General features: G+C 42.8%; 3 protein-coding genes across 8 annotated transcripts in view; 2 read left to right on the top strand and 1 right to left on the bottom strand.

Moving 5' to 3' along the window:
* The window catches only part of NIPA2 (NIPA magnesium transporter 2), a 13,335-nt gene extending 5,443 nt beyond the window's left edge, over positions 1 to 7,892 (top strand). For all 4 annotated transcript variants that reach the window (XM_073664521.1, XM_073664522.1, XM_073664523.1 and 1 more), the window contains exons 3-6: positions 1,573 to 1,629; positions 1,754 to 1,844; positions 2,829 to 2,989; positions 5,860 to 7,892. In XM_073664521.1, the coding sequence (XP_073520622.1) occupies positions 1,573 to 1,629; positions 1,754 to 1,844; positions 2,829 to 2,989; positions 5,860 to 6,500 (950 nt within the window). In that variant the 3' untranslated portion in view covers positions 6,501 to 7,892. The remainder of the gene's footprint in view (positions 1 to 1,572; positions 1,630 to 1,753; positions 1,845 to 2,828; positions 2,990 to 5,859) is intronic.
* A 25,888-nt stretch (positions 7,893 to 33,780) lies between these two features.
* On the bottom strand, positions 33,781 to 141,872 carry CYFIP1 (cytoplasmic FMR1 interacting protein 1). 3 transcript variants are annotated; one of them, XM_073664519.1, is made up of 32 exons: positions 141,625 to 141,718; positions 136,858 to 136,917; positions 121,846 to 121,969; positions 119,468 to 119,557; positions 119,297 to 119,374; positions 112,910 to 113,011; positions 111,509 to 111,690; positions 109,707 to 109,803; positions 107,433 to 107,561; positions 106,250 to 106,354; positions 105,968 to 106,059; positions 104,064 to 104,181; positions 103,791 to 103,913; positions 102,667 to 102,792; positions 97,687 to 97,853; positions 91,729 to 91,876; positions 89,020 to 89,173; positions 80,866 to 81,022; positions 80,582 to 80,678; positions 80,387 to 80,463; positions 80,200 to 80,308; positions 78,049 to 78,168; positions 74,627 to 74,826; positions 73,557 to 73,644; positions 54,588 to 54,731; positions 53,766 to 53,856; positions 47,886 to 48,016; positions 45,219 to 45,291; positions 41,461 to 41,555; positions 38,542 to 38,780; positions 35,231 to 35,378; positions 33,781 to 34,355 (listed from the first exon to the last, which is right to left on the bottom strand). In XM_073664519.1, exons 3-32 carry the CDS (start codon positions 121,960 to 121,962, stop codon positions 34,191 to 34,193), a joined length of 3,762 nt encoding a protein of 1,253 aa, XP_073520620.1. In that variant the 5' UTR covers positions 121,963 to 121,969; positions 136,858 to 136,917; positions 141,625 to 141,718; the 3' UTR covers positions 33,781 to 34,190. The 3 variants fall into 3 exon arrangements, with proteins under 3 accessions (XP_073520620.1, XP_073520619.1, XP_073520618.1); XM_073664518.1 differs by lacking the exons at positions 89,020 to 89,173; positions 136,858 to 136,917 and adding an exon at positions 89,724 to 89,871 and having other exon boundaries at positions 141,625 to 141,872; XM_073664517.1 differs by lacking the exon at positions 136,858 to 136,917 and having other exon boundaries at positions 141,625 to 141,868.
* On the top strand, positions 58,894 to 68,417 carry FNDC9 (fibronectin type III domain containing 9). Its single transcript, XM_073664516.1, has 3 exons — positions 58,894 to 59,041; positions 59,121 to 59,364; positions 62,126 to 68,417. The coding sequence occupies exon 3, from the start codon at positions 62,170 to 62,172 to the stop codon at positions 62,836 to 62,838; it is 669 nt and encodes a 222-aa protein (XP_073520617.1). The 5' UTR covers positions 58,894 to 59,041; positions 59,121 to 59,364; positions 62,126 to 62,169; the 3' UTR covers positions 62,839 to 68,417.
* Positions 141,873 to 144,179: the final 2,307 nt, after the last annotated feature.

Here is a 144,179-nt window from a genome sequence, read left to right as displayed (position 1 = left end):
TTACTTTTGAATGACACCATTCATTTTACCACATAGTATACTAGAAAAGGGAAAAAAATTTCATTGTTTTTTGGGTATTTTTTTTTTTACCATGTTCACTATATGGTAAAACTGAACTGCCATATGATTCCCTAACGTTTTCATTTTTCAGGATATGGGGCTGATTAAGGGATTCATTTTTGCGCCCTGTACTGACTTATCTAATGATACCATTTTGGGGTAGATACAATGTTTTGATCGCCTATTATCTTTTTTTATTGCAATGTTGCGGTGGCCAAAAAAACGTAATTCCGACATTTTGATTTTTTTCTAGTTATGCAGTTTACCAATCAGATTAATTTATCTTTTATATTTTGATCGGACATTTCTGAATACAGCGATACCAAATATGTGTATTATTATATATATTTTTTTAATAGTTTTATTTCTAATTGGCAAAAGGTGGGTGATTTCATCATGGATACCCTAGCAACATACCCAATGGGCAACATCATTAAAAATAAACTCTCGACAGGTTTTTAGACTTTTAACGAATGTATGTAAAGCATCTTTAATATTGATTACAGCTATACCTTTGTATTGTAAGTTAGTTTCTTGGCGCTGCACTTACAGCTCTCCGGCCTCCTTCCTCCAGTCAATGACTGACAGGTCACTCTTCTCTGACCTTCTCCACAGCCAGAGATCATGCGAGGCGCTATCATTCATGGTGGTAGTGAAAGCGTAGTGAGGTCCTGATGACGTTGCAGGAGCCGGACTTTCGATCTGAGCATGCGCCACCCTTAGGAATGACTGTGCCTGCACGAGATCTCAGGCGAGGGAGAAAGTTACACAGAAGAGTGATCTGTCATGCACTTACAGGAGTCCAGGGCCGGGTGGGAGGTAAAAAAGTGCGAGAGGATGGAGACCTGTAAGGCTAAGCCCCCCTGCACCTGAGCTCATTTGCAAAGACGTTCTCTGTTTTCTAGAAATCCATCAGCGATACGGATTTACAATACAAAGGTATGGACATTAGTCAATATTTCAGATGTATACATAGATGACGATAGTTTAGGGTCTAGCAACCTGCTGACAGCTTCCTTATAAGCCACGCTTCCACAAGTAGATTTCTGCCCATTACTACCATACTAATGCCTGCCGACACTATAATAAGTGTATCAGGCTTTTTTGCATGAGCCGTAGCATGAATGATCTTTTAATGCAATTGGTCAGACCTCATGCAGTTTGCATATTATTGGCTGCACATTCACTGTTCACATTAGGCAATGTGCTGGGTCTGCTAGCAATCATAAAAGATGCCAAGGAACCAGTTTTTGCTTATTCATTAGTTGATCTCTGCCATGTTTGATGGGCCAGTGATTAGGAACTGTTCGAACAATTATCGGCCCACATAAAAGGGCATTAAACTGCATTGTCACCATGTAGCTGAATCACCGTTGCGCTTGTTAACAAAGCAGTAACTTTAGGCAAGAACCACAGAGTGAGCACAGGAAACGCTTTCCTATAGATTTCCTATTGATGATGAAATGGGTGCTTCACTGTAATACTAATATGATGTTGTATTGTTTTCTATAGGTCAAGGCGGCCATGCGTATCTGAAAGAGTGGCTGTGGTGGGCAGGACTCTTATCAAGTAGGTATCTAAAGAAGCCAATAAATGACTGCAGCCTCCTTATGTTTCCTTGCATTCGCCATTCTGCATACTTTATAATTATTGTGCTGCTTACACTTGTGTTTTTTTTCTTTCCTTCTTCCAGTGGGAGCAGGAGAAGTTGCAAATTTTGCCGCATATGCTTTTGCACCGGCGACACTTGTAACTCCTCTAGGAGCTTTAAGTGTTTTAGTCAGGTAAGCTGCCCATAAAGCAATATTCTTAAATTATTGAGTTGTGATTGTTGTGTCACAGTGGTTTTCTTTATGCTTTTGTTAAAAAAAAGCCTTTTCACATTCGACACTGGTGGCAAATCGTACTTCAGAGTTTTTTTTTCTTTTGGCCCGTATAAACATCCAGGCTAGTAAAGTTGCTGTGTTGTTCCATTAATATATAAAACCTCCTACTTTATGATAAGATTAACAGAAAAATCTGTAAAATATGTGCTTTGTAACAGCTGTGTGTCTTCCTGACCGGTTGCCTATCTCGGACTCTGTGGCTGAAACCTGCAGCTTGTGTGCATTACCCCATACCCCCCACATTGTAGGGTTGGGCATCAGCAGCGTCTTCAGGTGGTGGTTCAGATAACTGCTTTTCTTCAGGGTCACTGGAGGAAACTAGGATGTAAATTCATGGGATGCATCAAATCACATTAATGACAATTATCTGCTCGCACAGCTCCTCTTATCACACCTGACCATCCTGCCAAAAGGTTGGAATGTTATTATTAGACCAAAATGTGATTTTCATTGATTTATCCCACATTACATTAGTCTTTCATCATTGTCATGTGTCTTTATCATCCCTAACAATTCTCAGTTTGAGAGCCACACTTGCTTGGGCGTACTTAGTGCAGGTTTTGGTTGAAAAGGAGATTATTTGCAGTACCTGGCAGTGGCCACTAGACAGTGTATGGAGCTGGGATATTCTGCTGTGTATACACTAATTACATCCCACCAGAGCTGATACCTACTGATCGTTGGGGGTGCCATGTGTAGGACTTCCACCAACCTGATACCAATGACTTGTTATACATAGATCATCAATATACTGTGCTGGAAAACTCCTTTAAATCTCATTGTCTCCTGAGTAAGACAGTCTATATAATATAGTTGCATTGAGTCTCTTGCCAGTGTTTATCCTTTTACTGGGTTGTTGATATCTTCTCTTTCATATTTCAGTGCCATCTTGTCCTCATATTTCCTAAGTGAAAAACTAAACCTTCATGGAAAAATTGGATGTTTGCTGAGTATATTGGGATCAACAGTAATGGTCATTCATGCCCCTCAAGAAGAGGAGATTGAAAACTTAAATGAAATGTCCATCAAGTTAGCTGATCCAGGTACAGTAAATTTTTAGTGCATAGTATATATTGTAGTGGTCTTTATAGCCATTCATAAATTTATACTGTAGCTTGCGAAAGTATTCACCCCCCTTGGCATTTTTCGTGGTTTGTTACCTCACAATTCGTAATTTCACAGTTTTTTGTGAAGCAAACAACAAATAGGACAAAATTACTGAAAACTTCAGGGTGTATAACTATTCACCCCCCTAAAGTCAGTACTTTGTAGAGCCTCCTTATGCTGCAATTACAGCTTCAAGTCGCTTTGGATAAGTCTCTGAGCTTTCCACATCTTGTCACTGGGATTTCTGCCCATTTCTCAAGGCAAAACTGCTCCAGCTCCTTCAAGTTAGATGGTTTTCTCTGGTCAACAGCAATCTTCAAGTCTGACCACAGATTCTCAATTGGATTAAGGACTGGACTTTTACTAGGCCTCTCCAAAACATTTACTTATTTCCCCTTATATCACTCGAGTGTTGCTTTAGCAGTATGCTTTGAGTCATTGTCTTGTTGAAAGGTGAACCTCCATCCCAGTCTCAAATCACTGACAGACTAAAACAGGTTTTGCTCAAGAATATCCCTGTATTTCGCACCATCCATCTTCCCCTCAACTCAGACCATTTTTCCTGTCCCTGCTGCTGAAAAACATCCCCACAGCATGATGCTGCCACCACCATGTTTCACTGTACGGATGGTGTTCTTGGGGTGATGAGATGTGTTGGGTTGGTGCCAGACATAGGGTTTACTTTTGTGGCCAAAAAATTCAATTTTGGTCTCATCTGACCATAGCACCTTCCTTCATACATTGGGGAGTCTCCAACATGTCTTTTGGCAAACTCCAAAACGAATCATACAAATTTTGTGTACGTAAAGGCTTTTTCCTGCTCCCTCTGCCATAATGGGCACCTTTTATGGAGTGTACGGCTTATTGTGGTTGTATGGACAGATACTCCAGTCAAAGATTGGGAACTCTACAGCTCCTTCAGGGTTACCTTTGGTCTCTGTGCTGCCTCTCTGATTAATGCCCTACTTGCCCAGGCTCAGAGTTTTGGTGGGCAGCCCTCTCTTGGTAGGTTTGTTGTGGTACCATGTTCTTTCCATTTGATGATAATGGATTTGATGGTGCCCGGGGGATCATCAGAGATTAGGATATTTTTTTTATAACCCAACCCTGTACTTCTCAACAACTTTGCCCCTGACTTGTGTGGAGATCTCCTTGATCTTCATAGTGTTGTTTGGTTAGTGGTGCCTCTTGCCTAATGGTGTTGCAGACCCTGTGGCCTTTCAGAAAAGTTGTGTATATACTGACAGACCATGTGACACTTAGATTGCACACAGGTGGACTTCCTTTCACTTAGCATGTGACTTAGAAAATTAATTGCTTGCACCAGAAGTTTTTAGGGGCTTCATCGCAAAAGGGGTGCATACATATGTGCATGCCAATTTTTTGTTATTTGGCCCCATAAATTTAATTTATGCCTATATTTTTCTCCCTTCACTTCAACAATTTAGACTATTTAGTGCTGATGCATCACACACAAATCGGATTACGAAAATATTTAAACATAGGCTGTAATGTAACAAAATAGGTAAAAAGCCAAGGGAGGTGAATACTTTCACAAGCCACTGTACATAGAAGACAGAAACATACTCCTCTCATTGTAATAGAAGCTGCACACTGGGCAGGTATGGAGCAAACTCTTTTCTCCATTGTATGACATTTTGTAAAGCATTTAGCACAGACCACAGTCACTCTGCTCTATATCTGCAGGGGAAGGAAATATATGGCATATTCTGTAATGACTGTGCAATGTTAACTGTAAATGTGTAGCTGTACGTCCTATACATTGAGCTCCATAGGTTGTAAACTGAGAGTATTGATACTTGTAATACATCTCACTTTCATTCTTCTCCATTTACTAATCTCCTAACTACTGTACTAGTGCAATTATTATGTTTGCTATGACAATATCAACAAGAGTCATGGCGTTGGTTTATAATGGATCCATGATAGCTATGCTTTTCCAGACTAATGCCAGGGCTGGGTAATATTGGAAAAAAATTAAAATCTTGACCCAAGTGCTATACTTAGGATCACTTAAGAACTATCATTCCACTTTCTAGTCCGATATTCTATGAAATAGCAAAAACTGATGTTAGAGTTGGAAGGGACCTCCAGGGTCATCGTGTCCAACCCCCTGCTCAATGCAGGAGTCACTAAACCATCTCAGACAGATGTCTGTCCAGCCTCTGTGCTTGGCTATGATACATGCTATGTATATATGCTATGCTTGGCTGCATAATATATTTTTTAACTGATGCATTTTGTGTATAATCCTGCAGCATGACTTATAGAGAGAGGTGAAAGACCAGGATTTAGCAATCTTCTATATTGCAGTTGATGGAGGAGGAAAGTCACAGGGGCTGTGGCACAGAAGGGAGCACTTTTGAGTGGATTAACCATTGCGTTCCCTTATGGACAGTGGAAAAAAAAAACATAGTTTAATGATATGGCAAGGGATTATGGTTGTGATTAGCCTGGCGCCACCCCGGGCGGCCTCTCCCCACACAGATTTAGTTGATTTTCAGGCGGCTACCCATGTCCGAGAGAAGTGCAGGGAGAAGGGGACAATGTTAGACAAGTCTTATATCTCCCTATAGCTCCCAGCCAGCTCTTTAAACTATACTTTCCGACATTTCCAAGAAAAACTTACCTGGCTGCAACTGTGCAGCCAGGCTGATTAATGCTGTCTGTGGTTCGAAGAGCATGAAGCTACTGACAGGTTCCTTTTAAACTCTTACATCAAGTATATGCCCTGCCTTGACTTGTTAATAAGAGGTTACCTAACTGCCTTTTGTTTATTTTGTAGGTTTCTTACTTTTTGCTACAGGCGTGATCATTGTGTCACTTATCCTAATCTTTGTGGTTGCACCAACCCATGGCCAGTCCAATATACTAGTCTATATCTCCATATGCTCTGTGATTGGAGCACTGTCTGTCTCATGCGTGAAAGGATTGGGAATTGCTATTAAGGGACTGTTTGCTGGAGAACCCATTCTGAAGAATCCCTTGTCCTGGATCCTATTTATAAGCCTTATTGTGTGTGTAAGCACTCAGATTAACTACCTAAACAGAGCTCTGGACATATTTAACACCTCATTAGTGACGCCGATTTACTATGTATTCTTCACCACCTCAGTGCTTACTTGTTCTGCAATTCTATTCAAGGAGTGGCAGCATATGTCTGCCAATGACATGATTGGCACTTTCAGTGGTTTTATGACCATTATCATTGGAATATTTTTACTGCATGCCTTCAAAGATGTGTCTCTTACCCTATCGAACCTGCCAGTCTCTCTACGAAAAGAGGAGCGGCTCCTGAACGGAAGCCTGTCTACCAACACATATGAGCACTTGAACGGTGACGAGGAGAGCCACCTTTGTGACACGGACATGCAGATGAATGAGAGCACTGCTTCTCGGCGTAACGGAAGTCTAACAACGTTTTAAAGTGCAAAAAATACGTTCTTCACTGCCAGCAAAACCGCCACACAATCAGATACTGTCCTGATGAGTTACTGGGTGAATATTTTAATTGCCTTTGCCATTTTGCTCAATGACTTTAAATAAACGTTTGCCTTCCGTGTAGCTGTGGGCACCATCCTCCTGTTCTGAACGAATAGGATAGCGTGTACAAAACCAATGTAAAGGAAATATTCTGTAAAATTGCTAAACCAAAATGTTTTCATATTCTGAAGCTATGCCACTAAAAGTATTTCAATGGGGTTTTCACTAGTTTTGTGGTCGATTTGAATGTCGTGTCTTCATTTGCAGTTTCTGAATCAGAAGTAGAGCATCACCTTTACATCACGGCTTTATTATCCCTAACCCAAGTGGGGCCAGAGCAGTATATGATCTATCCACTGGAGATCCATTCCACTTCATCAGTGTCTTTAAGGGGATATTTCATAGTAAAAAAAAAATGATTGAAATTGCTTTTTTTTGTGTGCAGTAGACATTACCACCCTGGATGAGTCTAGCGCTTGCGGAGCGCTCAGTGGCACAGCATGTTGTGACTTGTTAGCCACCACTCTAGGAAGACTGTAGTATACATGATGGAGGCAAATCTGCTTTAAGGTGAACTATCAGTGATTAATGCAGAATTGCACTGCTCTTATTCCTCCTTTTGATTTCTTCACCATAGACACTGAACTATGTGTCGTCTGACAAAATAGTTCAAGTTTTCAGAAGAACCTGGATGAATCAGTATTTGATTGATGGCCTATGACCTAGATATGACACTTATGAGGCCATACCAGCTCCTTCTGAAAGTGCAGTAATCTATTTTTACCATTGGGTAAGGCTAGCTGGAGCGAGCCTGCGGCAACCGCGATTTTAGATGTGGCTGAAGTTTTAAAATTGTAGAGCCCAGTCGTTTTAACCACAAAATTGCAATCAGCCATAGCTTTGCAGGTGAAACGGCTGTTTTCTACCAAAATGATGCACACGCTTAACAGGGCTAGGTAAGCTGCTAAAGATTTTAAATGGACTGTATTGTTTTTTTTTTTTTTACCCCGTCTGTACCACCCTTTCTGCACTTACCCTTCATTTTTATAGCTAAATATCAGACTATTTTCACTTGAATGGTTTTGCGGATCTCGGCAAGTTTGCATATCATTAGCAGAATGAATTTTTCTTTTTATTATTCCCCCACTGTGTAGACAATCATTTTAACATTTTTTTTTTGTTGGACCAATTAGTGTGCAGATTTATTTTGCCTTATACCTTCATTTTCATTTGTTTTTAGTTTGAGCATGGTAAACTGTACATAACTTTTAAGTTTTGCTCTAAAATATGTTGCACTGAAATTTTAATTGTATATAAATATATGGGTACATTTTGGCTCTGGATGCAAAATGCTGTAGATTTCCGTCTTCTGTATGTTAGATTTTGCTGCAGTTGTACAAAAGGGAGTGGGTAAATACTATTAAATTGTAAAACATAACTTATTTTGAAATAAAATCTTTCAGAATCAACTTGAGAGATAGTATTTTTTTTTTTATTTAAGTAGAATGATGCTTGTATTTGATAAATGCTAGCAGTTATCAGCCATAATAACCACATTACTGATCACAACACAAACGTATGGGGTATCTACAGTGCAAGATAATTGTGAATGAGTGTTGTTAAAAACAATAATTTCATGATTATCTTGAGTAGTAAACAGGCTGCCAACCAGCTGACGAGCGAGCAAAACACTTATCAGGTGAAACAATCTCTGGTGCAGTACAACAGATCGTTATCGGCAATGCATCGTCCGGTGTAAACTCGCATTGCAGCCTATGTGCACTGAGTGATCTATTACCGACACTCAATGTGCAGTTTGCTTTGGTCTGCCTGTGTAAACAGGCATTTAAAAGACCAACTTATTGTGCTGCAGGTCGATGCATTTAAAATCACTTTCTCGTAGTCTTCATTGGGGGACACAGGAACCTTGGGATGTACGCCCACCAGGAGGCTGACAGTAAAATATCCAACTTAAGAAAAAAAAGTCAACTCCTCCCCAGCAGGCTACACCCACCTACTGACATTATTTAGTTAGTGAGAAAAGCAGTAGAAAAAGCAGAAACAATTTTTTTTCTTAACATACACACGCCCAATGAGGCAACATGAACAAAAGGGAGGGTACTGTGTCCCCAAATGAAGGCTACGAGAAAGGGATTTTACGTTAAGTACAAAAATCCTCTTTTTCTCTGGCGCGTCAATGGGAACAAAGGAGCTATGGGACATCCCAAAGCAGTCTCTAGGGTGGTTAAAATATATAAATGTGTAAGCCGGATTCTTCAGGAGGTAACCCGAGCAACTGCTGCTTGTACCGCCTTAGTGCCCAGATTTGCATCCTCTGAGGTGAAAGTGTGAACCCTGTAGAATTTAGAGAAAGTGTGAATGGAGGACAACACAGCAGCCTTACTGCTGCAAGGTAGATGCCTGATGGCAAACAGCCCTGGAAGCCCCTACTACCAGGTAGAATGAGCATGACCCCTGGCGGAGGAGCTTTCTTATTGGTTTTTATAAGCTTTTAGAGTGGCAGAGCGAATCCAGTTGGCAATGGTTGTCTTAGAGGCAGAAAGACCTTTTCATTCCTGATGGACCTTGCTAATTAGGGAATATGAACATATGAAGGACGCAGTCACCTTCATGTAGTGACGCACCGCTCTGACCAGATTCAAACAGTGTAAGGGTGCTTTTACATTGCGTCTTGTCAGACGTTCCTTGTTCTCGTCGGTGATTACGTCCGAACCCCTCGCAAAACTGGATTCGGGCAATAGACTATAATGGTGCCAACAGAGGTAACGTGTGCTCTGTCGTGCATCATTTTCGGGTGTATATGCCTACTGGAGGCAGACAGAGAGAGTAGACTGTGTCTGGGTGTCCGTCTCCAATAGGTACACATGCCCGAAAATGATGAATGACAGAGCACACGTTCACTCTGTCGGCATCATCACAGTCTATGGCCCTATCAGCGCAAACGCCCGAATCCCATTTTGAAGGGATTTGGACGTAAGTCCCGACGGGACTAAGGAATGTGTGACAAGATGCAATGTGGAAGCACCCTAAAGATTTCTCTGCAGGATTAGAAGGAAAAATGCAGAAGGAATGATGAACCATCTCTTCGTTAAAGTGGAAAGAAGAAACCACTTTAAGAAGGCACATAGGCGCCTGACACAACACTACCTCGTCCGGGTGAAGAACAAGAAAGGGAGAGCGGCAGCACAGAGGCGCCAGTTCTGATAGTAGTTATAGTAATCAGGAATGTCACCTTCCAGGAAAGCCAGTGTGGAAATGCTGTGGAATGGTTCAAAAAAAGGACACTGTAGAACACCAAGCACCTGGTTAAGATCCAAGGGAGGCTAGCAAGGAAGAACAGAGTGGGCCATACCCTGAAGTAAAGTCCTGACTAGAGGTCGTTAAAGCTTTTGGAATAGAATGGACAGGGCCAGGTCCTGGTCCCTGAGAGAGCTGAGGGCTAAGCCAGACTCAAGTCCTGACTGAAGGAAGATACCTCATGACATTCGCACCACTGGAAGTAAGCCCTCCAGGTACAATGGTAGATACAAGACGAGGATGGTTTCTGAGCCTTGATCATGATCTGTACAACCCGATCGGCAAAGGCTCAAGATTTTAGAACTGAGCTTCAAAAGCCACGCCATTAAACTGAGCAACTAAGAATATGGGTTTGAGAGGACCTATGGAGAGTAGGCCTGGTCCTTTGAAAGTCTTCACAGAATGTGTGCGAGGAGGTTGACCTATTATCTGCCAGCAACCGAGCAGAGAGACTCCATCCTGAATTGGTGTAGGCAGACATACTTGTACAGCAGTTTTAAGTCCAGAATGGGTTGGACTAAACCGTCCCATGCCAGGGACGACAAAAAGGTTTGCATAAAAGTCTTTTGTACCGTTCCTGGATAGGAAACAGAACAGTGTCACGGGTGGGAACTGGAGGAGCAGTGGAGCCTGGAGGGACCCTCAGAATGGAGAATGAAAGCTGAAGATGGAAAAAAAAAAAAAGGAAAAAAGACGACTGGACAAATGTCGTGGGGATGGGCTGCAAGTTTGCACAGCGGTATGTGGGGAGAAGATCGATCCACTAGCCTGTCCTGAAGATTGGATGCTGGATTCATCACCATCCCTGATCCGTGTTCAAGAAGATGATAATCTGCTATTTCTTAACTCCATGCACGAACCGGACTCTGGGAGCGAGACAGTCAGGAGAAAAAGGGCAAGGACTGCCCGCACCAATGCCATAATGCCGACTGTTATGAGAAGAAAAGGTCTTCCCATCCAAACAATAGGATACAGATTGACCTCTGGCAGAACTGTGCTCTCTATCCTTTGGGTTGGGAAAACCGAATAGCTCATCCTCCTCTCTTGCCCTACCTGCGAAGATGAGAAAATGAGAAAAAATAAAGTACATCATTTTGGCAAAAAAACGGTCTGGAGCTCCAGACCCATGTCTGACCCCTAAGTAACATCAAACTTAAGTGAATAGCTTGCTTGCCAGTAGATGAATTTAGCCTGTTGAGGAGAAGCAGACTTTTTTTTTTTTTTCTTAAGTTGTAATTCTTAGTGTCAGCCTGCTAGTGGCAGCAGCGTACACTCACACCATAGTTCCTCTGTCCTATGTCCTCCAATGAAGCGCCCAAGAAGCAGTCTTTTATTCTAGCAACCGAATAGGCTAATAGCAAGTATTGCTCAGCAGTGACATAGCGTGGGTTCCCAGCACCAATGAAAGTATTTTGCACCGTCTCCTTTCCACCAGTCAAGCATTAAACCCCTTATTCCCCAAGCACAGGAATTGTATTTTCAGAAAATACTGATTTAGTAAGAGTTTGCCCTTCAGCCCTCTAGTTTTTTCTGAAATGAAATTTTTAAAAATAAAAAGTTATACATTATTTTAATTTTAACCCCTTAGTGACTAAGCCAAATTTTACAATTCTGACCAGTGTCACTCTGAGGTAATAACTCTGGAACGCTTCAACGGATCCCAGTCTGAGACTGTATATGACAGTCTATATGACAGAAAATACCCAAAAGTGGCACTATTCTAAAAACTGCACCCCCTCAAGGTGCTCAAAACAACATTCAACTTTTTTTCACACAAATTTTACTTCAGACCCAATTTTTTTCATTTTCACAACGGTAACCAGAGAAAATGGACCATAAGATTTGTTGTGCAATTTCTCCTGAGCATACAGATACCCCATATGTGGGGGAAAACCACTGTTTGGGCGCACGGCAGGGCTCAGAAGGGAAGGAGCACCATTTTACTTTTTGAACGCAAAATTGGCTGGAACCGAGCGCAGACGCCATGCCGTGTTTGGAGAGCCCCTGATGTGCCTAAACAGTGGAAACCCTCTCACAAGTGACCCCATTTTGTAGCCTACACCCCTCAAGGATTTTATCCATGGGTATAGTGGCATTTTGAACCCACAGTTACAACTCAAAATTTGATAACATTAGGTCGTCATATTGAAAAGTTCATTTTTTTCACAAATGTTGCTTTAGCCCCAAATTTCTCACTTTTGCCAGAGGTAAAGCCGAAAAGTAGACCTCACAATTTTTTACCCACTTTCTTACGAGCGCGGTGATACCCCAAATGTAGTCAAAAAGTTCTATTTGGACAAACTGCAAAGCTCGGAGCGGAAAGAGCAAAGCAGGATGTACTCTTGCTCCGTGCTGAATGTTCTGCGGGCCATTAGTATTTTCTATATGCTTGCCTAACAAAAAAAACTAAACCTAATCTCTAACACTACTAGACCTACACTGTGTTCCAAATTATTAGGAGTGATAAGGTAAGAATTTTTTTGTTTGTCAGTTAAACTCATTGATGGTGATGTGTGTCAGGGCTCTTTATATCACTGTAAGCAATTGCAGACACCTGTGCTAGATAGTTTGGCAGGTGTGTCCAATGAAAGGCAAGACTACTTAAGAAGGCTGTCCCACATTATTAAGCAGCCTACATTTTCTGGCAAAATGGGAAATAAAAAGAATGTGTCGGGTGCTGAGAAGCAACAAATTGTGGAGTGTTTAGGTCAAGGCATGACTACAATCAACATTGCCAAGACACTTCATCGTGATCATCGCACAATCAAGAAGTATGTAGCTGATTCACAGTACACACGTGTGCGTGCTGATAAGGGAAAATTGAGGACTCTTTCCTACAGGCAATTACATCAGGTTAAAAGCGCAGCAGCAAAAAAGCCTTGTCATAGCAGCAGACAAGTTTTTGAAGCTGCTGGTGCCTCCAACGTCCCCCGAACAACAAGATGCAGGGTCCTTCAGAGGTTTGCAGCTGTGCGTAAGCCATCCTGTTGACCTCCTCTATCCACTGCACACAAGCAGAAACGGCTCCAGTGGGCCAAACAATACATGAAGACTGACTTCAAAACTGTTTTGTTAAGCGATGAGTGCCGTGCAACGCTCGATGGTCCAGATGGATGGAGTGGAGGATGGCTGGTTGATGGACACCCCATGCAAACACGGCTACGGCGCCAACAAGGAGGAGGTGGAGTAATGTTTTGGGCTGGAATCATGAGGAGAGAGATTGTCGGCCCCTTTAGGATCCCTGAAGGGGTAAAGATGAACTCCATAATGTATGTGGAGTTTCTCAAACAGCACTTCCTTCCATGGTTCAAGAAGAAGAACCGTGCATTCCGCAGCAAGATCATTTTCATGCATGATAATGCACCGTCTCATGCTGCACATAACATATCTGCATCTCTGGCTGCTATGGGCATAAAAGGGGACAAACTTATGGTGTGGCCCCCATGCTCCCCTGACCTCAACCCCATTGAGAACCTCTGGAGCATCATCAAAAGGAGTGTCTATGATGGCGGGAGGCAGTTCACATCTAAGCAACAGCTCTGGGAGGGTTTTCTGTCCTGATGCAAAACAATTGAAGCAGAAACTATCCAAAACCTGACAAATTCAATGGACGAGAGAGTTCAGAAGCTCCTTTCGAACAAGGGGTCCTATGTGCAAATGTTACATCACCTAGAATAAAGTTTTGAGTTGAAATCTGTTTGATTTCAGTTTGTAATAACCTGCTAATGCTTATAATTTCAAAAATGACCATTTTTTTGTTCTTTATTAAAATTAAATGGTTGAAAACTCTGCTGTGCATAATAATTTGGAACATGCATTTTTAGTGTTTTATTTTTTTAAAAATATACTGTTATCATAGGCAGTTTGTACAAAAACCTTTCAATTGTACTCTAATAGTTATTTGACTGGAAAATTACAATGACTGCAATTCATATAGGTAATTTGGGAAAATCTGAGAAAATATTTGCATAATAATTTGGAACACAGTGTAAACCTAATCTAACAAAAGTATTTTTTTTTCTTTTTTGAAGAAAACTGTAAGCCTAACCCTAACTGCAAAGAATGAAAAAGATGAAAACTTATATATATATATAAAAAAAAAAAAAAGTAATTTGACAAGGCGGATGACACAGAAGGCAGAGGGGTGAGCAATGAGGTTTAGGAGATTTACTGAAACTATTATTGGGGGATTTTGATAACTGTGATAGGGTTTATCACAGTAATCAAAAGCCATAAGCCAATGAGAAAAATCCCTGCGGGTGCAGGGAGGCAGATCTTGGCGGGCGCACTGCGCGTGTGCCCGCCATTTTCTATCTGCAGAAGAAGGAGTGGTGTCGGGGGATCACGGATCAGGTACCTAAGGTACCGTGGGGGGCTCGGGGACCCAATTTCTCTCTTCTCTGATAAGTTAGATTATATCAGAGGAGAGAGAAATTTAAAATCAGACTTTTTTTTGTGATCGTTGTAATTCGGTGAATAACAGTGATCATGTGACAGGGGGACCATAAAACCGAACCTGATCATGTTCTCCAGGATCTCATCTATCCCCGGTAGTTGAGGCCCCTGAGATTTTCCGATGCTGGAGGGCGCTACACTGTTATTCCTCAGGGATGTTAAACAGCGGCGCTGAGGAATAAGTACCTTTAATGACTGACGTGATAAGGCGTATCGGCGGTCGTTAAAAGGTTAAAGAAGCCCTCCCATTAACTTTTTTTTTTCCCCTAAACCAATGCTAGTTCAGTGTAGTGTGTGTTAATATATTCTCCTACCGCCATCTTCTCCGGTATTCAGCTTTGTTCCGCTCCTCCTATGAGTGACATGACCGCTTTTCAGACTCTCTGGGTCACACTGTGCTCTGCGTGACCCGTTAGTGGTTTTAACAATGTAAGTCTATGTAGCGTCTGAACGAGGCCCCATAGGCTTACATTGTAAAAGAGACTTTCAGCTCTGAATTAAAGGCACGTGACCCAGAAGAGGAACGGAACAGCACTCGATACCGAAGAAGACGGCGATCAGTAACTATATTAACACACTGACACTACACCACCACAACATTTACACAGGTTTAGGGAAAAAAGTTAGTGTGCTTTAGATAATATTTTTTTTTATGTAACTACTTTATCACCCTAGCTAGGACTGGATAAATTGTATACAAACAACTTTATTTTTATACTGAGGACCCTTCAACTTGGCACAGCTCTCCCAGCAGGTCTCTCTCTTCTCACAAAATTACAAGTAATGGAGAGGCCGAGTGCTGAGAAAAGTGTAAGGTGCGTTCTTTGTAAAGTAGCGTGAACACTCCTTGTATCCGTCTTTTCAGAGGAGAACAAGAACATAGTTAGGTCCAGAAATATTTGGACAGTGACACAAGTTTTGGCATTTTAGCTGTTTAACAAAACATATTCAAGATACAGTTATAATAAATGTGGGTTTAACGTGCAGACTCTCAGCATTAGTTGAAATTATTCACATCCTAATTGGAGTAGGGGTTTAGGAATTACAGCTCTTTAACCCCTTCACCCCCTGGCAATGTTCTGTTTTTTTTTTCTCCCCTTCTAAGAGCCATAACTTTTTTTTATTTTTCCGTCTATATAGCCATGTGAGGGCTTATTTGCAGGACTATTTGTACTTTTTTAATGACACCATTCATTCTACCATATAGTGCACTGGAAAACGGGAAACAAAAATCCAAGTGCAGTGAAATTGCAAATTGTAATTCCACAATTGTTTTTTTTTAATGTTCACTGTATGGTAAAACTGACCTGGCAATATGATTCTCCATGTCAATACGAGTATAAAGATACCTAATATGTGTACTTTTAAAATTTAAGTGGTGAAAAAAAAAAGTGAAAATTTGTAAGAAATTTTTTTTCCAAGACCCGTAACATTTACATTTTTCAGGGTATGTGGCTGGGTGAGGGCTCATTTTTTGCACCCTAAGCTGGCGATTTCATTGATAGCATTCTAGGGTAGATATTATGTTTTGATTGCCTCTTATTGCATTTTGTTGCAATGTTGCGGTGGCCAGAAAAACATAATTCTGTTTTTTTGAATTTTTTTTTATGCATTTACCAAAAGGATTAATTTATTTTATATTTTGATCTGACATTTCTGAATGCAATGATACTAAATGTTTTTTTTTTTTTTATTGTTTTATTTCCTATGGGCAAAAGGAGGGTGATTTGATGTTGTATTTTTTCACGTTTTTTTTTCATATTTTTACTGTACAACTTTTTTACTGTATTTAATAGTCCCCTTGGGGGACTTTAAGCTGCGATCATCCGATTGCTTGTGCTATGGACCCGTGTTCACAGGAGGATCGTAACGACAGGTGTGGAGGTCATCAGCAGACCCCAGCTGTTATGACACATCACGGGCGTGCCAATGGGAGTGTGGAATGATACGCATCCCTGCTGGTGTTTATTAAATCTCGCTTTCAGAGATTAACAGTGGGATTTAACAGGTTAACAGCCACATATGACATAAATGTACGTCATATCATAAAGGGGTTAATATATACCAGCTTCTTTTTAAAGGGATCAAAAGTAATTGGACAATTTATCTCAAGCTCTTTTTTTTTTTCTGACATCTTTTATTGAAGAGGTTATCCACTACATAGTATACTGCCCCCATCAATTTAAACCTTGTAAACAAGTCATTTTGTACATATATATGTACACATATACTGTGTATATGTATATACCGTATATTCCGGCGTATAAGACGACCTGGTGTATAAGACGACCCCCCTACTTTCCTGTTAAAATATAGAGTTTAGGATATATTCACCGTATAAGACTACCCCTTTTCCAACGCATACCAAACACCGGTAAAAATTAAAAAAAAACAGATTTGAATTTAACATGGTCCTTTTTTAATTTAAATTCTTATGACATGCAGGTATATAGCAGGAAAACTGTCACTCATAAACATATTAAAATAGGGGGGACCCCACGTCATTTTTTGGGGGGGTCCCCCATTCTAATAGCTAGTAAAGGCTAGGTATTCAGCTGGGGGCTGATATTAGTAGCCTGGGAAGCTCCGTGGGTATTACCCCCTTCCCAGACTTCAAACATCTGCCCCAGCCGTCTGCTTAACCTCCGCTAGAGACTATAATGATGGTGGATCCCACGCCAATTTTCTTTTTAAAAAATCCTTTATTTTAACACTAAATGACAATTGAGGGGTTAATAAAGATGCAGTCCCTAAATTATTATTAATTTTGTAATTAATTTTTCCCAAAAATGTTGACGTGGGCTTCGCCATATTTTTGTGTCCAGCCAGGTACAGCAGGCAGGAACGGGCTGCCCCCAACCACCAGCTGCCTATTTGTACCTGGCCGGACACAACAATATAGGGAAGCCCTTTTTTTTTAAATTATTTCATGAAATAATTAAAAAAAAAAAGACGTGGGGCTTCGCCCTATTTTTGTGTCCAGCCAGGTACAACTAGGCAGCTGGGGGCTGGAATCTGCAGCGCAGGGAGGCCCAAGCTTTCTGGGCCCCACCCGCTGCAAATTGCAGTCCGCAGCCACCCCGGAAAATGGCGCGTTCATAGAAGCGCCATCTTCTGGCGCTGTACCCAACTCATCCAGGGCCCTGGTGCGGTGGCTCACTGGGTAATAAAGGGGTTAGGGCCAGCTTGGCATTATCAGCTGGCCCTAAGCCCGAAATTCATGGGGTCACGCCAATATTAGACATGACCACCATGAATTTCTAGTAAAGTAATTAAAAAAAACACAACACCCAGAATAAAGTCCTTTAATTGAAATAAAGACACAATTTTTTAATGTTCTAAATTAAACCATACTTACCATCACGCCCATTCCAGCTGAAGCCAACGATCTCCTGCAATAAAAGTAAAATAATAAAGCAACCTCATCCTTACCTTTCCATGGTTCCCAGGACCGGTCCAGCTCTGCTACATTCACATGACAGGCTGCACCGCAGCAGAACGCTGCCGTTCAGCTTGCCATGTGGCAGACACTGAGAAGCGCAGGCATGCTTGTGCTCCTCAGTGTCTGACTGTGACGGCATCCAGATGAGCCGAGATCATGTCCAATGAACTCGGCTCACCTCATGCACGTCACTGACAGCGTGGGAAAATTCTCCTGCTCCCCGCATGCGCAGTAGAAGTTTCCCACGCTGTCAGTGACGGACGTCCAGGAGGTGAGCTGAGTTCATTGTCGGCTCATCTGGATGCCGTCACAGCCAGACACTGCAGAGCGCAAGCATGCCTGCGCTTCTCAGTGTCTGCGGGATGACAGGCTGGATGGCAGCGTTCTGCTGCGGTCCAGCCTGTCATCTCGATGTAGCAGAGCTGAAGCTGTCCTGGGAACCATGGAAAGGTAAGGATGATGTTGCTTTATTATTTTACTTTTATTGCAGGAGATCGTTGGCTTCAGCTGGAATGGGCGTGATGGTAAGTATGGTTTAATTTAGAACAATAAAGAATTGTGTGTTTATTTCAATTAAAGGACTTTATTCTGGGTGTTTGTGTTTTTTTTAACTTTGACTATGGGGTTAGTAATGGGGGTGTCTTATAGACGCCTCTCCATTACTAACCTGGGCTTGATGTCAGCTGGCATTATAAGCTGACATCAACCCCAGCCCTATTACCCCACTGCCACCGCTACAGGGCAGTGGGAAGAGCGAGGCTAAGTGCCAGAATTGGCGCATCCTATGGATGCGCCATTTCTGGGGCGGCTGACGGCTGGTGTTTCTAGCCTGGGAGGGGGCCAATATTCATGGCTCCCTTCCTGGGCTATTAATATCAGCCCCCAGCTGTCTGCCTAGCCTTTGCTAGCTATTAAATTAGGGGGGACCCCACGTCATTTTTTTGGGGGGGTCCCCCATTTTAATAGCTAGTAAAGGCTATGTATTCAGCTGGGGGCTGATATTAGTAGCCTGGGAAGCTCCGTGGGTATTACCCCCTTCCCAGGCTTCAAACATCTGCCCCAGCTGTCTGCTTAACCTCCACTAGAGACTAAAATTAAGGGGAACCCCACGCCAATTTTTTTTTAAATAAATCCGTTATTTTAACACTAGATGACAAGTACAGTAACCAGCACTGTCACTGTACTTCATATATATGTGACTGACATGTTTCTATCTATCTAATCTATGTGTGAAGCTCTATTCTGTCTGTTATAAATTGTCGGGTACAGATGCTGAATTGCCGGCCGGCTTTTTTAAAGAGACAGTGCATGAAAACACTATTATTTGTTTTAATAAATCCTTTACACTAAATGACAAGTACAGTAAGCAACACTGTCACTGTACTTCATATATATGTGACTGACATGTTTCTATCTATCTAATCTATGTGTGAAGCTCTATTCTTTCTATTCTAAATTGTCGGGTGCCGGCTTATGCCGCTGCTGAATTGCCGGCTTTTCATATATTGTCACAGAAGCGATGCGAACTTCCCTGCTCCGGACACAGCGCAGCGCTTCTGTGACAAGTGAAAGCTGTCAGCACAGAAGCCCTGCGCTGTGTCCGGAGCTGGGAATACGCAGCGATGTGTCAGTTTCAGCACAGAAGCGCTGACTGTCTGGACCTACCGCCGCCGTATTTTAACTCCCTCCACCTTATATTAACTCCGACATGGCAGGGATACGGCCACGGCAGCTTATTAACACCCCCAGAGTATCCCCGCATGTCAATTTCTGAAAGTTCAAAAGCATCACCGGCGTATAAGACGACCCCAGACTAGACAGAAGATTTTTCAGTCTTCAAAAGTCGTCTTATACGCCGGAATATACGGTATATATATGTGTGTATATATATATGTACACATATACATATATATATATATATATATATACATATACACAGTACAGACCAAAAGTTTGGACACACCTTCTCATTTAAAGATTTTTCTGTATTTTCCTGACTATGAAAATTGTACATTCACACTGAAGGCATCAAAACTATGAATTAACACATGTGGAATTATATACTTAACAAAAAAGTGTGAAACAACTGAAAATATGTCTTAGGCTATGTACCCACGATGCAGAAATGCTCTGGATTTTTTCCTGAGCGTTTCTGCATCTCCCTGGCAGAAAAAAACGCAAGCAGATTGTACATGCGTTTTTCCTGCCAGGGACATGCGGATGTGAAGCGTTCTTCACTTGCATTTCCGCATGCGGGTTGTCAAGCGCTTTCCAAGCGATTTTAGCATCACTTGGAAAGTGCTTGACAACTTGGTCACACTATATAAATCCATGCAGAAGGCATGGATTTATATAGTGTGACCGAGAGAATGTCAAAAAATAAAAATATACTTACCCTCCGATGGCCCGTGCTGTCTTGCTTTGCTCGGTCCCGGCTGTCGGCAGCGGTAGAGTGAAGGACCTGCCGACGTCAGCGTCGCGTGACCCGTCACATGACTCTGACGTCAGCGCAGGTCCTTCATTCCATCGTGAAGTGCCGGGAAGCAAGGAGGAGCGCAGCGTGGGCCGCCAGAAGGTAAGTATATATTTATTTTTTATTTTAGTATTTTTTTTACAGCTTTTTTAATGGTACCTGGGTGTGGATGAGACTCTCCTCTCCTCTACACCCGGGTACCATCCGCACATTAGAACGCGCCAATTACGCAAGTACAGATGCAGTCTTGCGGAATTGGCGCGTTCTAATGCAAGTCAATGGCAGCGAAAACGCAGCGCTTCCGCAAAATAATTGGTAGTGCTGCGTTTTTTTCCGCAATGATAATCTGCGGCAGAAATTTCCGCAGCATGTGCACAGCACATGCGGATTATCATTGGGGGACATGGCAGTCATTCTACCATGCGTTTTTTAAGCGTTTCTGCAGCGTTTTTGCCGCTGCAGAAACGCTTAAAAAACGCATCGTGGGCACACAGCCTTATATTCTAGGTTCTTCAAAGTAGCCACCTTTTGCTTTGATGACTGCTTTGCACACTCTTGGCATTCTCTTGATGAGCTTCAAGAGGTAGTCACCGGAAATGGTCTTCCAAGGATCTTGAAGGAGTTCCCAGAGATGCTTAGCTCTTGTTGGCCCTTTTACCTTCACTCTGTGGTCCAGCTCACTCCAAACCATCTCGATTGGGTTCAGGTCTGGTGACTGTGGAGGCCAGGTCATCTGGTGTAGCACCCCATCACTCTCCTCCTTGGTCAAATAGCCCTTACACAGCCTGGAGGTGTGTTTGGGGTCATTGTCCTGTTGAAAAATAAATGATGGTCCCACTAAACTCAAACCGGATGGAATAGCATGTCGCTGCAAGATGCTGTGGTAGCATGCTGGTTCAGTATGCCTTCAATTTTGAATAAATCCCCAACAGTGTCACCAGCAAAGCACCCCCACACCATCACACCTCCTCCTCCATGCTTCACGGTGGGAACCAGGCATGTAGAGTCCATCCGTTCACCTTTTCTGCGTCGCACAAAGACACGGTGGTTGGAACCAAAGATCTCAAATTTGGACTCATCAGACCAAAGCACAGATTTCCACTGGTCTAATGTCCATTCATTGTGTTCTTTAGCCCAAACAAGTCTCTTCTGCTTGTTGCCTGTCCTTAGCAGTGGTTTCCTAGCAGCTATTTTACCATGAAGGCCTGCTGCACAAAGTCTCCTCTTAACAGTTGTTGAAGAGATGTGTCTGCTGTTAGAACTCTGTGTGGCATTGACCTGGTCTCTAATCTGAGCTGCTGTTAACCTGCGATTTCTGAGGCTGGTGACTCGGATAAACTTATCCTCAGAAGCAGAGGTGACTCTTGGTCTTCCTTTCCTGGGGCGGTCCTCATGTGAGCCAGTTTCTTTGTAGCGCTTGATTGTTTTTGCAACTGCATTTGGGGACACTTTCAAAGTTTGCCCAATTTTTCGGACTGACTGACCTTCATTTTTTAAAGTAATGATGGCCACTCGTTTTTCTTTACTTAGCTGCTTTTTTCTTGCCATAATAGAAATTCTAACAGTCTATTCAATAGGGCTATCAGCTGTGTATCCACCAGACTTCTGCACAACACAACTGATGGTCCCAACCCCATTTATAAGGCAATAAATCCCACTTATTAAACCTGACAGGACACACCTGTGAAGCGAAAACCATTTCCGGTGACTACATATTGAAGCTCATCAAGAGAATGCCAAGAGTGTGCAAAGCAGTCATCAAAGCAAAAGGTGGCTACTTTGAAAAACCTAGAATATAAGACATATTTTCAGTTGTTTCACACTTTTTTGTTAAATATATAATTCTACATGTGTTAATTCATAGTTTTGATGCCTTCAGTGTGAATGTACAATTTTCATAGTCATGAAAATACAGAAAAAATCTTTAAATGAGAAGGTGTGTCCAAACTTTTGGTCTGTACTGTATATGTACATATATACTGCTGCCAATTGTGCCTGTGAGGGACGACATCGCTGACCGCTCACCGGCATCACGTGACCCCCGGCTGCAGCCTCAGCTGACATCTGCTGATGTCACGTCAACTTCCAGATTCTTGGACGTATGACCCAGTCGCAGGCACCTCCCTGGTTGTTGGAGGGGTTTCACTGTGCCCTTTCTCTTTGCTTTCATTGGCTGTAAGCATGCGTTGGATACTGGGCTGTGACGTGCGGTGAAACCCCGCCCACGGCCCATAATCAATTTATATTTAACACTGCATATATCAATAGTCAGACATACCATGGAACAGAGAACAACACATATGTGAGGACCCCAGAAATCTTGATGAATCAAAATAATATTTTTATTATAGATTTATTTTTGTGATCATTTACCTTTTTTTTCCATATGTGCAATGTAAAAGCATTCTTTGGACAGATGTAACTAAGATCAACCTGTACCAGAATGATGGGTAGAAAAATGTATGGAGAAAGCTTGGCACTGTTTATGATCCAAAGCACACCACATCCTCTGTAAAACATGGTGGAGGCAGTGTGATAGCATGGGCATACATGGCTTCCATTGGCACTGGGTCACTACTGTTTATTGATGATGTGACTGAAGACCGAAGCAGCCGAATGACATCTGTGTGTACAGGGCCAAACTTTCTGTTCAGATTCAACTAAATGCAGCAAGGTTAATTGAATAGCACTTCACAGTACAGATGGACCATGACCCAAACCATAATGTAAAAGTAACTCAGGAGTTTTTAAGGCAAAGAAGTGGGATAGTCTGCAATGGCCGAGTCAATCACCAGATCTCAACCCCATCGAGCATGCATTTCGCATGCTTACGACTGGGATCTAAGGGGTAAGGTTTCTCCATCCTGGCTCAGACTAGTCAGATAACGGGAACAGGGTGTCTCACAGAATTGTTCTTGTGAGAAAAGGTTAGTGTGAGAAAGTTGCATGAGAAAAGAAGGAAAGAATGTATGTTATGCAAGAAGTATAATAACATGATTTCCAAGCAAGCAGACAAAATGGAGTTGCTCTAGCATGAGTATCAATATGTCCTTTACACTTGGATAGCATGAATATTAGTATGTCCTTTACAGCACTAGAGTTCAAGTCCTCTTCCTCTCTGAAGAGACAATTCACATGCTTAAGACAAAACTTTAAAACAGAAAGACCCACAAACAAGCAACTGAAGTCAGCTGCAGTAAAGGCCTGGCGTTTGGTGACGTCCATGGCTTCCAGACTCCAGGCCATCATTGCCTGCAAAGGATTCCCTGCAAAGTATTAAAAATTAACATTTTATTCATGTTAAAGTTAAATAGTCCAGTTACTTTTGAGCCCCTGAAATGAGGAGGCTTTGTAGAATTGCAATTCCTAAACGTTTCACGGAATATTTTTGTTCAACCCCTTTAATTAAGCCTGAAAGGCTCCACTTCAATTGCATCTCAGTTGTTTCAATTTAAATAAAAACGAGTGGCATGCAGAGCCCAAATCACGAAGACTTGTACACGTCAGAAAAGACGGACACTACTGCAAAAAAAACATAAACGGGGTACATTTGAACTTTTTTGTGACAGAATCTCTAAGAAACAGCATTCAGACTGAGTCATTGCTAAACTCCTTCACCCCCAGCCTGTTTTCACCATCCTAACCAGGCAAAATTTTCCAATTCTGACCATTGTAACTTTGTGATAATAGCTCTAGAACACTTCAATGTTTCCCAGAGATTCTGATATTGTTTTTTCATGACACATTGTACTTTGTTAGTGGTAAATTTAGGCCTATATTTTTTGCTTTTATTTGTGAAAATGGGATTTTGGCAATTTTTTTTCAAACTTTCGCAATTTTCGAACTTTGAATTTTTATGCCCTTAAACCAAATTGGTGCATCACACAAAATAGTTAATAAGTAACATTTTCCATAGGTCTAATTTACATCAGCATCATTTTTGAAACATTTTTTTTTTTATTGTTATGGAGTTAGAAGGGTTAAAAGTTTCTCAGCAATTTTTTTTTCATTGACAAAACAATTTTATTTTAGGGACCACATCACGATTAAAATGAGTTTGAGAGGCCTATGTGACAGTAAATACCCAAAATTGACACCATTTTAAAAACGGCACCCCTTAAAGTGCTCAAAACCACATTGAAGAAGTTTATTAACCCTTTAGGTACTTCACAGGAATTTAAGCAATATGGAAGGGAAAAGTTAAAATGGTTTCATTTTTCCCACAACAATGTTGCTTTAGCCCCAGATTTTTAATTTTCACAAAGATAACAGGAGAAAATAAACCATACAATTTGTTATGCAGTTTCTCCTGATTACGCCGCTACTCCATATGTGGAAAACTACTGTTTGGGTGAACGGCAGGGCTCAGAAGGGAAGGAGCGCTATTGGAGTTTTGGAACACATATCGATAGCAAATGCCATGTCTCGTTTGCAGAGCCCCTGATGTGCCTTAACCCCCACAAGTGACCCCATTTTGGAAACTACACCTCTCAAAGAATTTATCTAAAACTTGAACTCGCAGGTGCTTCACAGAATTTTAGAACGTTGAGCCGTTTTAATTTTCACAAGGGTAACAGGAGATCATGGACCATAAAATTTGTTCTGCAATCTCTCCTGAGTACACAGATACCTCATATGTGGTGGAAAACTACTGTTTGGGCGCACGGCAGGATTCAGAAAGGAAGAAGCACCGTTTGACTTTTTGAGCGCAAAATTGGCTGGAATAGATGGCGGACACCATGTTGCATTTGCAGAGTCCCTGATCTGCCTAAACAGTGGAAACACACCAGAAGTGACCCCAGTTTGGAAACTACAGCTCTTGAGAAATTCATCTACGGGTGCAGTGAGCATTTTTAACCCTCAGATGATTCAAAGAATCATAACCTTGGGCTGAGTCAATGGAAAATTACCATTTTTTTTCCCACTAAAATGTTGCTTGAGTCCAAAATTTTTAATTTTCAAAAGGATTAATACGAAAAAATGAATGATACAATTTATTATATAATTTCTCCCTAGTACGCCAATATCCCATATGTGGTCAAAAACTTCTTTTGAGGCACAGTGCAAAGCTCCGAAGGGAAGGAGCGTCATATTGGAGTTCAGATTTTTGCGGGTATGGATTGAGGGTGCCAAGAGCCTCTGTGGTGCCAGAACAGCAGAACCCCCTGTGGTGCCAGAACAGCAGAACCTCCCCATAAGTGACCCCATTTTACAAACTGCACCCCTCAATGAATTCATCTACGGGTGCAGTGAACATTTTGACAACACAGATGGCTTACATAATTTATACCATTGGGCAGTGAAGAAAGAATAATTAAATTTTTTACCACTAAAATGTTGTTTTAGCCCAAGTTTTTAATTTTTATAAGGGCTAATAGGAAAAAATGGGCCTGACATGTTGTTGTGCAATTTCTACTGAGTACCCCAATGCCCTACATGTAATTGGTAACTACTTTTCAGGCACAGCGGAAAACTCAGAAGGGAAAGAGTGCCATATTATAGTGCAGATTTCATGGTAAAGGTTGGCAGGTGCCATAACCCACTGGAAGAACCCCTGAGGTGCCAGAACAGCAGAACTCCCCACATAAGTGACCCATTTTACAAACTACACCTCTCAATGAATTCATTTAAGGATTCAGTGATCATATTGACACCACGGGTGTGTCACAGAATTTTATGCCATTGGACAGTGAATAAAAAATAATTTTTGTCATAAAAATTTCGTTTTAGCCCCAGATTTTACATTTTCACACTGGAAAATGGTACGAAAATTTGTCTCACAATTTCTGCTGAACTTGGCAATACTCCATATGTGGCTGTACAGTGCTACTTAGCCACATGGCGAGACTCAGGAGGGAAGGAGCGGTATTTGACTCCCTGACAACAAGTCATCATAGAATAGTTTGCGGACTACATATACAGGGCTCCCAAGTGGCAGAAGAGCAGAATCCCCAATAGTGCACATTCATTGTAGAGCCCAGTATGTTGTAGTGCCCAGTACATTATGCCCAGCTCGTGCTTCTGGAGACACGCACCCCGTAAATTAATTGGGCTCTCATCGCTACAGAAATGCCAAACATGTGAATTCTAAATGTGGTTTATGCACACTGGGGCTCAGAAGGGAGGGGACATTTTGATTTGGGAGCACAGAATTATCTGGATTTCTTTTAAGGTGAGGGGAGGTATGAGCATCTAAAGACCTTTTCCAGAGCCTTTGTTCTACCAGTAACATGGAAGCCCCCTATACTTCGATGATGGACCTGAGTGGGGACTTGCTTTTTTTCTGGATTGATTTGAAGATTTTAATGAGAACATTTTACATAACATTTTGGATCACGTTTATCCTGGGCTCTATGCTTAGCACTTACTGCTACTGCTTACTGATGAAACCCCAAAGGATCCATTCACTATAATGAAGCAGCAGAGTTACTCTGGACTCCATCTATCCTCTGTTCAGCAGTGTCCTTTTCAGAGGTGCACAAAACTGTGGTCAACCCCACTTTTAAGCACACAAAAAAGACGGACACCGCCAGCTCATAGGACAGACTGCGTCAACGGTGCCTCTATCTGCCTTTTTATATGGAATCTTCTGCCGGGGTTTCCATCTGAATCATGTATTTCAGAGATTTACACGGAAATCCCGGTGTAAGCGCTCAGCACAGCGTGCAGGATAAATGTGAGCCAAGCCATTCTTCAATCTTTGGGAATGAACAAATAGACAGCAGGTGAAGAATTGGTTTTATTTATTTTTTATGCCGTTTCTCGTCTGGTATAAGTGATTAGACGACTATTCTTCGGGTCGGAGCGATTACAGCGATACCGGAGATAGATAGATATATTTATGCTGTTCACTCTGGTAAAAGTGATAAGACCGCTTTATTCTTAGGGACAGTACGATTAGAGATACCACATTTATGTTTTCCCGCTTTTACACAAACACAATTTAAGAAAAAAAAAGAATTGTTTTTGCATTGCTATGTTCTGAGAGCTATAAACTTTATTTCTCCACTGACTGAGCTGTATGATGGCTTGTTTTTTTTTTTGCAGGACAAGATGATGTTTTCAGCGATATTTTTATTTACATATGACTTTTTGATCACGTTTTATTTCACTTATTTTTTTCTTACAGTGTTCACTCAAAGGGATAACTAGTGAGAGTTTTATATGTCGTATCACTCTGGACACTGTGATACCAAATATATGTATTTTATTTTTGTTTTTACATATATTTATGTATTTATTTGTATTATACGTTTTTTTTGTTCTTTATTTTGTGATTTTAAAATATTTTTACAATATAAATATTTTGTTACCTCGTCTCAGGATGGGACATAAACTTTCCCTACTCGGATCGCTAGTCTAATATTCTGCACTGCTTTTGCATTGCAGGGCGTTAGCTCAGTGCATCGCACACAGGGAGGAGGCTATTGACAGCGGCATCAGAGGGGTTAAACGCCCGCAATCGGTGCTAGCACCGATCGTGTGCGTTGCCGCAGGGTGTCAGCTATCATATAGCGCTGACACCCACTCTTGATTGCACCAGGAGTGAGCCCACGCAAATGTTACATCATACATGTACAGCGGTTTGACATAACGCATCTCCTGTGCCCTGTACATATACGGCGGATTTCGTGAAGGGGTCAAAATGCAAGTCGTGGATATAAATCATCAAACCACTGCTGAATGCACATTACACTACACTGTTAGATTACACTAATGTTGGCCGATCTTGCCGGGTTCAGCTGACAGTCTATAATGTGTTGGCCACCTGCCGACTGATGTTCAGTGGAAATGTCAATCTTGAATGTCTGATTTCGGACTACTGATTGTATTGTTCTTCCGGAGAGAAGCCAACGGCCGATGTGTTGATAGTTGGCTTTCTCGTAGAGAACCTAGGAGCTGTCGAAAGAATTTTCGGCTGACAGCCCTCTTATCTGTATTGCCAATTTTGAAGGAAATCTATCAGCAGGTTTTTGCTATTATGCTGCTCTCAGATTAAATATAGGGCATGAGACCCTGATTCCAGGGATGTCTCACTTATAAGGCGGTATGTTCTAGTTTCAATGCAGTGTTTTATCAACAGGAGATTAACGCTGACAGACTACAGCTCACATGACCAACAGTCAGGCCAATCTATATATAACCCAGCCCACACCACTACCTGGCAGCTACCTGTGTGCACCGTGCATTGTGAGCAAGCTGCTACTCGGGAAGTGGGGGGTTACACAGAGTAGAAGACTTAGCTCTGCTACATCTTCATCAGATAAAATAGGTATTCTATGAAAACTACACCAAGTGCTGGAATCAGGCTTTTCCTATCACCCATGACAGCACCACAACGAAAGAGGGGATCCGCCTTTCCAGGACAGGAAACCTACAGAATAAAAGGGTGGCGCCTCTCCACCACATCAGTTGGTTTCCTGTCCTTGAGGGGGAACCTTGTTAAAACGGCAGCAGAAGAAAGAAGAGAAGATTATTCCCAGACCTGGGCCGGTCGGTTTCCAACAGGGCACAGTCTCTGCTGCAGCCGGCGCCAGGGACCTGGAACCGCCATGGTGGGTCCAAGGGGGCCTGTTCCATCGGACGGGCGTGAGCAGCAGCCGCACCATTACCTTATGGTGGCCTGGCAGCCGCGCATCCCGGTTGCGCAGGCCAGGACGCTATCCAGGAAATCGCGCCCTAAGACGCACGCCAGCAAAAAAAGTAGTAGCAGCATACCGGAGGGTCCTTGATGGGAGTACCTGTTGAAGATCTGGATACGACAGAGCGGTGCCCCTGCCTGGGGTCGGCTGCTCCAGCTCCGTGCATCAGTGGAGAAGCTGCTGTGGAACTGCGCCCCTGTCTGGGGTCAGCAGCTCCAGCTCTGCACGTCAGTGAGAGAGCAGCTGTGGATCTGCGCCCCTGTCTGGGGTCAGCAGCTCCAGCTCTGCACGTCAGTGAGAGAGCAGCTGTGGATCTGCGCCCTTGTCTGGGGTCAGCAGCTCCAGCTCTGTACATCACGGGGAGCACCTGTTGAGCTGCACCCCTACCTGGGGTCAGCAGCTCCAGCTTTGATCGGCAAACTATTGGAGGCGCCCCTGCCTGGGGTTGGCCACCCCAGTATTGCTTAGGCAAGGCCGGATGGAGAGGAACAGGCCTGTGACTTGGTCCAGCCTCCGAATCCGTACAGCTGGTGGTGAGTGATCTTCGTGAATGTTTACCTTGTTTATGGGGCCCTTTCCTTGTTATGGTTATTAGGAAAGGCTGAAGGAAGTTGGCGCAAAACTCAAAAATGGGTGTGTGCGCACTCTGTAAGACCCCATCTGGGCCTCGTGCTTTAAATTTGGCTTCAGGACGGAAGCTGGACCTTAGAACTCTAGGCTAAAAATGAGCCTCAATCTGCTCAGTAAATGTTAAACTAACACTCAGAGGTTTTTACTGTTGTCCTCCAGTCTGTTTACTCCATCCATAGGACAGCACATGGTGTTAATACAGCACATGGTCTCTGTGAAGGTCTGCTGTCCAGCTGCATCTCATCAGTTGGCTCCTTCGGGTGGGGCTAGTCTGGCAATTGAGATTTACCACCCAAAGGAAAGGTTTATCCTTCATTTAGATGGATTACTCTTTTAAATAAAAATCTGAGCGCAGTGCCTCATAAAGCCTCAGTGTGCTTCACAAAGAGCACATCATAGTGCTTCATAGCATAGCGCCTCATAGCACATCATAGTGCCTCACAGCGTAGCGCTTCATAGCACATCATAGTGCCTCATGGCACATCATAGCATAGTGCCTCATGGCACATCATAGCATAGCGCTTCATGGCACATAACAGTGCCTCACAGCGCTTCATGGCACATCACCTCACAGCGCCTCATAGTGCTTCATAGCGCCTCATAACATATCATAGTAACTCATAACATATCATAGTGCCTTATGGTGCATTCATAGTGCCGTATAGCGCCTGTTAGTACCTCATAGCGCTTCACAGTACCTGTTAGTACCTTATGGGGCCTCATAGTGTCTCTTGGTGCTTCAGGGTGCCCCTGTGCCTCATAGTCCCTCTTTGTAAAGGTACTGGTTGCACAACTAAGTTTATATCTGACAAAACCAAGTTCAGCGACTGTAAACTGTGCATGGCAAGCTTACAGAGTTCAGGTGGAAAAATATCCTAGCCTCTATTTTGAGACGGAAGGTGGCAGTATTCCTGGCTGGTGCTCAGCTGGCTCGGTGGAAGGCCGGTTGGAGGCAGGTGACAATAAGAGCGCTTCCTTAGTTTTGCAGGTTAATAATAAACCTTGTAGGGTTTCACTCTTAAAGATAGGAGGCATCACATAGTGCTCATACAGCCATTGTGGGTTTGGTTTAATCAAGCACAGTTTTAATGCTTTTTACAGGTTGCACAGAAGTCATAAACATTAATATTTCTGGTCTTGTCCAAGTGCTGACTAAATAGGACAGACCCTGACTACTCATATACAGCTCAGCTAACCCAGCTTGATCAAACAAAACAATATTTATCCAGGGCAACCACTGATACTTGCAGACTCAGCTTAGGTGGATTCTGGCCTGTGTCTCTGATTAGCTCCAAGACAAATACCGTCTGCTCTGCTTTCCGGCAGTCTGACTAAGGTGAATGCCTAGCCTGCTCTGGTGCTTAGCTCTCCAGGTGCCCTAATCAAGACCGGTAAAGCTATTATTTAACCCAGTCCTACCTGGGTTTGCTACAACCCAAAATGGGCTGTAGAGATTCCTGAGAGTTAGATCATTGGAAATGGACTCTATAAGAACCTGCTAGTAAACCTGCAGTTCCTGATTGCTATATAGTAGTACAGGTGTTTGTATACCTCCTTAATCAGGTTCCAATTCACATGAAACATCAAATTTCCTGAGAATAGTTCTTGGCATAAAATTAGGATTTAGGCTGTCAGTTTGTGTCCTTCCATTTAGATGTTAGTGAGCCCTAGGGCTTTATGGAGAATTATAGTAGTTAGGGCAACTCTCATATCGAAGGAAGAGGTATTGACAATAGTTTACCTCAACTATTTCGGGATTATGGGCAGATCCATCGAGCGCTGCAGAACTCACTGGGCAGTGAGTAAGAGTTGTGGTCTCCCAAGGTAGAATAAGGAGTCCTGCTATATGTCAAAGTTAATAAGCAGTCTGGCCACAACTCTGAACAAGACAATATTGTCGTTAATAACTCTAATCTCCTACATTCCAGTAGTAGCATGGTCACAGTTACACACACCGTGGGCTGCCTCTAAAGATCCGGTTCCTCTAACCTAAAGAAACTTTAGAAAGTATATAAGAAAGCTCCATTCATCTATACATGGTCACCATGTAAAGGTCTTGTCATACAACAGAGTAGTTTTAGCTTACGTAAACCATTATGGAGGAACTCGGCCAAGATCCCTAATGACACTTATGTCTAATTAGCTCAGATGGCGAAGTCTCACCTTTTATCTTTAACAGCACCTCATATAAAGAGGAAGAGAATTGCAAGTGGACCCTTTTAGCCGTAGACTACTGGAACAGTGTCCAACCTGCATTGAATAAGCAAAGAATGTGAAAGTGAGTTTTGGATCTAAGCCCATTTTCAGTCCAAAGATGGCACCCTGGGATCTGAATCCAGTGCTTACGGCTCTAACAAGCCTTCCCTTGAACCCATGGATTCAGGGTCTTCACATTAAAGACTATTATCCCGGTGGCCCTGACTTCAGCATGGTAAGTTAGTGACATTCAAGCTTTGTCGGTTAATCCTTTGTTTATACAGATCCTAGAAGATGGTCCGGTTCCGGGGCTACCCTATCTCCCGAAGATTTCCACAGAAGTCAGGAAATTGTGCACCCTACTTTCTGTGCTAATCCGGGGAATCCATGGCAGAACAATAAGAAAGCGGATGTCTCCATCAAGCATTATGTAAGGTTGCCATTCAGTCTTCACCTTGCACCTTCTATAGACACTATAGGCTTGATCTGGGATCTTCTGCTGTCCTTTCCTTTAGGAAAACTGTTCTACAGGCTGTGGTCCCACTCTAACTTTTAAGTTTTTCCTCTGTAAATCTCTCATTGTGGTGCTGTCATGGGTGATTGGAAAACACTAAATTACTTACCGGTAATGTGATTTTCCTGAGCCCATAACAGCACCCTTATATTCCCTCCCATCACTGGTAGAAGTTGATCACTTCATTTCCTTTGTGGTGTTTGATTCACGCTGTGTGTAGAAGGAAAAATCATGGGATATATAACTATTAAGTAGTGTCCTCTCATGCTCTGTAAACAACTGTGGTGGTGGAGAGGCGCCGCCCTTTTATTCTGTAGGTTTCCTGTCCTGGAAGGGCGGATCCCCTCTCTTGTTGTGGTGCTGTCATGGGCTCAGGAGAATCACATTACCGGTAAGTAATTTAGTGTTTCTTCTCATTTGTTATGCGGCTCTCAGACTAAATGGCAAAACCCTGCTGACAGATTCCCTTTAATTAATTTATATTTTCACACCCAGTGTTAGAATTTGAAATATTCTTATTTTCGCCAAGGAGAAGCTGTTACTATTGCAGACCTATTTAGGTAAGGACGGCAATGTGACAGAGTTAAAGCTGGTGTCATTACATATAAGCAGTTAGAGGTGTGGGCACGTTGTAAGGAAATCCCAGAAAACTCCTGCAGGTTACATGGACCTGGTTCTACATCTTAACCACAATTTGCCAAAAGTGTAACAATACAGGCTGTGTCTTCACATGAAAAGCAATTTCCTAGTGCCAATTCGTAAAACAGTGGAAACAGACGGTGCCTGGTGGACTCTACTAACTGATGGATGTGCCAGCTGTATTCCTTAAACATAGTGCTGCATACAGCACCATTTAGTTTCCATGATGGGTGACAGAATCTGAGGCAGGACACCTGACAGATGTGGTCCGAGCTCTTGAGCAATTTTGGAACAAAGTTTTCTTCAATGCAGTCACAAGCATGCATTTCTCAGAATAAACTAGATATGATTGCTCACCAATTCTAGACGATTGTGACACACAAATGGATTTAGACAAATTGTGCATCTGACTGGTGAACAAAGTGATCTACTCAGGAATTAATAGCTGTCTACAAACTTAATAGCCATCTAAAAGTATCTCAAGGGCTGTCACAGTGTAGAAGGATCATCCTTATTCTCATTTGCACATGGAAATATGAGAAGCAATGGGATGAAACAAAGGGAGAAGAGACAGAATAGATATTAGAAAAAACTTTTTGACAGTGAGGGTGATCAATGAGTGAGACAGGCTGCCATGAGAGGTGGTGAGTTCTACTTCAATGGAAGTCTTCGGAGGCTGGACAGACATCTGTCTGGGAAGGTTTAGTGAATCCTGCAATGAGCAGGGGGTTGGACACGATGACCCTGGAGGTCCCTTCCAACTCTAACATTCTAGGATTTTACAAGCAACAGTAGCTCATCTAGTCATTGACCAGTTATTCCCTGATGGATCACATACGCAAGAATAAGCCACAGGTTTGTATATTTTCAGATAACAGCCAATGGTTGTTGGAGGCAAAAAAAAATGCCAGCTGTATGTTAAGATAAACTTTTATTGAAAATTTCATGAGGAATGATTGATTATTGGAGATTACAATTTTACAATTCATAGAGATACATTGCTATTAGAAAGTACAATAAGATCCCAATAATTACAGAGTTATGCATCCTTATCCCCAAATGTGAAAATTATTTCTAAAAAGAGAATTACAGGTGGAACTGGTAGTGTTATACAGCATGAATACATTATTGGAAAAATAATTTACTATGCAGACATTACAAAACTGAGCTAAGAGTAAGGCTTGTAACGCATCCCTCGTCTTCCCTCTTCAGGGGACACCCTTGTACTGAGTATTTATAGCTCATCATTGTTATTATGATCAAATACAGTATGATAGTCATTATACAGTGGTAATGCCATGGAGAGATTACAGTGAGAAAAGCCTTAGTTGCTGGCCAGTGACTGGTGAATGGGTGGCTGAAAGCATCGCACATGTTCTACAGATGTATTTTCTCCATCTCCAGACTTCAGGTACTTATCCAAAATTGAAAAGATCTCATCATTAAGGATCTGGAACTTACGGATACGTTCAACCATTTTCTTCAAAGGCTGCATAAATAAAATCAAGATGATTAATTAAAAGGCAGAGTAACAGGTAAGATCTCGTGCTACTAATCTCCAGTACTCCCACTTCCCCTGCAAAAATACAATTCTTAAGAGAAGATCACAAGACCACTGGTGTATGCAAGGGGCATTTCACACCTGATAATCTATTAGTGATAAAAGTGGTTCTACCACTTGTCTCTCACACACCCCGCCCGCCCCTAGCACAACTCTTCTCACCGGCATGTCAGCCCTTCGGAAAAATAGACAAGCATGCAGGCTGCCATTTCATACAAGGGAGGTACAGGAAAAAAGCAAGCATTCTTACTACTTCTATTGCCAGTGGTTGCTCAGGTGGGGGAAGAATTCTTTCACTGCTTGCTATTGGGCATTCCTAAAACATCTGATGATCATGTCAGTCAGCCCGGAGGTAGCAATGCCATATCCACAATACTATATCACAAACAGGGCCGTTGAGTCAGTAAGCCAAACCACCGACTCCTCAATTTCGCTAACTCCGACTCCACAGCACGGCCTCACTACTGAGTGTGTACATAAGGTGCAGCACAGATTCATCTCAACTAAAAGCCGAGATCCTTAGATCAGGAACAGAACAGACATTTATAGGACATTTCATAACTTTCCCAAATTCTTATGAAGACATTTACAGCACATACTGAATTGAACTACTGCACCCAATGCATTATATATTTTAGGAGTCGGAGCCAGTCCATTTTCCACAGACTCCAAGTCCACAGCCCTGATCACAAGTATGGCTGTAAAACTTGTGTTTGGTGGGTGGAGATAAGGAGCTCTGAGATGTCTTAATCCAGTGAAACTCCAAGATGCCACTGAGTTAGCATTTCCAATAGTTCACCTACCACGCTCTTGATGATTTCATCTTTGCCATCATGTTTCTGCACCTTTAGCAGATGATAGCAGAAGTCCATGACATCAAATCGTCTGTGTTGTCCTAGGAGCACAATGATCATGCACCCGGCCCAGTGCAGTCCATCACCAAAGCACTGCCTGTAACAGAAGGAACAAGTCTTAACATATTGACAAGTGCACATTCAGGATTGTGGTTAACGTTCTAAGGTTGGAATATAACATGTTCCATATCCGCACAGGCAGCGGTTCACATATCAGGAATCCTGACACTGTGAGGACAATGAACTCTGTCAATGTGAACAGGCCTAGTGTTCTGTAAAAACCAACATTATTATGTCTAAGCTTGCCACTATATTTTATACAATGTCCTGTGGCTGATGATAAATAATAAGGCAATTTAAAGAGAACCTGTTTTTTCATAATTAAATTCCCCTGTGTATGTAAAGGCGCTTTAATGCCGATTACATTCTCACCTTTCTTGTAGAATTCAGTTTTGATGTTTTAGAGAAATCCATGGTTGAAATTGTACTAATGAGGCACAAGTGCAGTGGGGCGGGCATTGTACTTGCACATGGAATTGTACTTCCAGCTCTCCTGCCTCCCTCCCTATTCCCTGATCACTGCCCGTCTCCCTCCCTATTCCCAGCCTGCCTCCCTTCCTATTCCCCGCTCACAGCCTGCCTCCTGTCTCCCTTCCTATTCCCCGCTCACAGCCTGTCTCCCTCCCTCCCTATTCCCCGCCTGCCTCCTGTCTCCCTCCCTATTCCCTGATCACTGCCTGCCTCCTGTCTCCCTCCCTATTCCCTGTGCACTGCCTGCCTCCCTCCCTATTCCCTGATCACAGCCTGTCTCCCTCCCTATTCCCTGATCACAGCCTGCCTCCTGTCTCCCTCCCTATTCCCTGATCACAGCCTGCCTCCTGTCTCCCTCCCTATTCCCTGATCACAGCCTGCCTCCTGTCTCCCTCCCTATTCCCTGATCACAGCCTGCCTCCCTCCCTATTCCCTGATCACAGCCTGCCTCCCTCCCTATTCCCTGATCACAGCCTGCCTCCTGTCTCCCTCCCTATTCCCTGATCACAGCCTGCCTCCTGTCTCCCTCCCTATTCCCTGATCACAGCCTGCCTCCCATCTCCTTTCCTATTCCCTGATCACTGCCTGCCTCCCTTGCTATTCCCCGATCACAGCCTTGCTCCTGCCTCCCTATTCCCCGCTCACAGCCTGCCTCCCTCCCGTCTCCCTTCCTATTCCCTGATCCATGCCTGCCTCCCTATTCCCCGATCCATGCCTGCCTCCCTCGCTATTCCCTGATCACTGCCTGCCTCCTGTCTCCCTCCCTATTCCCTGATCACAGCCTGCCTCCTGTCTCCCTCCCTATTCCCTGATCACAGCCTGCCTCCTGTCTCCCTCCCTATTCCCTGATCACAGCCTGCCTCCCATCTCCCTTCCTATTCCCTGATCCATGCCTGCCTCCCTATTCCCCGATCCATGCCTGTCTCCCTCCCTATTCCCTGATCACTGCCTGCCTCCTGTCTCCCTCCCTATTCCCTGATCACAGCCTGCCTCCCTCCCTATTCCCTGATCACAGCCTGCCTCCTGTCTCCCTCCCTATTCCCTGATCACAGCCTGCCTCCTGTCTCCCTCCCTATTCCCTGATCACAGCCTGCCTCCCATCTCCTTTCCTATTCCCTGATCACTGCCTGCCTCCCTTGCTATTCCCCGATCACAGCCTTGCTCCTGCCTCCCTATTCCCCGCTCACAGCCTGCCTCCCTCCCGTCTCCCTTCCTATTCCCTGATCCATGCCTGCCTCCCTATTCCCCGATCCATGCCTGCCTCCCTCGCTATTCCCTGATCACTGCCTGCCTCTTGTCTCTAACTGATGGGTCACTCATGTTTCAGTGACCTATCAGTCAGAGGCAGGAGAGCTGAAAGTGCAGTGCCTGCCCTATTGCACTTGTGTCTCAGTCATTGCCATACAATTTCAACTATGCATTTCTCAAACAACAAAACAGATTTCTACAGGAAAGGTAAGGCTTTAGTCAGCATTAAAGAAACTTTACATACATGCCATTACTTTGGGCTATACAAACCAGCTGATAGGTTCTCCAAGTTTTGTGATAGTCAATTATTTAATGCCAACAGCAGAATCTGATCCCACTTGGGATGCAAAAAAAAACTAAACTCTTTTTTTTAAGTTTCTATTGTGAAAAAATTACTCTGATTTGGAAAACCCATCTAATGAGTAGGTGACATGATTTTGTGGCACTTACTAAGTATTACAGGTTCTCCTCCGCTTAGTGTAACCTTCTTCCCAGTTCACCAGTCCACATAATGGCTGCTGGTGGAGGTGCAGGTCACTAAACCTGTCTATCAGTTTACTCGAACTGAAACAACACTGCATGGGGTAGCTTCCCCACCTCACTTGAAGAAGGCTGAAGGACTGGTTTGGTACATGAACTTGTAGCAGGAGGTCTGTGTCTGCCTCCAGCTCCTCTCTTCTCTTCTGCACAGAATTCATAATTTTTTGTTTTGTTTAAACCTGAGCCAAAACACAACTGATGCCAAAATTGTGCCCCTCATGCACAGATCCAGGGTCCATAGCCAGACGAGAAAACACTACATGTGACATTTTCCTGAACTGGAGAGAAACGATTAAAAAAAAAAAAGCAAGTAATTGCAAGCAAGCTGTTAAAGGGTTTCCTCAAGCGCTGCTTACTTCCGTACTGGGAGGTAAAAGGGGCCAAGGACGTTGCATCTACACGTAATACCTGACAGGACACAAATCCGATCAGCTGGTATTGCGCACGTGTCCTATATTAATAAATAGGTCAGGTGCAAGATACCTGCCGGTATACGTACATGATTAGTAGGTATGTGAAAACGCAACGTTATCAGCACCACTCGACTCCCAAAGCAAAAGAGAGGCACGGGATAAAACATTTAAAGGAAAAAAAAAATAAAACTGTAGAGAATTATTAGACATTCATCAATCAGCTATAAAAGGGAAAAACAAATTCACATTTAATCCTGTGCAATGAGAAATCCGTAGCAGAAATTGCCACAAATTGGTGGATTATGGAGCCAGATTATGGAGCAGTCCTATTATGGCTCAGCAGCCATGTGCATGTTTTACAACAGACACTACACATTGACTCCTGATAAAACCAGAACATCCCAAAAGCCTGGTCTGTTTGAAACCATGAAGCACCCGGCTAATCTCCACTTTTTAACGTATGGATAAATATGAAGGTACATTTCATATGCAGTAAATTCTTATGTATTGTATAGGAGTGCTGCTTACTCTACGGTAAATTCATGTGTGCCCACGGGGATGCAGTACACAAACTGCATAGCACTCCAGAGCCGGTGAAACTCTACACACTCATCCACGTGCATCACTCCGTTGCTGGGCAGGGGTCCACGCCAGATGGCATCATCAAGGAAAGTGCGCACCCTGGTAAGAATCACTTCAAACATCGACAGGCCGCAGCAGAGACGCTCTTTGGTCAGCAAATCACCTTCTCTAGCTATGGCAATTTGCTGCAATAAACCGAGGGAAAACATGAACATGAAAAGAAGTTTAGAATTTTTCAAACACCGCCTCTAATAAATAAAAGTAACAAGTGTTTTCAAGCCAAGTACAATGTACAGGACTATGTAGAAGCAGGGGGACACAATTTCATTCTAGTACAATGCATTAAAAAAGTATTCATACCCCATGAACTTTTCCACAGTTTTTCACGTTACACCCACAAACTTAAATGTACTGTATTGGGATTTTATGTAATATACCAACACAATGTAGCAAGTATTCGTGAAGTGTAAAGGAAATGATACATGGTTTTCTAAATCTTTTAAAATATAAATCTGAAAATTGTGACGTGCATTTCTATTCAGCCCCCTAAATAAAATCCTGAGTGACCAATTGCCTCCAAAAGTCACAATTAGTAAATTGAGTCCACTCATATGTAATTTTTTCTCTGTATTCACAGCTCTTCTGTGAAGGTCTTAGAGGTTTGTATGAGAACATTAGGGATCAAACAGCATCATGGAAACTAAGGAACACAACAGACAAGTCAGGGATAAAGTTGTGGAGAAGAGCAAAGCATAATTAAGATAAAAAAAAATAGCCCAAAGTTCTGAACATCTCACGGATCACTGTTCAAAATCTATGATGCAAAAATGGAAGGTGTATGACAACTGCAAACTCACTAAGACATGGTGGTCCGCCTGAATGGAGATCCCAAGCAAGTAGAGCACTAATCAGAGAAGCAGCCAAGAGAAGAGGCACATGGTCACTCCGGAGGAGCTGCAGAGATCCACAGCTCAGAAGGGAGAATCTGTCCATAGGATAACTATTGGTCATCTACTCCACAAATCTGGCCTTTATGGAAGAGAAGCAAGAAATAAGAAGTCCCGTTTACAGTTTGCAAAACGCCATGTAGGGGACACAGCCAGCATGTGGAAAAAGGTGCTCTGGTCAGATGAGACCAAAGCAGAATGTTTTGGGCTAAATGCTATATGTGATGGAAAACTAATACTGCACATCATCCTGAAAACACCCGCCCCACCATCAAATATTGTGGTGGCAGCATCATGCTGTGGGGATAATTTTCTTCAAAGGGGACAGAGAAGCTGGTCAGAGTTGATGGGAAGATGGATGGAGCTAAATACAAGGTAATCCTAGAGGAAAACCTGTTAGAGGCTGCAAAAGACTTGACACTGGGGCAAAGATTTACCTTCCAGCAGGACAACAACCCTAAACATACTGCCAGAGCTACAATTGACTGATTTTGATCAAAGCATAGTCATGTATTTGAATTTCTCAGTAACAGTCCTGACCTAAACCCCATTGAGCATCTGTGGAGAGACTTGATAATTGCTGTTCACAGACGCTCTCCATCCAATCTCACTGAGCTACTTTACAAAGAAAAATGTCAGCCTTTAGCTGTGCACAAAGTTGGTAGAGACATACCCCAAAAGACGTACACAGCAGTAATTGCAGTGAAAGGTGGTCCTACAAAGTATTGACTCGGGGTGAAATACAAATGCACGTCACAATTTTCTGATTTATATTATTAAAATATTTAGAAAACCATGTATCATTTCCTTTAGGCTATGTTCACACATGTTGGGTTTTTCAGCGGTTTTTGCTGCAGATTTGTATGCAAATTTTCAGCTGCGTTCTGCAGTACCAGCAAAGTCAATGAGAAAACAGAATTCTCTGTTAGCACATCTTTTTTGTTTTTTTTTTGCTGCGTATTTTGTGCCTTGGTTGGGTTTTTGGAAAATAGAGCATGTCACTTCTTTCAGTGTTTTTTCAGGGTTTTTTTCATCGCTTTGTCACCTGTAGGAAGTAATGGGTGGTGAAAAAAAGCTGAAAAAACCGCATCAAAAATGCACCAAAATTTACATCATTGTTTTTGATGGCAAAATAGAATGAGGTTATTGTTTTCACAGAACTTAATGTACATGCATAAATAGAGACAGAAGGACAGTGAAAAAAAAAACGCTGAAAAAAACACACAGAAAATGCAGCAAAACCAGCATTTTTGACAAAACTGATTTCCTGCCAGAGAGCAGTTTTGCTGCAGATTTGTGACGTAAAAAAAACCCAACATGTGTGATCATAGTCTTACACTTCACAAATACTGCTTGCTACTCACAATGTATATTGGTATATCACAAAATCGCAATAAAATACATTTAAGTTTGTGGCTGTAACGTGAAGAAAATGTGAAAAAGTTCAAGAGGTGTGAATACTTTTTCAAGGTACAGCATAGGACTGTGCAGAAGCCAAGGGCCACAATTACTTTCTAGTACAATGTATAGGGCTGTGCAGAAGCCGGGGGCCACAATTACTTTCTAGTACAATGTATAGGACTGTGAAGGAGCTGGAGGCCACAATTTCCTTCACTTATGAAGTACTAAATAGGTTTCCATACAACTAGCTCACAGGCACTCTCTCGGGCTTTGTTTGACAGCTCTTTAAATCACCGTCTCCCATTTCTTTACCAGGCCAATTAATTATCATCTATTACATTAGTAACGAGTTTGCTTCTCAGCAACACAGTAAAATCTCTGGATAATGCTGGATTGGAGACAAATAATGGCAGCTCTAGAATGGAGGTGGAAAGCAAATACCAGAATAAATCCCTTTAACATGCACTATATTGTACAGACATGATGGCTCACAGAAAACAGCAACTGCAGCACTTACCTGCGGAGTGCCTAATCTCTCTATGAGAGGCACCAGGTGAAGTGGAGCGTACTTTGATTCTAACCTCTTCATCTTCGCTTCTAGACGTTCTCCCTCTGATGCAAAGCCATATAAAGATAAAAAGCAGCAACGTTATGCAATTAGAAAATATATATATATATATATAAACTGTAAATATAAAATGTATGTAAAGACTATGTGCCCACGATGCAGAAATGCTGCATATTTTTTCCGCTTCTCCCTGGCAGGAAAAACGCATGTGTGTTTTTTACTTGCGTTTTTCCCACCAGGTAGAAGCGTTTGTCAAGCGTTTTTGCATGCATTTCTGCATGCGGGTTATCAAGCGCTTTTCCAAGCGATTTTAGCATCACTTGGAAAAGTGCTTGACAACTTGTTCACACTATATAAATCCATGCAACCGGCATGGATTTATAGTAGTGTGACCAAGTTAGTTAGAAAAAAAGAATAAAATAGTAAAAAATAAAAAAATAAGGTTTATACTCACCTTCCGTGTCCGGTGTGTTGGGCGGCTCGCGGTTGTGTGAAGGACCTGCGGTGACGTCATTGAGCCTTGTGATGGGTCACATGACTCAGTGACGTCATGGCAGGTCCTTCACAACAACGGGAGCATTGCAATAGACCGGACGGAGCAGACAAAACACCGGGAGGACATCAGAAGGTGAGTATAAACTTTATTTTTTATTTTAAATTCTTTTTTTTACAGTTTCTATGGTACCCAGGTCTGGATGAGAGTCTCCTCTCCTCCAGACTTGGGTACCATCCGCACATTGAAACGCATATAATCCGTGAGAACAAATGTACAGACACGGATATTATGCGTTTCAATGCAAGTCAATGGCAGCGATTACGCTGCGTGTCCGCAAAATTAATGGACATGCTGCGGATTTTTGAGCGCAGCATAAACGCTGCGGAAAACTCCGCAGCATGGGCATTGACATTATGGCTTGTCATTGGGGACCATGGGGGGCGGATTACCAAGCGTTTCCCAAGCATTTACGCTGCGGAAATTCCGCAGCATATACGCTTGTAAGACGCTACGTGGGCACATACCAAAACTGTAACGTTGCAATTTCACAAGGGCAGGATCCACTATTCACAATAGGTGTTAATCACTTCTTCTCCCTCGTCCCTGTTGGCCTCATCAATGAGAATCCACCACACTTCCCCCAACAGGTCGTGATCAAGATCCAGGAGGAACCGAAACTTTGGCCATCGTGTAAAGTGTAGCAGCCCTGAACACGATATGCAGTCAGATCAATAAATGTCATTTTATTCATTGCAACTAAGGAGTGTAGTGGTTTTATGTATCTTACTGTTGGGATATTCATCCTACTACTGAGCGCCACCATCCACCCAGAGTGCCGACCAGAACCTGTCTACTAATGAGCTTTGCTCAGATCAGAGCATGGCTTGGAAATACTTGTACAGAAGTCAGTAAGGTTGGAGTCAGTCTATTACTGCTTATATCTCTGGGGCCTTTTCTAATATCGGTAGTGATAAAAATAAAAAGCTACAATTATCGAAAATAAACTAATTTAAGCAATAAGTCACTTTTCAGATGACATTCCCTATAAGCAAAACGAGAAAGTAAAATAAAATAAAAATCGTTTAACCCCTTAACGCCTAGACAGTTTTTCACTTTTGCATTTTCTTTTTTCCGCCCCCTTCTTCAAAGAGCCATAATTTTTCTACTTTTCGATTGATATGGCCATGGGGGCTTGCTTTTCACAGGACAAGTTGAAGTTTTGAATGGCACCATTCATTTTACCATATGATGTATCGAAAAACAGGAAAAAAAATTCCAAGTTTGATGAAATTGTGAAATGCAATTCTGCCATAGTTTTTGCTTTGGTTTCTACGGAGGGTTTAATTCATTAATTTAAAAATTACCAGGAAACAGGATTTTGAAGGTCAGTATGATTACGTTTGTAGTAAACTTGTATAGAACCAGAAAAAAATTCAGTTCACAAAAAAAAAAAATAATTGTAAAGCTGTGTGGCGCTGTGGTAACTGAAATACTGCAATTTTGATTTTTTTATTATGGTTTTTACCATAAAGGTTAATTGATCTTCAATTTTGATAAACAAAATTTTACAGACGCAGTCATACCAGATATGATTATTTTTTAACCCCTTTACAACTATGACATATGTATACGTCATAGGTCGCCACCACCTCTTTGACTTCGGCTTCAGCGCTGAGCCCACATCTTTTCAGGCACATGAGGGCTGATCTGATCAGCTGATGTGCCCCTAACAGCCGCGGGTGAAATTGCGATCCACCCACGGCAGTTCACATGTTAAATACCACTGTCAAACTCTGACAGTGGCATTTAACATGATCACAACGGAAGCGCGTCACTAGCTTCGCCCATCAGCACCCCTGTCACATGATCACGGGGCGCCGATGGTTTGGCATGACAACATGTGGTCTGCAGGAGACTCCTATGGTTGTCATTGCCCCGTGGCTGGCACTCATAGCAGATGATCATTTTTGTTGCACATAGCTGGGCTGAAGCCTTGCTAGGTGTAGCACAGGCGATCAGATGATCGCAGCTTCAAGTCTCCTAAGGAGAATATTGAAGCAGGTGAAAAGTAAAAAAAAAAAAATAATGTTTTTAAAAATATGAAAAAAAAAATAGAAAAAGTTCAAATCACCCCCCTTTTGCCCCATTCAAAATAAAATAAAAAATAAATAAAATACACACATATTTGGTATCGCAATGTTCAGAATCGCCCGATCAATATATAATAAAAATTTATCCAATCGGTAAACGGCGTAACGAGAAAACCGTCCAAAACGCCAGAATTACGTTTTTTTGGTTGCCGCAACATTTCAATAAAATGCAATAACGAGTGACTAAAACATCGTATCTACCCCAAAATGGTATCAATAAAAATGTCAGTGTGGCACGCAAAAAATAAGCCCTCACCGGCCCCAGATCCAGAAAAATGGAGCTGCTACTGGTCTCGGAAAATGGCAATATTTTTTTTTTTTTTTTAAACTTTGGATTTTTTTCACTACTTAAATAAAAAAGAACCTATACATGTTTTGTATCTACGAACTTGTAATGACCTGGAGAATCATGATGGTAAGTCACTTTTAGCATTCAGTGAACGTGGTAAATAAAAAGCCAAAAAAACAATAGTGGAATTGCACTTTTTTTGCCATTTCTCCACACTCGGAATTTTTTTTTTAGTTTTCCAATACATTATATGGTAAAATCAATGGTGTCATTCTAAAGTACAACTAGTCCCGCAAAAAAACAAGCCCTCACACGGCCTTATTGACAGAAAAATAAAAAAAATATGGCTCTGGGAAGAAAGAGCAAAAAACGGAAACGCAAAAATGGAAAATCCCAAGGTGGTAAAGGGGTTAATAGTTGCCAAAGTAACCCATTGATTCCGCAGTGATCGCATCACAGGTAGCGGATGACAGCTATATTTAAATGGCAAAGTCTTTCAAGAGATTGACCACAGCATCTAAATGGTTAACAGCAGCAAGCACTGATGACAGCTATTTAATTTAGCTGACATCCATCGTGAGGGTTGGCTCAGCTCCTGAGCCCACTCCACACACCCCATCCCACTCCATAATGGATATATCTATCAAAGCATTAAAGGGTTAAAAAGGGGCACATAGGAAATTAAACCAAAAACAGTGTTACTGGTTTCATCAGTGCAAAGCTGATCTTTGTAGTGGAACTTGATGTGGGTGACTGAATCTCCTAAACATACCTTTAACATGGACCCTGGGCAGAATGTTCTGGAAAGGTGCAGCATGGAGCAGGTCACACACCTCTTCTAGAGACTAAGGTTATGGGAAAAAGAACACGGGTCATTTCCATAGAGACTTTACAACCATTTTTCTTACCTTGTCACATGAAGCTTTCCATCATCTTTTTCTTTGTTACAAATAAATAATAAAACTTTTCTTTCAATTAGTATCTAATGTTCCAGCTAAATGAGCCTAAATTGCTGCCCTCCAATCACTCGGCTAATTCTGTTGCTACGCTACAGTGAGCATTGGAAAGCATGCGATTAGCCCTCATTTACCAGGACCACTCAGCCCCAGAGTCATAAATGGCGCAGCATGATTGTTCTCAGATTGGCATGATTCAGTGAATGCAGAATATTGTTCTGCCAAGGTGAACAAACACCACATCACACTGTCACTTAGTCCACGCATAGAAGCCTGACAAGGACACCTACGTTATGGACATGTGGCAAAGAGATCAATGGAGAACAATAGCAGTAATAGCGCTATTATATGCTCAATTATCACGGCTGATAGGAACGAGCTGACTATTATCTCTACAAAGACGACCGCAATAGCAATTATTTACACATCGCACAGGAACAGAGAAGAATAAAACATGGTTTTCTACTGAAAAGCAACAGGTAAAAAATAATAAAATAACAAGCGACTTGTCAAGAATTATCTATGCTCTGTGTACAAAGCAAAGTAGAAAGGACACTCAGATTCTAAAAACAGGATTGAAATAATAAAAAAAAAAAACCTTTACAGTAAGCGCTACATTCACAATTAAACGGAAGCGGTCACATCCAGAATCGCTATTTACCTGCAGTTAAATAGTGATTAAACCATATAGCCAGATTATTGGAGCAGCAAGTACAGGGAGGAAATTAAGTTATATTCTCCCTGCAGCCACTGGCTTCCAGTCATCGGGGCAGTACAAGAAAATGTCAGTCTCCGCTCACTATACAGTGACAGCTAGAGCAGGTGTGTGTGTGTGCAGAGAAGGCTGTCAGTCAGTGTCGGGGAGTGACTACAACCGCACTCGCTGTGTAGTTTGTGGAGAAGGTAACTGCTCCCTGCACTGCCCCAATGATTGCAAGTGAACTGTAGAGAGAATATACCTTCATAGTCTCCCTGCAGACACTGCACCACTAGGATTATAACAATATTTGCAGGCAGATGTGGGGGTAATCTGCTGGTAAATTACCTCTATATCTGCAGGCAAATAGCATGTGTGGACGTGACAGGTTCCCTTTAATGGCGCCATGTCATGTAGAATAGATGCAAAGTGCAGTGTGTTACTACAGTCAATAAATGACTAGAACTAGGGCGTGAGCACATCTATCCATTAGATACTAATGTATTGTATAGGAGTGCCACTTGCACCACAGTAAATTTATGTGATAAGATGTAGTAATCAGCATATCACTCCAGATCGGGTGAAATTCTATACACATACATACATAAACATTACAAAAATGTGTCTTCAATAATACATGGAAGATGCCCACAGGACACTTTAGCCGATATTTGTGACAATATGTTCACTACAGATGTAATCTAAAAAGATTGGCCCATATCCATTAAAAATGTGGTCAAGACCTCTTTTGCCCTGGCTACTAAAGTGCTGCTTGTTTGCCGACAAGGCAACAGCGGTGACAGCACACCAATCGCTTAGCTCAGCCACCTTGTGCAGTCTACCGTGGCATCACCACTGGGCCCAGTGACTGGCTGCAGTGGTCGTGTGCCATTGATGGGACAGCACTGTTGCAGCCCAGTCAAACACCGCTGGGGAGAGAACACCAATTAACGTACAATATAGCTACTAAGGCCTCATTGTCACCCGTGCTGCTGGAAAAACACGGATATAACACGTGTGTGCATGAGGCCCTTATTTGTAGAGCATTTACTATTATTTAGAGGACAATGCTGCAAGCCAGACATTTTCAGCTTGAGATGAAATCTAGCATTACATTGTGGCCGTCCATATGATACAAGGATTGTTGGTGGCTGCCAGATCAGAAGACACTTCCTACACAGCGTTCCATTTGGACTCAGAGGGATCCCATTGTATAATGTAGAATGTAAAGCTGATTGTTGTGTGCATGAGAGAAGCTCAATAATTCAGCATCCACACCATTGTATGAGGGTCTACAGTACCTCTCCACATGCTTCATACAGATGCAGCCACATTTTTGTCAAATTCTGTAATAATCAATGGAAAAAAGTAGTACCATGCTCCAAGGTATGCCAGAATATGGAGGAATATCTGCACATAACATGTGAAGGAGCATCTTCTGTCCTAAGTGACTGTTCTGCCATGTGCATGCGGCCTTATGCTTCATAGTCTAGGGGGGCTATCAATTACTTTATATAAGGTTCTGTTCACACCTGCATTGTAATTTCCATTTACAATGGAAACCACAACGAACTGCTTGTTCCATCACATGACAAACACCAACCGAGCCAAACAAACTAAAACAACTTGTAATAAGACAGGTATACTTTGTGTGTAGCATCAAAATAAGGATACAAATTTGACCTAAAATATTATGGCATGGCAAATATAAAGAATTTGTTGTGAAAAAGTGGGTATGTAGCATTCATAACGGACAACGCGTGGATATTCAGGTTCTTCTACATACCAGGCTTTGTTCTATAAGAAGGCAGAAGAGGAGGGCATTCCCCACTTCCCTCAGATTTTGAAAGCACACAGTCTTCAGCTCGGCATATTCCACTATGTCCTTCAATTGATGATGGAAGAACTCCAAGATTCCTAAAGTACAAGACAAATAGTTAGATAAGCACCAAAACATAGGGTGAACATACAAACTTCTTGCAGATGTTGCCCATGGTGGGATTTGCAAGACAAAGGTGCTAACCGCTGAGCCACTAAGGCAGGGTCGCTTCTAAAAGCTCTGCTCCAGGGGTATGAACCGGCTCTCCGTGGAGCTGGTGCACAGACCTCTACAAACCCCGATCACACCTGTAGAACAGAAAATCAGCCACATGAGATCATAACCATATTGTAAAACCAATGAAATCACCTGTACTGTTATGGAAATCCATTACTTGACCTGTTGGGTTCCCTTTGAGCGGGATTTGGAAAAAAAACCTTCAGATTATACTGGTATTTAGATGAAGGGATAATTACGGCTGAGTTTACTCATTGCCTGAGCGTCACAGCAGTTTGTTACAAGACCGTTTTGCCGCAATACAGAACTATCACGTGGCAATTATCCAACTGCTTTTGGTGGCAAATTGAAAACCTCACCCGCTGATCGCACAGCGAGGCTGCTTCGTATGCATCGGTAACCCAGCCTCATTACACATCATAGAATGCCTGCATAGTCTCCACTAATTACTTACACCCAAATATTGAAAGGGGAAAATTAAGTATGGGCGACTTTCAAGAGGTTTTCTGGTATCTCAATATTGAGGTCCGTGCAGTACTCCACATAGTGCCGCAGCCTCTCCGGTCTCTACACTGCTCTGTACATAATCTACTAGTGTCTGCTGTACTTGGTATTCCACCATTGTGTCAATGAGGTGAATGGGACAACGCTGCAATATGCAGAACAGTTGCCACTAACGTGGCGTGCAGCGCTCCCCCAAGTGTTGCGCCCCTGCGAACATCTGATCAGTGGGGGTGCTGGGAGTCGGATAATGATGACCCATCTTAAGACACAATACCATGTTCCTTATTATGTGTAAAACGGTATTTAGGTTTTATGATATCTTGCCAAACCTTTAGGTACATTGCGCCAGGCACATCACACCCTAGAATTACACTGTCAATTACGATGCATCTCTTGCTCATAGTCACTGGGGCAGGTCCCTGCCAGCTCCTCCCTCTGCATGACTGACAGGTCTCTCCAATATACAAGTCAGAACAGGAGCAATTATTACATTTATTTGCATCTCTGGTCCATTTCTCCTAATACATGCGATGGGTCAATTGTGTGGGACTACAGTTTCACATATAACTACTCTTATTGGCAATCTACCTGTCATTCCAAAAATACAGACAAGCACATTAAACTTTACAAAATAGCATGCTAACTACTATGCACAACTCTACACTCAGCGGATTGAACATGATGAAGATGAATTTTTCGACAACACCGAAGCGTTACATTTCAGCTCAGTGGCAGAATTTATGGGAGCGATTGTCTCCGGTTAGGTTTATGCTGTCAAACTATCATTTCTATTCTATGCAAAAATATAACCAGAGACATGTACAGGATTAGTACAAAGGATTAGGACCTCAGCTGCATCTCCCGCTCACAAATCCCCTCTGAAGGGCTCATACGACAGATGACACATTTTAGCTTTGTATCGCTGGTACAGGCAGCAAATGTGTTTAAAAACTGACCTTTACTATAGGACCTAGGAGTAAAGCACCCCCCAAAAAGTAACACATCTGTACATCAGAGGTTATAAAGTACAGGACCGGTATCTGGGACAAATGGCGGATTAGTCTGATGAAATGGCTCCGGCCGTACTTTGCATGTTGTGCTGCACACTTTCGTTCTGCTGGAGGAGGATTACTGTTACACCTCGGCTGTCACTCCTTTCAGAAACCCTCCGCACCTGAAGAACACTGGGTACATTCTTGATGGCTCCGATAACAATTAGGATCTGCAGTTTGCACACAAAATAGTAATGTCTACACTCGTAAAGTTAGCAGTCTGTGGAAACTCTGTCATACAGTCCATAAACTAATTAAAAGCAGTCAAATGGCTCATTTACAATATACAGGTCAATCAGCGCTCATTTACTGGCAGATGTACAAAAGGCCGTCAAAAAGTGATTGAAATAGAAGAAATGATTGTTCTGTCCCATAGAGCATCATGTCATCTGCATCACATTCTCCATTTACACAGTGCTGCCGATAATGATGATTTTTATACCAGCATAAACAATCCAATCACCTGAGAATTTTACTTGTTTGTCAGATGATTGTCAGCTTGTTCACAATCAACTCATACAATTGGTTTTAGAGTCCAACGGTTATTTTAATTTTTTTTTTCAGAAATCAATAGTGCATGTGAAAATAAGAAACTTTATAATATATTTTATCAGAGAAATCTGCTTATTTGCTGATCATTCATTCTCAAAACTCTAAATTCATGGGTTAAAAACTATCTTCAATTAATACAGATTTTCAGATTACTGATGGCAGTCAGTGCTCATAAAGTTCTATGTACCTGTCATTTCAGGAGAACTTGCAGCAGAATGTCTGTCTGACTCCTCCTCTCTCCATAGAATTTTTAAAGCACCAACTGTCATCTATCTCAGTAATGGAAAAATCTGACTTTACTGAATACAGATTTTATAACTTTTAACCATGAATTGAGAGTGCAAGATCAATCCAGGAAGAGAAAGACACAAATTTCTCTGATAAAATATATTAAAAAGTTGCTTATTATCATGTGTACTATTAGTTTATTAAATAAAAAGTGAAACAGTTAATTTAAGTCTCAACAGACTAAATCCAAGCAAACAAAATTCTGACTGATGAAACAAATGTTACCATTATGACTTTTGCCTGATGAGGACTACTCATAGGATAGCAGAGCGGAATTCTTTTCATCAATAATCTATGCATACCAAACAAATTTGGATGATTACCCAGTCACTGATGTTCAGCAATAAAGGTTGTACTTACAGTGCCCCCATCTCCAATACTATAAAGTGTCAAGCTCCTGAAATATACCACAGTTGGCAGGGGGGGGGGGGGGCTCCGGGAACAGATTGGCGAGAAAACAATACAATTACATGTTATATTTTTGTATATTTGTTATATCTTGTCAATTTTAGGTCGCTCCTTCTTCATTAAAGTTACCAGTTGGCAACATGCATTTGGGCAGGGAGCAGGTGACATCTTCTCAACCCAGATTCGGCCATCAGATACAAAGTTACTTATTATTTGAGGCAGGGTATTTTTATGTCTAGATGAGGTAGTATGTTGTACTCCAGCAATGCTTTGCACTGCGCATGGCATTGCTGTGCGTCATGAAAGCCCAGTCCATGAAGCTATGAAAGCAGATTCTGTGAATGAAGTGTCCAAATGCAGCGTAAAAACTAGATAACAAGTGTTGTCACAGAGGACAGACAATTCAGATGGGCTTCTATGAAGCTCCTTCAGAAAGATATCTAGAGCAATGATACTAAAATATGCATTAATACTGGTAAACCGAGGGCGCATCAGAATTGGTTAGTATCATTCAAGTTGGGAATCGATGATAGAAAATTTACTTTTTGCAGTATTTTTTCCAATAGGCAGTGCCAATCTGTAACTTGTAACCCGGCCTTCGTATACAATAAGTAGTAGTTTTCCTCCTTGATGAGAGTATAGACTCCACCACTAGCAGCATTCTCAGGAAGAATAGGCAGTGACATTTTGTTTTTTTTGCCAACATGAAGGTTATGTGCTATTTTGAGAAGCAGCACAATATGACAGGCTTTCAATGAGAAGTAACCAAATGTGAAATGAAAAGGATTTACCCAACCGCCCTCTAAATAAAACTTCTCAACAGGCATCGAAGAAGCAATTGTGACATGCCTAAGAAGAAGCAATTTACATGATGTGCAATACGCTAGTTCTGCAGTTTTCGATGCAAATGCTCAGCTACATTTTATTACTCCAAGCAATAGAAAAACAACAGCTCAGCAATCAACTAATGACAAATTAACTGGTATAAGCAATTTAAAAAGAAAACAGACAAAAAAATGTTTTTAGATACTGTAGTTTCAAACTCTAAATAGTCGCCCATTCTTTTCTTCTTTAAAACATATAATCACCCATTGGACTTCCATCCCACGGTAGGAGAGCGTGTGTGTGAGCGAACATATATAGTATAAAATATATTCACATATAACATATACATTATATATAAGCACACAAACAGAATCTTCGTGATTTTGGATCTGCAGGTCACTATTTTGTATTTAAAATTAAAACAACTGAGATGTAATTGGAGTGTAGACTTTCAGGTTTAATTAGAGGGGTTGAACAAAAATATCCTGTGAAATGTTTAGGAATAGTAACTATTTTTCTACAAAGCCTTCTCATTTCACGGGATCAAAAGTAAATGGACAAATTAACTTTACCATGAAAAAAAGGTTCGATTTTAATACTTTAGATCTGAGCAGAAAGTATCGCCCTGTTCACTTCAGAATTCATCCGGCTGCTTCTGTCTTCAGCCACATCATCATTAAGCACTAGTGACCCAGTGCTATCGGAAGCCATGCCATCACATTGCCTCCACCATGTCATCACATTGCCTCCACCATGTTTTACAGAGGATGTGGTGTACTTTGAATCATATACAGTTCCAAGCTTTCTCCATACATTTTTTCCCATCATTCTGGTACAGGTGGATCTTAGTTTCATCTGTACAAAGAATGCTTTCCCAGAACTGGGCTGGCTTCTTTAGATGTTTTTTTGGGGCAAAACTTAATCTGACCTTTCTATTTGTAAGGCTGATTAATAGTTTGCACCTTGGGATGAAACACTTGTATTTGCACTCATGAAGTCTTCTCTTTAGGGTAGACTTAGACACTGAACCACCTACTTTCTGGAGAGTGTTCAGTGGACGTCCAGGCCTTTTTGATTTCCCAAGCTTACCCAGTGCGCTCTTTTGCAGAATGTTCCAAACTGTTGATTTGGCCATTCCTAACATTTCTGTTATCTCTCTGATGGATTTCTTTTTTTTCAGCCTAATGAAGGTCGGCTTATTTTCCATTGAGAGCTCCTTTGTCCGCATGTTGTGGGCTCACAGCAACAGCTTCCAAATGCAAATGCCACACCTGGAATCAGCTCCAGACTTTTTACCTGCTTAATTGATGATGGATTAAAGAGGAAATAGCCATGCAGCCCATTAAAGAGCTTTAATTGTCCAATTACTTTTGGTCCCTTAAGCTACATATTAAAGAGCTGTAATTCCTAAACCCTTACTCCAATTACAATGTGAATACCCTCAAATTAAAGCTGAGAGTCTGCACGTTTAAGTCCATATTGATAATATAACTATCATGAATATGTTTTGGTAAACAGCTAAAATGCCAAAACTTGTGTCACTGTCCAAATATTTCTGGACCTAACTCTACATACATACATACATACATACACACACACACACACACACACATATTTTACTCACTTATATAGCTCCATTAATTCCACAGCGCTTCACAGACAATATTGGCACTGTTCCCATCAGGGCTCACAATCTAAATTCCCTACAAACTCCTTGTAGATGTTGTCCTTGGTGGGATTTGAACCCAGGACTCCAACGCTGCAAGGCTGCAGTGCTAACCACTGAGCTATTGCGCTCGTATTTTTCTTCATCTGAACACTGCAGCTCTAATTAAGAGAAACTGGCCTTGAATGCTGGCAATTACTTGTCCGAATAGTAGGGAAATCTGCGCTCACGACATTTTCATTATGATAAGCAAATAAACAGGAACACAATGTTCTCATCTGAACAGAGCCTTTCTGACATTACAAGAGAACAAACCTGGGGAGCCGTATTCATGTCTAGGCAGCCTGCAGATCTTAGGCATCACTTCCATCAGTGTCTTCACATACTGGAGAATGGTTCCCTGCAACTACAAGTATAAAGCCATTGTCAGACGCACATTCACTTATGCAAGCTGAAAAGAAAAAAAAAATGACATCCTTCATACCACGTGTTCAAAAAGAAAATGCCAACTGTGCCAGTATGTGTACATAGAAATTATACAATAACCTTCGCCGATTCATTAACTAAAAAGGAAGATCTATAACTGGCAAAAAAGCTAGGGCCGTACATACAGGTCACCTTTCATGTGACTAGTAGACAATAAATTGTGAGGCCCAAAGAACGAGGTGCAAATAGCACTGACAAATAGTGTCAGGTCAGGGAATAATTTATGTGGGGTCATTGGAATGAGCCACCTGAAGCCCCCCTTGCACATTAGATAGATATTGAAAGATTCCTCAGCTTATCGTTAACTCTCCTGACTCCCCCACACTCAGGAACATTGAGATCGGTCAAGAGTCAGTTTGTTCTTTGTGTGAGTCAAAGGCAAAGCCCTCTGGTGGCAGCTTACCTCCAGGGAGAACAAAAGGGTCGGCTGCTGAAATTCAAAAGGAGAGGCCCCCTACATACAGTAGACTCCCACCAGTATCAGTGGGTTCTGCCAACTTTATTCTAATTTTCTGGTCATCTTTAGGTGCATAGCTAATTTTGAAGGTGTTCATAAATTGATAAAAGGGATAAACTGAAGTATGCAAAAAAACAACACCTGACATCCATTAATAGTACAATACTAAGGATGATATGCACAGAACTACTCACCAGGCTCTTTACGACTTTCAGTAATTCCTCCATCACCACAGCGATACCTTGGTATCCTAGAAGACGGCAAATCATCTTAAAGTGTGGGGGGCCCACAAAGTTCCGGTAGTTGCTGAAAATGCTGTTGTAGGCCAGGTTCAAATTCTGTGGAGACAGAAGAGGTTCTGCTGAGACACAGATGGCCAGCAGGAGTACTGCTCAGTACTGTGTCCTCTGTGGGGAGCACATGGGGTGACACTATAGTGATGTTTAGGAAAATAAGGATATCACACTTTGTGATGGAGAAAAAATAGCAAAGGAAAAAAAATAAATTCTCCTCCACTGCTCCTACACATGTAAGGGGTCTGTTAAATATGGATGATATACGGATTCGAACGAACATACAAATCTAGGAAAAAACCTGATATGTGTACAACTGTATGGGCTTGTACGAGTCAGCGTGCTGCCCACTTTTTTAAAGAATGGTCGTGCGAGAAAGGCCTAATATTTACACCATGTTTTGCACACATCACTCCTGTTCCAGATCTAAGTAGACGCACAGGTTACTGGAGGAGGCAGGTGGTGTGTAGGACATCGGATGAGCAGTTACATGTGCCTGGTTTTCTTTCATTTCTAACCAACCCTTAATATAGCAGATGCTGTACAGATTAAGCATGACCCTGTTCTGAAAGACTGCTCTGGCAAACCGAGCTTTGATTGTATTTAATTAAAAGCCTCAACCATGTCAAATCAAGCCTCAACGCAAGAAGAGACCGAGAGGGAGCGAGGGAGAGGATCCTTGGTCATCTCACCTCTTATGAACCCTAATTTCAAGCAGAATGAGAGCGGGAAAGACATACAAAAGCAGTATTGTAGGACAAAATAAACTAAACTGAAATGTAATTAATATATAGTTTCTATGTTTATTCGCTTTTTATTTTCTTCAGATTTGGCATTTTATTTTTATGTTCACAAGCAGCCCCAATAATATAGTATTAGTACTCCATACAGAATTCATTTTTCACCCAGAGTCATGGAAAATATTAAACATAATCCCATAAAATAATACATTACTGAAGGAAAACTAGAGCTGCTGGGAATTAGTTATCTATATAGTACTACGGCTTCATTAAGAAGGATAATTACAATTAAGTCCAAGGTTAGATAAAATTAAAAGAAAAAGTGGGGTAATACAGTGAGCAGTCGAGCAGCTTATATACTGGAGGGTCTGGAGTAATGATCCCGGTATCAGGTCCATGAAAGTTTCTGGACCATGGAGTAGTGGTAATGAACAGAAAAAAGATAATAAAGTTCCAGCACCTGTAGCCGTGTGCCACGGTCATGAGCAGAGCCTACGCATTTTGGATGTGTCCACTCTTAAGCTATGATCAAGGATGGAGACAGCCGAAATGTGCAGGTTTTTCTCATGGCAACGTGTTTTTAAAGTATGATTGAATAAAGAAATTACATTTTTACACCAAGTGCTCGAATTTTATAAACTTTTTGGTTCATGTCCCATGCTGGTACTTGGATGGCCATGCCAGATTTGTGAGTTTTACACCATATGTATGCTACATTATGAGCAGTTTAGTACTAACACATAAAAAGCTAAAAGGTAGAAAGGGAGTTCTTTAATCAATAATTATAAACCATCTAAATAAGTGATAAATCCCTGAGCAAGTAATTCCACCAAGCCCTATATAAATTTTCTTTTTATTTTATTTTTTTAAGTAATCAGAAAAATATCATCCATATCAATATTTTTTTTTTTTACAGGTAGCACTTAATAAGTTTTAATCCTGTAACCTTAAAAGGTGTGAAAATCTATGACAAACTGCACAATATTTCAACATGAATGGCCCTGTGGAAAAGAGCTGAACTACAGTTCTTGGCAGTGGATACTACACATTGAAATGGGCTGTGCTGTTCAGCTCCATTTAATGTCTACATCCCATCAATACCAGCTGATCGGCGGGGGTGCCGGGTGTCTGACTCTCACCCATCTGATAATGATGGCTTATCCTAAGGATAGGTTATCAGGATTTTAGAAAGATTTTTCTGCCGACAACAGCATTGGCATGTGCCCAATAGTAACCCAGCTCATAGACAATGGGGTTATACAGGACTTTTATTATTTTTGTGTATGGGGCTAAGAACTAACAGGCAGGTAGTTGCTAACCTGCCTGTTCTGCGCAGGCTTAGCCAGCGATTCTGCAGCTACAATTCACCACTCGTCAACAGAGCAGTGCCTTCTCTTCTGCTCTGCTGATGGAGCGTGAGTACAGATGATATGCTGAATGGCAACCTGCTCCCCGCAGTTAGGCAGTGGGAAGCTAGTGATCAATCAGCATGATATCGGTCAGTGAACAGAGCGGAGCGGAGCAGAAGACACTGCTCAGTTGACGCGACATCAGTGAGAGCTGCAGAATTACCGGAAGGAGCGGTCCGTGACCATTCTGAGGCAGAGATAGCCGCCGGACAGAGCAGGCAAGTATTTAGCAACTACCTGCCTGTTAGTTTTTAGCATCATAGCAAAAATAGAAGTCCTGGATGACCTCTTTAAGGAAAAGAAACTGAATTGATACACAGGCTGGATGTCAGTCAGAAGAGGCAATCAAAGAGCACTGACACGCCCCAAGTGCTCTTCCAGCTTGATTTGCATATGGATTCAACACTTGATTTCTCATGACTGACACATTAGAGGTCTACAAAAAAAAGTATATTACTGAGCGACAAATCCCAACAGAGATACAGCTCTACCACTTCTACCTTATGTATTATGTTCCCTTTTAATAAAAAAAGGTAATATGAAGATGTCAAATAAGCCAAACAATCCTTTCAATAAATATCAATTATGGAAAACTGCAGAAAATAATGAAGTAACCAAAACAAAAGCACCCATATTAGTGGGAGCAGCTCATGTATTTTGCCATTATTATATGGTCATAAATATTCCTTTCCAACTTCTGTACAATTCACCCGCTGGCCTAGCCTCGTCACCCCACTAGTCCTGAGCTGTTTCCATATATCACCACTGCAGCTCACCGCTGGCCTAGCCCCGTCATCCCACTAGTCCTGCGCTGTTCCCACATATCACCACTGCAGCTTACCGCTGGCCTAGCCTCGTCACCCCACTAGTCCTGAGCTGTTCCCATATATCACCACTGCAGCTTACCGCTGGTCTAGCCCCATCACCCCACTAGTCCTGAGCTGTTACCATATATCACCACTGCAGCTTACCGCTGGCCTAGCCTCGTCACCCCACTAGTCCTGAGCTGTTTCCATATATCACCATTGCAGCTTACCGCTGACCTAGCCCTATCACCCCACTAGTCCTGCGTTGTTCCCATATATCACCACTGCAGCTTACCGCTGGCCTAGCCCCATCATCCCACTAGTCCAGCGCTGTTCCCACACATCACCACTGCAGCTTACTGCTGGCCTAGCCCAGTCACCAAACTAGTCCTGCGCTGTTTCCCTATGTCACCACTGCAGCTTACCGCTGGCCTAGCGTTGTTCCCATATATCACCACTGCAGCTTACCGCTGGCCTAGCCCCGTCAACCCACTAGTCCTGCGCTGTTCCAACAAATCACCACTGCAGCTTACTGCTGGCCTAGCCCAGTCACCAAACTAGTCCTGCGCTGTTTCCCTATATCACCACTGCAGCTTACTGCTGGCCTAGCCCCGTCACTCCACTAGTCTGGCGTTGTTCCCATATATCACCACTGCAGCTTACCGCTGGCCTAGCCCCGTCATCCCACTAGTCCTGTGCTGTTCCAACATATCACCACTGCAGCTTACCGCTGGCCTAGCCCCGTCACCAAACAAGTCCTGAGCTGTTCCCATATATCACCACTGCAGCTTACCGCTGGCCTAGCCCCGTCACCCCACTAGTCCTGAGCTGGTCCCATATATCACCACTGCAGCTTACCGCTGGCCTAGCCCCATCACCCCACTAGTCCTGAGCTGGTCCCATATATCACCACTGCAGCTTACCGCTGGCCTAGCCCCGTCACCCCACTAGTCCTGAGCTGGTCCCATATATCACCACTGCAGCTTACCGCTGGCCCCAGTGGCCATAGTAGCGTAATGTGGGAGGATTTTTTTTCCCTAAACCTCAAAATAGTTAAAGTCATTATGCTTAACACAATAAGAAATGCGGAAAGTAGAGAATCTTCAATGTGGCTGGACAACTAGGTAACATATTGCTGTTGGATGCTACAGAAGAGAAGAGATAGAAATGATCCATGAGTGTGCAAGGAATATAAACAAGCCGCCAGCAGTAAGGGATTATGTAGAAAGTTAGATGCTGCCCATCATCAGTCGGCAGAGCCTGTAGTAGTGGATTGCCCTGAAAAGAAAATCTGTCCTAGCCTAATGACAGCTAGTTGCAGTGAGTCTGGTGATGATCTCAAAGAGAAGGGGGCAGTTCTAGAGTTCAGCGCTCTCCCTAAAGGAGAAGGAGGACATAAGGCGAGTGAGAGACGAGCTGAAGAGGGGGGAGGGTTGAAAGAAAAAAAAAATAATCTTTTTATGTCTTTTAAAAACCAAGGCAACAGAGCACTCGGGGAATATGCGCTCACATGTGAATTCATGCAGCAGAGACAAAGGAATCGTTTCACCAGTGTCCCTGGAGGACGGGAACACGAGTGACGGGCACAGGGAGCTGGCAGACTGAGGAATGCAGGGACTGATAAGCCACAGGTGCAGATCACATCCAATCTATCGCAGAGAACAGTGACATCCCGGCCATCCATTCTGCACAGGACAAGTTCACTTCTGGCAGCACGGCCGAGGTAGGCAATTACTTTTTAACTTGGACAGCGACAATTAAAAAAGGATTCTGTATCTTGGAAATACTGATATTCCCGATGTTATTTTTTTCTGCTCATATATTGGCGTCACTCATTCCATTTAATGTGCAAAGCTCTAATTAAACCTGTCAATTGTGCATAATGAGTTTACCCTACTGATAGGATGGCCGCGTTGTGTGCGGAGCTCTGGTATCGGAGGCATCAGGTCCATGTGGATGGAAAGAATAGGTCTCCTAATGCCGTAATAGTGCGTGTCCTCTGGAAATCTCAGGAGCAGATAATAACTATGTCCTGGTGTATTAATATCGGACTTCCTCTCGCATAACTTATTAAAGCAATATCAGGTTCTGAACCCTGAATAATAGCACTGAAGTCTCCAGTTCCTGAGGTTTATTCCGCACACATACAGCTGTATCTGGGAAGAACGCGGCCATAAAGCCCCGCCGGCTCAGCCCTTTACTGCAGCTGTCTGACCGTAACGTTGTCTCTGACATCAGCATGTGGGCTCTGGAGAGAATACCTAGTGCAGATTAACTAATGCATTAAGTAGAATAAATCTATTTGTAGAATGCTAAAATAAGATGCGCTTCACCATTTACAAGATAACCATTTACAGTGGAAGAATACTATAAAAGTAATGTATGTGAAAGGAGAAAACTACAACAAAAACACACAATAAACAGCTTTCTAATGCCTGGGAGACTACTTTGATATTCTATCCCCCTTTGATGTAGTAGTAAAAATGGGTTAATGTTGCCTTGTAGAATAATTCTAAAATGTACGGGACTCTAGTAACACACAGCAAAACCTTTTTAGGCGACCATAGATTGGATTGAAAAGTGGTCTTTTAGGGGGTAGTCAAAGAAGATGGCCATATATGGTAGAACGGAAAATCTGTCACAGGAAACCTGGCTCTTGTCTTCTGCTGAGCAGATTTTAATGACTTTTTTTTTTTGAGTAAAAAAATAGTGATGTATTTTTTTTTTATTATTAATAGGAAGACTCATTTCTTTTTGTAGTCTATAAATAATAATGCAGATGTAAAATTGTTTAGATTGAGTTGTAAATCTGATGTATCCAGGAACATGTCTGGCAGTGACAGGGAGACTGGAGCTTGTGTAATTGACCAGAATTCCTCATTCGGATGTCAGTTTTTTTCTATATATAAGAAAACCGGTCCCAGTTTCATCAGAGTTTTTTTTGTATGTAAATAAAAAAAAATTAAAAATGCCAACACCTCCTCATATCTAGCAGTCTGTGAAAAACGGACAGCACTCGGATGGCATCGGAGTGCTGTCCGATTTTTTTCACAGACCCATAGACTTGCATTACCAAATTTGATCCATCATTAATCAACATCGGAGAGGTCTCTGCGATTTTTGCACATACTGGATAGACGATCACAGGTACAAGTGCAATCCGTGAAAAACACAGATCACACTTGTACACGAAAAACTGATGCTGAATGAACCTTAACTGATCTTTGTTGAAACTTTCCAGAGTCAAAGTTTATATTTGTGCACAGGAACGGCCCTATGATCAAAAATCAAATAACTGCTCATTTAACTAAGTGAACTGATTTTTTAGTAGCATCATATAAGATGAAATGGATTAAATATATTATACAATATGTATGTATATACAAGCACACAAATGTGTATATATTATATATATATATATATACACACACACACATACACTGTATATAATACACACACACACATCTGAAGCCTGAAATTGAGAATATGTGAATTGTGAGGTCAGTGAACATGAGCAATCATCATAGTTTACGTTTTTGGACATGAGAAATCTTAGGTTATGAGTACACAGTTTTTCCACGTGGATTTTGGTGTGAAAAAGGTTTACAAAAAGCACTATGTGAAAGTGAACCTGAGAGCTGACACATGCTGGCTGAGATCATACAGCCAATTGTCAACTGTCAGGTTCCCTTTAAATTGAAAATCCATTAGCATTCACACAACTGCGGTTGCTACGAGCACATATTCCAAACCAGCTTGAAGCAGAATCTGGGTGGTATTTCCCAAAAACTGGAGCGACACACAGATTAGACCCATTGACTGGGGTTAATCCCTGCACATAGAGCAGCAGCAGCTTAAACTGTAAATATTTGGACTCAGACATGTGTTTACTCTGTGTGAACATAGCCTTAGGGAGGAGTTACTCAGTAATTCCATCACCTGGGCAATACTAAGGATATCCTGAATCATGCTCTGTTCGTGGCCCTTGAGAAATGGAGTTAATGAACCCTTCCTTGCACACACAGCCTTTAAAGGATTGTTTCTTTTTTTTCCTTTAAGCGCTGATCCGTTACAAAATAAAACATCTGGAAAAATTGCTCCAAACCCTTTAGAAACTCTTCCAATTCATTTCTATTGCACCACTTTGCTGTATAGGTTCAGTCTTTTGAGTGTTATTTTCAGCTTCAGTTTTTGGAAAACAGATGCAATTCACTTTAAAGTGTAATCGGCTCTAACCCAGGCACTGTCCAAGGAAAAGGCTGCAATAAAAAAGCATTAGGAAAAAATCTCTTCCAAGACACTTCAAAACTACTTTAGGAAATGAAAAATCTCCAAAGAAATGGTTTCCTAAGGCAGTTTCCATTGGAAAACTTGTTGTTTTTGAAGGTCTCAAACTTGTGTGCACATAGTCTTTGTCTTCTAAGAATTATTTTGAAGCAGATGGTTGAATTCCCGATATATCAGTGTTTACTTTTTGTTTTTAGATTTTGGCTGGCATCTCATTACTGAAGGAATCTAGAACATCACAATGGTAATCGCTGTTCAGAACGTCACTGCCAACACAGCCATGGTCATCTGGCCAACAATTCCCAGCTGTGTCGACAGCTTCTACAGTATCATGTACCAGTCTAACTGGAACACAATGATGTCCGGATACTCTCGAGAACACTTTCAAAGACAGGAGAGGATTCCCGGCAGCCGGACATTCTATATTGTTGAAAACCTCACTCCTCTGACCACATATATTCTGTGTGTCACCTGTCAGTCTGCCAACCCCACCAGTGACCAATGTAAGATCTTCCATACTTTAGCACAAGATCCGTCATCAGTCAACAGTAAGAAAAAGGATCTCGCTTTAGGCATTTGGCTCACTAGCAGCATCATACTGCTTATAATAGCTTGCATCCTTCTCTATGGTTGCCTGCATATATGGTGGCGCAAACGTCAAGAACGTGCAAGGGCTCAGAATGTAGAAAGTAATGACCTGGACAAGAGGCAAGCCTGGGTAAAAGATGAGAAGCCAGACGAGAATTATGAAAAGCCAAGTCTGCTACCTGTCAATGAGGACAAGAGAGAAGAGGCAAATACAGATGGGAGCCATGTGGCCCCTACGATCAAAGATCCATTAACTGCTGAAGAAACCAATAGCCTGACTCGTCATGAGGAACTAGCTCTACAACCAGTAGAAGTGAATTGATCATATATAGGACAATGGATTACATGCATGCTGGCATATATGATGCATAAGTAATAGTGATGAGCGAGCATGTTACTTGAGATTTACGAGCATGCTCGGGTGGTTTCCAAGTATCTTCAGCGTGCTCGGTGTTATGTTTGAGCCACTCCGTGTGCATGATTTGCGACTGTTTGACAGCTTTAATACATGTGAGGAATGCCTAACAAACAGGCATGCCTCACATGTATTAAAGCTGTCAAACAGTCGCAAATCATGCGCATGGAGTGACTCAAACATAACATTCGAGCACTCCGCAAATAATCGGTAAGCACCCGAGCATGCTCGCCGAAAGGGTTAACAGAACATGCTCGCTTATCACTAAGAAGTAAGAATAATAGGTCACGTTCTGACCATTCTGTATTTTGTTTTACTGTGAACTTTACACTGTTATATATAATAGTCAAAACTACAGTGTCAGACATGTGTAGTATGTCCTAGGAACTATTTACAGAGTTATATAGGCATTACAAAATGTATTAGGGAGGTCAGTGATATCGAAGACTGGCTTAACTTCATTTACGCACCCTGGAATACTGGCGGGGGCCAAGATCAAGACACTACTGCAAGTATCAGCAAGCCAACTAGTGCAGTGAGAATGGCCACAAAAATCAACAGCTTCATAAGGCTATGTGCACGCAGTGCGTTTTTTTCCGAGCAGAAATGGGCCAAAAACACATTGCAAACCTTATCCCATGGTTTCCTATGACATTTTGCAAGTTCTGTGCACATGATCAGGATTTTTCCTGACTGAATTTCATGTGCAGAAAAAGAAGCAGCATGTCTATTCTTTGTGCGTTTTTGCATGTTTTTTCCTATACAATGTACTGGGAAAAACACATGGTAAATCCACAGGCAAAAAAGCATCAAAAAACATATGAAAATGCATCAAAAACGCTGCAGATTTTCCGCAGCGTTATTGCTGCCAAGAGGTACAGAAATGCTGCAGAAATTTTCCTGATCGTGCGCATATAGCCTATCTCATGGTGAATATAAGAGGACGTTGAATTTTTTAGAAAATGCTTATTACCATAGTTTAAAAGGGCTTTATAGTTATTTGTACTTAAGACTTATGGGAGATGTCCGGCAAAGTTGCTTAGATGTTTTGAAAATGCAAATTAATAGAAATTAGTAATAATATGTATGAAATGTGCACAAGCACCCCGATGTTAGGGAAGGGAAATAAGCTCCCTGCTTATGTCAGTAATGCAATGAAGGGGGCTCGCTGTCTTGTTTCAATAACTAAGCCAGATCCCTTCTGTGTTATGACTGATGCAGAAACAAAGAAGGGGGCTGGCTTGGCTCACAAACAAACGACAGTCTACAAGTTAAAGTTGTAGAACTTTTAATTTATGCAGATTTTAAGGGGTTTCAATTCCTGATCATTTTAAGATGTTTGGAGGAAAACGCTCTTGTTTGTACCTAGAGGCTAGAAATCCACACTCTGCTTCACCTGTCAGCTGAGAAGACAAAACTATGGCATCCAGGCTAAACAGCAGCAACTGCTTATGGCAGGTATTTTGTTACAATGTATCCAACTGCAGTCAAGGAGTTTTGCTTGCAGAGCATTGCACTGACTGGACACATCTGAGAACAGGGCTAGATATGAATAGGAATAGAGGCTGAGAATGTATGTAGGATAGTGGTCTCATTCACTGGCAGCAAACACAGATCTTGAGCATGGAGAGGAATTAACACACACAATATCTTAGATACAGTCCATGATCACCAATAGGACCGTGCTCGACTGAAGCTCCATTCAAACTCTTAGTTGCAATTTATGGTGGGGGGGGGGGGGGGGGTCCTCCAGTCTGGGGCTAGGTGGGATCCCAAGAAAATTATTAATACTAGTAATAACCTCAATGCAGCCAGTGTACCCGTTATAAATGTTTTAGGCTAGAATACTTTAAAAGTGAGAATTTCCCCTCTCCATTACCCAGTCAACACTGTTAAAGCAGTTTCCAACTCTTTGATTTATCACCCTCCAGATTTCGTCTTTGTTATGTTTTTTTATTTGCGGCACATTTCCCTAGATAACCGCAGAATAGCAATGGCGACAGAGTATCCCTGTTAAGAACAATACTGTGTATAATAATTAAATCTTATGTGAAACTCGCAGGCTGCAGGGAATGCATGATCAAAGTAAACAGGGACATTTGAAAAAAGAGAAAACAAATAGTTGTGGTAATGGTGTAGATCAGGGATGTCAAACTCAAAACACACAGAGGACAAAATGAAAAACTTGGACAAAGTTGCGGGCCAACCAGTATACAGTATAATGGACTCCACACTGTCCTCCATACAGAATAATGGGCCCCACATAATCCTCCATACAGAATAATGGGTCCCACATAGTCCTCCATACAGAATAATGGGCCCCACATAATCCTCCATACAGAATAATGGGTCCCACATAGTCCTCCATACAGAATAATGGGTCCCACATAGTCCTCCATACAGAATAATGGGTCCCACATAGTCCTCCATACAGAATAATGGGTCCCACATAGTCCTCCATACAGAATAATGGGTCCCACATAGTCCTCCATACAGAATAATGGGTCCCACATAGTCCTCCATACAGAATAATGGGTCCCACATAGTCCTCCATACAGAATAATGGGTCCCACATAGTCCTCCATACAGAATAATGGGTCCCACATAGTCCTCCATACAGAATAATGGGCCCCACATAGTCCTCCATACAGAATAATGGGCCCCACATGGTCCTCCATACAGTATAATGGGTCCCACATGTTCCTCCATACAGTATAATGGGCCCCACAGGTTCCTCCATACAGTATAATGGGCCCCACAGGTTCCTCCATACAGTATAATGGGCCCCACAGGTTCCTCCATACAGTATAATGGGCCCCACGTGGTCCTCCATACAGAATAATGGGCCCCACATGGTCCTCCATACAGAATAATGGGCCCCACGTGGTCCTCCATACAGAATAATGGGCCCCACGTGGTCCTCCATACAGAATAATGGGCCCCACATGATCCTCCATACAGAATAATGGGCCCCACATGGTCCTCCATACAGTATAATGGGCCCCACATGGTCCTCCATACAGTATAATGGGCCCCACATGGTCTTCCATACAGTATAATGGGCCCCACATGGTCCTCCATACAGTATAATGGGCCCCACATGGTCCTCCATACAGTATAATGGGCCCCACATGGTCCTCCATACAGTATTATGGACCCCACATGGTCCTCCATACAGTATTATGGACCCCACATGGTCCTCCATACAGTATAATGGCCCCACATAGTCCTCCATACAGTATAATGGCCCCACATAGTCCTCCATACAGAATAATGGGCCCCACATAGTCCTCCATACAGAATAATGGGCCCCACATAGTCCTCCATACAGAATAATGGGCCCCACATAGTCCTCCATACAGTTTAATGGGCCTCATATAGGGGTGGTGGTTCTGGTGTCGCGGGCCATATTTGGCCCACGGGCCAGAGTTTGATACGCATGGTGTAATAAAGAAAATAAGAATAACTGCTATACAGCAGTCTCAGTGTGGTGAACACGGTACATGATACTTTCTTGTAACTGGCAATAAATACCGTTATCCCATGTGCCTCGGGGCAATGAAAGCTATACATCTTACTTGCCCTCTACATGAACCAACACTTGTGTATGGTGGGGAATATTTGGTGCCCCGGTGTAGAGATCTCAGGCATTCATCTCCATTCTCGCCTCTCTGAATGTGTTACTTTAGAAAGAACAGATTAAGGCTTTTTTTATGATCTCGGCTCAATCCAGCATACATATACTGTAGAGTTTGACTTCATAGTCGGCAGCCAAATTACACTACAAACTGTTTGGTGATAGGAGGATTAGAGGATCCATTTGAATCAAGTTGAATATTTAGGCAAATTTGTAGCAAAATGTTAAAAAAAAAAAAAATTCAGGCCATTTCTATCAGACTATTGACAACCAGAGGATTAAAGTATTGTATGAGGGGGAAAAAACCTACACCCCAATATTGCTGTCACACCTTAGACATCCCCTCCAATATTTGGAAAGCAATTGATGCCACGATAAGCAATTATTAATGTAAATATCACGTCGGCGACCCACAAGTAGTCACAAGTAGGGGAATGTTTTTATGGAGTGTATTTCTGTATTTAATAAAAATATCAAACGGGAGTCTGAAATGATTGTACAGTACGTCCGAATACTTGCAAGAAAAAAAAGTAAGAATTAAAAACTCTATAAAGAAGATGCAGAAGAATACCAAAATAAGGAGCTTTTCCAAAAAATAGTTACACCAACATTGGCAATACATTAGGACAACGCTTACCCTGGACAACAGTCCATTCCTATTGGTACCATTTTTTAGGGCATTTACCATGTGACATAAATGATGCGACAGTTTAACCCCTTAGTGACCAATAGACGTCTTTTTACGGACCTGCAATATAAGGGACTAGCGTTCCCCGACAGGTGACAATCCTGTAGCTGTCACCTGTACACTATAGCTGACAACTTGCTGCATCAGCCACAATCAGTGTTGGCACCGACCATGGACGTTTAACCCCTTAGACTCTGCTGTCAAGAGTGACTACAGAATCTAAATAGTTAACAGACTGCGGGGGCTCCCTCTTTAACCTCATCAGCACCCTGAGATCTTGATTTTTGCCTTGGCAGTGCATAGGCAAATAACGGCCTTAGACTCTGCCGGCTATAGCAGCGTGTTCAGAAGTTATCAAAATTTAGGTGGTAAAAATAAACTTTTTAAACTGTCATGCCACTTTCCATTACTTCCTGAAGAACCAGAAGGGTTAATGAACTACCTGAAAGCAATTTTAAATACGTTGAGGGGTGCAGTTTTTAAAATGGTATCACTTTTGGGTGGTTTGCAACATATAGGACCCTTAACCCCTTAACAACATTTGCCGTACTAATACGCGTCTGTGCCCTGGGACTTAAGAGCCAGACCCGTATTAGTACGTCATGGCGATCGCGCGCGCACACAGGCTGAGCGGGAGCGATCGCCGCCGGGTGTCAGCTGATTGTCACAGCTGACACCCGGTACTATGTGCAGGGAGCGGTCCTGCACCGCTCCCAGCACATTAACCCCCGCGATGCTGCGATCGAAGTCGATCGCGGCATTGCGGGGGCAAGGGGAGGTGATCGCCGATACTCACCTCCTCTTCCGGCTTCCAGCGCAGTCTGCAAAGGCTTCCCGGGTGTTGCCATAACGACCCGATGTCGTCATGACAACATCCGGGTCACCAGACAGCAGGAAGATTGCTTGGACATGCGCAGTGCATCTCCAAGCAATCTTCACACTGTGCATTTCTGACAGCTTGCATGGCATAGGGATGGTGCTGCATTCCTGTGCCATGCAGGCGATCAGAGAAAAAAAAGTGAAAGTCCCATAGTGGGACAAAGTGATAAAGTGTATAAACTGTGTGAAAGTGGAAAAAAAAAATAAAAAAAAAAATTTGCAAAAATATAAAAAAAAAAATAAAAAAAATAATCCACCAAAAATAAAAATATAATGTACCCATCAATAAATATTATTATAAAAAAAAAAAAAAACAATAAAAGTACACATATTTGGTATCGCCGCGTCCGGAACAACCTGACCTATAAAACTGTCCCGCTAGTTAACCCCTTCAGTGAACACGGTAAAAAAAAAAAACGAAGCAAAAAACAATGCTTTATCACCATACCGCCAAACAAAAAGTGGAATAACACGCGATCAAAAAGACGCATATAAATAAAAATGATACCGCTGAAAACGTCATCTCGTCCCGCAAAAAACAAGCCGCCATACAGCTCCATCAGCCGAAAAATAAAAAAGTTATAGCTCTCAGAATAAAGCGATGCTAAAAAATATTTTTTTCTATAAAATAGCTTTTATTGTGTATAAGCGCCAAAACATAGAAAAATGATACAAATGTGGTACCGCTGTAAACGTACTGACCCGAAGAATAAAGATACCTCATCAATTTTACCACACGCGGAACAGAATAAAAAAAAACAAAAAAAACAATTCCTGAATTGTTGGTTTTTGTTTATTCTGCCTCCCAAAAATCGGAATAGAAAGCGATCAAAAAATGTCACGTGCCTGAAAATGGCACCAATAACAACGTCAAGTCATCCCGCAAAAAACGAGCCGTCACATGACTGTCTGCCAAAATCTGGAAAAATTATAGCTCTCAAAATATGGCGATGCAAAAACTAGATTTTACAAAAAATGCGTCTTTTAGTGTGTGACAGCTGTCAGTCATAAAAACCCCATATGATTCTGGAATTGCTGTAATCACACCGACCCGAAGAATAAAGTCGTCTAATCACTTATACCGCACAAGGAACAGCGTCAAAAATAAACTCTTGGGTTAGGATTGGGCTAGGGTTAGGGCTGGGTTTGGGGCTAGGGCTGTGCTGGGACTAGGGTTGTGCTGGGGCTAGGGTTGTGCTGGGGCTAGGGTTGTGCTGGGGCTAGGGTTGTGCTGGGGCTAGGGTTGTGCTGGGGCTAGGGTTGTGCTGGGGCTAGGGTTGTGCTGGGGCTAGGGTTGTGCTGGGGCTAGGGTTGTGCTGGGGTTGGGATTTTTTTCAAAAGTAAGAAAAAAAGATGACGATATGGCGACTAGTGTTGAGAGCAAGTGCTCGCTACTTGAGTTTGCATCGGGTGCTCTGGTATGCATTGAGTATCGTGGGTATTTGAGTGACATGCTCGAGTCTCTGCCCCATATGCTTCGCGGCCAAAAAACTTTACGGGGATTGCCTGCCATGCACGAGCGATCCCCGCATGTTTTTTTTTGGGTGTCTAATAACCGTGAAACATGCGGAGCAGGGACTCGAGCATGTCACTCGAGCACACGCTGTACATGGTGCATACCTGAGTACCCGATGCAAACTCAAGTAGCGAGCACTTGCGCTCAAGAATAATGACAACTTATTCAATATGATGACCTAATGTAAACAAATTCTGTGCTGTACCTCTGGGTTCAAAATGTTCACTATACACCTTAATAAAATCCTTGAGGGGTATAGTTTCCAAAATGGGGACACTTGTGGGGGAGCTCCACTGTTTAGGCACATCACGGGCTCTCCAAATGCGACATGGTGTCCGCTAACAAATTGAATGGAAAATCGGCTCAAATTGTTAGCGGACGCCATGTTGCGTTTGGAGAGCCCCTGTGTGCCCAAACATTGGAGCTCCCCCACAAGTGACCCCATTTTGGAAACTAGACCCCCCAAGGCACCTATCTAGATGCATAGTGAGCCCTTGGAACCCCCAGGTGCTTCACAAATTGATTCGTAAAAATGAAAAAGTGAAAAAAAAAACACTTTTTCATTTTTACGAATCAATTTGTGAAGCACCTGGGGTTCCAAGTGCTCACTATGCATCTAGAAAGGTGCCTTGGGGGGTCTAGTTTCCAAAATGGGGTCACTTGTGGGGGAGCTCCAAAGTTTGGGCACAGAGGGGCTCTCCAAACGCAATGTGGTGTCCGCTAACAATTTGAGCCGATTTTCCATTCAATTTGTTAGCGGATATCATGTTGCATTTGGAGAGTCCCTGTGTGCCCAAACATTGGAGCTCCACCACAAGTGACCCCATTTTGGAAACTAGACCCCCCAAGGCACCTATCTACATGCATAGTGAGCACTTGGAACCCCAGGTGCTTCACAAATTGATTCATAAAAATGAAAAAGTGTTTTTTTTTTCACTTTTTCATTTTTACGAATCAATTTGTGAAGCACCTGGGGGTTCCAAGTGCTCACTATGCATCTAGAAAGGTGCCTTGGGGGGGTCTAGTTTCCAAAATGGGGTCACTTGTGGGGGAGCTCCAAAGTTTGGGCACAGAGGGGCTCTCCAAACGCAACGTGGTGTCCGCTAACAATTTGAGCCGATTTTCCATTCAATTTGTTAGCGGATATCATGTTGCATTTGGAGAGTCCCTGTGTGCCCAAACATTGGAGCTCCCCCACAAGTGACCCCATTTTGGAAACTAGACCACCCAAGGCACCTATCTACATGCATAGTGAGCACTTGGAACCCCAGGTGCTTCACAAATTGATTCATAAAAATGAAAAAGTGTTTTTTTTTTCACTTTTTCATTTTTACGAATCAATTTGTGAAGCACCTGGGGGTTCCAAGTGCTCACTATGCATCTATAAAGGTGCCTTGGGGGGTCTAGTTTCCAAAATGGGGTCACTTGTGGGGGAGCTCCAATGTTTGGGCACACAGGGGCTCTCCAAACACAACATGGCGTCCGCTAATTATTCAAGCAAATTTTACAATCAAAAAGTCAAATGGCGCTCCTTCCCTTCCGAGCCCTGCCGTGCGCCCAAACAGTGTTTTTTCCCCAAATATTGGGTATCTGCGTGCCCAGGGGAAATTGCACAACAAATTTTGGGGTCCATTTTTTCTTGTTACCCCTGTGAAAATAAAAAAAATTGGGTCTAAAGTAACATTTTTGTGAAAAAAGTTAAATGTTCATTTTTTTCTTCCACATTCAAAAAATTCCTGTGAAGCACCTGAAGGGTTAATAAAGTTCTTGAATGTGGTTTTGAGCACCTTGAGGGGTGCAGTTTTTAGAATGGTGTCACTTTTGGGTATTTTCTGTCATAAAGACCTCTCCAAGTGACTTCAAATGTGATGTGGTCCCTAAAAAAATGGTTTTGTAAATTTTGTTGGAAAAATGAGAAATCGCTGGTCAACTTTTAACCCTTTTAGCTCCCCAACAAAAAAAAATTTTGGTTCCAAAATTGTGCTGATGTAAAGTAGACATGTGGGAAATGTTATTTATTAACTCTTGTGTGACATATCGCTCTGATTTCAGGGCTTAAAAATTCAAATTTTGAAAATTGCAAAATTTTCAAAATTTTCGCCAAATTTCCATTTTTTTCACAAATAAATGCAAGTGATATCGAAGAAATTTTTCCACAATCATGAAGTACAATATGTCACGAAAAAACAATCTCAGAATCAGGGGGATCGGTTGAAGCGTTCCAGAGTAATTACCTCATAAAGTGACAGTGGTCAGAATTGTAAAAATTGGCCCGGTCATTAACGTGCAAACCACCCGCGGGGCTTAAGGGGTTAAAGTCACTTCGAAACCGAACAGGTCCCTATAAAAATAAGTTTTGTAAATTTCCTTGAAAAAATGAAAAATTACTGCTACATTTTTAAACCTTCTAAAATGCTGACAATATAAAACAACACTTTACAAATGGTGCTGATGTAAAGCGGACATGGAGGAAATGTTATTTATTAATGCTTTTGTGTGGTATGACTATTGGGATTAAAGGGATAGTTGTTCAAAGTTTGAAAATTGCAATTTTTAAAACTTTTTTGTCAAATTTCTGATATTTTTATGAACGCAAAACATATCAACCTAGATTTACCATTATTATAAAGTATCATGTGTCACAAAAAAACAGTATCAAAATCAATGGGATATGTTGAAGCCTTCCAGAGTTATTACTACATAAAGTGTCACTGGTCAGATTTCAAAAAAATTGGTCCAGTCACTAAGAGGTTAAAAATTTGGACGCTTACTGGTGACACTATATATCTTTATTTTATTGTATGGAATGAGAAAATGTAACTTTTTATTAACTATTTTTAGAGGGCTAGAACACTAGAATCCTGTCCCCATGGTAGTGTCTCTCTAGGCATCTAGAATGAAACATGAAGAAGAGGGAGCAAGGTCTGATCTTTTATCTGTCCTGTCCTCCATGATGTGTCATCCTACTAAATGGTCAAGAAACAGGATGGCACTAAATCGTTTATTGTCTGTTACCATGGAGACAGAGTTCTGCACTGAAGCTGTAGAAACAAATTAAGAATTTTTATTTTCGCGCTTTCATAGATATCTCCATCTCTCTCATAGGCCATTGTACACACAAGGCGCTTTTGTTTCCATATGGATTGGGTGCGGAAAATACGAAGCGTTTTACAGTACCGGCAAAGTGAATGAGATTACTGAAGTCTTATGCACACGTTGCTTATGTTTTCCTTGCAGATTTCCTTCAGATTCCAATCTGCAGCATTTCAATTCTTAGGTTTATGTGCACACAGTGCGCTTTTGGTGCGTTTCTTCCATGCAGAAATGGGCCAAAAATGCATTGCAAACCTTATCCCATGGTTTCCTATGACATTTTGCAAGTTATGTGCACATGATCAGGATTTTTCCTGCAATGCATTGGAAAAACGCATAGCAAATCCGCAGGCAAAAATGCATGAAAATGCCTAAAAAAAGCTGTGGATTTTCTGCAGCGTTTTTGCTGCCAAGAGGTGCAGAAACGCTGCAGAATTTTCCTGATCGTGCGCACATAGCCTTACAGTGTTTTTGAGGCAGATTTCACCCATACTAATGAGTAGGGGAAAATACGCAGCAAAAATGCAAGTAAAACAAAAAGTGAGTATTTTACCTGCCAGCACATCAGGATTTGCGGCAGAATATCCTGAATGTGTGCGCCTACCCAGAACGGGATTACTGTGGTGTAAATCATTTCTGGTCTGTTAAATATTAAGAATGCCAGAACAGCTATGGAGAAGGAACAATAAAAAGTTAAATCTATTTAAAGTGCTCACATAAGACAAATACATTAATGTGAGCGGTAAGAGGAATTCTAGCTGCTTCTAAGCTGAGATTGTTGCCCATATCGTGCACACATGAGAACGACTTACCTTGGAGCCAAACAGATACTGCGGCTGGGCGTTCGGCTGCTTGTCACGCTGAAATTCCTGAGAAAAAGGCAGAACCGTGCGAACGAACCTGGATGGGTGAAGTGAGGGTACCATTAAGCAATGCATACTATGTGCTGCTAGAAATGAAAGCTTAGACTTTTTATACTTATAACGCAATTCTAATGAAAATCAAAAACTTTGCCAAATACAAATATAAACTCCACTATAATAACGGGACTGTGACAATCCTGTACAAAAAAAGGGAACAGTGTTCAATACCACCAAAAAAAAATGCGAGTCCTTATTAAAGTACTGGTGGCTGATGTATAACCAGAAAATCCCCCCCCCCCAGACTGACAGTACACTCTAATTAATCGTTTAGGAGTATTAATTAGGATTCAGCATCCACAAAGTGTATTATCTTATGCAAGAGAAAAATATTGACTGATTGGAGCCCATTCCTCATTGTCCTAAGTCTGGCTGTAATACAACCAGCTGCAGCACAACCATCCCACTGTGCCTGCTTGCATTAGGAGAAGACATTGCTACCCTCGCCTTCTTAGCTATGAAGAGGGCCTAAGCCAAAGATAGAACTGATGGGCAGGAGACCAACTCCTTCGCTCGCTGTAGGATCTCTACAAGACTGTTTCAGGATAATGCAGAAAATGCCCTCAGTGTTCGTTAGTCTTTAGCAACTATATATCTTTTTTTTTTTACTTAAAAGTTAATTTCTAGGCTTATTGTACCATTAGGAGGAAAATATTGCAATGCCTCAATGAAATTTTGGACAGCTGAACACGAATAACAAATGTGTACTTGAGATTACAATATTTCTCACATTCCTTATCTACAATTAAAATTCATAACATTTTACAAAAACAGCTGAGTGATGTTGGTTTAAAAAGGGCTGAAATCCAATCCAACTGGTTGTCATTAGTAATTCCGCCTTTCCTTCTTTGCACTAGTGACGATAAATCTCACCCACTGCCTCGATTAAAGAATAAAAAATAATATCTGGTCATATGTAAAATAGTTCTGGGAAATATGAGTTTAATAAAAGTAGCAAGTACCTGTAGGTGGAACCGTTATAGCAATAGTTGGGGAGGAAATCATAGTTGAGCTCCCAGAAAACATGTAGAGTGATCCTGCCATAGGGGGCAGAAACATTATGATTGGCTTCTCGGAACATGGCATCAAAACTGTCCAAAGTCAGGTATTTGCTCAGCAACTTATGAGTCATTCGGTTCACTTCAATAAGGCCTTCTAGCTCCTGGGGTGTGAAGAAGAACATATAGCAGCAATGGAAAACATACAAGTGGCCAAAAGTACAGTAAAGCATATCTGTCACCAGATTTCATGATAAACTCTATACATTATTTAATAGATCTTTAAAGACTTGATGACACTGGTGTATTTACTTAAAAAATCTATGTGACAATGGCTGCAAAATCCTGATTTTAAAATAAGCATTTTATGAGCCTTAGATAAAGAGTGCGAGAACTCATGATCCCTAATGTATGCAGTCTCCACTTAACCATGCATGACTAACAGTTGCAGCTTGTACTGAGCAGTGCGAGATCTCAGCAGCAGCAGGGATGAGGGGCCTTGAGGAGCTGATAAACAGGTGAGGTGGGCAGAGATTGAGTTTAAACTTTCAAAAAGGCTAAAACAGTTATTGGAACAGGTTTTCTGCAATAAGTACACCAGCCTTATCAAGTTTAAGAATGTACGCAGCCTGTAAGGTGACACGTCCTCTTTAGGTTACAATTTAGGATCAATTCCCATAACTTACAAAAACAAAAAGATGAGGGGAGCAGTACCGATGATTCTGCTTCCTTTTGGGATACGTGCACAAACAGAAGTAGGGTGCAATATCCAATGAATAAGACAGGTACTTGCAGCGCATTCACACGTTTCGGTAGTGATGTGAAGGTGAGACGTCAAGGGTACCACCCTCCCCCCAAATGAAAAGAAGGAGCGTCAAACATCCCCTTCAAAAACATACTAAATACTACAATTATGACTTTGCAATTGCAATAACCCGTAATCTTGTTGTCACTGGCTTTTAATAGATATGGACTGAAAAGTACAACCCTTATGCTTAGAGTCACAACATCATAAGGACGTTTGGACATTTTTTAACCACTGAAGAAGGAAAACACACCTGACATCTGAAGAACTCAAAATTTGGGGGTTTCACTCCAGATGAAATGTGTGCATTATGAGTGAAGGAGAACAACAACTCCAAAGCCAACAGGGACAAACAAATGGAGAGATGACTTGGCTGCACTTTGTACTGTAGCCCTCCCTTTGACGACACCTTCCTAAGGGGAGAAGATTAAGCCGTACACTTGCTACATGTCTAAAAGTACACACAAACCCATTCAGACTTAAAATTCCAAATACAAGCCAAGGCCGGGGCATGGTAAGACCTCAGGCTTACATTTCAGCTAAAGCAGCTGGAAAAACAACTGCTGCGTAACTCAATCTCATCCTCCCTGCATGTTGTGAATGTGTCCCTTCTTTATGGCTTACGGAATAAGGCAAGTTCACATTCAGAAATATCTGGACAGCAAAAGGATTTAAAAGGGAGACAATTTTTGCAGTAAAACCATGTGTAAATTGTGTAGCAAAGCAGGTACAAGAGTATAGGGAAAAACGTGGCACAGCTGCCCCAAAACCCCTTAGGTTATTTTCACATGTGGCGGAAAATTTATGCTTTGGATTTGGCCACAAATCCGCCTAGTATACTGTACATTAATTTTACCCTAGTGCATTACAAAGCATTGCGTGATAGCCATGCAGCAAACCTGCAATGTGTGAACATGGTTGTAACATCTAAAGTTTTATGGTTCCAATTGATAAGGTATTTCATAAAAATTTGCACCCATGGTGGTTTTACCATTTCAAAGGGTTAACTAGGACTTTTTTTTCTTCTTTATGGGTTATGGGACGATCTCTCCCAGCTCAGAGGCAATTCTATGGATTCATTTAACCTTACATCAATAGATCAGCTTACTCTTCCTTTGTTGATGGGGAGTAACTCCTGACGTTCTGCTGATTGGTGGCGAAAAGCGGTTATCCAGCATGCCAACAGTAGTGACGCACCGGCAACAGAGCAGAAGACCAGGAGCTGACGTCACTGGCACCAATAGACTTGCCGGCAGGAGCGGTCCGTGAGTGCTCTGAGCTGAAGCAGATCGTCACAGGGCAGAACACGCAGCTAGTTAGCGACTAACTGATGGTAAGTTCTTAGATCCATAGCCAAAAAAGACTCAAAGTCCCAAATAACGCCTTTAAAACAGATCTGTCATTAGATTTGATAATACAAACAGTATACATTCATTAAAAAATAGTTTTATATCTGATAAGGCTGGTGTACTTACTTTGAAATCTATGTTAGAATGTCTGATATAGAATGAAATGGGTAATGAGTCCAAGTGTGTTCAGTCTCCATACACCCAGGCTGTCTGACAGCGTCAGCTTATACTGAGCAGTGCAAGATCTCAGCAGCAGGAGAGACAACGAGGAGCCGACAATCAGGCTAGGAGAATGGAGATTGAGTTAAACCATTCTAAGGGATTATACAGCTATCCTGACATGGAACTTCAAAGCACATAGGCGCCATACAAGGTCCAAGATCTATTTAATAATGTATGCAGTCTGTGGTCTCCCGAAATACATAAGATTGAGTCTTATTTTGACCACTGGAGCCAATGAGACTAAATAACATTTAGTAAATGTTAGTCTTTTTAGGGCATATATAGTTTGAATCTAAAAGTGGCTTTGACATCATTTGTGTTGCTTCCTTCACCATTTCTATAACATCTACATTCAGATGTAACTTCACCAGAAACACTAAAGCTGCATTTACACTGGCTGATAATCCGTCAGACAACACACCATTCAGGACAATTGTGTATGGTGAATGGGCTGAGCGACAGAACCATGTGTCCAAAATCACTCATTCAACGAGCATGAAATGGTTTAGGCAAGAAAGAAGTTCTCAAAAATTGTGCAATATAAATAGAGATTGTTCGATCAACGATCAGATCGACAAAAAGGAGGAGTAATTAAATCCCTAAATAGGGATGAGTTGAAGCATTGGAACGAGTACATAGGTCTGATTGTCGAAAAATTTTCTGGTTTGCCAATTCAATTACATTTTCTTTGTACAGCATCAACCGAAATGTTTAATACTTTATGAATTCATATATTCAAACTAAACAGTATTACGTGTAAGAATTGAACACATAATTTACACAGTCTGTGTGTGTGAACACAGTGCAAGATGTTCAATGTTGTGATGTAAAGATTACCATTCATGATCCCCGTCCTGTGGAAACACTTGTCTGACATTGTTTGCTACTCGGGAAATACGAGAGCATCGTTTAGAAAATTATCTGTTCGTGTCGATGAACTTTAAAAGGACAAATGGTCCCAAAACAATTCTGTCCACCCCGGTTTCCAGTGGGTAGAAGACGCTACTTACCACAATGGATGTAATATCTTCACTTTCAAATCGTCCAATTGCCAGTTCCAGAGATTTGTACATTGCTGCAGTAATTCTCTGAGTGATCAAGCGGTTGAGATCAATGGATCGTCCCAAGAGCTAAAATGAATAATAAGGGAAGTCACTACTATAGACTTTCAGAACACGGTCCAAGCTGTGACATCAATCATTTTCCTGAATAAAGCAAGTAACGTTTTTACAGTCAGGACGTAGCAGCTCAACCATGTCAGTTTAAGCAAAGACTTGAAGTCTGCAAAAAAAAAACAACTAATGGAGCATTTTTTCTAAGATCTGTGCGTTCTGTAATATCCCGGATATTACTCCTGGAAACGTGTAAAAAGAAAAAAAAATAGACAAATGGAGTTTACATTCATCAGCTTCTTGGTGGACAATGTCTTTAACCCCGTCTAGTTATTGTTCCCACTTTCGCTCTATAGGGTCTGTATGGGCTCACAAAGGAATAAAGTAACACTCGGGTGTCAATTAATTTATACATTTCCAGGAAGAAAGAGTAAAGGCACAATGCAAAGCTGACAAAAAGCTGCAGAAAGAGTAATGAATGTCTGTACTCCGATTATGATCAATTCAACATACATCCCAAACCCAAAAAGGGGATAAATCCAATGGTACAAAATGAAACATCTCTCATGCTCTAAACTATTCACGATCAGATTATATTACATCTTCTGCTATTTCTCCAGACATCCAACAGCACTTTCTCCACAGATTTTTTTTCCTAATGACATTTCAATTAAAAGTAAAAAAGGTAATGATCATCAATAAATCGCAATTTTGGACTACTTAATGGGCCACATGCGGTACAGCACATATACTAGAACTGATACCAGAAATTGGAATAAATTAGGGCTTGTTCACACATTGCATATTTTTCCACGCGGAAAAAAGCAACGTTTTACAGTAGAAGCAACATGAATTATATTTCTAAAATCTCATTCACATGGTGCACTTTTTCCCTGTTTTTTTTTTTTTAAACCATAGCATGTCAGTTCTTTCAGCACTTTGGCTGCATTTTTTACAAATTCAATTGAATGCATAAAAAAGCTGCAAAAAATGCATCAAAACTGTAAGTAAAGTACGCAACATTCGTACTTTACAACATTCACACATAGAAAAGCTGAAAAAAAAGCAGTGTGTGAACATACCCTGAGATCACACATGTCAAAATCTAGCTCGATGGCCAAATCTGACCCTCAGGGTGATTCGATTTGGCTCATGATGCCGGGAACTATGGGACCATTATAGTGTATGGAGGACTATGTGGGCCCATTATAGCGTATGGAGGACTATGTGGGCCCATTATAGCGTATGGAGGACTATGTGGGGCCCATTATAGCGTATGGAGGACTATGTGGGCCCATTATAGTGTATGGAGGACTATGTGGGCCCATTATAGCGTATGGAGGACTACGTGGGGATCACAGTTGGGGCATCATACTGTGATGGGTCATCATATTTTGGCGGGGGGGGGGTACAGAAGGGTCATCATATCGTGCGTGTGGATGGTACTGTGGAGTAAGTCACTGTGGGGCTATCATACTGAGTTTGGGGGGCACTTTGGTTGGCATCATACTTTATTATCTGTATTATTCATTAATTAAAGTTTTTTTATCCTTTGTTATTACATATTTTAATTGGGCCATATGCTTTTTGATGCTCTTACATAACATATCATATTATTCCAGTATGCTTCTTTTGTGATTATGTGTTTATTTTATTCTAATATCTATTAATTGAAATGTACTTTGTTCGTGGAACATGACCTTTAAGTTTGTTTCCATATGAAAGGTTTCATCATTATATTTAATAAAAAGGAAAAACTTCCTCAATTGTAGACAATTTTTTAATATAAAGGTTGGCCCGTTACTTTGTCCAAGCTTTTAATTTTGGCCCTCTGTGTATTTGAGTTTGACATCCCTGCCTTAGACTGAAAAATGCCGCCTGTTAATAGCAGGCACGGATTTCCATCTTTGACTCATGGGCAGCCAGTGTGCATCTCTTTAATAATAAGCTCATTTTACGCCAAAGTTTTTGTATTGGTATTAAAAAGCCAGTATTGGTAAATGCCCTCCATGGTCATTCCAGCGTTGGTCTTTTGGGTCAGATACACACCTGAACATGACGCTGCTTCAGTAATGTGTCATAACGGTTGGATGCTGGTTGAGTAAGATTGACTCCCTGATTTTTACAATCCGATCGAAGCCGCTTCTCCAAAAGTAAACTGCAAAATAGAAGACAAAGTCAGAACTCTAATCAACCAACATGATGAGGTATTCATGTACAATGGTGAAGCACGTACCTTCCAGCTACAACTTTATAATGAGCAAATATTTGGTCTGCCAATTTATACACAAACTGGTCAAAACACAGGTTTACCTGCGGGCAGAGTAAGAATACAAGGTTATCAGCGGAAGGGAAGATCACTAAATACAAGTCTGAAGCTCTGCGACAATACAGAATCCTGCAGCATTGATTGACAGATAGGTTCACTTACTTCAGCTTCAATCTCATCATACAGAAACTGCTTTTTGAACTTTGTGAGGGCATAGTGTGCACTGTCATTATACAGATCCAGAGAGTAAAGCACATACCTAGAAGAACATACAAAAAATACATCAAAATTATCAATCGCATCAGTGTCCTATTGACGTATGAATCTGTGACATGATCCTGACTCTGGAGCCGATGAAGAATGATAACTAATATCCATTTACCTACAGTACTAAGCAAGGTACTGCTGTACGACAGACTAGAGTAATGTACAATATGAATCCTTACTCCATCATCGACGCTTCTTTTGTCTCTAGAATGTGATCAGTTAAAATCCAAGGCATGGACATCTCAATGGGGAACTGAATTCTACGACCCATGGTCAGCTCCAAGAAGAACTCTCTGAACCATAGCTGGGAGAGGTCACAGCAATGCTGTAAGGTCTCTATAGGAGGGAGCAAAGACAGAATTACCTATTGGGACCTCAGCTTAATAAAGACAGGAAGATAGAATACTGGAAAGCAGTGAAGTCGGACATTTATGGTGTGTCATCGCATTAACAACATACACTAAGACAGATTAACACAAACTAGTACAAAGAACCAATGCCAATGACCGCCAATCACTCACCAAAAAAAGGAGCTGAAATCTGATTAGATCCCAGTGATAAATGTTCCTTTTACTATTTGCATCATAAGCTGTCTTCAAAGCACCACTACAGTTTTTTTTTTTTTTATTTCAGCGCTGGAGTGACATATTCTCTGCCTTTAATATCAGGTTATGTTCCCACGATCAGTATTACTAGCGTTTTGGACGCAGCGTATTTTCGCTGCGTCCAAAACACTGCGTTGTACAGTGGATGAGATTAATAAAAATCTGATGCCCACTGTGCTTTTTTACGCTGCGTAAACTCACCTGTGATGCGGGTTTCCGAGCTGCAGCATGTCAATTTCTCTTGCGGTAACACTCATTCTTCTGTACACAATTTCCCCATAAATTTGCATTAGATGGGGAAAATCCGCAGTTAAAAAAAAACCCACATGCATTGTGAGTGCATTTACACAGGTGTTTTTAGCCTGGTTTAACCTAATAAATATATAATTGAAAAAAATTAAGAGGGGTCCCCCCTATCCCCTATTTTTGATAACCAGCCAAGGTAAAGCAGACAGCTGTGGGCTGATATTATCCGGCTGATAAGGTTCCTGGTTATTGGGCCCTTCCCAGTTTAAAAATACCAGCCCACAGACACCCCCGAATTGGCACAACACATTAGACGTGCCGATTCTGGAGCTTGGATTCCCCTGGTCCACACCAGTTCTTGGCCTGGCTCTTTCCAATTGCCCTGGTGAGGTGGCAATCAGGGTAATGGTAGTTGGGGGTGATGACAGCTGTGATTTGTCAGAAATCACAGCTGCCATCAAGCCCTGGGGTTAGTAATGGAGAGGAGTCTATGGGATATTTTTTTTTTTATTTATTTCAATAAATTGGTGAACGAGGGATTGTGTGGGGGAGTCTTTATTGAAAAAGTATTTTTACCTCTGTATGTTTTTATTTTTTATTACCGGGTTAGTAATGGAGGTGTCTGATAGACACATTAAGTGGCGTTACAAACATGTCACAGTAGAAGTTCTTACATTATACAACAAAAGAACATTGAACGCAAAGTTTACTCACTTGCAATCAAAATTATTCACCTCCATTGTAAGTTAGGTTTACTAACAAAATTTATAAAAAGTAAAAACTTTCTGCTGTTTCTAATAAACCAAACAATCAAACAAGAATACAAATTCAACACAATTAGGCTGCGTGCCCACGTTGCGGATAACAAGCGTTTTTGATGCGGAATTTCCGCAGCGGAAACGCTTGTAAAACGCTTTGTAATCCGCACCCCATGGTCCCCAAGGGGATTCCGCAAGTTCTATGCCCACGCTGCGGATTTTTCCGCAGCGTTTATGCTGCGTTCAAAAATCCGCAGCATGTTCATTAATTTTGCGTTTCCGCAAGCGGAATTGCCTTTTGCAATGCATTAAAAAACGCAAGCCAATTCCGCATGTGGAAATCGCGCGATAAACGCGTGCGGAATTACGCATGCGTTTTTACTTGCAGAAATGAAGCAGAAATTTTCTGCTTCATTTCCGCAACGTGGGCACATAGCCTTAATGTAACAAACATATATCTCATACCCTACCATCATTATATATAAATGTAAAGCAAAGTTGCATATGAAATATAGGGTACTTAGTGAACAATTTTTGATCAAAAAAAGTATACAAGCCGTCCCACCAGCGACAAGGTGACCCTAAATTGGGACGGTCCTACACTGTCTATATTAAAAACCTTACTGTATATCAAAGTTGAAGTAATGCATATAAAAGGGTAGACACATAGAACCGGGTCCCAATATCAGACCACCTAAGCTCATGGTAAGCTACATATATACTAACCAGCTCAACAAGGGGGATGCCACACCCCTAATTTGTACAGAATGCAAACAAGACAAAAAACCAAGCAATGTGAACTGAGGTCTAAGATGGTACACATGCAAGAAATAGGAGCATGTTCACACTAGCAAAAAGATGCAAAACCTACAAAAGACAAAAAAATATATCTCATACCCTACCATCATTATATATAAATGTAAAGCAAAGTTGCATATGAAATATAGGGTACTTAGTGAACTATTTTTGATCAAAAAAAGTATACAAGCTGTCCCACCAGTGACAAGGTGACCCTAAATTGGGACGGTCCTACACTGTCTACATTAAAAACATCTTTTTGCTAGTGTGAACATGCTCCTATTTCTTGCATGTGTACCATCTTAGACCTCAGTTCACATTGCTTGCCTTAATGTAACAAGTAATTTCTGCAAATTTCACACACAATGTCACTTTTACTGACTACTGCGGTCTCAGAATTCTTCAAACCTTTCATGGACAAGAGTCTATAGTGCTTTAGTAGATCACCACCGACTGTAGCACCTGCTGCAGATGTGATGCATAGTCAGACATCAGCTTCTGGTAGTGTTCCTGAGGAGTCTTAAAAAGGGTTATGCTTGACTTTTGCATTTTTTTTTCTTATGGGGCTAAGAACTTACAGGCAGGAAGTAACTAACTACTTGCCTGTTCTGCCTGGCAACGATCTCTGCCAGCTCACAGAAATCAGACCGCTCTCCCTAGCAATTCCGGGGCTTCCGTTGACGTCAGTTAACAGAGCAAATTCTGCTCTGCTCTGTCGACGGGGTGTCACTGCTAAGGTCATGCTGAATGACGTAGGCAGTGACACCTTGTCGACAGAACAGACCGGAAGAGGAAGAGCTGCTCTGATGACGCAAGGTCAAATGAAGCAGCTGAATTGACAGCAGGAGCGATCTGTGATCTCTCTGAGCTGGCAGAGATTGGCGCCAGGTAGCAACTACCTGCCTGTAAATTCTTAGTCCCATAAGAAAAACATACAAAAGTCGTGGTAACCTTTTTAATTTTCTTGGGTTTTCAAGAGAAGTCCAGAAATTTAAGAGATCACTGCTTTACATGAACAAGTTAAAGGATACAAATAGATACATAGGCATTAATGTTCCTAGGGATACAGCTGAAAGAAAAGTTCAAAGTTATAGAAACACTGGTCACACTACAGATAGGTCCATATATATTTGGACAGAGACAACATTTTTCTAATTTTGGTTCTAGACATTACCACAATGAATTTTAAACAAAACAATTCAGATGCAGTTGAAGTTCAGACTTTCAGCTTTCATTTGAGGGTATCCACATTAAAAATTGGATGAAGGGTTTAGGAGTTTCAGCTCCTTAACATGTGCCACCCTGTTTTTAAAGGGACCAAAAAGTAATTGGACAGATTAAATAACTGTAAATAAAATGTTCATTTCTAGTACTTGGTTGAAAACCCTTTGTTGGCAATGACTGCCTGAAGTCTTGAACTCATGGACATCACCAGACGCTGTGTTTCCTCCTTTTTGATGCTCTGCCAGGCCTTCACTGCGGTGGTTTTCAGTTGCTGTTTGTTTGTGGGCCTTTCTGTCTGAAGTTTAGTCTTTAACAAGTGAAATGCATGCTCAATTGGGTTGAGATCACGTGACTGACTTGGCCATTCAAGAATATTCCACTTCTTTGCTTTAATAAACTCCTGGGTTGCTTTGGCTTTATGTTTTGGGTCATTGTCCATCTGTAGTATGAAACGATGACCAATCAGTTTGGCTGCATTTGGCTGGATCTGAGCACACAGTATGGCTCTGAATACATCAGAATTCATTTGGCTGCTTCTGTCCTGTGTCACATCATCAATAAACACTAGTGACCCAGTGCCACGGGCAGCCATGCATGCCCAAGCCATCACACTGCCTCCGCCGTGTTTTACAGATGAGGTGGTATGCTTTGGATCATGAGCTGTACCACGCCTTCGCCATACTTTTCTCTTTCCATCATTCTGGTAGAGGTTGATCTTGGTTTCATCTGTCCATAGAATGTTCTTCCAGAACTGTGCTGGCTTTTTTAGATGTTTTTTTAGCAAAGTCCAGTCTAGCCTTTTTATTCTTGATGCTTATGAGTGCCTTGCACCGTGCAGTGAACGCTCTGTATTTACTTTCATGCAGTCTTCTCTTTATGGTAGATTTGGATATTGATCCGCCTACCTCCTGGAGAGTGTTGTTCACTTGGTTGGCTGTTGTGAAGGGGTTTCTCTTCACCATGGAGATTATACTGCGATCATCCACCACTGTTGTCTTCCGTGGGCGCCCAGGTCTTTTCGCATTGATGAGTTCACCAGTGCTTTCTTTCTTTCTCAGGATGTACCAAACTGTAGATTTTGCCACTCCTAATATTGTAGCAATTTCTCGCATGGGTTTTTTCTGTTTTTGCAGCTTAAGGATGGCTTGTTTCACCTGCATGGAGAGCTCCTTTGACCGCATGTTTACTTCACAGCAAAACCTTCCAAATGCAAGCACCACACCTCAAATCAACTCCAGGCCTTTTATCTGCTTAATTGAGAATGACATAACGAAGGGATTGCCCACACCTGTCCATGAAATAGCCTTGGAGTCAATTGTCCAATTACTTTTGGTCCCTTTAAAAACAGGGTGGCAGATGTTAAGAAGCTGAAACTCCTAAACCCTTCATCCAATTTTAATGTGGATACCCTCAAATGAAAGCTGAAAGTCTGAACTTCAACTGAATCTGAATTGTTTTGTTTAAAATTCATTGTGGTAATGTCTAGAACCAAAATTAGAAAAATGCTGTCTCGGTCCAAATATATATGGACCTAACTGTATATTGACATTACATCAAAATGAAGCTGACTGCAACCCTCGACTGGCTGCAAAAGACCTGCAGCAAGATTTGGTGGCAGCAGGCAAGCAGGTTTCAGTTTGTACAGAAAGTCACATAAACATTAATGGTCTCCATAGCTGATCTTCAAGATGTTCACCTCTACTGAATCAAAAAACAAAAAATAAAGTTGGCTCTTACATGCTCAAAACCATATGAATAAACCACAGAAGTTTGGGATTCTGTTCTGTAGAGCTGGGATACAAAAGCAAAACTTTTTGGGCCTATGAATCAGCGGTATGTTGGTTGCAGCATGGAGACTCCAGAATATTAATGAACTAGAAGCCATTGGCCATGAGAAACGGGCTAAGATTCTTCCAGAATACTGCTAGAAGCTGGCGTATGACTACGTATCACTTTTGCAGCAGGTCATAACAGCCAAATGCTCTACTAAGTACTATATACATTCAATTCTGAGACTGCAATAGTCAGCACAAGTGGCATTTTGTGATTAATTTGGAGAAAGCACTTATTATATTTATTGTGCTGAGCTACTTAAACACTTCTTGTTTGATTGGTTTATTGCAAACAGCAGAAAGTTTGCTAATAAGCCTAATTACATAATTTTGATAACCGTAATATCAGCATTAAAGAAGTGGTCCGAACACGCACATTCATTTTCAACCTAAATGCCTAGTTAATGCCATAATCTAATCTATTTTCTAATATACTTTAATTAAAAAGTACCTACCATTCCTCACTATATGGTTTTATTTATATTTTAATTCTTTTTTGATGACGCTTTGTTTGAGGATCCCATTGCATGCTGGGATACTCAAACAAAGAGTCATCAGTGACCTCAGTTTCAGGGGCTGTGCTAGTCCCGCTTCTACTGAGCATGCGTCGGCTGCCAATACCTACGTATGCTCAGTAGATTGTCACTGTGAAATGCGCAGGATTTCTGGCTAGATTCCTCACCCAGCGCTGCCTCCATGAAGTCGGAGAGCATAGAGGCTGTAGTAAAACAGGAGGCGGCGGCACTGGGCGGAGAATAGAGCTGGAGTGACAGAAGCTTGAGAAGAGCTTCCATATGCAAAAAGAAAGTGACACTTACACAAATGTTTTTACTGGTGGATCTTTTTTTTCTTTTTTAAATCTTTTGGAATTTAGGTTTAGTGCTTGTTAAGATCTAGGGGCTTAATATTCAGAGTACTATATTTTATCATTAACAGGGTATTCCCATCTCCAAGATCCTATCCCAATATGTAGTAGGCGCAATAATTCATTATGTCACTGACCCTATATGCAGTGCTGTGGAGTCGGTAAGCCAAACCTCTGACTCCTCAATTTCCATGACACCGACTCCAACTCCGACTCCACCTCCCTCATACATGGCTCATGTTTAAGTGATAAATTTACTGTAGCACAGATTCATCTCAGCTAAAAGTCTAGACCCTTAGATCAGGAATAGGACAGACATTTATAGGACATTTCATAACTTTCCCAAATTCTTATGAAAAAATATTCCCCACAAACTGCATTGAACTACTGTACCCAATTTATTATATATTTTAGGAGTCGGAGTCTGTCCATTTTATACCGACTCCACGACTCCAACTGCACAGCTCTGCCCATATGCATTGCATTAGCTTGGGTATCCATGATTACGATCACTTATACAATGACTGTTAGTTAGCAGCTAGTGGTCTTCACCATGGATACCTAAGCTAATGCAATGCCTGCACATTGGGCAAGCCACATAGCAAATCAGAACAACTATACTACATTTAGAGGTGTTTGCTAATATTATTATACCTACTACATATTGGGATAGGATCTTGGAGGTGGGAATACCCCTTTAAGTATGTGGCATATTCATGACATTTACATCAGCTGCCTATTTCAAGAAATACTCAACTAGCAACCAAAATGTGCAGTTATTAAAAACAAAAGGCAATGAAGCATTATCAATAATATTCTAAAAGCCTAAATGCTTGGAACGATTCTCATGGTTGGAACAAATATTCTCGTAATAAGTAGATTTATCAGATTCCTCTTGATAAAACAGGTGATTAACCTGCATAAACCAGGGATCCTGCATTACACACTTATGTTTTACTCCGAGGCCAAATAGATAGTTGAAAGTGAGGACCGGGGATGAGATGACTAGTCATCAAAGAGGCTGGTACCTGCCAGCTACTCCCCGCCAACTCAGACTGCCGGGTCTCTACCTCTACACACAGAGACCTGTCTAGCTGAGCAGACAGGGAGAAGCCAACGGAGACCTGCCTCTTGGACTAGTCACTTAGTAAACCAAGAGCAGCATTTCGGAGAACACCATGTAGGATTGTCATGCAGGAGCCAGACTGCAGACTATGGTGCGGGCAGAATGAATCATGCAATAGGCAGCCCTGCATGTTTTGTGGCTAACAGATGCGAAACATGAGGCTGTGGGGGCTTGAACATCTCACTTCAGCGCCTGTGATACTCGGTGCATACCCGAGCGCCCGCGGCACTCGGTGCATACCCGAGCGCCCGCTGCATACTCGGTGCATACCCGAGCGCCCGCGGCATACTCGGTGCATACCCGAGCGCCCGCGGCATACTCGGTGCATACCCGAGCACCCGCGGCATACTCGGTGCATACCCGAGCACCCGCGGCATACTCGGTGCATACCCGAGCGCCCGCGGCATACTCGGTGCATACCCGAGCGCCCGCGGCATACTCGGTGAATACCCGAGCGCCCGCGGCATACTCGGTGAATACCCGAGCGCCCGCGGCATACTCTGTGAATACCCGAGCATCTGCGGCATACTCGAGTAAGGAGCACTTGCGCATATCACTACTCTTAATTATTAGGCGTGGGATTGACCCAGACCCTCGGGAAAGCTGCTGTCACCCCATGACAGTGCAAACTTAAAGGATCTGGTCATCACAAAATAAATCTGAAGCCCTTCGGATCCTCCTTATAACAGTTCTGGTGTACAGATAAAGGGCCTAACACATGTTTCTCTTTATTTTAGTAGTACAATGCTGTTCTTCTGTGTGCCATATCCCGGGACATGCAAAACCTCACTGGGACAAGTGACAGAAAACACATTGGCTGGGTGGTTAGAGGACTCATGAGGACATATAAGCAGCACACCGTTCATATCATAATCTTACCACTGAAATTAAGCAAGTGTGTGTAGAAGAATGATTCACGGTGAAACTTTTCTATATCCAATATGGTGGGACCCTCTAGGCTACTTCTGAGCGTTTTCTTGGAACCACTTTTGTCAGCAATGAGTGACTCTAGCATGGTTCTCACCATGTAAAGCTGTGTCATTTAAAAGGACAGATATTCACAGATGGAGGGACACAAGAGAGGAGAAAGTACATTAAATCAGACGCATCATCAACACAAAAATAATAAATTTTACAACTCCATATCATTTAGATATTAAACTTTGGGGAAGCCAAGAATTGGTCCCTTTGTGGGTTTTATCACATATCAGTAGTGAACACAAAATTTAATTTTTTTTTTCACAAGATTCCAATGGCCCAGGACAGAAACAGTGGCCAAGTTGCCCCGTAGACACCAACATAAGCCATTAATCCCCTGCCATTTAAAGAATGAAGAACAATCTCTTGTTCCTATGGGCCAATTTTTGAATTCTGATCCGAAAGGTCTTTGTTAAGGCCTGCATGACTTCCTCCAAGTATAATATGTAAGTGACAGACTGTAGGCATGGCGGGTGGAATATTGAAGACAGGTACAGTTTGCATTCGTTTGGAGAGGAGACCTGCACAATTGTTGGATGACCCATTAAATGGACATGGGGACATGAACATTTTACTGAAACAGGGTAAAATAAATATCGGCTTACCACCAAAGTTTAAAAGAGTTGGATAGGAGTAGGACTGCCTCAGAAACTTTTTTACCACAAGCAACAACTTTTCCATCCCCAGAGACTTGAGCTGTTTGAACAGCTCTGCAGAGCTCAGGGATTCTGCCATTGTGCGCACCATGAAGAGCTGAAAACCAACGGGCAGGGACGAAAGGAGACCAAGAACACAAGGGCGAAGAGGTAGAAGGAGGGAATCAGAAAGGAAAGAAAAGATTAGTGTGTTAGCAAAACAAAGAGGCCAAACCGACTTCCAAATGTTTTACTCAAATATGACTATGCAGGGAACAAATTCTTAGGCAAGGCTCACACTTGAGTTTTTGTCTCATCCTGTCATAATGCTGCTCTATTTTTGTCCCATTAAAATGAAGGACAATTCAAAGGAAACCCAACTTAACAATAGTCAAAATTTTCATCCCTCATGGGACAAATCTGAATTCTGGAGTAGGAACAAAGAAAACTTGACAACTATTGTGAACCTACCCTATGGAACTTGTAAATGAATATCAGACTTGGAGCCATCTTGAATATTACATCTAAGAACTGTACTAAAAGCAATTTCCTAATACATCGTCATTATCAGAAATACTCGTCTTTGATATCAGGGGAAGATGCACTGCCAAGAGCTGAAAACCCTGCCAGGTTTAGGGCAAGCGCAGATCCAGTGGATCATCTGTAGCAAATTACTATATGCCATACTGGCTCACTTTTTTCCCCAGTCTTCAAATACAAGTGAATGACGTTTTGAAAATCCAATTCACATGTATTGTACCAAATCTGCACCAAACTCTACAAAAACATTCTAGTACACCCCGAACCTGGCCTTACAGCACTCTGTAATGGGGAGTATATACCATGTGATGATCTCATGAAGCTTGGTGCTCGGTCATTTCTCTTGTCTGGAAATCTGCTGGATTATAACTTTACCTTGTAAACCAATTTAAGATACAGGATTCATTAGTAATTTCCTGATGTAATTTCTTTAAGTGACTTCAAATCTGAAAGTCTAAGGCCCTGATTCATCGTAGTCATTGCTCCTCTTTTCTGGAGTAAAAATGGTTCTAATAGTGACTTCTAGGTTTGTGTCTTATTCATTACATAATTTGCACCTTGTATTAGGTTAACTTTACTTGCTTTTTTTGAGGGTAGGGGGTGCACTAGGCCTTTTTTTCCTTACCCAGATGGTTATGGGCTATCTACAGTACGTTTAAGAGCATCAGTCGTGTTTTAATTCTGTGTCTGAAGTGCAAGGCTTTGCTTTTAGTAAGACTTTTGCTTCTAGAGATTATTAGATCATGTTGAGTAAAAAATGCCGAGAGCATGCAATAGCTGTTATTGGCAATTTTGACGATTTGCAGACTGCTAGTATAGTTACCAGATAGCAGCCCAAGGGGTATTAGCAGGACAGCGACAGACAGAAGGCGCAGAGCAATGCCCAGAGAGACGCACATCCCTTCCAGCCATCAAAGCAAAGCAAGAGAGGAGAAAAAACAGGAGGAAACATTGGTGGTAATCGATTGGTTGTAATGGAAAATTAACCTTTTCATCCTTGATTCCAATCCCAATTCCCAGCCATCATTTCATTAAAATTACAAACAAAACAAAAAATACAATTAGGTAAAATTAATGGCAATTTATATATTCTCAACACTGCATGTAAAATTACATAATGGCCAAGACTTAAAAACATGCATAACAATTATCACATGCAAAAAGAGATGGACACTCAATCAGAATTATCACTTTCTATTGTTTGTGGCCGATATGTCCTATTACTAGTATAACTTAACTAAAATTTATATAATTCCTATTAACTATAGAAAACAGATGACAAATCATTTACTGGAAAAAAAGAGCTAATGCTAACGATGTAATGGTTCTTCCATCATGGAGAATAATGGGAATACATGTAATACTACTACTGTCCCTATCTACTTGCAATTAATAAAGCTCCAAATACGATCCAGGGTAAAAAATAAATGGGTACCTGAGTGCTGGATGGTCCTACTGCACGTCTGGGAACTTTGATATCAAAACCAGTCTTAGGATCTTTCTCTCCTCTAAGAGCGGGGTCATTAAACGGTTCACATCCTGCGCCCCAATCACAAACCGTTTTCCTGATTGCCTGAAGGACACTAAAATGGACATATATACCATTAGGGCCTGAGCAAATTCTAATGCATACTATTCTATTAAGCCACACGGCAGCATATATTCTGCATGGAGTCTGTATGTTTCCCTGTGTTTGCATCTTGGGTGGACATACCAATGGTGCAACCTGTGCAGCCACACAGGGGCCAAAGAGTAAAAGGGCCCAATTCCATCACCAAAGCAGGTGGAATTGTGCATCATGATGAGCTATTGGACTGCAAGCGGTCCATATATTGTTCTTGCATAGGGGCCTCTTCTGTTTGTTTCCACCCCTGATTTGCATGGAGTATCATGTTTTCCAGTAGGTCCCCATGACAGCACCATAGGAGGAGTAATCCCATATCCTGTGTAGGGACAGGAAGCACAAGAGGTTAAAAGCCCTCCCACCCCCAATCTCCTCAGTGTTTTTCCTGTCCCTACACAGGACAGGGAGTACGGGAGGAGCGTTGGTGCAGGAGCAGTAACAGAAAGCTTACCTCAAGAGACCCCGGGGGATCGGAGGGGGCCGCGGCTCTCTCCTTCCCGCCGTCAAGTGGGTCCTGGGCCGACACTCCCTGTCGGGAGTCCCTAAGCCCTCCGGTGAGCTGGAGCCTCCGGGTGCCGCTTCCCCATTGAGGGGCTCTTGGCGTCCTGCTCTGGGCGGGTCCGGCTTCTCCCGGAAAAAAAAAACGGAAGTCCGGAGATGACGACTTCTGGTGGCGGTCGCGCAGGAAAATTCAAACCGCGGTTAGACCAGACGCCAGGGAGCAGGAGAAAATGACAGGATGACCAGGTAAGGTATAAGAAGGGGGGCTGGGAAGCAGCAAAGGCAGGCTTACAGCTTTGGCACCCCTGGCAGTACATTGGCAGATATGTCACACCCTGATACCCTCCCTGGATCGCCCCACAGTCATATAAGTGTACCATTACCCCTTTTTATATGGCTAATAGGGCTTACGCTTACCAGGCCCTCCATATTTTTTATAGGATGTCTCTGGGCAATTACCACCTCCTTCTGAAAAAGAGAAGGATATGGGGAAAAAGGCCATAGTAAAATCCAAGAGGTGCCTGGATTGTAACATAAAAGACTTCCCGACTCGTATACAAAACGTTTATGTGCTGAATGTAGAGCCTCCATGCTAAAGGAGGAGCACGGGGCTTTATTAAATGAGATGCGCAGTATAATTAAAGAAGAAGTTCAGGCTTCTAGCACGTCTCTGCAGCCCCCAGGTTCAGGACCCAAAAGACCCAGAAAAGATATAGAACCATCTTCTGAGGGTGAAATCGACCCATCTGGCGACTCTGACAATGAGACCATTAGTCTACCTCAGGTCGGGGAACGGAAAAGATACATGTTCCACTCAGATGGTATGGATATTCTTCTACGAGCAGTCCAAAACACGATGCAGGTAGAGGAAACTGAGAAGAGCAGTAACATTCAGGGTGAGATGTTTGGTGGTCTTAAAACCCAGAGATCCATGGTTTTTCCTGTTAATGCCCATGTGAAGGACATGATACTAGAGGAATGGGAGGATGCAGAGAAGAGACTCTCTATACCATGAGACTTCCGCGCCCGACTATCTTTTGACCCAGAAGACACCTATGTGTGGGACACTATTCCTAAAATCGATGTCCTGGTGGCTAAGGTGGTCAAGAAAACCTCTATCCCCTTTGAAGACTCGTCAGGACTTAAAGATCCTATGGATAGGAAGGCGGATGGACTTTTGAAAAAAGCCTGCGAAGCTTCAGTGGCAATTATTAAATCTAATGTCGCTGCTACATCTATTGCCAGATCCATGAGAGTCTGGCTAGAAGAGCTAGAGAGTCACCTACGAGATGGCACCCCGAGGGAATCTCTCCTTCAATCATTGCCCCTATTAAAAATGGCAACAAATTTTATGGCCGACGCTTCAGCGGAATCGGTCAGATTTGCGGCCAGAAATAATGCGTTTTCCAACTCAGCCCGTAGAGCTGTTTGGTTTAAAACATGGTCTGGAGATACAGCTTCTAAGACCAAGCTCCTTTCCATTTTCAGGGCTCAGAGTTTTCGGACCTGTACTAGATGACATTCTAGAAAAAGCATCCGATAAAAAGAAAGGCTTCCCTGAGGAGAAAAAGAAGGAGCAGCCCTTTTGTAAACTGTTCCCCTCCCGTAAATATAACAGGCAGAAAAAAGGGTGGTCCACAAGCTTGAGTTTTAATAAGGGGAACAAAGATAAAAGATACCAGTCCAGTACTAGTTCCCGTCCAAAACGACAATGACTATGTCAGAGTAGGGGGGCGATTAAAGTTTTTCAGAAGCAGTTGGCATCGGGTAACTCAAAATCCCTGGATACTAACAACTATAGCGCAGGGTTACAGTATAGAATTTTCTCAAAATCCCCCTCAAAAATTCCGCCTGACGAGAGGTTCCCCCACCTCTCTTTCCTGTCTGCAGGCAGACATAGAGAAGCTGCTACATCAGAGGGTTATTGTGCCAGTTCCAGAACACAAACAACATCAGGGCCATTACTCCTCTCTGTTTTCAATAAAGAAACAGTCAGGGGAGTTCCGTACGATTATCAACCTGAAACCCCTAAACAGATGGGTCCGCTACAAGAAATTCCGCATGGAATCAGTAAGATCAGCCATCCCTCTAATAGACATGGATACGGTAGTGTGCACCCTGGACCTCAGGGATGCATACTACCACCTGTTAATACATTCCTCAAGTCAGCAATATCTGAGGTTTGCACTACCATCAGGCAGTGAGATTCTACACTACTAGTTCCGATGTTTTCCCTTTGGCCTGTCATCTGCTCCCAGAATCTTTACAAAGATAATGGCAGAGGTGGTGGCCTATATCCGACTCAGGGATATTACCATTATTCCGTACTTATACGACTTCCTGTTGGTAGCAGGATCTCCTCTAGATATGATGCAACATCTGGAAATTGTCCTACGGACATTAACCAGCCTGGGTTTGATTGTGAACAAAGAAAAATCCAATCTTGTCCCAAGTACATCACACATCTTCCTGGGAGTCCATCTCGACTCCCGAAAACGAATGTCTTGTCTCCCGGAAGACAAGATGCTCTCAATTCCACAAAGGATTCATTCTTTTGCAAGAGAGAAAAAACCTTCAATCCGGAAGGCAATGAGTATTTTGGGAATTATGACGTCATGTATCACCTGCGTCAGATGGAGCCAGTTCCATTCCAGGTCTCTACAGAAATGAATCCTGGAAGTGACAGACGGACATCATAATTACTTAGACAGGAAGATGTCTTTGTCCAGAGATGCCCAGGACTCTCTACACTGGTGGCTCGATTAGAAGAATCTACAGAACAGAGTGCAGTGGATTCTGGAACCTTGTCTTTTAGTGACCACGGACGCAAGTCTCTCAGGATGGGGAGCTCGAGTGGGAGATTCTTATCTCCAAGGAACATGGTCCACAGAGATTCAGACCCGATCATCGAATTTTCGGGAACTGCAGGCAATCTGGGAAGCCCTACAGAGAAGCCAGGCGGTCTTAAAAGACAGACATGTAAAAATTGTCAGACAACATCACGGCAGTCTCTTTCATCAGACATCAGGGAGGACAAAGACATCCATTTCTCCAGTCCCTGGCCAACAGGATATTCTTAGGTATAGAGAAGATAGTGAGCTCCATTTCAGCAGGTCACCTTCGGGGATCCGACAATCAGGAGGCAGATTACCTCAGCAGGCGTCAGATGAAGGCTTCAGAATGGGAACTGAAGGAAGAGGTGTTCCAGCAATTAACCCGCAGATGGGGTCAGCCGCACCTAGAACTTTTTGCATCCAGAACAAATGCAAAGACGACATCTTTCTTCTCTCTCGACTCAGGAGATCATCCTCTGGCAGTGGACGCACTCTCACAATATTGGGGAGAGGGCCTAACATATGCCTTCCCACCTACTCCTCTAATTCCGAGAATGCTGCGGAAAATTCAGGAAGATCGGGCGACCGTCATAGCAATTGTCCTGTTCTGGCCAAGGAGAAGTTGGTTCTCCCTTCTACATCATCTAGCGTTGGAAGACCCAATCATTTTACCATTTCAGGAAGATCTTCTGACGGAGGGTCCACTGTTGCATCAGAATCTTCAACAGCTCCAGCTCTCAGCTTGGCTTCTGAAGGGGAGATCCTGAAGAACAAGAGCTTATCCGAAAGAGTGATCCAGACTATGCAGGCTAGTAGAAAACCTGTAACACAGGCCATATATAAAAAAGTCTGGGGGACCTTTTGTCATTTCCACAGGACGGTAGACACCTCTCAGCCAGACATCCCTGCGATCCTTGATTTCTTGCAGGCAGGATTTGACGCAGGTCTTAGACCAAGTACCTTGAAGGTGCAGATTGCGGCACCAGGTGCTTTCTTCGACACATCATTGTCCTCGCATCCCTGGATAATCAGGTCTGTCAAGGCAATCCAGAGACTTAGGCCTACACAGAGAATTTCTTCCCCTCCGTGGGATCTGAATCTTGTCCTGAGAGTCCTTTGCAAACCTGCCTTCGGCCCAGTTAATGATTTGGGAATAAAGAACTTGACTCTGAAAACAGTCTTCTTGGTGGCAATCACCATGGCTAAACGGTTCGGTGAAATCCAGGCTCTATCTGTCGTCAAGCCTTGTATGCAGATTCGGTATGATTGTATCATTCTGAAGCTGGATCCAAGTTTCTCCCCGAAGGTGGTGTCATCGATGACCTTAAACCAAGAAGTGGTTCTTCCATCATTCTGCAAAAACCCTAGGAATCAGAGGGAGGAAGAGTTCCACCATCTCGATGTCCGCAGAGCCGTGTTGGCCTATTTGGAAGCCACTCGGAACTGGAGATTAGACTCTAACCTTTTTATACAGTTTGGGGGAAAAAATAGAGGCAAGAAGGCTTCAAAACCATCCTTAGCTAGATGGGTCACATCCATGATTAGTCTAGCATATCTTTCAGAAGGACAGCCTCCCCCTGAAATTATCAAAGCCCATTCCACCAGAGCAATTTCCACCTCATGGGCAACTAGAGCAGGGGCTACCATTGAACAAATATGTACCGCAGCCACATGGTCAGGACATACTACTTTCTGCAAACATTACAAGCTAGATGTTCTCTCACAGCAGAGATCTGCGTTTGGTAGTTAGGTACTTCAGGCAGTTATCCCACCCTAAGCTATGAGTTCTTGGGTATACTCCTATGGTGCTGTCATGGGGACGTACTGGAAAACCGGAATTAGTCTCATCGGTAATGATGTTTCCAGGAGTCCACATGACAGCACCCTTATTTCCCTCCCTATATTTCTACTGTATGTGACTCTAACATATGTCTAAGCAGGCTAAAATAAAATTTTGTTGTACCCAGCCAATGTGGTTCTTGGAAAATCACTGAGAAGGTTGGGGGTAGGAGGGGTTTTAACCTCTTGTGCTTCCTGTCCCTACTCCTATGGGATTACTCCTCCTATGGTGCTGTCATGTGGACTCCTGGAAACATCATTACTGGTAAGACTAATTCCGGTTTTCTCCTGCGCCCCAATACTAATTGGATAAATGACTTCCTAAGGAATTGGCCATAGTGAATAATGTGTGTATTTTAAATGGGGAAATTGGATTATAAACTCCATTGGAGACAAGAACTGGTGACAATCTGAAACATGTTGCTATACGAGCAATTTTGGATGAACTATGCATAGATGGCTTATGCTCCATCACCATTCATTGACTATACAGGCACAGCGACGTGTGTAATAATAAAGTGTGACTTCATTATTCAAATGATGAAAATCCCAGAAAACCCCCAAAAAATGAAAATAAAACATGGGTTTCCTTTACCTTTGGATTACATTTTTCTTTTTCTTTATAGCTTGTCTAAGTGGTTCTCGTAGGGTAATCTGAGCAAAATCCTGCAGGGCGGCATATATAGTATGACGAATAGCATGGTTAAACACACTCTCCATGCGGCCCATCAGAACCTGCAAGCCTTTAATCATGGCAATCACCTAGTGACAGAACAAAAGGCCTATTAATCATCTATGAACTGACATTTGTCAAGCGTGTAGTCTCTAAACTGAAGTGAAACAATTTACACTCCTCCTGCAAGTCCTTTAAAAAAAAATAAGTGAAATATAAGCAAAAAGTTTAACAATTGCATAATTTCTTGTAGTTTGTGTGATCAAGAATCATTTACGGAGTTCTCCTATAGTCGAAAATTCAGGTTTATCTATAGTTCTCGCCAACTGTTAACACATAAGACCTGGTTCTTACAACTATATTTCACGCATACAGACCGCAATGCACGTTGACTGCGGGTCTCCTAACCCAAACTTACAGCCTCATAGACACAAATGAAGCAGTAAGCTCAGAACAGGAGATCACTGGTCCTTCCGTACAGGGCTATTCATATACAGACTGTGAAATACGGCCGCCTGAACCTCACCTAAGGCGTACTTGCAAATAACCAGGAAGCTGAAAAACGTGGTGCTTTTTAAAAGAATCTGCATGCCTTTGAAAGAGAGAAAACCAAAACTCAAACACAAAACCAATGATGATCCCAGTAAGTAACGCCACATACACCAACATGAGCATGGTCAGGATGGAGAAAGAAATATTATAGTTTGAGTGTAGTTGAGCTGTAACTAGCACTGGCTGCTTATTCACAAAATATCCATAGTCTACAATGCCCACCAGCTGCATCTTTGTTAAAGGGTGTCATATTTTCCAAACTAAAGAGAACCTGTCACCAGGTTTATCCCATATGAGTTAAGACCAGTTCCTTTCAGCCCTGATATAAAGCATTCTAATATGCTGTATATATGAACCCCGATCCGGCCTGCAAGTAAAGAAAAAAGAAGATTTTTAGTACTCTCCGTAAAATCCTTTTCTCGGAGCCTTCACGGGGGGACACAGGAAGGAATGAAATGTCCCACAAACTCTATGGGTAAGATCTGGGGATCGGTTATACAAAAGGTGAACAGTTTAGAAAAGGGGACCAATGGGGGGCTGGCCCAACAGCAAGGACAGAGCCTACCTTACCTTATCCTGTGTGGGGGACCCCGGTGTGTAGGAGGATTGAACGTGAATTAATGGCTGTAGCAGTGCCAGAAGCCGTGGCTGGGGGCCTGCCAGGAGCCGCGGCTGGCGCGGTGACGGAGGCTGCAGGCGGCGTGAGTGATGGCGCCAGCGGGAGTGGGCGGAGCCACAAAGGGCACACAGTGAGCCCGCGCTGAATAAAAAAGTAAAAATCCGCAAGGCTTGGATGAAAAAAGGGCGCCAAGAAGTGTCCCTGGCTCTGAGGGGCTAATAGTGCGGCATGTCTAGTCGGGTAATGGAACTGGGCCGAAGACCGGGCCTAAATATTGAAAAGGGTCTGCAAATGAGGGCCGGGAACAAAACAGGGACGCCATCCAGCTGGAGGCCTGTTCTGTGGAGCCATGGTTTCCTTTGTCCCCCAATGAAGCGATAGAGAAACATATTTTATAATAGTCACCTGCGGGGCGGACAGGTCCAATGGTTGTCGCTGGTCTTGGTCCGGTGCCTCCCTTCTTGTGATGCCGTCCTCTTTCTGTTCTTTGTATGGATGTTGCGTCCCTATGTCATCCACACAGTGTCCTCGGCATCTCGCTCCTACGAAGGCGTACTCCTCTGCCCTGACTACGGCAGAGCAAAGTACTGCAGTGCGCATGTGCCGGGGCTCTTTGACCTTTCCCGGCGCATGCGCACTGCAGTATTTTGCTCTGTCCTAGTCAGGGCACAGAAGTATGCCTGCACACGAGCGCGATGCCGGGTGGACTGTGTGGATGACGTAGGATGTGTCATTCACCCAAAACAGAGGACGGCATTGAAATAAGAGAGGAGGCGCCAGAGTAAGACAGCGACTCCCAGATGCGTATCTGGGGGGCAGCCGGGTCGCCTAATTCGAAGGTCCGATGCGTCTCCCCCGGCGGCTGCTTCGGCCGTCCCCTGGACTGGGAGTCGGCAGTTCCCTGAGCAGGGTGTCAAGCTGACATCCAGCCCACAGAAGCTGCAGAGTGCCAGCTCCCAGCATTGAAGCTCTGACCTCAGGGTCAGAGTGACCCCAGCAGCGTGATCATGTCATGTGATCACTTTGCTGACATCACTCACCAGCGCTGCAGCTGCAGAGACATTGGTGGAAAGTGCTCTGTGCTTAAGAGCTGACGACACCAAAGATGGAATGGAGGTGAAGATTCATAGTGGGGGTGATTTACTATTGGGGGGGTGATTTATTGCATGGCTGGGGGTTTACTACGGGGGGGCGATTTACTATGGGGTGGGGTGATTTATGGTATGGCTAGGGGGTGGTTTACTATGGGGTTAATTTACGGTATGGCTGGGGGGAGATTTACTATGGGGGGATTTATGGTATGGCTGGGGGGAGATTTATTGTATTGCTGGGGGGGGGATTTATTGTATGGGTGGGGGGAGATTTAGCGTGGGGGGAGAATTATTGTTTGGCTGGGGGTGAGATTTAGTGTGGGGAGAGGGGTGGGAGAGATTTTGTGTGTGGGTGTTTGGTGCAGACACAGAATGGGGAGAATGGGTGAGTACGCAATATGGGGAGCGAAGGAGGGAATGTATGCGGACACAGTATGGGGATCGGGGTTGATGTGATATGTGCAGACACAGTATGTGGAATTGAGGGGGGATGTGTGAGGGTAAATATATGAGGAGACAGTATGGCTAGCAGGGGGGGAAGTGAGAGAAGACAGAATGAGGAGGAGGGGAGGGAGTGTGAGTGGGCACAGAATAGAGACTGAGTAGTGTTGGGGGTGTAGTATGGGGGGACAGTGTAAGGGCATAGCCTGGAAGGGACAGTAACCAAGGAGGGGGGAGTGTGATGAGGGGGGTCACAGTATAGAGAATGGGCCCTATAGGGGGGACACAGTGTGAGAGGACAGTGTGAAGAGGGGGCCCAGTATGGTAAGTAGAGGGCAGTGTGGAGAGCATGTACCATAAGAGGGACAGTGTGGGGTCATATTTTGTGCAGGGAATATAGTGAGGGGCAATTATTTATTCAGGGGATCAGTGTAGGGCAGATATTTTTATTCAGGAGCATTATAATAACTCTGTTATCTTTAAGGTCATCATGTCGGAATGTGCTGCAGAAGACCGGAGAAGATGGATGTCTGCAGAGACGAGGTGTAGATGAGAAAAGTCATCATGATGTCTGGACAAGAGGAAGAAGAAAAGAAGGAGAACTACTCCAGAGACAACGTCATCTTTCAGGTACCGGGATGTAAATGTTTTTTGTGATACTGACAAATTCTCATATTTTTATTTACGTTAGGAGCGTTAAAGGGGTTGTCCAGGTTTGTACTGAGTCCGCAATCATACTATGCGACTGCAGGCTTCTGACTTTTCAGTGTGCACTGCACGCTGTCAGGATTCTCTGGTGTCGGCGATTTGTATACTTGCGGTCACATGCTGACAAGACATGCGTGACCTCACTCAATGACAATGAATTGAGCGAGGCCAAACACGTCTTGTCGGAATGTGACCAGAAGTATACAAATCACATAATTGTACAAGGCAGAATCCTAAAAGTGTGCAGTGCATGCGCTGTGATAATTCAGAAGCCTGCAGTCACAGAGTGACTGCAGACTTTCATCTCAAACCTGGACAAGCCCTTTAATTGTAAAATGAAGCCTTGTAGCCAATCCTAACAGTGTGTAATATACTCGCTGTCAGGATTCAGCTCTGCTTGGTGGTTCCAGCAGTCATCACATGGATACCTCATTCATATAGATTTTCATACTTATGGTCACGTCACAACTCGCTTCTCTTCCTGCTTCTCTTTGTTTTCCACTGAACATTGAGAGAATTAGGGAGATCAGCTCGTTGGCACGTGACTAAGTGTGCAAATTACATATGTGCTGGGGGAGGAGGGGTGCCAAACTGAACTCTTGCCCTGGGTGCCAGAAAGCCTAGATACACCTCTGGCGACGCCCATTGGACCAGACCCCTCCGTAGGCGAGTATTATAAAATGTCTTTTTCTTGTCTTGCAGGCCGGATCGGGGGCTTATACAGCATTATAGAATTCTGTATATCAGGGCTGAAAGGTGCTGGCAGTATCTCATATGGGACAAACCTGGTGACAGGTTCTCGAAGTTATTTTGGCATGTGACAACTTCGAAAAGTGCCTTGAGTTTTCTTTTTGCAGCATTCTATAAACACTACTCATATTAGGACACAGTTAAATTGTGCCACAAGAGGAGATCCTGAGCCTCTCTACCCCTTAAAGGTAACCGGTACAATCTACAGACACCATATTATAGAGCCAGGGGAGCGGAGTAGATTGATATATAGTTTTGTGAGAAAATATTCAGTGTAACTTGTGTTTTAATCATTTAATCCTCTGCTCTTTCTGGGATTTCCGGTCCATTGGGCGGTCCTATCAGTGACTGACAGCTATCTCTATTTGCACACGTATGCAGAGATAGCTGTCACTGATAAGACCGTCCACTGGACCGGAAATCCCAGAAAGAGCAGAGGATTAAATGATTAAAACACAAGTTACACTGAATATTTTCTCACAAAACTATATATCAATCTACTCCGCTCCCCTGGCTCTATATCATGATGCCTGCGGATTGGACTGCACTTTTATGGTGACAGGTTCATTTTAAGCAAAAAAAAAAAAAAAAAAAAGCCTTAAAGTTGTCAAAGTAACAGACTCTACTGAACAGGTTCCTGGTAGCCATAACATCAGAATTTACACCACCTATAACAATGACTACTCAAACGTTGCTTATTAATATTAAAAAATAAATGATAATGAATAAAGTTTCATTTACTTCCACAAGAGCAAACTTCTCTTCGCTGGTGTAGTTGTAACGTGTGGCTCTCTCATACTCCTCCGCATTGTCTGGGCAGTCTTTATTGGAATACTTATCAGTCGGGTGCACAAGCTTCCATGAGTACTGGAAACCGAAACACAGAACAGCCATTAATTTACAATAAAGGTGACATTTTTCAGGCCTTATCTATGTAATGATCGAACAACAAGTAGAAGGTGAAATGACGGAGTGCTAACACTAAGAATCAGTTCTTGTTCAGTACAGTAAAGTGATCTGCTGCATGTATAATGATTAATTCCGCACCAAAATCATACCAAATTTTTAAAAATTTATTACGGTGAGTCGCTCAGAACAGCTCATGAGAATCAGTAAGAACAGTGCTTACAATACAAAAAGAGTAAAGGTGTGATCACGTCTTTCTCAGGGCGGATTCAGCCTGGATCTTGCCTGAAACAGCCCTCAATAAATGCTAAAAATAATGAACATCTTCAAGCAGAAGCCTGAAGAATGGCCCTATTTTATATATCAAATTGAAAGAAGAAGAAAAAAAAACGACAAAGATTACCAAGCGCTATGCCAGTGTCTAAAAGGAACCATGTACACATAACCTAAAAGACTGAACCAGTGTGTAGCACGAAGTACATGATGTCCAGCCTAAATTTCTAAAGAAACCCTGAAGAATCTTCTGATACAGTATTCATAAGTCCTCTCGATGCATGAAATTCCTGCTCCATGTTCCTTTCTCTTTATAATGGAGACATACTAAAGGTCTAGGAAATCTGCCATAAATTAATGTAAGTATGCTTCACTTCATGGAGTAGCGCTGCAAAATACAGAGAAGAATACCACTGCATGAAAGAGGCCTAAGGGCTCATGAAGACGTCGGTGCAACAAGGTCCGAGCATGGACCGCAGTGAATGGACTTGGCTGCGGCTCTCCCGATCCAAGCGTGACAGCTTTCATATATTATGAGGCAGTCACGCTCCGGTCAGGAAGCCCGCGGCCAGTCCATACATTGCGATCCGTGCTCGGACGATGTGGCACCGACGTCTGCATGAGCCCTTTGTTTGTAAAAGGTGGGACAAGAGACTGATTGAACTAGGTGCTTTTCTAGGACATACCACTTCCATCACATGTGCACTCCATTGTGACAACAGCTGAAGTCCTTGTAAGGACAAGTCAAAGAGTTTCCGGTACTCTGCATCAGTCTTCTGGGTTTCCTGGCGACCAGATCCAGTTACCACCTAATGTGCAGAAAATATGGAAAATGTTAAAATAGTTACCAATAAGTATGAACCTTTTATATTTCTAATTTGGTGTCAAGAAAGCCATTAGTTAGCAAATATACTTAGCCCTCCAACTAGTCAAACACATGGCCCTGGGTATGAACGCACCTCACTGTTACTGTACCGTGCCAGCTCGGAGATGAAGCGCATGTGGTCTTCTCTAATCTGGATCATCTGCTCACAGATGTTGTACTGAGGACTGCTGCTGGACGACGTACATGTCCATCTGTTGGAGAGAAAAAAATAGAGCTTGACAACTGAAAAAAATCTGAAAATAAAAACAAGCACTTAACAAAAATCATTCGACAGCGGATATACAGAACAAATGAGAAATACTTTACGAACAATAACCAGCCGGGAAGGCTATGGCCAATTCATCATAATTTTACTTTAGAACCTAATTTGGTCTTCATCTCCACACTTTTTTTTTCTCATTGTTACATTCCATGAGCCATAATTTTTTCATTTATTTTTTAGTTGACGGAATCTTTTGAGGGCTTGTGTTTTTCTGGGATGAGTTGTTTTTGTCAACTGCACCATTATGGAGGTACACACAACCTAATGCCTAATATTTTATTAACTCTTTAAAAGTACGGCATTTCTGTGTTTTGTTTTTTACATTTTTAATTTTAGGCACAATTACAATGCTAACTGTATTCTGTATTTGTGTTTTATGTCTTTTTTTCGGTAATTCGTTTATTAAACAACTTTTTTTTTCTGAAAAATTTGAATTTTTTTTTCTTTTACAACATCTATTAGTTTCACAAGGGGAAACTGAACATGTGATCCTTCCATCACAGTGAAAATACTCTGCACTACTTAAGTAGTGCAGAGCAATAGCAAGCCTGTTAGTGTTACACTAGAAGCCTCAGCCACGGACTACTAGGCTTTGATCTATAGCAGACTCGGAGTACATTGTTAAGTCTCCTTTCTGCCATAGGAACCATCAATTCCCTACAATCTAACTGAAGGGAGTTGATGGAATGACAGAGGGAGTGATCTTCCTCTGTCACACTCTCTACATGCAGTGGTTGTCATTGAAAGCAGCATGTAGAGCGTTACTTAAACACTGCACGATATCAGCGCTCAATTTTCTCTGCTATATCTTAGCTAGTAGGGTAAATTGAACGTTCTTGGGCAGTAGCAGCCCCATGATCATGACTTTGGGGTGAATAAGTCCTAATGGAAAGCGGCTCATCCTATTAGGATGAGAAAACACAATGAGATGACGGGAAGTGGTTAATATGGTAATCAAATATAAAAAGAAACAGCGGAAACACAAAAGAAGAAATGCAAAGAATATCATTTCTGCAAGTAAATATTGTGGAATGGCAATATGCCAAAATAAAAAAAACAAATAGTCACCTGTTCCATCACCTGTCACCCTGGTACTCCCTGTCAGCATTTGTTTACATGCCTGCAGCAATGGCATCCATCAATGTGACCTAGGCAGCAGCCAATCTCTGGCCTCAGCCATCTCATGGAGACATTACTGCTGTGGTCAGCGATATATGGCACTGCCAGCTGTGCAGAGAAGTAAGTAAAGCTCAGGAACCACCAAAGCAACGACGGATTTAGCTGTTCTATGTAAAAATACATGAAAAAAATTCCACTTGAAAAGGGTACAAAGAAAAAAAAACTCTGTGCCAAATTTTTAATAGGCAAGTATTATCTTTTCTATTTCACAATAATCTTTGATACTTTTAACAACTCCGTTAACTCTTTGCCCACCGAACTGTACATTAAAGTCAGGGTGTGGGTGTATGTAGCAGGTTAAAAAAAAGCCCTCGAAGGGCTAAGCAGACCGAAAAAAAAAGAAAAGAAAAAAAAAGGTTATGGTTCTTGGAATAATGGAAGGTAAAAATGTTAAAGGGGAGGGGATGGGGGTGAATGTCATGCAGGGGTTTAAGTGAAGAAAAATGAAACATAAGGGATTAAACATAAGACATTATGGGTATTCCCATGGGCTCATTCACAGCGCCTAAAGGTTGGCAGACACTAGGAAAGCTTACCGGGATTTGTTCTCCTCATAATGTGCGCTGGTTTTAATGTATCTTGCAAGTTCTATTTGCATGTCTCCAAAAAGAGGCACCACCTGTAGCTGCTGCGCTCAGAAGAGGGGGAGAAAGAAAACAGGAGGATGTTAGCCCTGAGAAGGCACTATTATTCCACCGATACCTCCAGACTAAGGAAACAGCACCACTCTTGTTCGGGTCTGGTACTGCAGCTGATCCCTGTTCAGGTGAATACCAGACACCGTCCATAGTGTTGTGCTGATCATTATCCTTCACTACCTTAAAGAACTTGTCTATTTTGGTGAGATTAATTCTCTTCTTTGCATCCAGTTTGTAGATGTTGCTCAAGTTTCCATCCATAAGATACAAACCAAATCCCATAACCTGAAAAAGAAAAGAAATAGAATCATGTAATCGATATGGCACAATAGTCACCTAAAGTTATACTACAGACAGGCTACAGTCTACAACCCTGAAAATCCATGGAGCTGATGATGAGCCGGCCACAAACATAAGATAGCGGACGGCACAAGGAGCACGGTGCTGGTGCACGCAGCTCCTATCTCCTGCAGAACAAAATGGCTGGGTGTTAAAGTTCAAAACTGCCCAATCCTCATCTCCCTCGACATCATCTGATGGGGGAGAGTCAGTAGACCCCCATACACATCAGACTGACAGTCAATCCAGTCAAAAGTGGCGGGCTCAGCCCACATTAGTCTAATGCATATGGGGACTTTACATTGGACATAGAAAGACTAACGTACAATTAAAGATGTTGCCCACTACTCAGACAAGCCCTTCATAAATACTGTATTCCCCAGTGTAAAAGAAAAACAACAACGCCCGTCCCGGTGCCTTTCCAGCGATGTCCGTGCCGGCTTTCCCAAGGCACGTGTGACAGTCATGCAAAGTGAGCACTGCAGCTAATCAGCCATCGATATTGGGCTGCTTTCCTTACACTTCCTTTGAATGAACCTTGGAAGTCTGAACCAAGTGTGAGCACTGCGGCCCATTAGTGATGGCTGATTGTCTGCAGGGTTCAATGTCACGCGAATCTCGGTGATGACATCGCTTCAATGGCACTGGTGTGGGAGGCATCTTATTTTTATTGTACTCTGGGAATATAGTATGTAAGAAGGGGTTGTCCAAGTAGAGGACAATCCCTCTAAATAATTATCGGATACTGAAGCCACAAAATAAAACCAAGATGACAGCCGTGTTCTGAGACACTTGGGGTGCACAACATAGCATTCATTTACTGATCTACAAGTTATTGGTATGTCCCCCAGCAATAACAGAGAACATTCCTTTTATGAAAATTGAAGTAGATAAAATATAATGGGCTGAGAATCTGATCGTTATACATTTTCTACCACCAGTCAATTTTTCACGTGATGGGTGACCTAGATTTATTAATACTGAGTGAAATTACAAAGAAAAAACAGTCTGCTAGCTTCCTTACTTTCAGTAACATGTGTTTCTCCCCAGGCGTCAAGTACATTTTGTTGTCATAGTAGTCCACACACAAATTCACAATATCAGCGAGGAGTTCTTCATAGCCGGGAATGACTTCCAGCTGCTGCTGTAATGACTGCAAAGTAAGAACAGAAGGGGAGCGGATCCGAATGTGAAAGCCAGAATGGAGTCAAAAACCCTGCACAGGCTACCGACATAGAATACTATACTAGTATCAGCTCATGATGAGACCCCCATACACCAACTTTAAAAAAAAAAATAATAATAATAATAAATATAAATATATATTTATTTATTATATACTGCTTAAAAAATAAAGGGAACACTCAAATAACACATCCAAGATCTGAATGAATGAAATATTCTCATTGAATACTTTGTTCTGTACAAAGCTGAATGTGCTGACAACAAAATCACACAAAAATCACCAATGGAAATCAAATTTATTAACAAATGGAGGCCTGGATTTGGAGTCACCATCAAAATTAAAGTGGAAAAACACACTACAGGCTGATCCAACTTTGATGTAATGTCCTTAAAACAAGTCAAAATGAGGCTCAGTATTGTGTGTGGCCTCCACATGCCTGTATGACCTCCCTACAATGCCTGGGCATGCTCCTGATGAGGTTGCGGATGGTCTACTGTGGGATCTCCTCCCAGACCTGAACTAAAGCATCCGCTAACTCCTGGACAGTATGTGGTGCAACATGACGTTGGTGGATGGAGTGAGACATGATGTTCCAGATGAGCTCAATCGGATTCAGGTCTGGGGAACGGGTGCGCCAGTCCATAGCTTCAATGCCTTCATCTTGCAGGAACTGCTGACACACTCCAGCCACATGAGGTCAGGCATTGTCCTGCACTAGGAGGAACCCAGGGCCAAGCACGCCAGCATATGGTCTCACAAGGGGTCTGAGGATCTCATCTCGGTACCTAATGGCAGTCAGGCTACCTCTGGCGAGTACATAGGAGGGCTGTGCGGCCCTCCTGAGAAATGCCACCCCACACTATTACTGACCCACTGCCAAACCGGTCATGCTGAAGGATGTTGCAGGCAGCAGATCGTTCTCCATGGAGTCTCCAGACTCTGTCACATGTGCTCAGTGTGAACCTGCTTTCATCTGTGAAGAGCACAGGGCGCCAGTGGCGACTATGCCAATCGTGCCAAATGCCAAGCGTCCTGCACGGTGTTGGGCTGTGAGCACAACCCCCATCTGTGAAGGTCAGGCCCTCATACCACCCTCATGGAGTTGGTTTCTAACCGTTTGTGCAAACACGTGCACATTTGTGGCCTGCTGGAGGTTATTTTGCAGGGCTCTGGCAGTGCTCCTCCTGTTCCTCCTTGCACAAAGGTAGAGGTAGCGGTCCTGCTGCTGGGTTGTTGCCCTCCTACGGCCCCCTCCACATCTCCTGGTGTACTGGCCTGTCTCCTGGTAGCGCCTCCAGCCCCTGAACACTATGCTGACAGACACAGCAAACCTTCTTGCCACAGCTCGCATTGATGTGCCATCCTGGATGAGCTGCACTACCTGAGCAACTTCTGTGTGTTGTAGAGTCTGTCTCATGCTACCACGAGTGTGAAATCACAGCCAAGATTCAAAAGTGACCAAAACATCAGCCAGAAAGCATTGGTACTGAGATGTGGTCTGTGGTCCCCACCTGCAGAACCACTCCTTTATTGAGTGTGTCTTGATAATTGCCAATAATTTCCATCTATTGTCTATTCCATTTGCACAACAGCATGTGAAATTGATTGCCAATCAGTGTTGATTCCTAAGTGGACAGTTTGATTTCACAGAAGTTTAATTTACTTGGAGTTATAGTCTATTGTTTAAGTGTTCCCTTTATTTTTTTGAGCAGTGTGTATGTGTGTGTGTGTATATGTACACATATGTATGTGTGTATATACACATACATACACACACACACACATATACACACACACACTTTCTGAAATGTCATTTGAAGCACCGCTATTCACGTGTATCAAGTAAGTCATAATGATAGAGCTAGTATGTGTGTTTAATATACATACATATATACATTCACAAACTACCTCTGCTGTAAACATTATGACTTACTTGATACACATGAATAGTGTTGTTTCAAATGCCATTTCAGAGAACGCTTAGTGTAGGTTATAAAGCAATAGCACGCAATAAGACTACGTAAAAGGGGTACTCCACCTTACATATTTTGGTATATCCCATAAATATGTATAAATGTCTAGTGTGAGAATACTGAAGCACTAAGCACACACCTGAGTTATCTTATTGTGATTGGCGAGAAACATGGACAAATTCTGCGACTCCTGGATTGACTGTGGATCTGCCATTTTTCGCAAAAACTGAGCAGCCCTACAAATAAATCAAATTCAAGAAAAGGAGTAAGAGCAAAAAAAAAAACCTTATCTAGTCACCATTTAGAATCATCATCCATCTGCTCAGTTACCACTAAAACGTATTTGAAGAGAGATCCTAGTGTCAAGCTTCTGCGGAGTGGTAGATTTCACTGTAACAAGCCCACCCTTCCAACACACACACACTTCCATGCTAGGCGACAGACCATTTTCCAAAATTGTTTCACATGTTCCAAAACTTAAAGGGGTTTTCCCACAAACAAAGTTCATTTTAATCAATAGATCTTGGAATAATAATAATTTCCACAATTAGATGTGTTTAAAATAAAATGTTCCTGTGCTGAGATAATCTTATAAATGTGTCCCTGCTGTGTCCTGTGTAATGGCTGTGTCTCGCGTGTAGAGGAACATGGTCTGATCATACCACAGCTCCTGGGCAGGGGAGGAAGCAAAAGGGTATACAGACAGGACAGCAGGGGATCACAGCTCCTGGGCAGGGGAGGACGCAAGAGAGTATACAGATATTACACCAGGAGATCACAGCGGATTCTTTTTGTGAGGCAAAACATTTCCCTCTCTGTTTTTAAAAAATGTTTTACCTCAGGGGCACATTTATAAGATTATCTCAGCACAGGAACATTTTTTTATAAACACATTCAATTGTGGAAATTATTATTATTCCAAGTCATATTGATTAAAATCAACTTTAAAATTAACTTTACTTGTTAAGAAAAATTATCTATAATATTCAACTTGAAAGGGTTGTCCTTATACTAGGTCATCAATATCAGACCAGTGAGATCAGATTTTTTTCAGCTCCGGGGGAAGATGAGTAAGCACATTCAATGGAGCAGCAATAAACAGCTCCAATCAATGTGTAGTGGCTGCAGCCAGGTACTGCAGAACAGCTATGTCAAGAGGATAGCAATTGTTCTGCAGTACCAGTCAGTGGCCACTACAAAATGCGGTTAGCAGCTCCATACATTGTTTTCTTTAGGCTTCGAGCTTATAGAAGCTGATCGTTGTCAGTGGACCACCAACATGATATAAACAACCTACCCTAAGCACATGTCATCGATATCATCTGACAGGGCAAACCCTTTAACTCTTTTGGTAATAAGGCTATGTGCCCACGTTGCGGAAATTAAGCGGAAAATTTGCGCTTCATTTCCGCATGTCCTCTCCCGGAAAAACGCATGCGGAATTTCGCAAGCGTTTTTTCGCGCGTTTTCGACATGCGGAATTGCCTTGCGTTTTTTATTGCATTGCAAAGGCAATTCCGCTTGTGGAAACGCAAAATTAATTGACATGCTGCGGATTTTTGTGCGCATCAAAAACGCTGCGGAAAAATCCGCAGCATGGGCATAGACCTTGCGGATTCACATTGGGGACCATGGGGGGCGGATTACCAAGCGTTTTACAAGCGTTTCCGCTGCGGAAATTCCGCATCAAATACGCTTGTAAAACGCTACGTGGGCACGCAGCCTAAGAGTTTAATTGGCTAAGGAAATTCGTTTACATTTATACAGTAATTTTCACAATAAAATTACAGCTCATTTCCTCTAAAGAAGAAAAATGAGGGAAAAACAGAATTATTTGTATTATGTACAACATGGAGCAGAATATGGCATTGCTGCAATTTTGCTTTCAGTAAGACAGAAAAGCAGAGGGACAAAGAACAAGGGGCCCCATGGACATCTCACCTCTTATATGCTGAATGGTCATTTTTCACACTGCACTTCATATTTTTGAGCTCATCTAAGACTGCAAACATATTGATGAACTTGCCCAGAGTTAATAAGTAAGCTTCGGACACAAAGTCTTTTCTTCGCTCTGCATGGCAAAGGCGTTTCACTTCGGCACAGAAGCGTTCAGTAGCATTTCTCTGTCACCAAAATCAAAGATTACACAAGTGCTGCTACCATCAGTAACATAAGACTACGGAGGAAGGAAGTTATACTGTGAGCTGTAGAGGGGAAACACATAGGCATGATCCCTGACTGTATACTCTGATCACTATGGAATAAATACCGACGTCCCCATGCATCTATGATATACCAGAAGACCAGGTAATGTCACATGGTGGCCACAATATATATACTACCCAAGATTCTACTTACTCTTCAATTGGCAAATATGGAATTTTAACAAAACATTTTTTTATATTTTACTTTTTAAACATGGACCCATCATAAAATGTAGAATATTAGTGTCAAGTAGTTATTGATTGTATAATAGTAGTCATTGATTGTATAATCAATGACTACTTGTCATTAATGGAAACAGAAAACAATTTGTCTGTTTTTGGCTTTGTGCAGTCGAACATTTACCTTCATAAATACATAGTTATATAGGTTGAAAATGACCTAGGTTCATCAAGTTCAACCTTTCTCCATCAATTACATTTTTTTTTGTGTCTAAATTATCTATAACCCACAATGTTATGTGTATTGAGGAAATCATCCAGCCCTTCTTTGAAAGCTGTTATAGTGTCTGCCATTACTACCTCTTGTGGTCGGGCATTCCACTGTCTGACTGCTCTGACTGTAAAGAACCCTTTCCTGTTTAGCTGCTGGAATTGCTTTTCTTCCACCCGTAATGAGTGCCCCCTGGTCCTTAGTATGGACTTTGGAAGGAATAAGTCATGTGTCAGTCCTTTGTACTGACCACACATATTGATACATGTAAATGAGATTCCCTCTGAGGTGCCTTTTTTCTAAGCTTAACAAGCCCCACTTTTGTAACCTCTCATCATATGAGAGGTCTTCCATCCCTTGTAATAATCTAGTCGTCCGTCTCTGAACTGACTCTAACTTCTGAATATCCTTTTTAAAGTGTGGAGCCCAAAACTGGATCCCATATTCCAGATGTGGACTCACCAGTTATTTATAAAGGGGTAACAATAAGTTGGGATCGTGGGATTTTATCTCTTTTCATACACCCTAAAATCTTGTTTGCTTTTGCGGCTGCTGCTTGACATTGAGTACTGCTGCTCAGCTTACTTGTAACTAGAATACCCATATCATAAGATAGAGTCCTCTAAGAGGATTCATTTTAATGCAAATCTCATCACAACTTATTTCTATAAAGTCAGAGACCGGTACCTGGAAATACATGAAGTTCATTAGTTTGGTGACCTCTGGTTCCAGAACTTCCACCGTTTTCTCATAGATTTCTACACGGTTTGGCTGCTCATTGCATTTAACCTTAAAAGGTACAAAAAAAGAGAATCATCAGCAAGTGCACACAACTATTTTTACATTTTAGGTGGAAATCCTCTTGTAAAAGGGAATCTGTCAGAGCAATTTTACTACTGAAACTAGTGATATGGCTGAATAGGTCCGGGTGCTATAATAAGCATGATACTTGGTCTGTAGTAATCCAATGTGCTAGAGATGAGGAATGAACATGACCACATGTAAATACGGCTGCAAGTGCACTGGGGTATGTTCACGCACTCTTAAAAGGGAATTTGCCAGCAGGCTTATTTCGGGACAGTTATGATAAATATTTATAATTTGCTTTATTATTTTAGACAATTCATATATCTTTTATAATTTTGCATTTTAATATTAGCTTTATAAGTGTTATTCATAAAAGCAGGGTGTTGTCTCTGATATAGAGATGTCTTTGTATTAAGTTTCTTTGTTATAGAAGGCATAGAAAGCTGGGTAGAAACAGTTTTCAAGGAATTTAACAGTTTCCATGATTTCTGAACTTGTTTTTCCCAACTTATCTCCCTTTTTAGGTAACGTAATGCAAGTCACCCCCACTTTCCTTGTCTTTGCGGTTTGTAATAAAAACTTGGGACCAGGCATCTGAGGGCAGACAAGAATTGTACATACAGACTGGCTGTGTTATTTTCTTTCTCCGATGCATCATATTTATGTATATAATTTGAACCCAAAATGGCAGACAGATTTAGAGATAATTATCTCAATCCAAATTAGCTCTTCTTGGAAGGGCTACCACGACAGGACAGAGACCTAGATTCCAGTGATGTGCTACTTATTAGGCTGTTTTGTGGTTTAAAAAAATGAAAATAAGATAAAATCAGTGTTTTATCAGCAGGAGATTATCCCTACAGGAATAGGTGTCTTGTGCTATGTAGACCTCCATATCCATGAGCTCTACAGTCATGGCCAAAAGTATTGAGAATGAGACAAATAGTAATTTTTCCAAAGTTTACTGCTTCATTTTTTGTAATGGCAATTTGCATATACTCCTGAATGTCAAAGAATGATCAGCTTAACAGCAATTACTGTACTTGCAAAGTCAATATTTGCCCAGAAAATGAACTTTAACCCCCAAAACACATTTCAACATCATTGCAGTCCTGCCTTAAAAGGAGCAGCTAACATCGTTTTAGTGATTGATCCATTAACACAGGTGTTGGTGTTGATGAGGACAGGGCTGGCGATCAATCAGTCATGATTAAGTAAGAATGACATCACTGGACACTTTAAAAGGAGGCTGGTTCTTGGTATCATTGTTTCTCTTCAGTTAACCATGGTTATCTCTAAAAAAACATGTGCAGCCATCATTGCACTGCACAAAAATGGCCTAACAGGGAAGAGTATCGCAGCTACAAAGATTGCACCTCAGTCAACAATCTATCGCATGATCAAGAACTTCAAGGAGAGAGCTTCCATTGTTGTCAAAAAGGCTCCAGCTCGCCCAAGAAAGACCAGCAAGCGCCAGGACCGTATCTTAAAACTGTTTCAGCTGCAGGATCGGACTACCAACAGTGCCGAGCTTGCTCAGGAATGGCAGCAGGCTGGTGTGAGTGCTTCTGCACGCACTGTGAGGCGGAGACTCTTTGAGCAAGGGCTGGTTTCAAGGAGGGCAGCAAAGAAGCCACTTCTCTCCAGAAAAAACATCAGGGACCGGCTGATATTCTGCAAAAGGTACAGGGAGTGGACTGCTGAGGACTGGGGCAAAGTCATTTTCTCTGATGAATCCCCATTTCGATTGTTTGGGACATCTGGAAAACCGCTTATTCGGAGAAGAAGAGGTGAGCGCTACCACCAGTCTTGTCTCACGCCAACTGTAAAGCATCCTGAAACTATTCATGTGTGGGGTTGCTTCTCAGCCAAGGGAATCGGCTCACTCACAGTCTTGCCTAAAAACACAGCCATGAATAAAGAATGGTACCAGAATGTACTCCAAGAGCAACTTCTCCCAACCGTCCAAGAGCAGTTTGGCGCCCAACAATGCCTTTTCCAGCATGATGGAGCACCTTGCCATAAAGCAAAGGTGATAACTAAATGGCTCATGGAACAAAACAGAGATTTTGGGTACATGGCCTGGAAACTCCCCAGATCTTAATCCCATTGAGAACTTGTGGTCAAAAATCAAGAGACGGGTGGACAAACAAAAACCAACAAATTCTGGCAAAATGCAAGCATTGATTATGCAAGAATGGACTGCTATCAGTCAGGATTTGGTCCAAAAGTTGATTGAGAGCATGCCAGGGAGAATTACAGAGGTCTTGAAGAAGAAGGGGCAACACTGCAAATATTGACTTACTGCATTAACTCATTCTAACTGTCAATATAACCTATTGGTACTCATAATATGATTGCAATTATATTTCTGTATGTGATATAAACATCAGACAAACACTAATAAAAACCAGAGGCCAGCAGATCATGTGAAGATATAATTTTGGTGTCATTCTCAAAACTTTTGGCCATGACTGTATATAACCCCCCCCCCACCACCACCACCACCACTGACTGGCATTTTCTTGCCTATGCACAGTATACTCAGAACGCTGCCAATCAGTGGTGCAAGTGGGGTTATACAGATCTCAGCGTTCAGAGAAGTAGCATATCTGCAAGCAGGTAAAACTGTGATTTTATCAAAATGTCAGCAGGCAGCCCAGTAAGAGACACAACCCTGGAATCACGTTCACTGTACCTACATCATGCTGCTCTCAGATTCCATATAAAAAAAACTGGTGACAGATTCCCTTTAAATGTATTGACACGCCCCCATGCAATTCCTGGCTAATTTGCATATGGCATCAAAGCTTGATTTCTCAGTGCGGGTACATTGGAGTACTACAAACCAAGTAAAATGTTTATTGTTGCAGTGAGGCCTACACCACTACTTCTAGAAATAAAATCCTGCAGGCGGCGGGAAGTGACCGTGACTCCCCGGTGCCTGCGTAATAGAAACCTGCGGCGCAGTGCACAGAGAGAAGGGCCAGGATGAAGCAAAGCACGCTCTATGTGAATGGCGCTTTGCGCATGCCCAGGAAGTCAGGGAGCACAGTGCACATCACAGGGCCTGTGACGTGCAGGGGAGGGGGGAATATGGTAACTAAGAATATAGGCGGGGATTTCGGGGACGCCAAGCCTGTGAAAAACAGAGTAGATAAAAACACTTCTCTCTGCAATCAAACCTCTACTATGGGCCATACCGTAAGTATAGATTTACTTTTGTATACCCTGTATGCCCATAGTAGAGGTCTGATATCTCCAAGGGGATGACAGATTCCCTTTAGGGTATGTGCCCACGATGTAGAAATGAAGCAGAAAATGTCTGCAGTGTTTATGAATGTAAAAATGCTTGCGGATTTTACATGTTTTTCACGCGTTTTTACATGCGGATTTGACTTGCGTTTTTCAAATGCATTGGGACCTCAAATCCGCATGTAAAAACGCACAAATAATGGACATGCTGCGGATTTTTCCGCAAGGAAAATACGCTGTGGAAAATTCCGCAGCATGGGCACAGAACATGCAGATTTTCATTGGGGATCATGGGGCATGGATTACCAAGCGCTTTACAAGCGTTCAAAAACGCTTGAAAAAAAACATAGTGGGCACACAGCTTTAAGGAACCAATTCACATTAACTGAAAACATGCTAATGAACAATGCTTCATTCAGTAATGGCCTGAAACACTATATCAATCAACATTGAAATTTTTTCAGCCGATGATGCAGCCATTGTTGATCATCAGCCGAAAAACAAATCCAACACACCAGACAGGTGTTTGGAATGATTACGAACATTACTCGGCCGGCGGTCAGAATGAGCAATCGTTTTTTTTCACCGAATCATTTGATGCTGATGGTTCATTATGGTCGAAATCGACCCTTTCATTCAAGTATTATCTAATTCAGTCCCATTTTACCTGCACCAATCATTTACACCAATTATTATGAGAAGAGAAAAAAAAGCAGCTGTGGTTAAAAGGAACCTGTCACCAGAAAACCCGCCATTAACCAGCAGATATGGGGTTAATCTGCAGGTTAATAGCATTCTAACCTGCCCGGCGCCTGCACGTAGCCAAATGCTGCTGGGGAAAAATTAACTTTATTCTCTCCGGCAGTGTTCTGGGTTCAGTCACAGGGGTGGCGCTTGTTTAGTCACCACTCTGAGAATACAGAGCTGCTGCTGTAACCGCACACCCAGCCCTGACCGACAGCCGACCCCAATGCAGAGCCAGTGTCAGTCAGGGGTTGGACAACACCTTCTCAATCTGTATTTAACAGTTACACTCCCCTCCAATGCAGGATCCATTCTAGTGGTGTCGGCACCGTCTCTGCCAGTGATTGCATAACAGCCTGATGTCACGCAAACCCTGCAGCCAATCAGCAGCCACTTTACACTCCCCGCATTCGGACAAATTGCTTACATCTGGGGAAAGTGAGCGATTCTGCTCTCCCTTCATCCGTAAATAAGCGATTTGTCCAAAAGAGAAGAGAATGAAGAGCCGCTGAGTTCACATGACACTGCTGGAATGGAGCCGGCACCAGCGGAGTATTATTACTATTATATAGTGTGACCAAGTAATAGTTAAAAAAAAAAGAATAAGAATGGTGAAAAATAAAAAATAAAGATTATACTTACCTTCCGATGGCCCCCGGTCTCCTTCTCCAATGCGTCCAGTCTCCCCGGTGTCTCGGGGTGGTGTGAAGGACCTGCGATGACGTTATTGAGTCATGTGACAGGTCACGCGACCGCCGACGTCACCGGTCATGTGACCTGTCACATGACTTAATGACGTCATGTCAGGTCCTCACACCACCGCGAGCCGCCCAACACACCGCACGCATCGCTGAGGAGGCCAGGGGCCATCGGAAGGTAAGTATAACCTTTATTTTTTATTTTAATTTTTTTTTTTTTTTACAGGTTCTATGGTACCCGGGTCTGGATGAGAGTCTCCTCTTCTCCAGACCCGGGTACCATCCGCACATTGAATCGCTTCATATCTGCGTGTGCACATGTAGTGATGCGGATATCAAGCGTTTCAATGCAAGTCAATGGCGGCAATTACGCTGCGTGTCAGCAAAATTAATGGACATGCTGCGTATTTTTCCGCAATGGTAATAATAATTTCCGCAGCATGTGCACAGCACATGCGGATTATCATTGGGGACCATGGGGCACGTATTACCAAGCGTTTTCGCTGCAGAAATTCCGCGGCAAAAACGCCTGAAAAACGCATAGTGTGCACGCAGCCTTAAGGTTGGTAGGGAAGTGAAGCAGAACTTGACATTGTCACATCTGTTCTCCTCTATTACCTGAACGGACACTACTCTCACAAAAACACATTAGGCAACCGCAGGGAACAATTCCTTATTATAATCTGTGAAGTGTACCCAGGGTGGGGCCTTGTGTGCCAAAACTGGGCATGTATCCAAAGCAAGAGCCATATAAGACTTTTTTTTTTTTTGCCGAAAGTTGCAAGTTGTTACAATATAACAAAAGAACGCATGTAACAATCCTGTCCACAATAAAATATGACGACTTATTAGTTTCTTACAGAGAAATATCACAATAATAAAAATAAACAAAAAGATGAAATATAAAATAGAGGAAGGGATGCGGGCTGGTGGTCACCCACCTCTAAATACAGATATACGAGACGTTGCTCTTCAGTATTGTAGGAGCGGTGGTCTCCCACAGTGTTCTGATATCTGTATACAGAGGGTAGGTGGTTCCCATCTTTCACCCCGTTCTCTATTTTACTGTGTTTCGCCATTTGTTTTATTGATATTTTGGGGGGGGATTGTGGCCAATTTTGTAAACTGATTCAGGAAGTTTGCAGTGGAGTCCTATTATTGTATAGGAAAATATTTTGTAGGTTACATGAATATTACAAAAAGTCTACAGTGAAATGAAAATGATCGACATAAAAATATGACATTTGTAAAATAAAAGATACTATCAAAAAAGCCTGTTATTATATTATAAATGCTAAGAAAAGCATTTCAACTTCATGACATTTTTACAATGCTGGGGAAAAAAAAGTGAGTCAATAAGGCTTTCTTATCAGCTACACAACAACTGCACAATGTGAACGAGGCTGAACACTCTAACATACACAGCTGTAAATCTCAGAAATATACACTGTAAATACCAGAATAAAGTATAAATGACAAGAGGTCATCAGGGAAGAGGTGTGAAATGTAATAATCAGACTGTGTAGAAAAAAACAGTGTACTGGTTACTCATCTGGATAATGATGGTTACCTGCGGTATTGCTCTTGAGCAGCTCCTCCATGTGTAAAGCATGATGGCATATTCCTGTCCTTCTTCCAGCATCACATTCTGTTATAGGCAAACAATAATCCATGTATTAATCAGCAACAGAAAACCATTCACCTTCAAGTGTATTTTATGCCCCATGCGCCAACCACTCACCATGCTAGAATGGACGGTAGCCTGCTCAATGTACCGGGCAATACCAGTGACAAAGGCAGTTCGGTCCTCAAAGTTAGTGTTAAAATTTGGCTGCAAGAAAAATGAAATCAATCAAGTTAATAAATGTATATAACACATGGTTAATGTCATCTAATCTAATGTTTTCTAGTCATCGCTACAAAATGTCACAAAAGCCTGCATATCCTCATTCTAGGAGCTCTGAACGGTTGGGGAAAAAAAATAGTATAGACCCCCACGGTGTTGCCTACAGCTTGGTAGGGCTTGTTCACATGTAATACTTAAGGCTATGTTCACATATATTGGGTTATTTTTTACGTCACAAATCTGCAGCAAAACTGATCTCTGGCAGGAAATTCGCTGCGTCAAAAACGCAGGTTTTGCTGCGTTTTTTGATGGTTTTTTTTTCACTGTCCTTCTGTCTCTATTTATGCATGTACATAAAGTTCTGTGAAAAAAAGAGCCCCATTCTATGTTGCCATCAAAAACGCTGAAAAAAAACGCTGATGTAAATTTTGATGCATTTTTTTCACCACTCATTACTTCCTATGGGTGAAAAAAACACTGAAAGAAGTGAAATAATTATTTTCCAAAAGCCCAACCAAGGCACAAAATACAAAACAGAACAGAGAATTCTGGTTTCTCATAGACTTTGCTGGTACTGCAAAACGCAGCTGAAAATTTGCATAAAAATCTGCAGCAAAAAGACCCTGAAAAACCAAATATGTGTGAACATAGCCTTAGAGAACAGGTACACAGTACCTGCTGGGCATGCACACCTGACAGGCAGCTATTTACGCACCGCTATTAGTGCCTGCCACATCCCAAAGCAGAAGTGAGCGGCAGAGGATAATCGCTGAGCTCAGTCTTCCCATTCACCTGCTGTACCATTTATAATCAACATTAGTGTTGTTGCATCCCCCCACACCATTACTGACCCACTGCCAAACCAGTCATGCTGAAGGATGTTGCAGGCAGCAGATCGCTCTCCATGGCGTCTCCAGACTCTGTCACATCTGTTCAGTGTGAACCTGCTTTCATCTGTGAAGAGCACAGGGTGCCAGTGGCGACTTTGCCAATCCTAGTGTTCTGTGGCATTTCTTTGGAGGGCCAGAGGTAGCCTGACTGCCATTAGGTACCGAGATGAGATCCTCAGACCCCTTGTGAGACCATATGCTGGTGCGGTTGGCCCTGGGTTCCTCCTAATGCAGGACAATGCCAGACCTCATGTGGCTGGAGTGTGTCAGCAGTTCCTGCAAGATGAAGGCATTGAAGCTATGGACTGGCCCGCCCGTTCTCCAGACCTGAATCCGACTGAGCACAACTGGGACATCATGTCTCGCTCCATCCACCAATGTCACGTTGCACCACAGACTGTCCAGGAGTTGGCGGATGCTTTAGTCCAGGTCTGGGAGGAGATCCCACAGGAGACCATCCACAACCTCATCAGGAGCATGCCCTGGCGTTGTAGGGAGGTCATACAGGCACATGGAGGCCACACACAATACTGAGCCTCATTTTGACTTGTTTTAAGGACATTACATCAAAGTTGGATCAGCCTGTAGTGTGTTTTTCCACTTTAATTTTGGGGGTGACGCCAAATCCAGGACTCCATTGGTTAATAAATTTGATTTCCACCGATGATTTTCGTGTGATTTTGTTGTCAGCACATTCAACTTTGTACAGAACAAAGTATTCAATGAGAATATTTCATTCATTCAGATCTAGGATGTGTTATTTGAGTGTTCCCTTTATATTTTTTTGAGCAGTATATATATATATATATTATATATATATATTTTTTTTTTAATTACATGACCTGCATTTTTCCCTCGAGAATGGCCGATTTATTCTGGGTGAACAGAAATAGGGCTTGAAGGGAACATGTTATGTGAGAAAACACTATTAACCTGCAGATATGGGGTTAATCTGCAGGTCAATAGCGTTCTGAACCTGCCCGGCGCCCGCAATTAAAGCCCCACTGTCTGGAGGAAATTAACTTTATTCCTCCCAGCAGGATGTGGGTTTCAGTCATAGGGGTAGCAGGTTCTATCACCGCTCTGTGGATCTAATGCCGAGCTGCTGTCAGTCACTGCTGGGGGCGCGGTTACAGCCACCGCTCTATATACAGCGGTTACTGAACCCACATCGGCGACACACCCATGACTGAAACCTTAATGCTGCCGGGAGGAATAAAGTGCATTTACTCCAGACAGCGGGGCTCTCAGTACACACGTCAGGCCGGTTCAGAATGCTATTGACCAGCATATAACCCCATATCAGCAGGTTAATAGCATTTTTTCACATGACAGGTTAACTTTAAAATTGTTCTGTGAATTGAGATCTAAAAGTAAGTTTACCTGATACAGCAAAGAAGACGGAGGCGGCTCAATGCAGGGCTGCTGATCTGGTAAGGGCAGCTCCTCCAACAGATCTACATTGGACAAAGCATCCTCCAGTGTCACTTGTGCCGTCATATTGAAGCTGGAGAAAACAAAAAAAATTAATATCGTATTATATTACAGAAATAAGTAGGATGTGAATGTGGAATAAACACCAAGCACAAGAGAGACAACGCTTAGTATCTCCCACTATATGAATCATTCATATTAACACATTAAGAGAATATCCAAACCCATCGGCCCATCCCATCTGTAGATTCCGACCTCACCCTTTCCTTTGAGAAAAGGCAAAGACAACCAGAGTCAGCGTAAAACACTCAATGGGGAGGGAAGAAAAGAAAGAACTGCGCGTCCACACAACATTGTTCTTTCTGTTCACTGCACTTATAAGAAGAGAGGAAAATAAGAAATAAACCTCTGACCGGACAACTGTACAAATAATCACAATCATCTTTTGGGCCACCCTTTATTTACTAAGGGATTTTAAGGAGGTCCATCACTCCTTGGTCTGTTACCGTGTCATGTCTGATTTTCTTGCTCTCTTGCAGAATACATTGGCGGTTTATAAAGATTGCAGCCAAAAAGCTACAGCGATAAACACCATTACACAAAACATCTGCTGCTCCGTTCCTATGTGTCCAGCTTCTCTTCACTCTTGTCAAGAGATAAAAAAACGGAACCAGCAACTTCCTGCAAACTGTAATCTATCACCACAACGTGCTGTGCCCGTCCACAGAACACAAATGGACAATGCTTCCATAGAGGACGAGCAAAAAGGAAGGCAAACTATAAAAAGTTACATAGAAGGCGACAGAGGAAGAAAACATCTATGTCCTATGCGAAAATACAGAAGCACTACTGTCTGTATTGTTACATACATCTCAATCTAGATGTGCATGACCTCCTTCACACGTCCGTATAAAAGACATACATGAAAAAATGGTACCGGTGTCGTCAGTGTGTCCGTTTTTACCATCAGTGTTTTTCCAGTATGGATAAAGAAATTACAAAGCTTCTCCTATACTGTTAATCACACACCCGTCCATCTGCTGTACGTGTTTTTCACGGACCCATACATTAGTATTGGCCCTAGTCATCCGTGCTGCCAGAAAAAAATGGACATGTCTGTGTTTTGAACAGACATGAACAAACCACCATAGGATATAATGGTTACATGTGGGATCCATGAAAAAAACAAAAACGGATGCCACATGTCCTTGTAACACAGACGTATGAAGGAGGCCTTAAAAGGGTTTTCCGGGCACACAGATAATTTAACCATTATGCAGCCTATGTGAAATTAAGAGACTTGATAAATTTACTTTCTTTTAAGAGTCCTGAGCTGTCACATGTGATTATGGGACCTTCAGTTTCTTACTTCCAGTTATAGTCCATTCAAAGCACAGAGTACAGAGATTTCCAAACTGTGCTTTGAACAGTCTGTTCATCAAGCAAAAAGTTCTCAGAGCAGTGTGTTCTTATGGTGATCTTATGAGGTGCATGGTCAAGTGATTCTTGATGAGTTGTGACTGGGAAGGTGTACAGGGTGAAATGGAGAACAGAATCTACAGAGGTAGGGCTGACTCCAAAGAGAGGAATAGTAAGCTTATAAACTAGTTACTAGGCAGATGGGATGGCGCTGGGCATTCCAGATGCTAGATTACATTAGAATAAATGAATCCATTATATGACTCACTGCTCCTGTACAGTATACGGAGCCTGCTTGGTACCAGTATCAGCACCTGTAACATTATTGAATGTAGCAAAGTTTCAGGATAGCTCATGCCAGGTGAAGTGGAAGGAACCTTAGGAGGGGGAAACTGTGTGGGCAGCAATTTATCCATCTTGAGACTATATTGGAAGTATCAGGCTGGTGGTTTATAAATGAAGTGGGCTGGCAATGAGGGAACTGTAGGGTAGATACAGTTTTGGCAGAGAGGACAAAGTACACAGCCTACTGCGAAAATTAGACTACAGACAGAGGGAGAAAAATTTATCGTAAGAATAACATAGGAATGGCACAATGCAAAGCGCAAAGAAAAAGATGCTCCTGACATACAGTGCCTTGTGAAAGTATTTGGCCCCCTTGAACTTTTCTACCTTTTGCCACATTTCTGGCTTCAAACATAAAGATATAAAATTCTAATTTTTTTGGGAAGAATCAACAACAAGTGGGACACAATCGTGAAGTGGAACGAAATTTATTGGATATTTTAATCTTTTTTAAAAAATTAAAGACTGAAAAGTGGGGCGTGCAATATTATTCGGCCCCTTTACTTTCAGTGCAGAAGTTCAGTGAGGATCTCTGAATGATCCAATGTTGTCCTAAATGACTGGTAATGATAAATAGAATCCACCTGTGTGTAATCAAGTCTCCGTATAAATGCACCTGCTCTGTGATAGTCTCAGGGTTCTGTTTCAAGTGCAGAGAGTATCATGAAGACCAAGGAACACACCAGGCAGGTCCGAGATACTGTTGTGGCGAAGTTTAAAGCCGGATTTGGATACAAAAAGATTTCCCAAGTTTTAAACATCTCAAGGAGCACTGTGCAAGCGATCATATTGTAATGGAAGTCATATCAGACCACTGCAAATCTACCAAGACCCGGCCGTCCCACTAAACTTTCATCTCGAACAAGGAGAACACTGATCAGAGATGCAGCCAAAAGGCCCATGATCACTCTGGATGAACTGCAGAGATCTACAGCTGAGGTGGGAGAGTCTGTCCATAGGACAACCATCAGTCGTACACGGCACAATTCTGGCCTTTATGGAAGAGTGGCAAGAAGAAAGCCATTTCTCAAAGATATCCATAAAAAGTCTCGTTTGAAGATTGCCACAAGCCACCTGGGAGACACACCAAACATGTGGGATAAGGTGCTCTGGTCAGAAGAAACCAAAATTGAACTTTTTGGCCACAATATAAAACGATATGTTTGGCGTAAAAGCAACTCAGCTCATCACCCTCAAAACACCATCCCCACTGTCAAACATGGTGGTGGCATCATGGTTTGGGCCTGCTTTTTTTCAGCAGGGACAGGGAAGATGGTTAAAATTGATGGGAAGACGGACGGAGCCAAATACAGGACCATTCTGGAAGAAAACCTGTTGGAGTCTGCAAAAGACCTGAGACTGGGACGGAGATTTATCTTCCAACAAGACAATGATCCCAAACATAAAGCAAATTCTACAATGGAATGGTTCAAAAATAAACGTATCCAGGTGTTAGAATGGCCAAGTCAAAGTCCAGACCTGAATCCAATCGAGAACCTGTGGAAAGAGCTGAAAACTGCTGTTCACAAACGCTCTCCATCCAACCTCAATGAGCTCGAGCTGTTTTGCAAGGAAGAATGGGCAAGAATTTCAGCCACTCGATGTGCAAAACTGATAGAGACATACCCCAAGCGACTTGCAAGCTGTAATCGCAGCAAAAGGTGGCGCTACAAAGTATTAACTCAAGGGGGCCGAATAAAATTGCACGCCCCACTTTTCAGTTTTTAATTTTTTTAAAAAGTTTAAAATATCCAATAAATTTCGTTCCACTTCACGATTGTGTCCCACTTGTTATTGATTCCTCCCAAAAAAATTAGAATTTGATATCTTTATGTTTGAAGCCAGAAATGTGGCAAAAGGTAGAAAAGTTCAAGGGGGCCAAATACTTTCACAAGGTACTGTATATACTAAGCAGAAGCCTCTATTGGACGCCACACAATGATCGGGTCCTGCTATAAAACAAATCATGGGATATTTTGTTTTTACCCGATACCATTGTATTAGATGTTAGGCTATGTGCCCACGATGCGGAAATGCTCCGGATTTTTTTCTGAGCGTTTCTGCATCTCCCTGGCAGAAAAAACGCATGTGGATTGTACATGCGTTTTTCCTGCCAGGGACAAGCGGATGTGAAGCGTTCTTCACTTGCATTTCCGCATGCGGATTGTAAAGCGCTTTCCAAGCGATTTTAGCATCACTTGGAAAGTGCTTGACAACTTGGTCACACTATATAAATACATGCAAACAGCATGGATTTATATAGTGTGACCGAAAGAATGGTAAAAAATAAATATTATTCTTACCTTCTGATGGCCCCAGGTGTCTTTATCCGATGCGTCCTGGCTTGCCGGCAGCTCGCGGTAGACTAAAGGACCTGCCGACATCAACGGTCGCGTGACCCCTCACATGACTAAATGATGTCATGGCAGGTCATTGAGTCCACCGCGAGCTGCCGGCAAACCAAGACAAAGACACCGGGGGCCATCAGAAGGCAAGTATAATATATATTTTTTTATTTTATTCTTTTTTTTACAGGTACTATGGTACCCGGGTCCGGAGGAGAGTCTCCTCTCCTCCAGACCCGGGTACCATCTGCACATTGAAATGCATGGATTCCGCATGTACAGATGCAGTGATGCGGATTCCATGCGTTCCAATGCAAGTCAATGGCGGCAAAAACGCAGCGCTTCCGCAAAATAATTGGTAGTGCTGCGGATTTTTCCGCAATGATAATCCGCAGCGGAAATTTCCGCAGCATGTGCACAGCACATGCGGATTATCATTGGGGGACATGGCAGGCCTTCTACCAAGCGTTTTTTAAGCATTTCTGCAGCGGAATTGCCGCTGCGGAAACGCTTAAAAAACGCATCGTGGGCACACAGCCTTATAGTTTACTACACTATTATATACCTTCTCTTTTGTGGTAAACAGAAGTTTATCAGCACAACAAAGGCCAAAGAGATACTCTCCTTGCTTAAATTGCGCTAACAAAGCCTAAAAGGACAGACTTCAGGTCAGGGCTGTGGAGTCGGAGTCAAGGAGTCGGAGCCAGTATAAGATGGACCAACTCCAACTCCTAAAATATATAATAAATTGGGTACAGTAGTTCAATGCAGTTTGTGGGGAATATTTTTTTTTATAAGAATTTGGGAAAGTTATGAAATGTCCTAGAAATGTCTGTCCTATTCCTGATCTAAGGGTCTAGACCAGTGTTTCCCAAACTCCAGTCCTCATGGCCCCCCACACGTCATGTTTTCAGGATTTCCTTAGTATTGCAAAGGTGATAGAATTATTATTAAGGCATCAGAAACAGCCACAGGTTCTTTCACCTAAGGAGATCCTGAAAACATCCTGGGGTCCGTAAGGACAGGGTTTGGGAAACACTGGTCTAGACTTTTAGCTTAGATGAATCTGTGCTACAGTAAATTTATCACTTAAACATGAGCCATGTATGAGGGAGTCGGAGTCATGGAAATTGAGGAGTTGGAGTCGGAGGTTTGGCTTACAGACTCCACAGCCCTGGTTCAGGTAGTAGCTTTCTATACCATACACACCAAGCGGAGACTAAATGTCATTCAGGTATCACCATTGCATACAAAAAAGTCAAATAAATATCAGTATTGTGGATGCAGAAGAATGAATAACTACAATACTGACATGACGGAGCACGTGTGTAGATAATTGCAGCCAAAAGCCTCAGTTTCACTTCTAAATCTTTTGTGGTTAATGCTTGGAGTAGACACCTGAACCCTATGTGGTCAAAGCACAGGAAATGTAGTGGTTAGCCATTTTGTCACATACGGTACTAACAACAGAATTGGAAATTATAAGATATATTTGTCAGTGACTACTAAACAAGAATGACACTGCAGGAGGCCCAAAAAACCAACGTCATCCGGATGTCATTAGTCACCATGACACCATTATATTAACGTTATGTAAACCCATTATATATTACCTATTTACATGCACCAATTATTTCATCTTCTAGTCTAAGAAATCAACGGTCTGTGTTACAGCCACAGTTATAGGCCTGACCGGAGGTCTACTGACCTGAACCAACATGCTTACAGCCATATATCAGGCTGTTAGTTGAGGTCAGAAAATCCATTGCAGCCGTAACATGGTCAATAAGATCTGGTTATGTGAATGCACTAAATTGGCTGCACATAATGCATGGATCTAACAGGTCTTCAAGACAGATGTTTTTGTAGATTCTCTTAAGCCGCCAATACACCTTAGATGTCTATTGGCCAAACAATGCTTCGGCTTATCGTTCGGCCAACAGCCATCTCAGCCGGCAGCTTATCTCAGGGAGAACAACGTAACCAGCAGATCAAAATCAGACATGTGCAATCGACAGTATAAACCTATTAAGAACAAACCAGAGTGCAGGGATAAAAATCTAAATTTTATTGAATAAATATATATTTAAGCATCAAACAGCTATTACAAAGTATCACATACAGTATATTGACAGGTAACAGAAACAGAGAACACAAGGCTAGGCTCCCTACCCTAAAAATGCGAATAGCCACTTATTAAAATATAGGTTATACATCATAACATGACTAATGGATAGAGAAAGGGAACAATAGGATCTGGATATCAAAATATCTATTCTGAATATTATTATATCACTACAGTAGACACAGACCACAGTGCCACTGACCCTAATCAATATGAGCAAGTCATGGCCCTGCAAATATCAAGTATCCAGACTAGCTGACTTGGTAATATGCTATCAGCAATGTGGACCACAATATACAACCACAAGAGGGATTATATACCTGAGTTCATGTTACTGGACCAATGACCAGGGGTAGAAAGGTATTAGCCAAGAAAACGCCTCGACGCACGTTTCACCATCTCACACTGCGGCTTCGTCAGGACACCTCCAATATCCAGATCCTATTGTTCCCTTTCTCTATTCATTACTCACGTTATGATGTATAACCTATATTTTAATGAGTGGCTATTCACATTTTTGGGGTAGGGAGCTTAGCCTTGTGTTCTCCATTTCTGTTACCTGTCAATATATGTGATACTTTGTAATAGCTGTTTGAGGCTTAAATATATATTTATTCAATAAAATTTAGATTTTTATCTCAACACTCTGGTTTGTTCTTGATAGGTTTATAGTTAGTATTCAGAGGAGACTTTGTATTTAGAGGAATAGTATATGTTCTATGTGCAATCGACAGGTCTCCTGATCAGTAGGCCGGAACCCTTATACACAGACTGTGGCCAAACCTGGCAATATTAGTGGGTCCAGCTGACATTAGTCTAGTGTGTACGAGGGCTTTATGGTCCTCAATGGGGAAGAATGAAGAGGAGACTTTTTTTTTGTTGTTTATAAAGGTTACATTCAGAAAAAAGTAATTTCGGTCACTGTGCACATGTCAGCGCAGTAATTAATGTAAGTCAATGTGAAAGTGCACGTGATTTATTTTTTACACAAGGACAGTAAAAAAGAAATCATGGCATACATTAATCGTGTCTGCTTAGCAGGTGAGACAGTGGTAATACAAATTGTACCGTATGGCACATAGCTGGTGCACCCATCCTCTGGGCGGGCCAGCAAAGGGGGCTGAATGTGGACACAGTCACAACCACAATTTGCAGATATGACTAGCCCACGACTTTAAAATGATTGTCTGAACATAGTCCAAATTCCTGAGTTCTTACATGGCTAGTTCTCCATATACACATTTGTTAGCAGGTTGTGATGTTTCTCATACAACTCGCCTTTAATTTCATATGTGACGGGCCAGGTATGCCTCCAGCCAAAGTTCACCGTCAGAAACCAGAATTTAACAGGGTGAATTTTCCCATCTGAAGCTTTTCTTCCCTCCACAATGCCTGTGCCTCCTTGGAATACTTGCACGATCAGTGGAATATTTAGGTTAATGGTGAAATTGGGCATAAGGATCAGTTTGCTGTCACCTGCTTAAAAGGGATGAAAAATAAAGGCCCCCATACATGTTAGACTAATGGCAGCCGCACCCGCTGATATTAATGAGTTCTGCTAACACTCTAATGTGTATGGGGGCATTGGCCAACTTACTGTCAGGCGTGACGTCAATCAAGCATCTTCGATTTTGGATTTTCAATTGCTTTGTTCTCTTGGAGATAAAGTCGCCAATAGAGAGGTCTGTCGCCAACTTTCCCATGGAGAACACACAGGCGCTCAGCTGAAAAAGCACTCCTGTGTCTGGCGGGAGATCTGACCAAAGCATCAGCCGGCCAACAGCCAACTAATGTGTACGGGGGCCTCAAGACTGTAGAAGGGTACAACATAGGGATCTATCAATCTATGAAGACCAACCATAACATTCACAGAAACACCAACCTTGACAGCAGGGGATTTAATTGTTCCCAATTATGCCAACGTGACGTACTCCTATCTCTGCAGGAAAACTCCCAAGGATTCGGCTGAAGAAATAACTGTTGGTTGAACGCTCGTTTGGTAGACAGATATAGTCAAATGGATGTGTAAAATGGCCACAATTCTCAGAGCAGAATGATAATATGGGCTAGTCATCCTTTGTACATGGTGCTGACCTCGGCGCACACCGACAATGGGGGCAGTAAACAATCAGCCCTTCTAGAACATGAAATACAGCAATAAAACTAGCTGGCGCAGAACCATGTACCCAAAGCACCCCAGATACACGATGCCAATTTAGAACAGTAAAAAATGACTCAGGTAAAAGCAGCCTTAAAACAAATCTGTCAGCTAAACATGTTGCCCTATGGAAAGACCCCATATTACTGGTGGGAATCACAGCAGAACTGGTCATCATCTAAGAGAAAAACACAATTACTAACCGTTGTCTGGAGGGATTATTTTTCCTTACAAAATGCTCAGAATGGATAAAAAGGAAAAGAAAACCAATATTGACGCTAGCTCCTGTTGTAATGCTGCCCGATTCCCTGCCAATCTCTACTTCCTGCTGCAACCATTAAACCCCATCACAGGGACTTGTGACAGCTGCAGACAATCACTACCCACTGTAGCCTGTGATTGGCTGCAGCAGCAATGGCTACATGTTGAAAACAGAAGGAATTAGAGACCAGTAGGGAAGTAACCAGCATCAGAACATGAGCAACAGGGCAACAATGAGGTGGCTTTATTTTAACCCATTATGGAGCTTTGCATGTTTTACTTATCAGAAACCTTGTTAAGCGTGTGTTCACATGGGCTGCTCTTGTCACTGTGCCAGCTGAAGCAGATACTCCATTTATACTTGCTAAAGGAGGGCTCTAACTCACATGCCACTTCTGAAGTGTTCCTCTCCCCCAACCCTACTATACAGAAAAAGAAATCCCCTAGTAAATTCCTAGCAGAACATATAGCCTCATAGTGCACGGTTAAAATCGCTGCACCGTGAAGCATGCAGCACCCTTAGAGTGAGGCAGGACCATGAAAAATGAGGGACAGCCCTTGTACTCTGCAGCTGTCACGGATAACCTGTTCTACATATACATTAGCAAAAGTTTTGGTCACTGGAAACTGCAAAAACCAGAAGTAGCTAAAGTATTACTAAATGGTGAAGAAGAAACTCCTTTTAGAGCACAAATGTCAAAACTCGGCCCGCAGGATAAGTATATTTGGCCCGCGACACCGGGCCCTCTCTTCCCCCCTGCCTGGCATTACACTTTCAACTGTATTGGTTTCCTGTATCTTGATAGAGTTAAAAGCAATCATGGAGGCGGGAGGGTCAGCTGACACTCCCTCAGCCATCATTATCCCCTCTACGTCTGACGTCTCAGCGCAGCGGGCGAGATGATGTCATTACAACGTGCCCACTGTGCAGAGCAGTGAAGAGCTTCAGAGCGCTCGCTGCAACAGCGGAGCGGCGGGGAAACAAGGAGAGTATTTATTTATTTTAATGTGGGGCCTATTATTCTGTGTGGAGCACTATTAGTGGTCTATTTTAATGTGTTGAGCACTATGTGGGGTCATTATGATGTATGGAGTACTACAGTGACGTGAAAAAGTGTTAGCCCCCTTCCTGATTTCTTATTCTTTTGCATGTTTGTCACTATTTCAGCTCACAAAACAAATTTAAATATTAGATAAAGATAACAAAAGTAAATGCAAAATGCAGTTTTTAAATGAAGGTCTTTACTACGAGAAAAAGAAATCCAAACCTACAGAGCCCTGTGTGAATGGGAATAAAGTCAGGACTTTGACTAGGCCACTCTAAAGTCTTAACTTTGTTTTTCTTAAGCCATTCAGAGGTGGACTTGCTGGTGTGCTTTGGATCATTGTCCTGCTGCATAACCCAAGTGCGCTTCAGCTTGAGGTCACGAACAGATGGCTGGACATTCTGCTTCAGGATTTTTTGGTAGACACCAGAATTGATGGTTCCATTTACCACAGCAAGTCTTCCGGGTCCTGAAGCAGCAAAACCCAGACCATCACACTACTACCACCATATTTCACTGTTGGTATGATGTTGGTATGATGTTCCTTTTCTGAAATGGTATGTTACTTCTGCGCTAGAAGTAATGGGACATACACCTTCCACAAATTTCAACTTTTGTCTCGTTGGTCCACAGAGTATTCTCCCAAAAGTCTTAGCGATCATCAAAATGTTTTCTGGCAAAACTGAGACGAGCCTTTATGTTCTTTTTGCTCAGCAGAGGTTTTCATCTTTGAACTCTGCCATGTATGCCATTTTTCCCAGTCTCTTTCTTGTGTTGGAGTCATGAACACTGACCTTAACTGAGGCAAATGAGACCTGCAGTTGTTTGGATGTTGTTGTGGCGTCTTTTTTGACCTCTTGGATGAGTCATCATTGCGCTCTTGGGGTAATTTTGGTCGGCCGGCCACTCCTGGGAAGGTTCACTACTGTTCCATGTTTTCGCCATTTGTGGATAATGACTCTCACTGTGGTTCGCTGGAGTCCCAAAGCTTTAGAAATGGCTTTATAAGAGTTTCCAAACTGATAGATCTCCATTACTTTGTTTCTCATTTTTCCTGAATTTCTTTGGATTGTAGCATGATGTCTAGCTTTTGAGGATCTTTTGGTCTACTTCACTTTGTCAGGCAGGTCCTATTTAAGTGATTTCTTGATTGAGATTAGGTGTGGCAGTAATCAGGCCTGTGTGTGGCTAGGGAAATTGAACTTAGCTTCCCAAAGATGTGATAACCACAGTTAATTCAAGTTTTAAGGAGGGGGCAATCACTTTTTCACACAGGGCCCTGTAGGTTTGGATTTCTTTTTCCCTTAATAACAAAGATCTTCATTTAAAAACTGCATTTTGTGTTTACTTGTGTTATCCTTGTCTAATGTTTAAATTTGTTCTGTGATCTGTAACATTTAAGTGTGACAAATATGCAAAAGAATAAGAAATCAGAATGGGGGCAAACACTTTTTCACACCACTGTATGTGGGGCCCTTTATACTGTATGGAGGATTATGTGGGATCCATTGTGTGTGGAGGGCTGTATGGGGAATCATACTTTGCCGGGGGTGGTTAAGTGAGGGTACAGTAGGGTAATCATACCGTGTGTGTGGATGGTACTGTGGAGGAATTTACTGTGGGGGTATCTTACCATGTTTGGGGGGCACTTTTGTTGGGATCATACTTTATTACCTGTATAATTCAAGTTTTTTTAATCCTTTTATGCTTTTTACTGCTCATACATAACATATGTTAATCCAATATTTTATTCTAATAGCTATTAGTTAAAATGTACTTTGTTCGTGGTACAACCCCTTTACGTTTTTCCATATGAAAATATTCATCGTTAAATTTGATGAGAAGGAAAAACGTCCTCAATTGTAGACATTTTTTTAAAATAAATATCAATGTTGGCCTGAAACTTTATCCAAGTTATTCATTTTGGCCCCCTGTGTTATTGAGTTTGACATCCCTGCTTTAGAGCTACGTAACATGGAGGAACACCACACAATGTAGACAACGTTGCTAAAAAATACCATTGTAGGGTGAGACATTTTTTTTTATGATTCTCTAGGAGTCCAGGCAGTATTACTAGGCTTATAGAAAGTGCTAATGATCCACACATCCTACTAGATGACAACCACAGGCAGGCACAGCAGTAAGCGTCTCATGGTGTACGCCGGGTGCCCTCACCATTGTATGAGAAACCACAACATTTTTTTTTATAACCACTAAATAAAGCAGTGGTGTGCCCCAGACAAAGATCAAAGCTGCTCATACTGCAATGGAAGGGTCATTATTGTCATTAAATCCACGTAATGTAGCGGTGAGACATGTGCACACTCCCTGCCTACTCCACTCTCCTAGACGGGTGATAGTGATAGACTACCTCCCTGTCCACCTCAAAAGTGAGCCATATAGGAAAAAGAAAACACGTTGTGTTCGGCTTCATTCACACAGCTGGTTTTCTCATTGAAAAAAATCAATTATAGATGTAAAAACAGCTGTGTGTAAGTAGCTCGGGGCGAGGAGCGCTCTGCATTCCAGCATCTAGCCGAAAGCACGTTAGGAGCTTCCGTCCATACACTGTACAGTTCCTACAGCCGTCAGTTACCAGGAGGGTGTTCTACTAGCCTCTGGGAACTATAGACCAGTCAGCTTAACGTCTGTTGTGGGTAAATTGTTTGAAGGATTTCTTAGAGATGCTATTGTAGAATATCTTAATGATAATAACTGTCTAACTCCATATCAACATGGATTCATGAGGGATCGCTCCTGCCAAACAAACCTGATGGCCTTCTACGAGGAGGTGAGCTCACAGCTGGACCAGGGAGTGTCAGTGGATGTTGTATACCTTGACTTCTCCAAAGCGTTTGATACCGTGTCACACAAAAGGTTGGTATATAAAATGAGAATGCTTGGTCTGGGGGATAATGTGTGCAAGTGGGTAAATAGCTGGCTGAGTGATAGAAAGCAGAGGGTGGTTATCAATGGAGTAAGCTCAGGGTGGGTCAGGGTTACTAGCGGGGTGCCTCAAGGGTCTGTCTTGGGTCCTATATTATTTAATACCACAGGCAGGCACAGCAGTAAGCGTCTCATGGTGTACGCCGGGTGCCCTCACCATTGTATGAGAAACCACAACATTTTTTTTTATAACCACTAAATAAAGCAGTGGTGTGCCCCAGACAAAGATCAAAGCTGCTCATACTGCAATGGAAGGGTCATTATTGTCATTAAATCCACGTAATGTAGCGGTGAGACATGTGCACACTCCCTGCCTACTCCACTCTCCTAGACGGGTGATAGTGATAGATCTAGTGGAAGGGTTGCATAGTAAAATAGCAATATTTGCAGATGATACTAAACTTTGTAAAGTAGTTAATACAGATGAGGATAGGGCACAGCTACAGGAGGATTTAGATAAATTGGGGAGTTGGGCCAAAAAATGGCAAATGGGGTTCAATGCCGATAAATGTAAGGTCATGCACATGGGAAAGAAAAACAGCAGTCACCCATACATATTAAATGGGAAACCGTTGAGGAAATCTGACATGGAGAAGGACCTGGGCGTCTTGGTTAATAGCAAATTAAATTGGAGTGCCCAGTGTCAGGCAGCAGCTGCGAAGGCAAATAGAGTCATGGCATGCATCTGAAGAGGAATAGGGGCATATGATGAGAACATTGTTCTTCCTCTGTATAAAGCGCTGGTAAGGCCGCACTTAGAATATTGTGCACAGTTCTGGGCTCCGGTGCTCAGGAAAGACATATTGGAGCTAGAGAGGGTACAAAGGAGGGCGACTAAGGTAATAAAGGGAATGGAGGGACTAGAATATCCAGAGAGGTTGTCAAAATTAGGCCTATTTACGTTGGAAAAGAGAAGGCTTAGGGGAGACCTCATAAACATGTATAAATACATCAGGGGGCAGTACAGAGATCTCTCCCATGACCTGCTTATACCAAGGATGGTGACAAAGACGAGGGGGCACACTATGCGTCTGGAGGAAAGGAGGTTCCTGCACCAGCATAGAAGGGGATTCTTTACGGTCAGAGCCGTGAGACTCTGGAACTCTCTGGGAGAGGAAGTGGTGATGTCCAACTCACTTAATGAGTTCAAGAGAGGCCTGGACGCCTTTCTTGAGAACAATAAAATTACATCTTATGCTTAGTTAAATAATCCAGGGATTTAATCTGACTGCCAGATTGGTGTCGGGAAGTGAATTTTTCTTCAATGATGTAAATTAGCCTATACCGCATGGTTTTTTTTTGGCCTTCCCCTGGATCAACGCTGCGGAATAGCTGCCGTGCACAAGAAATAGGCTGAACTGGATGGACGCTTGTCTTTTTTCGGCCTTATAAACTATGTAACTATGTAACTGCATGTATAGCATTATATAGGAAAGTGTTACAGTATAGGAGGATTTTAGCAATGGCTCAGTAAGGTGGCTGTATGCATATGTGACTGTCGGAGGTATATCTCCTTAATCTATGTGCCCAACATTAGCTACAAAAGAAGTTTGTATTTAAAGGGAACCAGTCATGTCACAAACGTTATTATGAGGTTAATCTGCAGGTTCATAGCATTACAATGCCGTAAGGCCGCTGTACTGAGAGCCCCGCTGCCAGGAGAAAATGAGCTTTACTCCTCCAGGGAGCCGCCGGCTTTCAGTCATAAAAGTGTGCTGGCGCAGTTTCAGTCACTGCTCAGTATACAGTGAGCGCCGGCTGTAAGCACGTCCTGGTATTGACCGCCATTTCACTCTGCAGCGCAATCAAAGTGAATAAAGTTAATTTCCTGCCGGTAGCCACACTTTCAGTACGGCTGCCGGACAGCAGTGGAATGCTATAATCTGCAGATATGGGGTTAATCTGTGTTTGAGTACAAGACAGGTTCCCTTTAACCTAAAGGCCCTGTCACACATAACGAGATCGCTAGCGAGATCGTTATTGCGTCACGGTTTTGGGATCGCTGGGGAAATGTCAAACATGCAGAACTTTCCAACGATCTCGGCCGCCCCAGCGATCTAACTAACGATCTCGGTGGTCGTTGGGACGCTTTCACACAGCAGCTATTTCAACGATCCACACCTTGATAGGGACTGTACTGTGTCAGAAAGGCGTGCATAAAATTGCTTTTCCGCACCCCCCTCATCTCCAGTTGGTGGACGCTACTGCATTCAGATTGGGTGGCCTTGGTTTAACACCGCGTCTCCGGTCAGATGGGATCTCTACTGCGTCTCCATTAAAAATGAAAAGTCATTTGAGACCCCAAACAATACCTACCTCGCTAAAGATGCCTGATTTCTTCAAAGTGGAGTCACAGCCGGAGAACGCTGGTGGGATCTGAAAAAACAAGGACGCAGTAGTGACCACCAATCGGGGACGAGGAGCGCAGAAAAGTCCAATTTATGCACGCCTACATGTCTCAGTTCTGAATCGCTAATGAGGTTGTTGATAAGGTGTCAAATACAGCGATGCACACTGCCCAGCGGGAGCGCAACGACCCAGGAATGGTGCAGGAAGCTTTGTAACGATCAGCGATCTCACAGCAGGGGCCTGATCGTTGCTACCTGTCAGACATAACGAGATCGCTAGCAAGATTGCTATTGCGTCACCAAAATCGTGACTCATTAACGATCTCGCTAGCGATCTCGTTATGTGTGACGGGGCCTTTACAATGTGGTAAAAAGCTTGGAGATAATTAAGCATCATTGACCTGCTGTCCTCAAAGGGATCCTTTTCTTAGAAAATTAATCAAGAACCCTGAAAACTTATGTGCAAAACATTTAAAAAAAAAACAAGAAAAAAAGAAAAACTACCATAATGATCAGTAGTAACAAAATATGTAATTAGCTGACTTTTTTTGTGATAGCATTCCATGTCTGCACATTTCACATTATTGGGCCATAGAAGAGGGGAGGAGAACTCCCAGACAACCAGCAGCCAATGCATCTTTGTCATTGCAACAAGTATTTTCAATGACAGTTTACAATAAATGAAGTGGTCCACTGGGTCGGAAAGTCTACAGTAATAGGATCACGCCCCCCTGACCAAGGCATTCCGAAACGCGCGTCGGGGTGGAAGCGCAGGTCTTTTTGAGCGCCCACACATGGTAATGCATTCTTTAGATTGATGAGGTATAATTCTATTTTCTGACACCACTATCACTATGCATGGTTCACCATTGTTACCATTGTTACTAACCAAGTCGTCTTATGTTAGTTATTGTCATGTGTGGTAGTTGAAACATGTTATGGCTTATTACTGTCATGTACTAGGTTAATTATGTAATCTGGTTAGCCATTGTTATGATTTTGCTCTTGACCTGTGCGTCTTTTGCACATGTATTACATCCCCCAGTCTGCTGTGACTATTTTTAATAATAAATTTGATACTTTTTCAGTCAAAAACTGGACTTCATGATAATTTTTTTTCTCCCCCCCTTTCAGTAATAGGGAGGACTGTAATAGGGAGGACAGAGGACTGCAACAAAGGGCAGCGGCACCATGCAGCATTCATCTGTACCACTGCCACAAGTGGAAAACTGGTCGGATGGGATTGTTAGAGGGAAAAGTGCCATCCATACATTATATAAGTGACGGCACCGTGTGTCATTTTAGGAAGATTTATCTCCTTCAAACATCAGCCACCCCCTGTTTTCATAAATGAGCCCCCTGCGCCCAGCACTGGTGCCATAAATTATTGTTGGAAGGTGACGCCCTACACAACGGCTGTGAGCACCAGCATACAGTTCCTTGTACAGTAAGTAAATGGGGAAATGAAACGTATCCATCCACAAAAATCCCGTTGACAGTGAAGAAAAATATTTAGCAACAAAGAGGAAACACTATGTGAGAACCAGAAACAGGTCCTCTTGGTTTTCACCATGACTATTAGGCCAAGGAGGGAAACTAAGCCTGCACGACAACAATTCATGTACAACATGGACGACTACAGCCTACTTCAGCAAAAGGCAATTTGTGAGGAGCCAGCATTTACACAAGCTGACAATCAGTGAGCGAGCATAAGGACACACGCTCCCAATCATTGGGAAGAATTACAAGAACAAAAAAAAAAGATAGTCTCTCAAAGAATGGACAGCTCCTTTAATGTTCGTTCTGTCGCCATACACTAATGTCGGTCTGTGTGAAAGTGAAAGGGCTATTAAAGGGGTTGTCCAGTCTGTTCACAAAAGTCTGCAATGCACGCTGTCAGGATTCTCCACTGCCGGCAGCGAGAACAAGAGGTCATGCAACTGCAAGTATGAGATATGCATACTTCCGGCCACATTTGTACTAGACGCGAGAGGCCTCTATACCCTTATATAGAAAGGGTACACCCCTTCTGAGGAAATACAAGGCGAAACGCGCGTCAGAGGGTTTAAAAGGCTGTAAATATAAGGTGTTTATTTGTCCTTTTGATGTGTATTCATGTTTATTTACTTTTTCATCATAGACCTTGATAATCATGTGTCTGGACTGTGCCTACTTCTCTTATTACAAAAGCACTTGACCTTTACATTTTTTACTTGGGAACAAGACACTTCCTGACCCATGATTGTCTTGTATATGGGACTTTTGTGAAAAGCCTGGACAACTCCTTTAAATGAAAGCCAATGGACTTGTATACAGTCAATCAATGCTGGTTAACAGGCTGATATTGCCATGCGTAAATGGGCCTTTAGAGCCTCTCCGTTCAGTCTGATAGATTGGCTAACGACAGGCGTGGTCTTTATGAGGAAACAACATTAATGGGGTGATGCCATCTTCTAAAGTGATAACACAATGAGACTAATAAAGGGGTCATCATGCTGATTTTGTGCTGCATCCCTCCTGAGTTTCGCCTGCACAGAGGTACTCCCAGAGAATGGTGGCGTATTAACCCCCTTTAACCTGTGACATCTCGGCATATGATAGCACAGCCGGGAAACCAGTGAACGAAGGTAGGTAACAACGCTCGAAAATGGGGAAAGTGTCATTTCAAGTTCAAAATACTTTCCATCAGCCCCAGACAATGAACATACCTCCAATACCCATGTAGTAATATGAGTGCACCATGCACAGGCGGAGTACAGCACGACTACACTGCAGGAATGATGGCCGGGCTCACCTGGAGCAGATACCACGTGGCAAACCGCGTATAGTGGCTGATCCGTGACAATACAAGTGATGCACATAAAGCTGAGCACTTGTTACACATCCACAGTAATGCCCATTACATCACTGCCCCGAGTACACACTGTGAACCCACCTGAAAGATAGGGGGTAATAGGACCCCAGAGACACCGCAAGTAGAGGGTTCAGACCTGACCTGACCGTATATTATATATAATACATGCATGCTTCTAATACCCCAATATTGCTGGTGGCACCAGCCAGAGCGATCTCAGAGGAAGCAAATTACTAGTAGAGGTTTAGAAAATGTGAAAGTGGTACAGCCGCCAGAAATGTGACCCTGCGACCGTGTCAGATCACACGTATCGGGCATGTACCCACCCGCAGTGTGCTGGAGCAGCAGTCAACACTTCAAATAGCAGGAGATCAAATCTACAGGAGAACTTATGCCTGAAAGGAAACTACACAGTCCTGGCCCCAGAGAGCGTGCCCGCTGACCTATGGAGAGGGGTGAAGGGCCACGCTGAAAGACAGAATGCACCAAATCTAATGACAATCATCGTGTGGACTGAGGGGCACAATCAGAGCAGAAATCACAGGAATCCCTACAGAGGAGGCAGGGGCAGCCTCAGAGCTGTAATCACAAGCAGCACTGCTGGGGGAGGCAGGGGCAGCCTCAGAGCTGTAATCACAGACAGCACTGCTGGGGGAGGCAGGGGCAGCCTCAGAGCTGTAATTACAGACAGCACTGCTGGGGAAAGCAGGGGCAGCCTCAGAGCTGTAATTACAGATAGCACAGCTGGGGAAAGCAGGGGCAGTCTCAGAGCTGTAATCACTGTCAGCACTGCTAGGGGAAGCAGGGGCAGCCTCAGAGCTGTAATCACTGTCAGCACTGCTAGGGGAAGCAGGGGCAGCCTCAGAGCTGTAATCACTGTCAGCACTGCTAGGAGAAGCAGGGGCAGCCTCAGAGCTGTAATCACTGTCAGCACTGCTAGGGGAAGCAGGGGCAGCCTCAGAGTTGTAATCACAGGCAGCACTGCTGGGGCAGCCTCAGAGCTGTAATTACAGATAGCACAGCTGGGGAAAGCAGGGGCAGTCTCAGAGCTGTAATCACTGTCAGCACTGCTAGGGGAAGCAGGGGCAGCCTCAGAGCTGTAATCACTGTCAGCACTGCTAGGGGAAGAAGGGGCAGCCTCAGAGTTGTAATCACAGGCAGCACTGCTGGGGCAGCCTCAGAGCTGTAATCACAGGCAGCACTGCTGGGGCAGCCTCAGAGCTGTAATCACAGGCAGCACTGCTGGGGCAGCCTCAGAGCTGTAATCACAGGCAGCACTGCTGGGGCAGCCTCAGAGCTGTAATCACAGGCAGCACTGCTGGGGCAGCCTCAGAGCTGTAATCACAGGCAGCAGTGCTGGGGCAGCCTCAGAGCTGTAATCACAGGCAGCAGTGCTGGGGCAGCCTAAAAGCAATAATCACAGGCAGCAGTGCTGGGGCAGCCTCAGAGCAGTAATCACAGGCAGCACTGCTGGGGCAGCCTCAGAGCTGTAATCACAGGCAGCAGTGCTGGGGCAGCCTCAGAGCAGTAATCACAGGCAGCACTGCTGGGGCAGCCTCAGAGCTGTAATCACAGGCAGCAGTGCTGGGGCAGCCTCAGAGCTGTAATCACAGGCAGCAGTGCTGGGGCAGCCTCAGAGCAGTAATCACAGGCAGCAGTGCTGGGGCAGCCTCAGAGCTGTAATCACAGGCAGCAGTGCTGGGGCAGCCTCAGAGCAGTAATCACAGGCAGCAGTGCTGGGGCAGCCTCAGAGCTGTAATCACAGGCAGCAGTGCTGGGGCAGCCTCAGAGCAGTAATCACAGGCAGCAGTGCTGGGGCAGCCTCAGAGCTGTAATCACAGGCAGCAGTGCTGGGGCCGGGAGCTCACGTAGTCCTCTCACCCGGGTGTGCCGCTTCTCCGGCCCTGCAGGCGGTGATGATCTTCCTCCCGGGCCTCTGCTCTCAGCTGCCGCCCCCTTCCTGGCACCGGCCGCGGCCTCCACAACTCTTTACTCCACTTTCCCACAAGCAGCCAGGACGAGGCCGAAACTTCCTGCATACACGGAGGAAACACCCTTCCTCCCAGGCCGGGGAGCAGTGGGCAGGGACGGCGCTCCTCCTCCTCCAGATCCCGGGCACAGCCCTCCTACATGGTGTGAGGTTACAGGCCTGCGCCTGTCTGTGCCCGGGGAGACGTCCCAGCACAGCGCTGTATGCGGCCATCTATCCACTACTCGTCCTCCAGTGCTGGGCACCGGCCTAAGTCACCACTGTCACTTGTGCCTGTCACCGGTGCTGCTGGGTGACACTGCCTGGAGCGGGTCCATAGTAGTGGTGTGCATGGTAGTGGCCCCCCACAGTGTCACTGGCCCCCACAGTGTTACTGCCTGGATCACAGGGAAGTGTAGCTATAGGATACACCAGACCCATGTAGTGTCCCCAATATCCCCAGGGCACAGTCCACCACAACATTCCCACAACAGACATAATAGGATGGCAACATTGTGAGATCGGGGCGATGGAATCGGTTACAATGAGGAGCTTATCAGACGAGTGATCCGGAGACTTCTATATTACAGCAGGTTACATCCAGCGGCTCAGCGCCATGGATGATGGGTTATGTCCAAATAACGGGCACACACAGGGTCCCAGCGAAACGTGAGTGCAGCCCAAATAATGGTGCGAGCATCCCTGACCCCAACCGGTGAATGGCTGCGAAACGAGATGAGGATACCTGTTATCATTCTATGTTGGGGAAACGTATTGATTGAGAAGGGGCATCCGAGTAGTGGATGACCCGTGTAACCCCCTCCTGACCAGGCCAAATTTTACAATTCTGGAACGCTTCAACGGCTTCCACTGATTCTGAGATCTTTTGTGACATATTGTACTTTATGTTAGTGGTAAAATAGGTCAAAATGTTTTGCGTTTATTTGTGAAAATATCGGAATTTTGGGTGAAAACTTTAACATTTTCAAATTTCAATTTTTAGATCCTTAAACCAGTTAGCCATGCTATACGAAATTTATAAACAACATTTCCCACATGTCTACTTTACATATGTAGCACCCTGAGGATTCGGCTGCTACAGGGGTATTGCACCTCAACCCAGAGGTGTGATATTCCACTCCCGGGTAAGGATGGAGTGTGGAACTGAGCTCAGATAGACTGCATGCACTACATACATCCCATTCCAGAGGAGCAGGCCGACGGTACTCCCACTTGGAAATGTGCAGGTACAACCGAGCCTGTTCCTGGCTGGAGTGGGAGGGGGGTGGTACATCCCATGTAGTGTAGGGGCAGATAGGGGGAGCAGTCTGGGTAGTGTTAGGAGCTCATTGGGTGCTGGTCACCTGAGCTCACACATAGAGGGATATATAAGGAGGGCACCAACTAGAATCAGGGTCAGACGCAGAGAGTCAGTCAGCTGCAGAGGACAAGTCTGATGCAGAGAGCAGGAAACAGCAGCCCTGGAGAGAGAGAGAGTGGAGCAGAGAAAGACCCAGAGGGGGAAGACTGAAGGGACCCAAGAACCCAAATTAGAGCATCGGGTGAGGAGTCAGCATCAGGGTACCGGAACCCAAGCTGGTGGGGGCAAAAACAATCCCCAGCCAGAGACCGGAGACCGTGGGCAGTGTCTGTCACGGTCACCCACCACATTCACCCCGAAGGCACACCACATGCAGGGTCAGGGAACCCAGGGCCAAGGGTGTCCCAAAAGAAGGCCCGAGGGAGCTGGACCTAGGTGAATCCCTGGTGGGGACGGCTGAAGAAAGGACAGAGGGAGAGCTCAGGGCCACGCTCCGGACTTGTTTGGGGGTTGGCTGTATCCAGGACCTGGTGGACGCAGCACGGCTCGGGTGGTCACTAGCAGCTGGAGTGACCGAAACATCAGCAGTAAGTAAACTCCCTTAACTGCACAACCCGAGTCTGTCTTCATTGCCGGCTGCACCGCACCACCACAACCCCCATCCTCTGCGCCTGTCCCCTCTGAGGCTATACCCCTCCCGTTGGGGGTTATCCCACCAAGCTGCGCATCCACCATCAGCCTCAGCGGACCCTGCTGCAGCGGCGGCCACAGTGACCGCATCACAACGGGTGGCGTAGTCGACACAAAAGAACTTTAGTAACATCTGTAAAGCTGCCACATAACACTGAGCTTGACGCCCTGGGCACGGGGCCGGGTCACAGCCGCTCGGAGACTACAACCCCCCCCCATCTGATCCGGTGCCGGGTATTCCCCTCAAAAAGGAATATGTCCCAGGGGGCGCGTCAACTTTGGCGTAGTCGGCAGGATTACGTGCCCGCAACACCCGGGTACTGCGTGCCTGAAGAAAAGTGCAAGTTTACCTCAGAAAGAAGTCTCCCGCCGGTTCCGGAGGGTCCACGCCATCGGACTCCATCACCAGTCGTTTCCCGCCGATTGTCCGCCATTTCCAGCTTGTTCCCGCCATCT

This window comes from Phyllobates terribilis, unplaced genomic scaffold (assembly GCF_046119375.1).
Source record: "Phyllobates terribilis strain yellow unplaced genomic scaffold, ASM4611937v1 Scaffold_2__4_contigs__length_985480577, whole genome shotgun sequence".
Lineage (NCBI taxonomy): Eukaryota > Metazoa > Chordata > Amphibia > Anura > Dendrobatidae > Phyllobates > Phyllobates terribilis.
This window is presented reverse-complemented; position numbering and strand designations above follow the sequence as displayed.

What these genes read in the sequence shown, in the direction of transcription:
- FNDC9 (XM_073664516.1), top strand. Translation starts at nt 62,170, where the DNA reads ATGGTAATCGCTGTTCAGAACGTCACTGCCAACACAGCCATGGTCATC.
- CYFIP1 (XM_073664517.1), bottom strand. Translation starts at nt 141,782, where the DNA reads ATGCAGGAAGTTTCGGCCTCGTCCTGGCTGCTTGTGGGAAAGTGGAGT. An exon ending in TATGAGGAGAACAAATCCCG is followed by an intron (nt 104,182 to 105,967) that starts GTAAGCTTTCCT and finishes TCTCTCCAACAG; the next exon opens with ATGGACATGTACGTCGTCCA. An exon ending in AGAGATTAGGCACTCCGCAG is followed by an intron (nt 38,781 to 41,460) that starts GTAAGTGCTGCA and finishes GGTTTATTGCAG; the next exon opens with CAAATTGCCATAGCTAGAGA.